Source organism: Sarcophilus harrisii, chromosome 4 (genome assembly GCF_902635505.1).
Source record: "Sarcophilus harrisii chromosome 4, mSarHar1.11, whole genome shotgun sequence".
NCBI lineage: Eukaryota > Metazoa > Chordata > Mammalia > Dasyuromorphia > Dasyuridae > Sarcophilus > Sarcophilus harrisii.
Genome location: NC_045429.1, coordinates 323,498,436 through 323,619,556, shown reverse-complemented (window position 1 = coordinate 323,619,556; position 121,121 = coordinate 323,498,436). Strand labels below are relative to the sequence as shown.

The 121,121-nt window shown below is 37.8% G+C and overlaps 3 protein-coding genes across 5 annotated transcripts; all 3 read left to right on the top strand.

The window, feature by feature from the left end:
• Positions 1–4,831: 4,831 nt before the first annotated feature.
• Positions 4,832–28,881, top strand: LOC100932800 (angiotensin-converting enzyme-like protein Ace3). The gene is made up of 12 exons (XM_031965899.1): positions 4,832–5,048; positions 5,617–5,704; positions 6,502–6,645; positions 9,863–10,054; positions 11,356–11,453; positions 11,596–11,768; positions 13,868–14,091; positions 14,660–14,804; positions 17,426–17,524; positions 18,343–18,465; positions 26,394–26,581; positions 27,727–28,881. The coding sequence occupies exons 1-12, from the start codon at positions 4,989–4,991 to the stop codon at positions 28,077–28,079; spliced, it is 1,887 nt and encodes a 628-aa protein (XP_031821759.1). The 5' UTR covers positions 4,832–4,988; the 3' UTR covers positions 28,080–28,881.
• Positions 28,882–32,610: 3,729 nt separating this feature from the next.
• KCNH6 (potassium voltage-gated channel subfamily H member 6) lies at positions 32,611–78,473 on the top strand. 3 transcript variants are annotated; one of them, XR_004233830.1, is made up of 15 exons: positions 32,611–32,985; positions 33,679–33,909; positions 42,515–42,676; positions 42,948–43,159; positions 49,169–49,594; positions 54,721–55,120; positions 57,021–57,220; positions 59,993–60,245; positions 63,783–63,976; positions 64,581–64,677; positions 65,031–65,312; positions 65,478–65,649; positions 67,030–67,291; positions 70,943–71,056; positions 78,391–78,473. XR_004233830.1 is itself a non-coding variant. In XM_031965897.1 (14 exons), exons 1-14 carry the CDS (start codon positions 32,910–32,912, stop codon positions 78,415–78,417), a joined length of 2,994 nt encoding a protein of 997 aa, XP_031821757.1. In that variant the 5' UTR covers positions 32,611–32,909; the 3' UTR covers positions 78,418–78,452. The 3 variants fall into 3 exon arrangements, 2 of the variants coding, with proteins under 2 accessions (XP_031821757.1, XP_031821756.1); XM_031965897.1 differs by lacking the exon at positions 70,943–71,056 and having other exon boundaries at positions 78,391–78,452; XM_031965896.1 differs by lacking the exon at positions 78,391–78,473 and having other exon boundaries at positions 70,943–71,350.
• A 53-nt stretch (positions 78,474–78,526) lies between these two features.
• On the top strand, positions 78,527–113,263 carry DCAF7 (DDB1 and CUL4 associated factor 7). Its single transcript, XM_031965898.1, has 7 exons — positions 78,527–78,983; positions 96,836–96,994; positions 98,146–98,257; positions 99,385–99,503; positions 104,128–104,337; positions 106,005–106,122; positions 108,065–113,263. Exons 1-7 carry the CDS (start codon positions 78,846–78,848, stop codon positions 108,235–108,237), a joined length of 1,029 nt encoding a protein of 342 aa, XP_031821758.1. The 5' UTR covers positions 78,527–78,845; the 3' UTR covers positions 108,238–113,263.
• The last annotated feature ends 7,858 nt before the right edge of the window (positions 113,264–121,121 follow it).

Below are 121,121 nucleotides of genomic sequence, written 5' to 3'. Positions count from 1 at the left end.
CTGTTTAATACAATGATAAATGAGTCCAAATGAATGAAGATGAAACAAGAACACATCTCTTGACAGTGAGATGATCAGCTTAAAACTTTGGGACATATGGAAATTTGTTTTGCCAGACTATGCATCTATCTATTGAGGGATTTGTTTTTCAGAGTTAAAAAAAATTTTGTTCATTTAGTGTAAAGAGAAAATGTTAATAATGAAGATTAAATTTTAAAGTAAGTCCTTATACTTTTCCTACCAGGTCAGTTAACATTTACCAGCACATACCTGCTTGTATATTAATTGCATATGGAATGATTACAATAGAGGACGTCAATGGGATAGTTTGGAACACACACACCCCTAAATGGATAGAAGTTTGAATCTTCATCTAAAATAATAGGTTTCATATGTCTCTGGGGAGGAGATCTGAGATTGTAATTGTGAGAAAAACTTATCATTTTAATCTTTTTTTATTAATTATAAGCTCCTAATAGCAGAGGACTATCTAGTCTAAGCTTCTGGATTCTATGTAAATAGACTTGGATGATATAGCCGAATTGGCAAAAAAAAAAAGACAGTTTTGTTTTGTTTTTTTTAATTCTTGGAGTCATGGACCTGGTCACATCTATACAGAGGAGCTTAGTTTGAGCTCAGAGTGCCATCTACTGCCTCACTCAGAGTTTGCATGCTGAATAAATCGCAGAAATGTCTCCACCTGTGTTGCCAACTGAAAAGCAAATCCTTCTGTGCATAAGACCCCTTTTCCATTACCCTTATTTCATGTGGATTTCCTCATATGAATATATTTTCTATGTGAATATATGCTACTCAACTCCTTCCCATTCAGAGGCAGCGAGCTAGTACAACATATAGATCACTGACCTAGGAACACGTTCAAATAGGTATCAGACAAGTTACTACTTGTGTGACTGAGTAATTTCGGCCTCAGTTTTCTTAAATGTAAAATGGAAATAGTAGCAGCACCTACTTCCCAGGGTTATTGTGAGGATCATGAGATAATATTTGCTCATATCACTGAGCATGATGCAATAAATAAATGCTTATTCCCTTGCATTTCTATTGCTATTCTTCCTGTGCTGTAGTTGGCATTCTTCATGGTGCAGTGAGTACAGGATTTGTAGATTTAGAGAAGTGGCATTTTCCTTCTATTTCCCTTTTCAGCATAAAATCATCTAGATTTATAAAATTCCTGTAATTGTTTATTTTTAACCAACCATCATTAGATGTACTATATCCCTAGCCAAGAGCCCATCATCCTTTTATGTTAATGGTCTAGAAGTCCGAATTCCCTTCTCAGCTACCAAGTTTTTTTAATTAATATGTTCCTCTAGTTTTTAATGTTTATTTTTAAATTGTCTTGAGTTCCAAATTTTGACTCTCTCACCTTCCCTCTCCCTGAGATAGTAAATCATTTGATATAGGTTATACATGTTGAATAATACAAAAATTTTACCATATTAATCATGCTCTAAAAGAAAAAACAGATCCAAAGAGAACAGTCATGAAAAAAAATTACAGGAAGTGAAAAATGGTATATTTCTATCTGCATTGAGACTATATCAGTTCTTCCTCTGAAAGTGGATAGCATTTTTTGTCTTGAGTCCTTAGAATTCATCTCGGAGCATTGTATTGCTGACAATAGCTAAGTTATTCAGTTAATCTTGGTATAGGATTGCTGTTTTACACCAATGTTTTACAGCGTTTTCCTGTCAGATACCATCTTCTTAACCATCTTTTCACTTTACAGATCTTGTTTTCTCCCTCAAAGTGCCTTCTTTCAATGAGCAGCAGTGACAAAAACACTTCCCTATTAAAGAGATTGACTCATCCTCATAGACGATAGCTAAATGCAGCCTGGTGAAACACACACACAAGCAAGTGACTTCTTGATCATTCCACTGAATGATAAGGATTTTCTTGTTATACCTTCCTACATGTACCAGATGAAGCTATGTTCAGACTGAGATGTTTACAACATGCTCCATCTCATCACAACTCTCTGTTCTCCTCTGATGGGCAATAAAGCTAGGGACAAATCTGATGACAGAGCATAGGAATTCTTCTGTTGAATCCCATAGTATATTGTCCTATCCTACATGAGATCAATATCACTTCCATTTCCCTTTCTCTCCCATATTTATTATTTCCTACATCTACATAGGGCTCAATACCTAGTAGATGCCTAATAATGTTTGCTGAATTGAATTGTTGTAATCATTGTTATTAGACCACAGTCCTCTAAAATCTCAGGAGAGATTTCTGATGTCAATGAATCCAAACTTCAATTGAGCAAAAATCCCCCTCAGTCTCCCTGCCAATTAGAAATATTCTGAGGCAACACATTCCATTTTAGGAAGCACTACTTGGCAGAAAATTTTCCCCTTTTTAAGGTCAAATCTGACTTTCCACAGAATCTATCTATAGCTCTCTGAGGTCAATTAAGTTCAAATCTTCTTCCAATATGACAACTTTTCAAATACTTAAATAATACTAAGTGCTAGTATTTACATAGCCTATTAAGGTTTGCAAAGTGCTTTATAAATATTATCTTGCAAAATCCTCACAAAAAATTCTGTGGTAGATGCTATTATTCCCATTTCACACATGAAGATGCTAAGGCTAAGAGAAAGTAATTTGGTTTTGTTGTTGTTGTTTTTGGTTTTTGAGAGAGTAATTTGTTCAAGCTCACATAAGCTAATATCTGAAGCAATATTTGAACTCAGGTCATCTTAATGCCAAGTCCAACACTCTGAAGACAGATTTCATATCCATTCTTCACCCTTAGCTTTCTATCTCCCAAGTTATTTGAACACCTCCAGTTCTTTGAAACTTCTCATGAAACCAAGATAGATGAAAAGAAAAATCCAAAAGGTAATGGGACACAGATGTAGGGCTCAATATCTCCCAAATTTCTGGTACAGTTCTGACTCCAGGATCTCTCTTATTCCCTGGGAATCTGAGCAGGGATCAGACATATGGCTCACTCTGGTCATCCTTAGGCCTTAAATGAAAGACTTCCCTTTCCTGCATTGATCCCAGTATGGGCAAGGAGGTATTTCAGAAATTCCTTCCCTGTGAGTTCCAGGTTCTTTACCGACTTATACCTGTGAGGTCACACAGATGGGTGTGTTCTGATTGGTGAGGAGGCATGCAGCCTCCCAGTGTGAAAGTCCCATGACTATGGGCAGACACTGGATTATACCCCTTGGGTCTTCCATACTTCTATTTTACTGTTGTGGGCAGTTCCTCTCACTGCTCAGGATGGGGAGAACTGAGAATTCAAGTAGGACTAAGGACCAGGAGGGCTGGATAGGGGGTAGAAGGAAAGGCCAGAGAAGGACTTTTCCTAGAGGCATAATGGAAAGAGCACTAGTCTGACTGGTTCTAATCTTGACACTGTCACTAATTTGGTGAATAACTTTAGGCATTTTCTGGGCCTTGATTTCTGTCTCTGTAGAATGATCAGTTAAGGTGGCATAGTGTATAGAATGTCAGACCTGAAATCAAGAAGACTCATTTTCCTAAATTTAAATCTGATTTTAATGGCTGTGTGACCCCAGGCAACTCTTAATCCTGTTTGCCTTGGTTTTCTCACCTGTAAAATGATCTAAAGAAGGAAATGGCAAACCAGTCCAGGATCCTTGCCAAGAAAACCCTAAATGGGGTCACAGAGAGTCAGACATAATTGAACAACAAATTAAGGAGATTGAACTAGATGATTTCAAAGTACCCTTTCTGTTCTGATTTATAATCCTATCATTTTTCCCTAGGAAATTATACCCAAAGTCACCGCACCTTCCTCAAAAAGGAATCAGAAAATGAGTCAGAAGCAAATAAATTCCTGGATGAGTATAATAACACAACTCAATCTGTGTGGAATGCATACACAGAGGCTGTTTGGAATTATACCACCAACATCACCGAGTATAACCGCCAGCAGATGGTGGGCCCCTTTAACCCCCCCTCCCCTCACCCCAGGCTCTTCCCTTCTCTCCTCCTTGTGACATCCACTCCCAGGGTCTGTCTTATATTTTTATTCTTAATACCAACGTCCTAATAAGACACCATTTGTCCCAGGGTGTGAGGGAAATCCCTAGCCCCAAATCTCCTAGGATTATTCCTCACTAAGCTTTCTCTGATCCAAGTTGAAATGTCTCCATTTAGGAGACTTTTCCTGGGGAGCTGGGATGGATGAAAAGAGAAATCTAAAGGCAAGGGGGACACAGATGCAGGATTCACTACCTCCTAAGTGCCCAGATTTACTGCTTAGTGTAGTAGAGTAGACTGCACCTGGAGTCAAGAAAATGTGAGTTCCAATCTGATCACTCTTAGATACTTAATGGCTACATGACTCTAACTACTTAATATCCATTGGTTTTAATCAGTTTCCTTATCTGTAAACTGATGGGGTTGGACTCACACAACCTCTAAAGTTCCTTCCAACTCTAAATCTATGTTCCAAGTATCCTTTCATTGTCTTCTCTGGCTTTCTAGGAAGGATATAGCCTCTTACACCAGGATTAAGTACAAGCTCCTCAGCTTTTTCCCACCTGCCTATGCATCCTGCTTCTGAGTTCCCAGATCCCCCTTTTTGTCTATAATATTCCTAAACTGGTGTCCTCCCAAAGCTAATAATCTAGGCACTGGAAGGGCAGAAACAGAGAGAATAGGAATATGAGAGAAGTCATAGAAATAAGGAAAAAACTAGTAAAAGCATGGGTAGGGGCAGAAAGGAGGAGAAAGGATGAAGTATTTCTACAGCTAAAGATGGGCACTGTGCTTCTTTCTCCAAGACCCCTTCCTCCCTTCAAAGCTCCCAGGAAACTCCCCTTTCTTCTCTCCCATGAGACACCCTATGACCTCCTCCTTCCTGGACTCCCCAGTTGAAAAAGAGCTTCCTGACAGCTCAGCATACATTGTATTATGGCACAAAGGCTCGTCACTTCAACACCACCAACTTTACAAGCCCACTACTGAAGCGCATGCTGTGGAAGCTGAAGGAAATGGAGAGGGCTAGTCTACCAGAGAATGACCTTAAGGAGGTGATGGACCATGGGCAAGGGCCACTATGACTAAATTCTTTCTGTGCCTTTCCCCTCAATGGCAGGCTACGGTGGGGCTCAGAGTCTGATATGGTCCCTCCTTGTCCAATAAAAGAAAGAACAGTAATCTTTGGAAACAGGTTGAGAGAGCCATAGTAAAAGGTTTAAGAAATGGGACAGGAGATTGGAAACTCAAAGAAAGTTGAGAAAGTTATCACAGACCTATGAAGAGTGATTTCATTTCTGATATTATTCACACTGGTTCAATGGATGTGGAATAAGGAGAAGGAATAGATTTGCAAGTGACATCTGTGATGAGTACCCTCCTTCACTACATTCAGTTGTCCCTGGGGGTAAAAGCAACAAAAATTTGGCCTATGTAGGAAACTGCACTCTCCCTCTGAACCTTGGGACTAGGGGGAAATAAGGAGGAAAATGGTATAGGGGGTTCAAGTGATCATGAGTGCATTCTTCTTGATGGAAAGTGGGAGAAGATTGGAATTTGGAGGAGGAGATAGTATGAGATGGGGATGAAGTGTATAACCTGTCCTATTTCTTTTACCTCCAGTACAATGAACTTTTAACAAATATGGAAACCATCTACAATGCGGCTGATGTGTGCTTAGAAAAGGGACCTTGCATTCCCCTAGAACCTGGTGAGCCTAGAAACAAAGACAAAAAAGGTGCAACTCTCCTGAACCCCAAAGGGTCCTTGTACAACCTTTGCTCTTTATCAACATACATTCTTACATTTTCCTATTCTTCTGCTTCTTAATGGGGTGGATGGAGAAGGTCTAGGAACTGCCTAAAAGATATCCTTGGTCCTATCTTCAAAACCCAGGGTCTAGAATAAGGAAAGGAAGCGGTAGGAAGAGAGCACTATTGATAAAGAGTCCAAGGTGTTAAACAGGAAAAATTTCTCTAGGTCTTCATCCTTGCCCTCTAATTCTTGTATCATAGAGCCCTTTGGCAGACTAGTGAAACATATGGACCCCTCAAAATAATGTTTATAAATGCAAAAAATGAAACTTATAGGATTACAAAGGTTAGTAAAAATATTTTTTCCTATCCAAGTTCATAGACCCTCTGAAATAGATTGACAAGATCCTTGGATCTTTTTCATAAGTTTTATTAAAGTTCAAAAACTCCAGGTTAAGACCTCTTGCTCTAGTGAGCATTTGCTTGGTACTACTCCCTGCATTGGGCTTCTAGTCTTTGCCCTCATCTTATATGAGTCTAGAAAGAAACTATTAAAAACTATAGAGATTTTATGAAGACTAAAGGACAAGGCAAGAAATGGGGTTGAGGAATAAGAGGCTACTTCTTCCTAGAAGACTTTGCCAGAGAAGATTAGTGAGGATGGGGTGGGAAGAGGGCCTGGGAAATAATAGCCAATGGTTCTAGGGCTGTAGAACCTAAATCCCTTTCATAATCTCTTCCTCCTTGGGATCAGACCTTTCAGAGGTAATGGCTTCCTCCCGAGACTATGATGAACTGCTTTGGGCATGGCAAGGTTGGCGGGATACTGTGGGCCAGCAGCTCCGTCCCATCTACAGTCGGTATGTGGAACTCAGCAACAAGGCTGCCAAGCTCAATGGTAAGGCAAAGCGGACCCTGAATCTCTTAGAGTTCTTCAGTGGCCCATTAGATTTTATACTCCTTTGTGTCTCCTCAGAAATTCCTGGCTCACTGAGGATTCAAGTCCTCAATGGTTCCCTGTTCACTGATGACAGTATCTATAAAAGGAGGGAAAAACTTAGAGATATGTCCTAGATTATAAGAAAAAAGAACCCTAGAGAGAGAATTACAAGTTTTCCCAAGTAATAGATGTTCAGATCTTTAGTCAGATCCAATTCACCATGATCCCATGAACTATAGCATACCAAGCCCTTCTATCCTCCATTATCTCAAAATATGTCCAAGTTTATGTCTATTTTTTTCCATGACATTATCCATCCCTCTCATCTTCTGCCATCCCCTTTTCCTTTTGTCTTCACTCTTTCCTAACATTAGGGTCTTTTCCATTGAGTCCTTTCTGTTCATTATGTGGCCAAAGTACTCACACTTCAGCTTCAGTAGACCTTCCAGTGAATAGTCTGAATTGGTTTCTTTAAGTACTGAGTGATTTGATCTCCTTGACTTCCAAGGGACTCTCAAGTCTTTTCCAGCACCAAAATTCAAAAGTTTCAATTCTGCAATTTTCCTAATGTCCAAGTCGCACAGTCATATATTGTTACTGGAAAAACCATAGCTTTGAGTAATATACTCCTTTGCTGGCAAGATGATGTCTCTGCTTTTTGGTATGCTGTCCAGATTTGCCATAGTTTGCCTTCCAAGGAACAAGCATCTTTTAATTTCATGATTGTAGTCACCATATGCAATAATCTTGGAGTCCAAGAATTATAAAATCTGATACTATTTCCATTTCTTCTTCCTTCATTTGCCAGGAAGTTATGGGACCAGTTACCAAGATCTTAGGTGGTTTTTTGGAAGGGTAGGGGTAATGTTAAGCTTCAAGACAACTTTTACACTCTTCTCTTTCACTTTCATCAAGAAGATTCATAATTTCTCTTTACTTTCTGCCATGAGAGTGATAAAGTCCACGTGTCTGAGATTGATGATAATTCTCCTGGTAACCTTAATTCCAGCTTTTGATTCATCCAGTCTGGCATTTTGCATGATATATACTCTGAATATAAGATAAATAAAAATGGTGACATATACAACATTGATGTACTCTTTTTCCACACTTAAACCATTCAATTATTCCATGTTTGGTTCTATTGTTTCTTGGCCTGCATGCAGGTTCCTCACAAGACAAGTAAAATGATCTGTTACTCTCATCTCTTTGAGGATTTATCACATTTTGTTATGATCCACACAGGCAGTGGATTTAATGTGGTCAATGAAGCAGGTGTTTTTCTGAAACTTCCTTGCTTTTTCCTTAATCCAGAAAATGTTGGCATTTCAGTGTCTATGTCCTTGAAAACTAGCATGCTCTCATGGTAATTCTCAGTTCACATTGCATAATCTTGCTTCTGGGTGAAATAAGTACAACTGTTGGGTAATTTGAATATTTCTTTTAAGATTGGAACATAAATTGGTCTTTTTCAAAATAGAAGCCACTATTATGTTTTCTAAATTTGTTGGCATATTGAGTGCAACACTTTAACAGCAGCATCTTTTAGGGTTTTAAATAACTCAGCTGGAATTTTGTCACCTCTACTAGCTTTATTGTTAGCAATGCATCTCTAAGATGTATGGCTCTAGATCAGTAACCATATCATTGTGATTATTGGTTATCAGTGATCTTGTTTTACATATAGTAATAATTTATTCTAAATTGTTCATTTAGTTAATTTTCAGACATAACCCATGTCTCATTAATAAAAGAGTAGTCATCTCATCTCAAATACCAGAATATACAAGTTACAAGCATAGCAAAAATTAATTCTATCTACTTTGAGATTAAATCCATTTTAGGTAAAATAATTTCATTCAAGGTTTTATTGTTACACAGATTTCCTTTTTTAAGAGCATAAACTAGTGTAAATTTCTACACCATACCTATCTATGGACATTATATGAGCACAAAACTGTTAATCATTACTTCAGAAACTGAACCATCAGTTTCATTCATACAAAAGAGCAAGGTGAGAAAATTTGTTTATTCAGAACCATATTACTGTGAATTTCATAGCCATATGATTAATTTTTGGATTAGATAGACTCTTGAATATACTAAATTGAATTTTTTTGCATAAATAATACCAATTTCTCCCTGATGTCAGTTTAGTCACCTAAAATCTAGAAATGATTGATAACTAGCAATTATATCATACCCCCTATCTGTAGTGTTCATTATTTTAAGACAAACAATAATTAAAGGGTTATGGTGTAGGGTGCTATTTAAATACATGTAAAACATACTATACAAATTTACTTGATTTACCAGTCTTCCTCTAAACTATGAAGTGTCCCTCCAAAATATGACCAGTGAAGACAAAGTATACTATTAAATATGTTAACCTTTTTTATATAATTCTTCTGTGTATTCTTATTCTCTTCTGTTTCTGTTAAGTCCCTACCATTTTTGTTTTTTATCACATCCATTTTTCGAACTTTCCTTTAATATCTCTTAATTTTCTTGAAGACATCTATTGTCTTTTCCATTCTATAGTTTCCTTTTATTTTTTGCATTGTTCATTTAAGAAAGTTTTTATTTTTCCTTAATTTCTCCTTAATTTCCGTAATTTCCGTAATTTCTGTATACAATTGAGTATAGCTTTCCTATTCTCCTTTCCTTTTCCCTTTCCTTCTTTCCTCAGCTATTTTGTAAAGCCACATTGGACAGTCATTTTGCGTTTTTTTTCCCTTGGGAATGTTTTTTGTTGCTGCCTCCTAAACAATATTGTGAACGTCTGTCCATGGTTCTTCAGACGCTCCATCTACCAGATCTATTCCTTAAATCTATTTTTCACCGCCACTTCATATTCATAAGATATCATTTAGGTCATACCTAAGTTCTTTCCCACCCATTACCTAATTTGATCCTCACAACAATACTATGAGGTTATCCGAGCAATTGTCCCTACTTTACAAATAAGTAAATTAGCCTTTAAATGATTAAATAACTTGACCAAGTTACCTAATTAGTTAACAATAGAATTGTAATCTAACTACTGACTCCCAACACTGTGTTCTTTCCACTGGAAGATGCTAGAGATAGAGCCATGGATGATAGGGGTCTAAAGGAAATATCAGCAAACTTTGACCTGAGTTTTCTTTTTCTCTTCCTATCTTTTCCATTCCAGGTCACACGGACACAGGGGATTCATGGAGAGTAGTATATGAGTCACCAACCTTGGAGAAAGACCTTGAGCAGCTCTACCATGAAATGAAGCCACTCTACCTAAATCTACATGCTTATGTGCGCCGAGCTCTTTACCACTACTATGGATCTCAGCATATTAGCCTAAGGGGGCCTATTCCTGCCCATTTATTGGGTAAGTTGAGGATAAGAGCAAGAGCAAAGGAACCTGAAGGACCAGCCAGAGGTATATGGAAAGAGAGATAGTATTGCCAGGACACAGGGATGGAGAATCATGGGAGCAAATCTGGTAAATAAATGGGGGTTATTAGAGAGAAGATAGACAGTGCGGTATAGTAGAAAGGATAGTAGATTTGACGTTAGTGATTCTGAACTGGTGATTTCTAAAGAGAGATTCTCTTTTTTTCTCTCTTTCTCCTTCTCTGTCTCTGTCTCACTATCTTTCTCTGTCTCTCTGTCTGTCTCTGTCTCTTTTTCAAAATGAGGGAGTTGGACTACATGAGAAGTTCTGATATAAACCTTTTTTTTTTTTGGTCTCATGGATCCCTCTAGAAGTCTGGAGAAGCTTATGGGCCCCTTTTCAGAATGATGTTTTTAAACACATAAAATAAAATACAAATGAAAAAAATAGTTATAAAACTATTTTTAAAACAAATTTATAGACTCTATGGTTCCTTCCAGCTCTGATATTCTTTGATCCTTCATTAGCTATTGTAAATCAGAACTGGTGGTGAGGAAAGTCAGAAAGATCAAGGGGGATTTGTCTTAAATTGAGGGGATGCCCAAAAATTGGAGAATGAGTAAACAAGTTGTGCTATATGATTGTGATAGAATGGTATTGTACTATAAGAAATGATGAACAGAATGCTTTCAGAAAAAATCTAGAAAAACATACATGAACTGATGCAAAGTGAAGTGAACAGAATTAGGAGAACATAAAACACATTTACAACAATATAATATGATGATCAACTGTGAATGACTTAGCTATTCTCAACAATACAATGATTTAAATCAGTTCCAAAGGATTTAATGACGAAAAATGTTATCCACCTCCAGAGAAAGAATTGATGCAGTCAGATATAGCTCAAAGTATACTTTTTAAAAATTTTATTTTTCTTGGATGAGTTTTTGGTTGTTTTCTTTCCCAACATGACTAAAATGGAAATATGCTTCATTTGACTGTACACATGTAACCTATATTAAGTTGTTTGCCTTCTCGATGAGAGAAGAGGCAAGGACAGACAATATAGAACTCAAAATTTTAAAAAAAATCTGAAAAAAAATTATATATAATTGGGAAAAACAAAATATTTAAAAGAAAAAGAAAGACAGAGCAGATAAGAGTGACCAGAAGAATGAAGCCATAAAGAGTTGAGGGGGGAAAGATCTTGTTCACATTTCTCTCCCCATACCTTTTTATTTCCTTCCTTTCTCCTTCTCTGTTATCTTTGGTCCTGCTGTGGCTACTCCTAGGGAACATGTGGGCTCAGTCCTGGACCAACATCATTGATCTAGTCATACCCTTTCCGTCATCCACACAAATGGATGCCACCATGGCCATGAAGAGTCAGGTCAGTACCTAATTTGATCCTCTTCTCCCTCTCAGATTCCTTCTTTTCCAACCTGCCCCAGTGAATGAAGAAGGGATGAATCCCTTATTGTCCTGACAAGCTGGAGAGGGTAATAACCCATATTTCCTTCTTAATATTGTAGCGTTGGACACCCATTAAGATGTTTGAGGAGGCTGACAAATTCTTCCAGTCTCTGGGATTGCTCCCTGTTCTCCCAGAATTCTGGGTCAAATCGATGCTGGAGAAACCATTGGATGGAAGAGAAGTATCATGTCAAACCTCTTCCTGGGACTTCTACAATGGCAAGGACTTCAGGTGCACTTGAAAGAGAGTGACACTTGGGACACAAAGAATAGCAACATGTGTGCCATCTTGGTTCTGGTGTTTTCTTTTTCTCTCTCTCTTTTTTACCTCTTTCTCTTTTCTGTGTCTCTTTTTCTTTTTCTTTTTCTATCTCTGTCTCCTTCTTTCTCTCTGTGTGTGAGCCTATCTCTCTGTTTCTCCTTGCCTATCTGTCTCTATATAAATCTCTGTCTCTTTGACTGTTTCTATCTTTGTCTTTTTCTCCTTTTTCCTTGTGTGTCTCTGTCTCTCTATCTCTGTCTTTGTCTGTCTATCTTTCTGTTTCCTTCTTTTCCTCTGTGTGTCTCTGTCTCTCTATCTCTCTGACTCTGGCTCTCTCTGTGTGTCTCTCTCCCTTTCTGTCTCTCTATCCTTTTCTCTCTGTCTTTCTGTCCTTCTCTCTGTCTCTGTCAATCTCTTTCTTTGTGTGTGTCTCTCTGTCTCTCTTTATCTCTGTCTTTGATCTTCTTGATAATTGAATTCAATGATCTAAGTAATGAAAGATAGCTCAGTGTGGTGGCAAAAACACTAGATTTTGAGTTCTAGTTCATTCTGTGACCTTAAGGAAGCCACTTCCCCTTTGGAAACCTGTTTCCAGTCTAAAACATAAAAAACAAATCATGTGATATACATCTGTGTGATGTATATATGTGATGTGTGATGTACATCTCGGGTACAGAAATTCCATGTTCTTATTTAGTCACCCAAACTAACATTTTAGTATTTTAATAGTTGACCTTTTCTCTCTGGAGAATGGAAATCTTTCCCACTTTAATAAAATATCATTTACTTTCATTGAGGCATTGTGATTCCAGATGGAACTAATTGACATTTCCTTTATAAAACCTCTCCATAGATTAAATACATCAAAAAATACTTTTTGAAAAACATTAATTATATGCAGAACACAGTGGAGAATATATAGAAATGTAAGATAATGATAATTGAATTTACCGACAATTTGAGGAAATGAGACAAGAGGATATTAAAGTCTATACCACCAGTTACTGTCAGATAACATTCATATAAGAGGTATTACAAGACAGTATATGGTGAATTGATAAGTGAGTTATATAAACAATAAGTGATTATTAAAGAAGATTAGATTAGATTAGTGGAGAGAGAAATCCGTGGGTTGGAGTATTCATGGGAGGCTTCATGGAGGAGGAGGGACTTGAGTTGAATCTTAAAGGATGTGTAATGCTCAAGTCTCTAGATGGTTCGATGGATTCTGGTATCAGGAAAACTCATCTTTGTGAGTTCAAATCTGGCCTGTGTGACTTTGGACAAGTTACTTAACTGTTTGCCTCAGTCTCCTCAGTTATAAAATGATCTGGAGCAGGAAATGTCAAACTACTTGAAAACCCCAAGTGAGGTCACAAAGTATCAAAAATAAATGAGCAACCAAAAAATGCTTTGTGGGGCAGCTAAGTGGTATAGTGGTTAGGACACTAAGCTTGGAAATAGAAGGATCTCAATTCAAATCCAGCCTCAAACACTTACTACCTGTGTAATGCTGGGGAAATCACTTAATCCCATTTACCTCAGTTTCCTCATCAGTAAAATGATCTGAAAAGGGAAGTGGCAAATCACTCCAGCATCTTTGGCAAGAAAATCCCAAATTAGGGGGGAAGGAGTGGTCAGTTAGAGGATGGATAGAGCACCAGCCCTAGAGTCAGAAGGACCTGAGTTCAAATCCTATCTCAGATATTTTACATTAGCTGTGTGACCTGGGCAAATCATTTAATCCCAATTGCCCTACCAAAAAAAAAACCCTCCAAAAGGGGACACAGGGAGTTGGGCATGATGAAAACTAATCAACAACAAAGTCTTAAAGGAAACAATGAAGTTACTTACATTTAGGACACATTGCTAGAAGAGATTTTAAAAGCTATTTATTTCAGTTCCCTCATTAGGAAGCAATTCACTGAAGTCACCCAGGTGGCAAAAGTCAAAATTAGGATTTAACCTAGGTATTCTGATTACAAATCCAGTGTTCTATAGATTTCATTGGCTTCCCTCATCTGCAGATTAACTCTCATTTTCATGTCTCCCTTTCCCTTTTGCCTCAGGGTAAAGCAATGCACCGAGGTGAACATGGAAGATCTCTTGTCCGTCTTCCATGAGATGGGCCATATCCAATATTTCATGCAATACAAGGATCTGCCCGTGGTACTCCGAGAGGGTGCCAACCCAGGCTTCCATGAGGCCATGGGGGATGTGGTGGCCCTCTCTGTTTCCACTCCCAGCTACCTTCACAACTCAGAGCTGCTGATCACTCAAATAGAGGACTATGGTGATTGGAGCTTGTGGGGAGATGGCTTCTCAGGAGAAGGTCTGGGAAAGAATTGTAGAGAATGGAGGCTGTAAGTTTTGGGTTGGAAGGCAAGATGGACTCAAAGGTTTATTAGAGGAAACTAGGTGGGGAAAGGGAGATCAATAAGTCAGTCAATCAAGTTCAATTATTCAATCAAGTTCCTACTATACATTCACTATCCTAACCACAAGGTACAGAAAAGGAGATAAAAGATAGTCCCTACCCTCAAAGAGTTTACAATGGAGGGGGACAAAAAACAGATAAGATACATACATATAGACATACACACACACACACACACACATATATATGTGTGTGTGTGTGTGTGTGTGTATGTCTATATGTAAGCAAGTTATATACCAGATAAATAGGAAATAATTAAAAGAGAGAAAGCACTGGAAGGGTTAGAGAAGGAAAAGCTAGAAGACAGAGACAACCTCTGGTTATCTCTTTTTGACCCTAATGGTTTATGGTCCTATGACTGAGGGAAGAAGATTCTAAAGTTTATAAAGCTGGTAAACTAATTGAGCTCTGCTCTTATCTACAGAAAGTGAGATCAACTTCCTTATGAGCATAGCATTGGAAAAGGTTGCCTTTATCCCCTTCAGCTACTTGATGGACCAGTTTCGATGGAAGATCTTTGATGGCCGAATCAGCAAAGAAGATTACAATCAGGAATGGTGGAACTTGAGGTCTGGGTCTATTCTGACTTTTCGTACCTCAGAGCTTTCTCTCATGGGGATAATAATAGAGAAGCTTCTCAAGGTTTCTTCAGGGATATGGTCAGTTTCTCTAATATTACTGACTGGTATGCCCCCACTGAATCTCAGTCCAGAGCAGTCCTAATATGTATATGTGAAGATAGGAGCTATTATGATCTTCTTTTTCTATTTACTTATTTTTACTATTAAAGAAACTGAAATAGAGAAAGGTTAAGTGATTTGTTCAGGGTCAGCTGGTAAGTATTTAAGGGAGAATTTGAACATTTCCTACTATTCCTCTCTATTTGCTGTTCACTCTTGCTTTAAGTCTCTTTCTAAAAAAAGTCTGCCCTGGGATCGTTCTACGTGGGCAGGCCCCATTTTCCAATTTATGCTATCACTTAAGACTGCGCAGAAATATAAGGAAGAGGAGGCTTGTGGCAACAGAAAACTCATGGCCCATTAAATCTGTTGTGTAACTTATTAGCCATCAGCTCTCATCTTAAAGGTATCTAAAATTTCTTCCCAAGTGATACTGCCAGCAAGACCTGACAAAAATAGCAGGCTGTAGTGCCATGTTCCCAATCATGGACAAATAGTAAGCCAAAGGAACTATGTCTCTTCCTTCCTTAAGTCTTCAAACCATAATATTAATGCAATTAACATGAGTGGAATAGGAAAAACACTGCATTTGGTGGGAATCGAGAACTGACTCTGATACTAGCTTCATTGAGGGTGTTACAAATGGAAAATGATCTAACCAAGAGATAGAGGTAGGAAAGTTGAAAGTGCATATTAAAAGAAACCCTTTGGCCAAAGCAGAAGGTTTAGTAGGAAAAGGGTAGTTAATATCAGTTAAGGTTAGAGAGATATACTTAAACATGTCTGAACTTCAGTTCCCTCATCTATAAAATTAAGCTAATACTTGTGCTACCAACCACATAGGTTTGTTACATGAGATATATATATATATATATATTTTTAAAAAACCACTATGATTTCTTCAGTTCAGGAAACTTCCAGTATGGAAGATCCATCCACAGACTGTAACTTTTCTATGATCTAATGGCTAAGTCTTAGAAAGTTTCCTGAGGAACAGAAATTAAATGACTTCTCACCAAACTAGTGTCAGAGGTGAGTTTTAGATGTCTTTCTGATTCCAAATCCAGCTTTCTATCTACTAAGTAGACCTGAAATTCTTTTGTCTCGGAACCCTTTTATACTTTAAAAAATTATTGAGGGTCCCCTCACAAGAATTTGTCTTTATGCGAGTTATATCTATTAATGTTTACCATATTAGAAATTGGTATTGTTATAAAAATAATTTTGAACTCACAAGCTCCCTCAAAGGGTCCTGGGAATCTCATGGAGTTCTTGGACCACATTTTGAGAATTGCTGTACTAAGCCATAAAGCTTCTACTTGGAAACCTTCAAGTTTTATGTAATTATGAGTTTTTACATAAATATGAATTATTATCATAAGCTTGCATTTTATAATTGAGTATAAAACATTAACATCAGCAATAAGGCAGCAAATATTATTCATTCATTTCAGAACTTGGCCTCCTCTGTCACTTCTTTCTCCACCTACCACACACTTTCCCCTATATTCAATCTATTGGAAAGAATATTAAATTTGGAAACAAAAGAACTGGTTCAAATTCTAATTCTGCCACTGTATGATTTACCTATGTGGGTGGTTTTATTTTGTTTTGTTTTTAAGCAATTGAGATTAAATGACTTGCCCAGAGTCATACATCTAGTAAGTATCTGAAGTAAAATTTGAACTCAAGTCCTCCTAGCTTCAAGGCCAGTGTGCTATCCATTGGGCCACCTAGCTGTTCCTCACCTATGTGATTTTAAATGAATTATGTCCCATCCCTAGGACTTGAATTCCTCAGCTATAACAGAAGGGGATTAGCGTTCATGGACCAAAAGATCCTTTTCCATTCTAAATATATGATCTTATGAACCTAACGGTAGGCTATTCCAACTGAAAGATTTTTAATTAGGAAACTGGGATAATCAGGATTCTTACTCTGGTTCTTTTACCAGATGGGCAAGTCCATCACATCTCATTATTCCCTTTTGTTAGGTGGGGGAGAATACTTACTGTTTGGGAATCGAATGAAATAATAAAACAGACAGGGAAGCATAGTGAATAGATTTACAGTAGGCTCACAATCAGAAAAAAGGTGACATTTCACTTCTGACACACACTGGTTAAGTGGTCTCGAGTGAGCCACTTAACTTCTTAGTCCCAGTTTTCCTTATCTAAAAAATGATGACAATAGCACTTACTTCGGGGGGCTGTTGTTGTGATGACCAAAAGAGAGAAAGGATGTAAACATTTGTAAAGTATTTTATAAGTGTTAGCTCTCTTGATTATTAACTTTTCAGTGTCCCAAGAGACCCTCTAATTCTCTAATTTTATAAATTGAAGAGCTATGGTTGATTTTCATTATTTTACCAATTAGGAATTCCCTATACTGACAGCAGCACAGTACTAAACAAACAAGGGGAAAAAGTGAGACAATAGATATGAAATTACTTTGCAAAATCACAAGATGCTACTGCCAACATGCTCATATATCATATTGTCCTTTGTCAGGTTAAAATATCAGGGAATATGCCCACCACTGCCAAGATCAGAGGAAGACTTTGATGCAGGTTCTAAGTTCCACATTCCTGGCAATGTGCCTTATATCAGGTAAAGTTTTGGGCACTGCACACAGAGCCCATACGTCAAAACTTTTGATTAGGCAAACTCTCATAGGGTTCAAGGATATCAGGATTGCCATTTACTCCTTCTACTAGATGTGAATGTCATCTAGTAGGAAAGGTCCACCATGTAATCTCAACTATCCCCTTGAAAATAAATCCTGCCCTGGGATCCAATTTTCCTTCAGCTGGGCAGAGAGTTCAGAATATCAGATGGACCTTAGAAGGGGAAAGGAACTCAGGAAAGAAATCCTGAAGTAAACTAAAAATGGCTTTTCCTGCTTCTAAATTTTGCCAAGCCTCTTGCTGCTGGGAAGAGGTCAGGGAAGAGGGGAAATATGAGACTAGGAATCAGAAGGAAAGAACAATGTCTACATCAAGAAAGGACATTTTATTAAGCAACCAGAATCACACAAGAATATCACATTCAAAACTAGCTATCAGACTTCAGGAAGGTGGTTGCTCATCTTAAGATCAATATTCTCTCCCTTTGGGCAAAGAGGAGCTAACTTCTTGATTTTACCAACTGGGGAAAATCCTCACACTTTCCCACTATTTTTCAGGCCAGATTGTACCTGGAATCAAAAGGTCCCATAGAAATCCAGCCCAATTTAGGAGCAGCAGGCCTAGGAAACTTACCCAGACACTTCTGATGGAACCTATGTTAAATGGAGGTCACATTGGAATCTCCAGATCTACTCAATCCTCCAAAAGTTTTCAGAGGCAGCGGACTAGGCTTCAGGATGGTCCCAGCCTCCAAGACTGCTCCTTACCTTTCCCCCATTCCCTTCTGTCTCTTCTGTTTAGGTACTTTATCAGCTCTGTGATCCAGTTCCAATTTCATGAAGCCGTGTGCAAAGCCTCAGGTTTCACAGGACCCCTGCACAAATGTAACATCTACAACTCTCAAGAGGCAGGAAAACTCCTAGGGTGAGTGTGCCCACCTGCATATTTTGATCTTCAATTTTCCAAAAGTCATATGACTTCAGAACCATAGAATGTGAATTAAAAGGATCCTTGAGAGTATCTAGTCCAACTTTTCACCAGAAGCCCAAGAAACTGAGTCAACAGGGAGGAGGAAATCATGTTATCTAGGAGTCATCAGCTGTAGACCCAAGATCATTTGGACAGCTAGTTCTTATAGTATGGACATGAAACCAGGTCTATTGGATCCCATAGCAGGCTCTTTTCTTATCTTCCTAACTGGTATTTCTATGTTAAAATATATTTTAAATAGAAATCATATCCTAAGATCATGTTGCCTTCTTTTCTTCACAAGGAAATTGCCATAGTGAGAAAAAAAAAAAGTAAGTATAGACAATTCCAGATCAACGACAATTTTCAGATTCTCTTCTGCTTTTTTTTGCACCTAACCCAAGCTCTCCCATTCTGTTACTTCAGAGTTGAATTTTTTTGTTATTCTTAAATGGACCTGGCCTTGTTACCATAGAATTTTCTTTTGCTTTGGATAAAAAAAAAAAACTTCCAATTTATCAAGGTGACTTTGAATTTCAGTCTTATCATGTATTCATAATAATGGTAGTAACCATGCCTAATTATGTCATCTACAAATTTGATAGCAAAATCTAATTTGTTTCCCATGAGTTATCAAGAATGAATGAAAAAGTTCTGTGCTTCGAATTCCTGACTAACTGCATGACCTTGGTATTTGATTGTAAACATTTAAATTAAAATTCCTCTTCCTTATTGCAGAGAGGAAGGAAGGCTAGTATTTACAAGTCCATTCTGCTCAAATCCATGCCTCTGATCTTCCCTTTTACTGGTTTGGAGGTCTGCTTTATCATTACAAAGTCTCCTTTATCCTAGATCTTTTTTTTTACACTCTTTCTTTTTTATTATTTTTTAAATTTTGTTTTTATTTTTTCTCAATTACATGTAAACAAAAAGTTTTAACATCATTTAAAAAATGCTTCCCTCCTCAAGAAGACAAGTAATTTGATAAAGATTATACATGTTGCAAAAAAACAAACAAAAAAATAAAGTTTTTTTAAAGTATATATCAATCAATGCATTTATACACCATCAGTTCTTTCTCTGTATGTAGATAGCATTTTTTTTCATAGTCTTTCTGTCTAAATTCAAACATAGCCTTAGACAATTATCAGCTGTGTGACCCTGGTCAACAATCTCCATTTCTCTCAGTTTCTTCACTCGTCAAATGAGAATCATAATAGTACCTATGTCATAGAACTGTTGTGAAGATCAAATGAGACAATATTTGCAGAGTGCCTGGCACATAATAGGTGCTTTATAAATGTTTATTCCCTTTTTCCTTGTGTTTAAAATTTGTACTCTCTCTGTAAGACCCTGAATCACTCCAATGTTGTTTCTATTTCCCTTTTCAAATTCTTTGTCCAAGAAGCTTCCAAAACAATTTTGCTAAAGCATAAGTCTGATGGTGTCATTCAAAAACCTTCAAAGACTCCCCAGTACCTCAAGGATAGAATAGAAACTTCTTAAGCCCCTTTATAATCTGGTCCCATCATGATACATACTATTCTCCTTCATGAACTTCATGTTTCAGCTAAACTAGGCTATTCCCTAAATGCAACATTCCATCTCCTGTCTCTGTGCACTCACATAGACCATCCCCTTGTCTAAAATGTATTCCCTGCTTAACTCTGACTCTTCATGACCCCATTTGTGGTTTTCTTGGAAAAGATGTTAGAGTAACTTGCCATATCCTTCACTAGTTTATTTTATAGCTGAGGAAAATGAGGCAAATGAGGTTAAGTGACATACCCCGGGTCTAATTCATGTCTGAGGCCCTAGGCTGTGTAGTCGATAGAATACCTAGCCTGGAATCAGAGAAATCTATGTTCAAATTTAGCCTTAGATTCATCTGATCACTATTCCAGGAGCTCTGCCAAGAAAGCCCCAAATGAAGTTAAGACGAGACCAATATGACAAAAATGACTGAACAACAACATTGTAACTCCACCTATCAAAATACTTATCCTTTTTCCTTTTTTAATAATAGCTTTTTATCTTCAAAATATATGCAAAGATAGTTCAACATTCACCCTTGCAAAACCTTGTGTTCCAAATTCCCCCCTTCCTCCCCGTTCCTCCCCTAGACAGCAAGTAATCCAATATATATTAAACATGTATAATTCTTCTACATATATTTCCACATTTACCATGCTGCACAAGAAAAATCATATCAAAAAGGAAAAAAAGGAGAAAGGAAACAAAAAACAAACATTGAAAAGATGAACATACTATATTGTGATCCATACTCAGTTTCCAGTCTTCTCTCTGGGTGCAAATAGCTCTCTCCATCACAAGTCTTTTGGAATTGGCCTGAATCACTTCATTGCTGAAAAAAACCAACTCCATCAGAGTTAATCGTCGCATAATCTTCTTATTATTGTGTATAATGTTTTCTTGATTCTACTCAGTTCACAAACCATTTGTTCATGTCTGTCTCTCCAGGCCTTTCTGAAATCATCTTACTGATTGTTTCTTATAGAACAATAATGTTCTATAACATTCATACACCATAACTTATTCAGGCATTCCCCAACTGATGGGCATCCACTCAGTTTCCAGTTCCTTGCCACAAGAAAAAGGGCTGCTACAAACATTTTTGCACATGTGGGTCCTTTTTCCTTTTTTATGATTTCTTTATGATACAGACCTAGTAGAGACACTACTGGATCAAAGGGTATGCACAGTTTGATAACTTTTTGGGGCATAGTTCCAGATTGCTCTCCAGACTTACATGAACTGATGCTAAGTGAAGTGAAATGAGCAAAACCAGGAGATCATTGTGCATGGGAACAGGAAGATTACATGATGATCAATTCTGATGGATGTGGCTCTTTTCAACAATGAGATAATTGAAGTCAGTTCCAATGAGCTTGTGATGAAGAGACTCATCTACCTCTAGAGAGAGGACTGTGGGAACTGAGAGTGGATCACTAACATAGCATTTTCACTCCTTTTGTTGTTGTTTGCTCACATTTTATTTTCTTTCTCATCTTTTTTCCTTTTTCATCTGATTTTTCTTGTGCAGCATGATAATTGCATACATATGTATACATATATTAGATTTAACATATATTTTAATATGTTTAACATATATTGGATTGCTTGCCATCTAGGGGAGGGAGTGGGGGAAAGGGGTGGAAAATTTGGGACACAAGGTTTTGCAAGGGTCAATGTTGAAAAATTATCCATGCATATGTTTTTTAAAATAAAAAGCTTTAATAAAAAATTAAAATTAAATTAAATCAATTTTTTTTAAATCTTGCTGAAAAGAAAAGAAAAAGTTGTATAAATTCTTTTTAAATTGCTCTCCAGAATGGTTAATTCAACAACTTCACCAACAACCTATTAATGTTCCAGTTTTCCCACATGCCCTCCAACATTTATCATTATCTTTTCCTGTTATCTTAGTCAATGTGAGACGTGTGTAATACTTTATCCTTTTCCAAAGCTTAACTCACATCACCTCCTCTGTAAAGCTTTTCCTAGTCCCCCCAGTTGTTAGTATTCTCAGTTCTGCCTACTATCTGTTTGTTTTTCACAATTTATTGTGTATTATACTTATTTGTGTACATGTTGTATACTACTTCCCCAGAAGAAGGCAAAACCTTTGAAGGCAGAGACCATTTAGCTTATTAGAAGCAGCTTGGTGACACAGTGACTAGGGTGCTGGACCTAGAGTCAGGAAGTCTTGCCTTAAAAACTTACTAACTAGGTGATCCTGAGTGAGTCTCCTACCCTTAATTTCTTATCCACAAAAAGAAGATAACGATAACATATATCTCTTGAGGTTATTTTAATGAGCAAATGATATAATATTTGCAAAGTGCTATATAATAAGTGGTAATTATTTCTTTTTTTGTGTATTTGTATCTCCAGAGGCAACACAGAGTCTTAAAAGTAGCAGGTGTTTAATACATGTTTATTAGATTTAATTGAATTCAATTTCTTTCTCTGTACTTCAGTTTCCTTGTCTCTAAAATGAACCAGTTATACCAGATTGTATCAAAGACTTCTTCCAACTCCTACAATCTATAGTTATTTCAATGCTCAACACAATTGAATCCTAGAACTGATGCCTATATTCATTATTTCATTATCTTCTACTCTTTTTCTATTATTATCACCCTATTATTGCATGTTCTAACCAACAGTTCCTATCTGAGCTTTCCTGAGATTACAGAAATAAATAAAACAGTATTTGCTCTCCCTTTTTACTGTTACCAAGTATGTTTCTCTTAACTGATAAAATAGCTGCTGGTGTGGTGTAAAATGGTGATAATTCTAGCACTACATCACACGTTGGTTGTGAGGAACAAATGAGATAATGTCTATGAGGGATCTGATAAACTTTAAAGTACTTATAGAAAACACGAACTATTCCTGCCCATTGGAAGGTTGAAGTTCATGGCTTCTCTTCTTTTATTAAATATATTTAAATAATTATAAATTATCTTGAAATAGTTTCTATGTTTTATGTCCCAAAGTGTCCTATGTGGGGCAGCTAGATGGCCTAGTAGATAGAGTACCAGCTCTGGAGACAGGAGGACTCAAATTCAAATTTGGCCCCAGACACTTAACACTTCCTAGCTGTGTGACTTTGGGCAAGTCAAAACAATAGCAACAAAGTGTCCTATATATCTTCTTTCTAAAGTTGGTAGGCATCTCTAATCTTGTCCCTAGACAACCAAGTTATTCTTTTGAATATCGAGCCTCATTTTTGAACTCTTTGTCTTCCCCATTTATCCTTAACTCACTGTTGAGTTCTGGGCTTAGTTAGGTTGGTTTGTAGAGACCCTCTGGTCCTTCTTGTTTGTTATTTGTGGTCCCACAGGATTCTGTCTTTGAACAGCTCATTTTCTTAGGCCCCTGAACTTTTTGAGGCACATTAGAAAGATCACTGAGAGCAGAACCAGGAGAATATTGTGGATAGTAAAAGCAAGATTATGTGATGATTAACTATAATCAACTTGGCTCTTCTCAGCAATGTAGTGATCCAAGACAATTCCAATAGAGTTGGAATGGAAAGTGCCATCTGCAATCTAGAGAGAGAACTATGAAGACGGAATGTGGATTGAAACACCTTTTTGTTTGCTTTTTCTTTTTCATGATTTCCCCGCTTTTGGTCTGATTTTTCTTGCACAGCATGACAAATATGAAAATATGTTTAAAGGTACTGTACATGTAAAATTTATATTGGGGGAGGGAGGGTAAGCTAGGTGGCTCAGTGGAGAGAGCACCAGCCCTGAAGTCAGGAGGACCTGAGTTCAAATTTGGCCTCAGACATTTAACACTTCCTAGCTCTGTGACCCTGGGCAAGTCACTTAACCCCAATTGCCTCAACAACAACAACAACAACAACCTTATATCAGAGTTCTTGCTTGGGAGAGAGAAGGTGAGGGACAGAGGGAGAAAAAAATTGGGATTCAAAATCTTACAAAAATGAATGTTGAAAACTATATTTACATGTATTTGGAAAATACTATTGAGAAACAAAAATATTGCTGACACTGAAAATGGAGAGGATGGCCATCAATTGGGGAATGATTGAATAAGTTATATATAATTATGACCAAATACCACTATGCTGTAGGAAATGATGAGCAAGCTGATTTTTTAAAAACATAGAAAGACTTGAATGAAATAATGAAGAGTGAAAACAAACAGAAGCAAGAGAACACTGTATACATGAACAGCATTATTGTTTGACGAGCAGATGTGAAGGACTAAGCTATTCTGAGTTACATAAATATTTAAATCAATTACATAGGATCTATAAAGGAAGCTGCTTGTCACTTCCAGAGAAAGAATGATGTTTGGAATTATGTATTATATAGTTTAACATATATATCTGTTAAAAATGTTGGCCTTCTCTAGTGGGAGGTGGGGGTGGGAAAATAGCTTAGAACTCATATGTAACGAATAACAATAATAATTTTCAAAAAGAAAAAAGAATCACTAGAGTTGGAGCCAAAAGATCTCATTTCAAGTTTTAACTTTAATACTTAGAAGGCAGGTGACATGAGTCTTTATCTACAAAATAAGACTTATACTTGGACTACCTAACTTTTTATTCCCACCAATTCCTCCCTACCTTAAATATCTAAAATTCAGGAAGGGATACATAACTCTATTGACCTGGAAACTCCCATCTACCTCTCCATATCTTCTCATCATCTTCTTCTATAAATCTTCCAAAATCAATAAATTCTTCTTATATGTTCTTTCATAAATTTGTCACAGTAAATCCATCCTATAACCTGGGGATCTTAATCACTTTCTCTTGACATCTGTAAGATACCAAGAAATTATTCAAGCTGCTCCCCTGTTAGACCTCATTCTTTTTTTTTTTTTAATAGCTTTTTATTTACAAGATATATGCATGGGTAATTTTACAGCATTGACAACTGCCAAACCTTTTGTTCTAATTTTTCCCCTCTTGCCCCCCATCCCCTCCCCTAGATGGCAGGATGACCAATACATGTTAAATATGTTAAAGTATAAATTAAATACAAAATAAGTGTACATATCCAAACCGTTAAACTGCTGTACAAAAAGAATCAGACTCTGAAATATTGTACAAGTGGCCTGTGAAGGAAATAAAAAATGCAGGCAGGTAAAAATATAGGGATTGGGAATTCTATGTAATGGTTCTTAGTCATCTCCCAGAGTTCTTTCGCTGGGTGTAGCTGGTTCAGTTCATTACTGCTCCTTGGAACTGATTTGGTTCATCTCATTGCAGAAGATGGCCAGGTCCATCAGAATTGATCATCATATAGTATTGTTGTTGAAGTATATAATGATCTCCTGGTCCTGCTCATTTCACTCAGCATCAGTTCATGTAAATCTCTCCAGGCCTTTCTGAAATCATCCTGTTGTAGACCTCATTCTTACCATATGACTATCCCATCTTTTTGGATCATCTTGTTTCTCTCATGATCCCCTTAACTCTAGGTCTTCAGAGTTCCTTATTTGTTACATATTGTAGCTTGCTCTATGTTAAGTATCTCTTTTTACTCTGTGTGATACCCATTTTTAATACTTCAGAAATTCCAATATAAGATTATAGATCTAAATCTGAAAGAGGCCTCAAAGATCAACAAGTCCAACTTCCTCATCTTATAGATGAAGAAGCTAGGACCTAGAGAATCTATGTGACTTAGCTTAAGTCACATAGTAGTAATCATCAGAGGAAGACTTGAATTCAAGTCCTCTGATTCCAAAAACTTACATTCCATTGTCTGGCAGACATATAATAGCAATAGCAGAGAATTATTATTAAATATTTAAAGGACTTAAATAGTATTAAATATCAGTATTAAACATATTTCTGGGAAAAGTGATTAAAGGAATTTTGCAATTTTATGATAATCACCATAATCATTGAAGGCATCATCAGTAATGGTAGTAAGAAGCGAAAAAATTTTCACAAATTATATCTTGTAGGAGAGCACACTTTTACCATGAGACAATTGACTGAAAGATAGCAACAATACAAGACAGTGCTGCACTTAAATTATTCGATTCAGTATTCCAAAATGCCTCCTTTAAATTATCCCCCATGTTACCTAATTCAGGCAAATTTTCTTCACTTAAAGTTACTAATATTTCTTCCATTACTGATTTGTCAGTAATCGATCCTAGAATTTTGAGGGTGGCATAGAATTATAAAATTTTTTATGGATGGAAAATCCTGGAATTCAACTTTCTAACTCTGGTCAGGGAGCTGGGGGAAAAGGATATATTGGCAAACTAGGGGCCAGGCCCATCCAAGCCAGAACATGAAGTGGAATAGAAGGCATGCTGCTTACCCTAGCATCACTGATGACAAAGCTATTCCACCTCAGGGATGTCATGAAACTTGGATTCAGCAAGCCATGGCCAGAAGCAATGAAGATGATCACTGGGCAGTATAATATGTCAGCAAAATCTCTCATGAAGTACTTTAAGCCCCTCCTGGACTGGCTTGTTGCTGAGAATATACGTCAGGAAGAGATCCTGGGCTGGCCCGAGTTTGGCTGCCTCATCTCAGATGGTACTATTGCTACTGTTGTTGCTACTGTTACTAATTATTGCTACTACTAACTACTGCTGCTGCTACTACCTATTGCTGTTACTGCTGCTGCTGCTACTACTGCTGCTGATGTTGCTACTGCTACTACTCCTACTAATTATTACTACTACCACTACTAATCATTACTGCTATGACTACTGCTACTTCTACAGCTATTATATTTACACATATATCAAGGGCAGCTAGGTAATGCAATTGATAGAGTGCCTTGTCTGGAATGAGGAAGGCTTATCTTCCTTAGTTCAAATATAGCCTCAGACACTTATTATCTGTGTGACTCTGAGCAAGTCATTTAGCCCAGTTTAATTTAGTTTCCACATCTGTAAAATGAGAAGGAAAGGGCAAGCCATTGCAACATCTTTGCCAACAAATGGGTTCACAAACAATTGGATATGAATAAAAAGCTTATTATATGTTGCAACTTGCTGAACAATAACATACAATGTTATTGTATGTTACATACATATGACAAATATATTATGCATAAATACACATGCATACACATGTGATACATATAAATATTTTATCTACTAAATATTTCTATAGTTAGTGTATGTTTTGTACTAAATATACTTAAATATGCTTTGCATATTAAAATATTCTTATTTTATATATTTATATATGAATATATATGCACATGTATGCACAAGTGGTACCCATGTGAAACAAGAATAGATATTTATATACATATATGTATATGTACATATATGCATATGTGATACAGAGTATTTTATCTAGAGATATACTTCTATATTTAGTATGTTTATATATTAAATACAATTTTATCTTGTATATTTAAATTTTACATATACACACATATAGTAGGTTGGTACTATTCTGAAATCAGAATAAATATTACATATATATATATATATATATATACAGACATACAAATACATAACATACATGTGTATATGTATGAAGTGGGTGCTGAATAACTATAAGTCCAATGAAAGTAGCAAGGAGTTCTTACTCAAGAACTTCATATTCTACAATCAAATCAAGTCCTATAGAAATTATTTTGAGGAGGATGGAGAATAGAAGAGGGAGAGAAGGGGTTTAGTTTTCCCATAGTACTTAATCTGACTTTGCTGTGTTTTCCCTAGGGAAAAGAAAAGTGAGCTTCCTGGCCCTGAATCTGGACAATGTTAATGCCACTGCTGGGCAGTGGGTGCTGCTGACTCTATGCCTATTCCTAGTCCTGATTATAGCAGTTCTACTTTATAAGGTTCTATTCAAGGGCAAGATGTCTTCTCCAAACAAGGAAGGCATGTTTCTGTGGATTCCCATGAAGATCCAGAATGTTATCAGGAGTCAGTACCTGCTCTTCAGCCTAAGTCTATTTCTGCTACTGTTTGTGGTGATACTATTTGTCCATATCTTCACCATCAGTTCCAGGAAACCCTGGAAAATTATTCAGCATAGAGTACAAAGCAAAATGTTGGAGTCTTCAGATTAGACACCAGGATCAAAGGGCTATCCCAGTAATGCAGACTATATTTGTATTTGGGTGGGAGAAGGTTGATGGTAAAAGAGTAAACTGGGGTGGATGGAGGTTGATTTTAAATTGTAGAGCTGTATCTATACTTGTGATTGCATAGCTCTGAGTATGGTGGTGACTGTGGATAGTTATGATGTATTCATGTATTATTTTGGGTCCATGACACTGTGTGCCATTTTATATGTGTCTGATAGGAATGACTGGGTGTGTATGAGACTCTATGTAGCTGTATGCATGTATATGACAGCAATACTCTGTGTGTGCAAATGTATCAAGGCCCCAAACTTTATCTCCCAGCCTCCTTCAGGAGCTCAGGAACCTCTGCTATAGTTGCCCGATTGCTCTGTCCACTTCCCAACCCCAAATTCCTAGGGCTTGGGTCTTCAAGTCAGTTATGCTTTATATTTTCTTGAACTCCAGACTGGAGGGGAGAAGAGTTATTCTTCTAGGTCAGGAAGGGCATTGCTGATGCCCCTTTATTTTTTTAAAAAAGCAAATATTTTATTTACTTTATTGGTATAATATTTGTGTGCATTATAAATGCCACAATATACTGACCAAAGATGTACTTCCTTTTTCCTAGTCTAGAAGCCCCTGCCATATAGAAGAATTCCATGTTAGATATCACCTTAATATATAAGGTTCCAGAAGTAGGGCTCATAGCACCTTCAACTTCCAAACCTCCCAGACCTTGAATACCAAAAAGCCAAGTCAATTTAGGGGGAGCCTAAGAAAGAGAGCCCAGGGCCCAAATAATAAATGATTTACTTAGCATTTAGAATTCATTTGTGGCTGTTTTTTTCAAGAGATGGTCCTGATCAACACATCTTCCCCTTTCTACCTTCCCATACTTTAGCCCCCATGAACATTCCCTGTTGTCCTGGGAAGTGAGACATAAGCAAATATCTTTCCTGACTTCTTATAAAAATTCCCTGGGGTGAGGGATATCAGAGATGCTCTTCTCTAACAGAGATTAAGAAAGATAAGCAACAGCATCTCTTCACCTTTGGCTCTATACTCTCCTCTCCCCCAGCTTCTTCCCCCAGCCCCACAATGCCTTCTCTTAGGAACCAGAGAGGCTGGATTATCAGTCACCTGGTCATAACAGTCACCCAAAGGATTGAATGCCTCCACAAAAGAGGCAGAGGTCCCATCAAACTCTCAGAATTCATTTGTTATTTTAAAAAAAATCCTTGAGGAGCCCACAAGAGTTATTGCTCATTTGGGTAATATCAATATGTCTTAGTATCATTATAAAAATAGTTTTGACCTTGTAGAACCCTTGGAAAGATCTCAGGAGCCCCACTCTACTGCTAGAACAGAAGATATTAGAGTGATAACCATCAGCAGACATTTTTTTCTATAATCTTATTATTAATATAGTGGGAAAAACATTGAATTCATAGAGGACATGAGTTTGAGTTTTGGTTCTGTTTTTACCTCTTTACCGTTAGCAAGTCATTTTACCTTTCAAGTCTTCAGTTTCCTCATCTACAAAATGAGGTGGGTTAGACCATATGACATCTAAGGTCCTTTCCAGGTCTAAATCTTATGCTGCTATAATTTGTCCTATCAAAACAAATATGGGGCAGCAAAAGAAAAGAAATGCACTGCTACTACCCAGAGATTAAATCAGAGTGAAGTAGCCCTCTGTATTAAAGGTGACAAACACATGATCAACAAATTACATGATGCCCAAAACATTCCTAAGCATGGACTGAACAAGATTAAAATGTAATTGAAAAATATTTTTTAAAAAGTATAATAAAACATAAACAATATTACATTTTACATTTTAAAAGTCAACCTGCATCCCACAGGGATCTTTATGTATGGATTAACTATTCTTATGAGGTGGACACCACTGCTTTGCATTTGTCTATAGTCTCCCAAAAACTCTTTATTCTCCTTCCCCTAATTATTCCTAATTACCTTCCCTTAATGTAGAGCTCCATTCCTTCAAACCTCATATTGTACTGCCAAAAGTCTTCTATCTGCACTTACAGAGAAGACTGTTAGAGTTGGGATCTTAGAAATAATTTAGCCCATTCTCTCCTCCCTCCATTTTACATATGAAGATCCTTGTCTCCTTTTCCTCTCATCATAGTTTCTGTAATATTTCCCCAAGTACCATCTTCATTACTTTACCTCCTATTATAAGAATCAATACTTTCCTATTAATATCAATTCTAAATGCAATATGATGTAGCGGGCATTTCTAGAGTACAATTTTATCCCTGTGGTGAGCTGAGATATTGCTATGAAGGGAAGCAGAATCCTGAAACAAAAGTGAATAAAATTGCCTTGATCTTCTCTAAGATAGAGAAGGAACAGGAGAATGTAGAGATCTATTCAAAAGTATATAAGTCTGGACGAATCTTAGCACTTAGCATAGTGCCAGGTACATAGTAGATGCTTAATCTTTGAATTTGAGAGGGAAAAACTGACAGCTATTTAAAAAAAAAAAAAACAACCACTGTTGAGATGGGGGGTGGGGGGGGGGGGAGGAACAACTCTTTCCCACAGTGCTTCTTTTGCTTCCTCTTGGAATAGTGCCTAATTCCAAAAAGGGTCCCAGACATACAACCTCTTCCTCAGTCCTTTCCATGACCTGCAGGTTTTGGTCTGTTTCCCTAGAATCCCCAAAAAATTATATGGGAATTTCAAGAAATGGTTGTAGGGCTTCATGTAGGAGCCCTTTTGTGTTATGTTCAATAAATCATGTTACCACAATATATATAAATGTAGGGAGTAATTTGACAAAAGATTCCAAGTGTAAAATGCAGCTACAACCATTAATTTCCTATTATATGAAAACAATGTTTCATATAATCCCCTAGTTTACATGTCATAGTTGACTAAACATTTAATGCTATGAAAATGATGGTGTGAGGGAAGAGTAAGAGGGAACAAGGTGAATATAAGTGGTTACAGGTGCTCTCTAGTGGCCAAATGGATATGCCTCTTGGGAGATTGCCATGCATTCATCAAAAAAAAAAAAAAAAAAAAAAAAATGAATTGAAGGAACTTACTGGGCTGGTATCTCAAGTTCAGCACTACCTGGTAAACAATTTGAATACTACATTCCATGACTAATTACTAGAATATATAGGATTAAGGAAGGTAGCACACCAGCTAATATGGATCGAATATACCGCAGCACTCCTACCACAATGCCCTAAATGTTTCATGGTGTGGCATATATATTACACAGCTGTCACACTGACATTCTGGATCCTCCACTGAGTGGCCCTTTATATCTCCATTATTACTTCCAAATCTCCAGACCAGCACCATCTTCTTTTTTAAAACTTCTTGCCGTTACCTTCACACAACTTCATTACTCATATCTATGCATTTGCTTAGGGCATTTCCCATCACAAGAAATTTCCCTTTTGCCTGTCCACCCCAAACTATATATCTCTCAAGACCCTGATCAAAATTGGCTGCTTTTAAAAATATTTTTCAGTTTAACCTTACTCTTTCTCAGCTCCTTTTTTATACTTTTTAACACATTTTCAGTCTGTTTAATTTTTTAAAATTATTTTGTCTTTTTGTTAGGCTGGTTTGTTATTCTTCTTCTTTTGACATAATAAGAATTCAAGCTCTCAAATGAGTGCTGAACTTGGAGTCAGTGAACTTGGACTTAACTAATGGATAAATTAATTAATTTTTTGATCTGCCACTTACTACCTGTTTGACCTTAGGTAAGTCACTCAATCTCTCTGAGAGTTTTAATTTCCATGTCTGTAAAATGAGGGGGTTGGATAAAACAAACAATCCATTCAAACAATTCCAAAACAATTTATAATTTGAATCTTTTGTCTCTTTCTTTACCCACAAAGAATCCAGGACAGTGCCCTCTTTGCTTGTTAAGTAACTCCATCATATTTTTTCACCCAAATAACCTCAAATATTCAACAAAGGATAAGTGTGAGAAAGAGAAACATAGCTTAGACATTGAACTGTTGCTGGGCCAAAAAGGGATTGACTGGTGACTCACTTCCTTCCTTTAGAATTTTAAGTTATTAGAAACTTTAGAGGCCATACAACAACATCATTTTGCAGGTATAGAAACCAACTTTAAAAATACAGATTTGCTGTGAAGTAAAGCCCTAGATGAACAATTATTATAGTTTCATCTTTACTATTGATTGCTGTTTAGGCAAATCTTTTTCTAGGTCTATTTCCTCTCTTTTGAAATGAAGGGAGAAGACTAGATTACCTCTAAGGTTCCTTTCAATTCTGACATTCAAAGGTTCTGTGAATCCGTGGGTCCTTCCCCAAACTATCTTTCTACTTTCTGTTCAAAAGTCTGATCTGAGAGGTGAAGTATCAGACTGGTCAAGGCAAATCCAAAAGGTCCATAAGCATCATGCTTTATGAAGTGGGCCTGGGAAGGAAATACAAAAATATCCTGAGCTCGTTCCTGATCTCCTACCAAAAAAGCCCCCTAATTTTTTCAGGCCCCGCCCACGATCCTGCCTCTTCTCCCGCCCAAGCTCCTCCTTTCAGCACCGTGATAGGGACAGCTCCCGGAGTCTTGGCATCCTATCTTCAGCCTCCGAAGGGAGTAGCAAAGTGGGGCTACCCCAGCAGGACTTCAGGGGAGCTGCGGGTGGAGGTTAAAGCCCGCAGCTCCCCTGCACCTTGACGGGGATAGGGAAAGCCCTCCCTTTAGAGGTGGTATCTACCAAAGTCCGGGAACCTGCAGCCTCTGGCTGTTCGACTGACAGGCAGAAGTCAGAGGATCGGGATTCCGGGCTCCTGGGCCCATGCAGTCAAAGGATGCCGATTCGCAGGGGGCATGTGGCGCCCCAGAACACTTACCTGGACACAATCATTCGAAAATTCGAGGGTCAGAGTGAGTGTGCGAGAGCTTATAAACCTCTGAGGGTAGAAGTGTTTTCTGGGAGGGTTAATGGTTGGGAGTCGGGAAGAATCAAGAAGGTTGAGAGGAATGGGAAAGTTCCAAAATGCAAGGAACAGAGAAAGGGGAAAAAAAACAGTTCTGTGTCCTGGGGTGCTCTCTACAACTCTCCCAAGTGAGTGGAAGTGGGGGTAAGTAGGATGCTGCCTGTTTCAAGCTCCTGAAACCCCATCAACCTACCAGCAATCTATCCTGTTTCCCTATCACTATCATCCCTAAATTTTTCCCCAGTGAACAGCACAGAAAGGAGACTCACCTCTCTGTGCTCAATCATTTTTTTAATAATTAAATAAAATTCAATGTTTCGATTAAATTCAACAAATATTTATTATTCAGCTAACATCATGCACAAGAACAATGTCTTTGCTTCTCTGTTCATTTCCTTCTTTTTCCAGGCACCAGCCCCTCTGAGGGAGCCTATAGGTCCCACGTTCTTCTCCCCTAACAAACTCTTCACTTCTGTTACCCATGCTTCTCCCTGACAGATTTTTAGTGCACAACCTGGCTGATACCCACAATCTTTCTCCATTTTTGATCCTCCATTCCTTTGCCCCTTTTCCTGTCCTATTTATTAACCTTAATTCATCTCCCAACCTCAGTCCCAAGCATTGATCTCCTATTTCTTAGGCCGAAAGTTCCTGATAGCCAACGCTCAGATTGAGAACTGCGCAATCATTTATTGCAATGATGGGTTTTGCCAGCTCTTCGGCTACTCCCGAGTGGAGGTGATGCAGCGACCCTGTACCTGTGACTTCCTCACTGGCCCTGATACTCCACCAAGTGCTGTGTCCCAGTTGGCCCAGGCTCTACTGGGTGCTGAGGAAAGAAAACTGGAGATCCTCTATTACAGAAAGGATGGTAAGGTCGGGGCTCCTGTTGGAGTGTAGGGGAAAAGATAGGGTCATGCTGAGCCTCAATTCCTCCTCTGTAGAAATTAGAACATTGCACTAAATAATTCCTAAACCTTTTTCCGGTTCTAGATTTCTCTGAGCTTTAAGGAAATGTGTTTAATTAGTCAAAGACTGAGTTAGGGAATTGGAGAAGGGATCTAGAGTCAGCAAGATGAGGAATTCTGACATTACTCCTTGATCTGAAATATAGAGGTATAATACGTGAAAAGAACTCTGAATGTAGAATTTGAAAACCTGGGTTCTAATTCCAGCTGTGTTCCTTTTAGTCAATTAGCAGTGGGCAAATTACTTTCCTTCTATGGACCTCAGTTTCTTACCCTTAAATCACAGGATTGAGCTAGATGATCTCTAAGGTCCTTTCTAGCTGTTTTTTTAAAAACCCAACAAGCCATCTTTGGTTATATTTCTTATCCCTATAGAAATAAAAGATGTCATGGTCAGAAATGGGGCCAGACCTTGCTCAAACTTCTGGTCTGGTCAGAGATTGACTGCCAAGCAGTCATAATCTGTGTCCTGGGGACTTTTCTGGTACTATCCTTTCCTTCCTATCCCTTTTACCCTTAACCTCCTGGCTGACAAGCCCAGGAAGTGCCTGCAGTCCTCATTCATTATAGCCCCAGCTGTCAGACAGCTGGGATAGAAATAAACTTTGGCTGATCTCCCTCTGTGTGGGCAGGGATTAAAGAACTCAGGTCATTCATCTTTTCCTTCAGGGTCTCCACCAGTCCTAGAGCTTCAGGAAATGCAGACAGACAAAAGAAAAGAGGAGTTGGGCTTGATACAATGAAGAGTATGCTGGATTTAGTGAGAGGGCCTGGATTCAAATTGCACCACTATTTACCTTAGGCAAATTAAAATCTCAGTTTCAGTTCTTCTTTCTGTAACACAGGGGAATTGGACTAGGTGGTCTGTAAAGTCCATTCCAGGTCTAAATCTAAGATTCTGGCCTGGAAATTCCATCATATTCCCTGCATATACTAGGATTACCAGAAAAGTGGTATATAAAATAAGGATGGATGTCAGCTCTTAAATCTGGGGCTCCTCACATTGGACCCCTCCTCTTCCACAACAGAGTTATAGAAATTAGTTTTTGTTTACCCCAAACTTAGATCATTCCCTGAAAAGGGCTACTGTAAAAGCACCAGAACTTCAAGAAGGGACAAAAGAAGCTTGGGCAGAAGGACAGAATAGGAGATGGAAATTAGACTCTTCATGGCACACCCACTGGTCACTTACCTGGATCGAGTTGAGAGTGCGTCAAAGCTTAGAATAACAAACTATCAGAACTTGAAGGAACCTTAAAGATCATATAATCTCAGCCTATGTCCCCCAATTTTAAAGTGGAGGAAAATTATTCAAGAAAACAGTGAATCAGCACTAGAACTGAGGGGTTCTTGATTCCTAATCTTGTATTCTCTCTATTATACTACAATCTCTCTTCTGTAGAGCATATAGGAGAATTATCTTGGAGGTGAGGAGCAAATTACTACAAGGAACTCCAAACTTCCTATTTGAAGTTTCAAGCTTTTTTGGACTGATTAGTGTAAAATTAGTGTAGCCTCTGGTTCATATATGCAATATAAATTATGGATATGGTATAAGCTTAAGCCTTTTTTCAAATATAGGATCAGACTGAATTGCTGATTTTGCTCCCTTAATGAACAGCTGAAGTGCTTTGAAAGGGGGCAGAAAAAAGTGTTGTCTTGAATGACCAAGGAGAGGATGATCAAGAAAAAGGGAATGAAAGGAGTTTCAGAGAAATGTAAAAGATCACATGGCAATGAGAAACAAATGTTTCCACATATATTCCCACATGATATTCCCACAGATTATGCTGGCTTTCACCTAAAACTACTCCCCCTGAACTAGAATAAATTGAGGAAATATTGGATTAGGGAGAGAGAGACTTTCAATATCATCTTAATCATTCTTCCTCAAGGCAGATGTGTACCAAATTCATCTCAGGTATTTTGAGGACTTTCCAGGGGTGGGAAGAGGCAGCTACTCATAAAACTGAGTACCTACAAAACCTCTTTCTGCCTTCCAATTCTCAGGACAATCTGTTCTATTTTTTAATCCATGAAGCATTTTGATGTCTAGTTCTGAGTTAAGTGTTTATGATGTGGAGCCTAGAGCATTATCCAGGGAAAAGTTTTGAGTCTCTGATAGCTAATATTCACTTTATGGTCTACTCTGATCACATAGTCCTTTTTCACCAATGTTCATACACAGCCCATCTTTTTTTATCTTTTATTTATTGCTCTTGTCAGTACTCTGTCTCCACAAATCTCCATATTGTTTGACCCTAAAAGTCCTAGGTATGGGAAAAAGTGATGCAAGGTAAAACACTAATTGACCATTGACAAACCTTTTTGTGCCCCATCTCTCTAGGCAAATAAATGAATGTTGCCTTAATAATTCCCAAAGAACCTTTTTTCTTTCCCATTGTTTATCGGCTGGGGGAGGGGGGAGAAGACCCAGAAGAGGATAGGTAAATGAAAGGTCACATAGCCAAAAAGTGGACACTGGAACTCTAAACTCTAGCCCTTTCCTTTTAAACCTATGCTTCCCATCTCATTTGCACTCAGCCCTCTTTTTGTGATTTATAGGATTAGTGAGGAACCTGATGGAAGTTGGGAGACATGGGGAGGTAAGGAGATGAAAGAAGGAATAGATGCAAAGAGGATCTATTGGAAAGGGATGGGCTCAGCCAAGCTTTTCTCCCAAGAGCCTAACACTCCTTCCCCCACCAATGTTTAAGTAAGGTCATAGCATTCCATCCTTACCTTCCTCACCCTCACTCCATTTTGGGGACTCAAACCAAAGATTTATCCATGGAACATAGAAAAGCAGTTTGAGATGCCAGTTTGAAAAAGCTTAATGTGAGGATAAGGTTCAAAGACTCCTCCATGATCATATCTGTCTCCAATCTCAGGAAAACAAAAAAGGAAAATTTCAAAGGGTAAATGAAAGGCTAGTGAAGTAACAAAGAGAGAGAAAGCCAGGAGGACAAGAGGTATCAGGGTGAGAATGGGAGGAAAGAGGAGGAAGCTGAGAGAAATCCGACTTTTCCACCAAAGACAATAAGCTCTCTTATCTGAGAGATGCCTAGCTATAGGGAAGTTTGTGACTTCAGAAGCCTCCTCCTTTGCCAGAACACTTATTGCACCACAGGATACAAGTCCAGATTTGGGGCTGCATAAGGGATAATGTCATAGTGAAGATGGCCAGTATGACCACTGCCATAGACAAAATAAGAAAAATTGAAGTGGAGAGAGGAGGTTTGCTTTTTGGCTAGGGGATCTTAAAAACATTCTTAAAAATTTAGTCCATGAATTCCAACAAGAAGAGCATCAAACTTGGCATCAGAGTTCTAATCTTCAATCTTCACAACTTCCTATAGAATCTTGAAGAATTCGTTTCCTTCTGGTTCTCAGAGTCCTTATCTGTCAAGTGAATGAGAAGATCAGACAGGATGACTTCTATGGTCTATGGTTCTATGAGTAAATTATTAACTTAAATGCATTTGGGGTACTGTCAATCTCTAGAGCAGGACTTCACTGCTGAAGATAGTTCTTTGTTTTGGCATAAGGAGGGAAAAGAAGAACTCAGATATCAGTAAGATTTCAAGCTTATTAGTCATGGCTCCATTTGGATGATCTAGGTGTTTTTAAGAGGAATGACCTAGACTTATGATCCCAGAACAACCCTGAAGGAAGATTCCTCCATGATCAGGCAGCCTGGCTTGGACTAGCTTGACAGAGGTTATCTGAAAGAAAAGACATAAGGGTCTTTTTCTGGGAGTGTCAGTTTCCTCTCAATGTTAGCGGTTCCTCCCTTATTTTAGAGGACATTTTGTTTAACCCATACCCTCAATATTATGACAGAGAAGGTCAGAAAGGGGAGGAGGATGAGAAGAATCTGTCTTCTAGGTAGGGATCTTTCTGTTTTTCTATTACCTCTCCACCCCTGAGCATTTCGCACAGAGTTGGGAAGGGGTGAGAGACAGAGTGAGGTGAGTGGGGGAAAAACAGAGCAAGGAAGGAGAGAAGGTGTGAGCAACGGGAGGGGGAGAGAGGAAAAGAAAAAAAGGAACCGAGACAAGAGAAAACAGAAAATGGGCAGGCATAGGGGAAAGTGCCCACCTGAACAAATGAGTTTGAGATAGCCATCTTTTGGATTCTAGATTAAAGAGGAAAGATGAGAAAGGAATTCTTACGTATCAGAAGGATGGAAAAGGCCGGGGCTAGAAAGCTAGTCCTATCTCCCCTAGAAAGTTGTTCCAAAAGTGGGGAAAGAAATAGGCAGAGACAGAAAAACAGGAATGGAGCTAAGGCTAAGGCCAATTAAATTGACTGGTAAAAGAGGAATGAGGAGTCTCCAAGGCCCCTCTTTGGGGCTACCAAGACTTGAAGCTAAAGTAGATGGTTACTTAGCTTCATAGTTGGGAAAACTGGCAAAGATCAGCCCAATATGGCAATGATGGGCTTTGAGCCAAATGGAGATGTGTGGTGGGATAGGAAAAATACTGGAGATAATTGAATTTGAATCCTGATTGCTACTCATAGACCATGTGATCTCAGAGGGGTTATCTCTTTTCTCTGGATTTTAGAGAGTCTTTTCTCTGGGTCTCTTATATAAAAATGAAAGGGACATAATCAATTATTTATAACTCAGGTATATTATGATCTTATGCTGCTTGGCATTCTGGGGAGTACAATATGCATACAGCAGCATTATAGGAGTTTGAAAGAAAGTTCTCTCTCTCTCTCTCACACACACACACACACACACACACACACACATCTGTATTTCCTCTTAGGACATGGATTCATACAATTGGGGGTTATGTCTATCTGTACAACTCTGTTTTTATGAGAGTGAATCTGTATGACTGGGTACCTATCTAATTAACATTAGTGTCCTTCTGTTTATCCTGGGTGTGAACATTTCTCGGGAACTACTTTGCTGTCAGGGAATAGGAAAGTGTTGAATACTGTGGGATTTATAAACTCCTTGGACTTGCTTATAATGCTATCTGCTCCAGATGAGTGAATATTAGGGAAACAATACAAAGAAAAATGCATTGGTCTGGGAGTCAGAAGGCTCAAATTTTAATTCACTCACTAACTCCTTTATCTAATCATCTGTCAAACTCTCATTTGAGTAAATTAGATGAGTAAACTAAAATTTAGAAAAGTGCCAAGATATGTTCAAGGTCACCCAGCTTATTAGGAAAACTTGAACCAGACCATTATTCTTTTCCCCAGTGCAGGCTGTCTTCCCTAGGTGAGAGTTAATTTTACCTCTCTAGCCTTAGTTTCTTCATATATAAAATAGATAATGGAAAGGAGTATGACAATGGTCCCATATCTCTTTCTATAACTTACAACAAAGACATAGCAGGCTCACACCAGGAAAGAGCAACTTCCATAGAGACAACGTGCTAACCACCTTCTTCCTACCAATCATCTCCCTTCTAGAGTAGGGTCCCCTATCTGTTTCTCTGAACACTAAGTTTAAGAAACAGTTCCAACTAATATTGTTTTAACTAGAAATGGACAGAACCACAGGTCAGGGGAAGGGGAAAATTCTAACTCTGGCTACAGAAAGTTGTTCAGTGTCTGAAGAAATGGGGTGTTACAGAACTATAGATTGTAAAAAGAGAAAGAAACCTTAGAAATTTTCTCATCACAGAATTTTCAGGTAGAAGAAACCTCAGAAGCTATCTAGTCCAATCTCTTTATAAAAGGAAACTATAATACAGAAGTGGAGTATAACTTTCTTAAAGGTTTTGACTGCTCCATAGAATTACTGCAACTGAGCACGGAAAGCTAATCCTAAGGCCAGTTGTGGGGCAGAGTAAGATAGGGCAGGTCCAAAAATCTGGGCTATCAAGGGAGCTAGCAGCAAGTGGCCCCTTTTGACTTATTCCTGAAAATTCTGCTTCTGAGCTCCTTTGTGTGAATGTCTCCCTATGGAGCCAAGCCCAACAGCTGGTGAATGAGAACATGGGGCTTTGAAGACTGGAATCTGACTAGAGATTCTTGCTCACAGGGGAGGATGAAGGACATTTGTTTTGTTGGATTTGCTTAGCTGCACTGTGTAGATACATTTGGTCTCTACCAATTCTGCCCTCTAACTCTGAGTCTCTATTGCTATTGTCTCTGAGATGCTGAGGTCGGGGACCCACCTCCTCCTTTGGTCAAATGCCCATGAACTGAGACTAAGAAAAGAATGCAGGTCTCAGAAGAATAGCTCAAATCCATGCAGCGTGGCCATTCCTGCTAGACCTTAGATCTTCTTCCACTAAGCTATGCCATAGCTGATTTTATTAGCCAAATATGGAGGAAGATTTCCATATTCAAATGAGTGCCCATTCCATCTTCATATCTTGGAGCCATATATCTCAGGCAGAAAGGGTAGAGGAGTACAGGAAGCAGATGGGGTGAGCTATGAGAACGGCTTGCCCTCATTGAAGACCTACAATCATGCCCTGGGCTATGTGTAGAAGTTATACTGGCAAGTACTAGGGATGGAAAGAGGAAACTGGCACAATGGATAGAACATTAGACCTGAAGTCAGGAAAACCTGAGTTCAAATCCTCCTCAGACATTACCTGTATGTAAACAAATGACCTAATGTATCTGGAGGTCATGGGGAAACAAATCGCACTGGAGAGATGCCAAATCTTATAAAGATACTATGGATCCTGTAAACACAAAAAAGAAAGAAGCATTTATTAAATACCAACTATGTTCTAGGCACTGTGCTAAGTACTTTATAAATATTGGGTCTTTTAATCCTGTGAGATAGGATTAAGTGACTTGTCCAGGGTCACACAGCCAATAAATATTTAACACCAGCTGGGAACTCAGGTCTTCTGACTCCAGAGCCAGATCTCTAGGTGCCATCTAACTGCCCCCAAGTTTAAGAAACAATGACCATGTGCCAGATACTATGCATATAGAAAGGGAAGTTAGGGGGAAATACAGACAAAAATTCCCTCAAGGAGCTTACATTCCATCAAAGAGGATTGTGTTCTATCATTCCACTGTATATCATAAGCATACATAAATATGCATACATGTGTTTGCTTATATTTCTATCCTCCAAACTCAGCACAGCGCCAGGCACTTAGTATGCACAAAAGGTAGGAAAATGAATGAGAACAATGGAAGTAGAAGAATGTGTGGAGGTAGTTTTTTCTGGGAGTTAAGCTATAAATGAGGGGAGAAATATAAAATAAGTTGAGAAAGTAGGGTTTAGAGGCTTCCAATATTTTGGGTGGACCATGGTATAGATTTTACAGGATAACATAGTTGCACAGAAGGGGTTGCAATCTACATGGCTAAAGAGAGTAATTATGAAGTTGGGAGAGCTGATCCATTGAAATATTAAGATGTAGAGCCCTGGGTTGGGCATGAGTAACAGTTAGAGTTCCAGCTTTGCTATTTATAACCTATGTGATCTCCGGCTTTAACTGTACCTCTCTGGGCCTGTTTTCTAAAAATGAAAAATGGGACTAGATGATTTCTAAGGTATTTTTTCATTCTATGTAAAGCTATGTGTAGATCCATGAGGATATGAATTCTTTAGAGCTATGAAATGAATTGTTGCGTATGTGAGAGGGAATGGTACAGACGCAGTTGGAAAAATAGGCCAGAGCCAGATTGTACAGGGGCTTGAATGCCAAAATAAGAGATCTGTACACTTGTGGGTAAAGAAGAGAGTCTTTAAAAAATTTTTGAACAGGAATGTGACATGATATATCTCCAGAACATACTACCCAAAATAAAAGGTAGAGTTGCTTGGGTGGAAAATAAAGGAAAGGAGGGAGACAAAGAAGAGTAAAGGACAGCCAGTGGTTCCAAGAAGGCTCTAAATCTCCTCCCCCAACTGCCCAACTGCATTAATCTAATCCCCATCTGTTCAATTTTAATTAAAACAGAACAAACCTCGAAGATTAAGCTCTGAGCCATTGAAGCTGAGCACAGTCCTCCCAAGCCCTGATGCCACTTCAGCCCTCTAATGACCAGCTTAGCTGCTCTCTCTGCCACTATCCTGGGAAGTGGGGCCCAGTCCCACCCCCAAAACACAACTTTCATCTGCCAGGCCTTGGATTCTACCCAGGATTGCACAATCCTTGGCAGATTCCATACTCTATAATGTATGTTATACATGATAGCCTGGGTTCTCTGCTCCACTTACTCTTGAAATTGTCTCAGGCATAGGAACCTCCCAAGTCCTCTAGTCAGCTTCTTTGTAAATGGGTGAATGGAGGAAGAAAGTTCCCCTGTTTTTCTCCAGTATCCATCCTTAGGACCTCATTAGGATCAAACTCTTAAAGAGATCAGAGTTCCTTGCTCAATCACCTTAGGGAGCTCCCACCATCGGCCGTGTCATCTCTGAAGCTGAAATGGCTTTCTATCACACTGCAGGAAAGAGGCCAGCATTAGCTCCCTATTGGGGTCTCTATCCTGGCTCTTAGGGTTAGGATACCTAGCTGGACTGGCATCCCCAGCTTCTTTGTGCTCCTTGATTGTCCACAGCTTCATGCTTTCGTTGCCTGGTGGATGTGGTTCCCATAAAGAATGAAGAAGGAAACGTCATCATGTACATTCTCAACTTTGAGGACCTGGCGCAGCTGCTGGCCAAGCGCAGTAGCCGAAGTCTGACCCAGCATCTATTGTCCCAGGGCTTCCTAAACTCTGGTGAGATAACCAAAGGGAGGAGGTAAGGGGAAAGATGAATGTCCAAGACAGGGGTACCACTGCCCAGTAGGGAAGGGGGGGAATCTTGTTCTGTCCATATTGCCCGTGATATCCCCACTCACCTATTCTGCCCATGCCCTTGAACTCAGAGAGCCCCCTAGCAAACTTCCCAGGGGTGTAAGGGTGATGGGGAGAAGCAGAGAATCTCAGCCTCCTTGACCTGCCCTTTAGGCCCTGAAATTGCCTGCTCTAACGGAGATAATGCTTTCAGAATGCTCCAGGGGCAAGCTAGGTGAGCAAAGTTCTGCATCTGATGCGGACCAAGTCAAATATCGCACCATCAGCCAGATTCCCCAGTTCACACTCAACTTTGTGGAGTTCAACCTGGAAAAGCATCCATCTAGTTCTACCACTGAGATTGAGATCATCGCCCCACACAAAGTAGTGGAACGCACCCAGAATGTCACAGAGAAAGTCACTCAGGTAATGGAGCCAGCCTGGGCAGGTATTATCTAAGTTTGGTCAGAGAGGAGGATGGGGGGAGGATCAGAGATGGAAGGACTCACCCTGGATTGCAGGTAAAGCATTTGGTCTGCATAGTGACTCAGGCTCTGGCCAAGGGGAGGGGAGAAAGGGCTGGTAAGCTGGGAGCTATGTCTTCCTTTATTCACTCTTTTTCTTCTTTTTTTTTTAATTAATGCTTTTGTCATTTCCAAATGCCATACATCCCTGACCTACACACTAATAGAATCTTCCACAAATCAACACTGACAATTTCTAGTCCACTACATCCTATGGTCTATATAAAGAATAACCCGGGAGCCATGATCCTGCAAGTTGTTCAGTAATTCTATGAGACAGTCACAAGTATCTCAAAGGCTATTGTACCTTGCTAGTAATCCCAGAAGGGCCTGATCTTGACAGATGAGTCAATATATCTTTGCCAGTTCTGAAGTCTATGGTACAACTCTGGCCTCAAGGGAACAGCATTGTCTCATGTAGGACAAGTATGGTATATATGAATGAAGGCAGAGAGGATTAAGAGAAAAGCCTTATTTCAGATAAAAAAAATTTCCTTATCGGCCCTGAAAATCATTTTGGGTTTCTGTTCCTGAGAACATTCTGCTGGACAAACTGAGCTTGAAAAAGACACAACTTCAGCTAGACCCTCCAGGTTTTAGTTTTTACCCCTCTTCCAATATATAGCTACCACCAATGCCCAGCTATCTGAGTTCTGGAGATAGTGGGAAGAACATTGGGAATGCAAGGATAGTACCAAATAGGCTGTCAAATGGAAGAGAACTTTTGGCTGTTATAAGGTGGTAGAAGGGAGGGATTGCCAGCCATTGCCACTACCAAGAAGGAACTATTCTCGGGAATAGAATAAAAGATGAATCACATAGGGGACCAGCAGACACTGTCCTATCACCTCCCCTGGAAATGAATGAGAATGAAGTGAGGATATAGAACAGTGAAAGTGAGAAGGGAAGAGAAAGGGGGGATTGGGTTACTAAAGAATGGAAAGGTTCTTTCCTTAATTGCCTCCTCTTTTCCCCAGTTTTAAACTTGGATCTATCCTCCTTGTCTTTGGGAAATAACAGAATCATAGATTTAAAGATAGAAGAAACCTTATAAGCTGCTAAATCTGATTCCAAATGAAAGTTGAGAAGATTGTTAATTATTAATAACAGTAATAAATCATAATAATATCTATATAGTATGACATGGTAGTAAACATTTTACAATTATTATCTCATTGGATTCTCACAACAATCCTAGGAGGTAGATGCTATTGTTGTTTCCATTTTACAGATGAGGAAATTGAAGCAAATAGTGGTTAAGTGACTTGCTCAGTTAGGGTCACACAACTAGTAAGTATGTGAGGCTAGATTTGGACTCAGATTTTCCGGACACCAGGCCCTGCATGCTATCTACTTCTAATAATTCAATATTTCATTTACATAGCCCTTTAAGATAATGAGATCAGAGATTTGGAATTGGCGAGTAGTTAAATCCAACCTTCCCATTTTGTAAATGAGGAAGCTGGAGTTTAGCAATGAGAATTTGACTTGCCCAGATTTACAAAGGCAATAAGAGGCAAAACTGGATGTGAACATAGGTTCTCCAGCTCCAATTCCCATATACACTGCTCTACAATTTCCCCACAATACTATTGTGGGTTAGGTCAAGCAAGTGTGATTATCCAAATTTTACAGATAAATCAACTAACAAGCATTTATTGTATACCAGCCACTGTCCTAAGTGAAATGAAATCATCCTTTTCCTCAAAAAATTTAGGTGAGGAAACAGGCTCAGGGATATTTCATAGTTAAGGAGTTCAATCCTGGAATGAGGATCTGAAGTCAAATTTCTTACCTGCCAGTCTTACACTTTTTCCCCAACATCATGGTGCTTTTGGAAAGGAAATGTCTGATTTCAGAGTTGGAAGCCAGCTAAGGCAGAAAGATAATAAGATGAAGTGTGTACCATCCAGATACTTTTCAGGAGAGCTTGAAATTTTCTACTCTGCTGAATCTATGGAGGAATGACTTCTTGCCTTGGAAATTGCCCTAATCCTTCCCCTTGGCTATTTGATTAAGTTAGATGGACTTGTTTTCTAATATTGCATAACCCAAGTAAGTAATTTCCCCTCTCTAAACTTCAAGTCTCCCTGTGACCAAATAGCATTGGAGCTGTATGACAACAATCAGCAGATAGAACTCCGCACTTCTTTCTCACCTCCCAGAGAGAAGGAACCAGGACAGGAAAGTGAGGCAGAGGACTTTGCACAGCACTGTCTTACTCAAATCTTATTCATTTGAATCAAGACATCATCTTCCTGACATCATTGGTTCTCTAAGAATGAAGGACTAACAACAAACCCTCCAAACCAGGGTGAATACCCCAAATCAGCCAGCTGCCTTTTCCATATCCCAGACTGACCACCTCCAACGCCTAAACAACAGGGCATCTTCACACATTGGTGCTGTTGGCAGTTACCGTCTCTCTGTGAATGGTCATTGGTGGAGAGATGACAAGGATGATTAGATAAATATTGACAAGCTTTTGCTCTAGGCATGAGGACTTTCCTGTTCCTTCCCTTCCTGAAACTCCTCCCATCTAGCTCTGGAGGTCACCACATCAGGCAGGGGGAAAATCAATTCCTTCCCTGTATCTGCATACATCATGATGCTCCCATCTAGATCCACAGCTCTTCAGCCCTACTCTCCTTATCCTACCAAATCCTTCTCTTTCTTTCACCCTCCACTACCCCATCCCTCGATGAGATGGAGCAGGGGGAGGAGCACTCTGGGGTGATGCTTAAAGAACAAGTGCTAGAAGGAAATCCAGATAGGGTGAGTGGAGCACATGCCTACCCCAGCGGGTTGGGGAGAAAATAGGGGTGGGAAATTGGGAGAGGGAAATATTTCCCATTCGAGCAAAATTCCAGGTTGTTAGTTCTACAAACAATCTGGAAAGAGCTGAGCACAAGGTAGACATGAGCATGCTAATGGCGTCAGGAAAAAGGGTGCAAATCAAGGCAAGTCGACAACCTTTTATTAGATGTGCCAGATACTGTGATAAATGCTAGAGGTATAAGAATGATGCACAACAAGAGAGTTTCTGCTCTAAAAGAACCTACAATGTCAAGGGGAAGGCAACATTCAAACTATGGATAAACAAGACATGTATGGGAGAAACTGGAGATAAGCAAAAGAGGTAAGGTATTAGCATTAAATGGGATAGGGAATGGGAAGAACACTTCTTGCAAAAGGTAAGATTTTAACTGAGAACTGAAAGTAGCCAGGGTAGACAGAGACAAAGACAGAGACAGAGAAGGGAGGGCATTCCAAACATGGAGTACAGCCCGAGAAAATACATGGAGATGCAGGATATCTTACATAAGGAACAGCAAAGAAGCTAGGTTCCCTGGACCCATGGAGGAGAGGAAAGTGTAAAACTCTAAAAAGGTAAGAAAGGGCCGGGTTATAAAGGGCTTTAAAAGCCAAATAGAGGATTTATATTTAACCTGACAATAACAGAAAGCCATCAACAGAGGAGAGAGGGGAGACCTGAAGGGTGTGTGATATAATTAGCTCTATGCTTTAGAGGCAGTACCTGAATGATCAAGGGAAACTTTGGGAGATAAAGGGCAATTTTCCAGCAATTTTCATGATAGAGTTGCCCATGCCTGTTTTCCCTTACTAGACCCCAATATGTTAGTGCCATTACTGACTCCTGTCAAGTAATCCTCTCAGGGCATTTTGACTTTGAATATACCTCTTTAGTTTATATGATTCTCTGAGGATGTGGAAATCATTTCCCTTCAGTTTTCTTTTCTGTAAAAGGAGAGAATTGGACCCAGGTCTTGTCTCAGTGTCTTCTTCTGTAAAATGAAAGAGTAGGACTAGATGAGTTCTATGGTTCCTTCCAGGTCTGACATACTATAATTCTTTGAAATACCAAGCTTACTGTTATCAGTGTTCTTATTACACTGGCATCTCATGGTACAGAACACAAAGAAGGTGCCATTTTCTATAAAGCAGGAAGTGTGTCTATCTTGGACCCCCATCCAACAGGGTTTAGTTACTAAAGTTACAAAAGGACCTATGAGTCTAGACTTCAAGGACAGTTCTACATGCAATGCCCTAGTAGTTGCTTGTTCTATTGTTCTTCCCTGGCATTTCTTTTGGTTGGCACACACTATTTTCTTTCCCTCTTTAGGGATGCAACTTCTTTGTTTATTCATTTACACATTCATTTATCATCTATTTTTTGAGTGTGCCTACTCTGTTCAAAATTCTGGATAAAATTCAGGGGGAAATACAAAAAATAAATAATAGGTCTGGTTCCTTAGAGTCAAAATTACAACAGCATAAATGGGGACTTACCACATCAATATCCAAAGGGGAATTCTTCCTTTCCAGATGATGTGCTTCCTTAGTGTAGCAATTTCCATTCCTGTAAAGCTGTACCTCAGTTTTCGATCTATGCTGGCTCTCATCACCTAATCACTAGTAACCCACAAACATGGTGCCCTTCTACTGGGATCTATTTTCCTCACAACCTTATATGGAAATGAGGGTCAAACTATCTGGGGCACAGGCTGCTCCTCTCCTAGCATGACTTCATCTATAGTTGGATTATTCTATGTATCACCATCATGTCTCCAACTATTGTTTGCCCATTGTTGCTGCTTTGCTTCCTATCATATTGCTTGTTGTTTAGCTTTCTTGGCTTTGAGAGCTAGGGCAAACCCCTAGTGTTTGATTCCCTGATCCTGACTATCTATTCCACTTCTCTCCATCATATTCCTGTGGGCTGTCACAGAGGTGGAGAACAGAGAAATGAAGCTCAGATTGGATGTGTGCACACATACACTTAGGCGCATACATGTCTGCATACGTGAAATCCTGACCTTAACAAGCTAGTTTTATGGATTTAGTGACACTTCTCTCCATCATATTCCTGTGGGCTGTCACAGAGGTGGAGAACAGAGAAATGAAGCTCAGATTGGATGTGTGCACACATACACTTAGGCGCATACATGTCTGCATACGTGAAATCCTGACCTTAACAAGCTAGTTTTATGGATTTAGTGACTTGCTTTAGAGAGCAGAAGCTCTTATGAAAAGCTGGGCAAAAATTGAATTTCTATCAATCACACCTGATTTAAAATGCTCTATTTAAAAGAACCCTCTGGCAAATCCTATAAAGCAACCCATTCTTTCATAAATGTGAACATCTATGTTTATTAAAATAAGTTTGGTGTTGAAAAGGTCAGCTTTTCTTCGGGGATAGCACAATTGAATTCTGCTTCTATTCATCTGGGTAGAAGATGGCTATAGTGAAGGGTCCACCCTCACATTAAAGAGTCACTGACCCCATCCCTAACTACTTAACTCATGGATTGACTCATCCCCACACAGACCTCATCCCTCACAGACACCATCCCTTCACATTTACTCCTCATTAATATTTACTCTCTTTAATATACATCCTCTGACAGACATTCCTTCCCTCATCTTTTATAGACCCTATCTTGTAGGGCACAGGAACTGGAGTTAGGAAGACCAGAGTTCAAATCTGGACCCAGATGTTTACTATGTAATCCTGGGCCAGTCACTTCAATGCTGCCTACCTTAATTTCCCCATCTATAAAATGAGACTAATAATAGCCTCTATCTTCCAGGGTTGTTGTGAAGATAAAATAAAATAATATTTATAAAGCATTTTGCAAAATTTAAAGCACCATATAAACACTATTATTATTATTCCCTCATACTCTATTCATATTCATTCCTCACTAATATTAACTCCTTTTAGGCTGTCCTCTCACAGATTTCATCATCTCATTTACCCATCACAGATTTCTTCCTTTACATACTTTTTCTTCTTTATGCTCACCCTTCATAGACTTTCTTTCTGCCACTGAAACCATTTATTGTACTATTTCAATCCAGACTTTGTTCCTTTGTTCTTCCCCCATAGGTCTTGTCCCTGGGTGCAGACGTACTTCCTGAGTACAAGCTGCAGGCACCTCGAATTCACCGATGGACCATCCTACATTATAGTCCCTTTAAGGCTGTATGGGACTGGCTGATCCTTCTTTTGGTTATCTACACAGCCGTCTTCACCCCTTATTCAGCTGCGTTCCTACTCAATGATCAAGAAGAGACCAGATACTGGAACTGTGGCTACTCTTGTAATCCCCTCACCGTGGTAGAGCTCCTTGTGGATATTATGTTCATTGTGGACATTATCATCAACTTCCGAACCACTTACGTCAATTCCAATGATGAAGTGGTTAGCCATCCAGGCAAGATTGCTGTGCACTATTTCAAGGGCTGGTTTCTCATCGACATGGTAGCTGCAATTCCCTTTGATCTTCTCATCTTCCACACTGGTTCTGATGAGGTGAGAGATACCCTCCCCAGAAAAGATACTAGGTTACCAATATCCCTAGGCTATAATGAGACACATAAATTATATCCCTGGGTTTTCCTTCATCAACAGCTTATAATATGTTAAATTTATAAAGGATCTTAGAGATCATAAAATATTCCCATTTTAATGGCCAGAAAATGGAAATCCAGAAAAATTAATTCATAAAGCAAATAAATGGCATAATTTCTGTGCTGTTCTTCTGATTTCTTATGTAATATTCTCTCCACTTCAATATGGTGGCTTTTGGGGGGAGCTAGATGGCATCCTGGATAGAGTATCAGCCCTGAAGTCAGAAAGACCCGAGTTCAAATATGGTCTCATGCACTTAACACTTACTAGCTGTGTGACCCTGGACAAGTCACTTAATTCCAATTGATTTGCTTCCCCTAAATTATAGACATAATGCCTTCTTTCAAAAATCCTAGATATCCCTAAGGTTCTTTTTTTGGAAGGATTACCTGTATGTTTCTTAATGTTGTTAATCCATATTTGGCAAGGTTAAATACCTTTTTCCAAATCCAATTAACTATAACTTTCATACTCTAGACCACTGGGTACTAGTGGGCAAAGTACTTAGGAGTTTAGTTCAGAACTTTGCATTTATCCCCATTAAATTTCACCTTATTCATATGATCATAGATTTGATACTAGAAGAGACCTCAGAAGCTATCTAGTCCAAACTGTTAATTTCTCAGAAAAGGAAACTGAGGTCAAAGTTTATGAAACGAACTTTACACAGCCAGTAAGTAGAAAAGATGGGATCTGAACCAAGGTGTCTAGATTTCCAATCAAGTATAATTTTCATTCTACTCTGCTGCCTTCCAAATTTTATTTGACACATGATTTTTGCTTTTTAAAATCTTTTTGACCCAAAATCTGTCAAATAATCAATAAGCATTTATTAAGCACCTACTATGTACCAGGTTCTATCATCCAAATAATATGTCTACTTTCTCTATAAACTTTGTGTCATCTACAAATTTGAAAAGCATATGAATTCATCCAAGTTTTTTTTACTGGAAAACACAGGTCAAGGACAGATCCTTGACACACTCCACTAAGACCTCGCTATAAGTTTATATAAGAGTCCAGTTATTCAACCAATTTCAAAAAGAAATCATTTACCTGCTATCAAATCTTTCTATCTTATCTACAAACATGGCCTGAGAGACTTTTTCAAATACTTATTGCTGTTGTTGAGTCATTTCATTCATGTCCAACTCTTTGTGGCCCTTATTTGGTATTTTCTTGGCAGAGATATCAAAGTGATTTGCCATTTCCTTCTCCAGTGGATTGAGGCAAACAGGGTTAAGTGACATGCCCAGGGTCACACAGCTAATAAGTTTCTGAGGTCAGATTTGAATTCAGGTCCTCTTGATTCCATGCCTGGCACTCTATCCACTATACCTGAATACTCCCATACTCCCATAATAATATATTCTAGAACAGGAGTATTTAATCTTTTGTGTGTCCTATCCCCTTTGGCAGTCAATAAATCCCTTCCCAGAATGTTTTGAAATGCATAAAATAAAATACAAAGGATACCAATTATTATCAAAATATTTTAAAAACAAATTCACAGACTTGGGTTAAGAATCTTTCTAAACCCCAGCTTAAGTTTGCCAGGAGTAGAATCAACATCCATGGTCTATAATCTGCAGCACAAAACCTCTTCTTTTTTGAAAAAATTGAAAAATTTCTCTTTCTCCCATCTTGCAGCTACTCTTTCACTCCCTAAATTATTTCGAAATTCATCAGTCATATCTGAGTTATTTCAATCCTCTAAACTTTTTTTGACTGTGTGGATCTATCCACAAAATAATTTTTTTGAATCTGCATCTGAAATTTGTGCTTCCCAGTAACCTCTTCATTTTGCTTAGGCTTCCTTTTGCACTAAACATTTTTTATTCTATCCTTTCCCAGTTCTAGATGATCTAGAAAACAACACAGAAGCAAAATAGGAGCTGACTAGTCATTCTCATTGTCATTTGTTACATCATTTCAACTATAAACAATATTCTTCACTTGCCCCTAATATAGTTTTTAAATTTAATTTTTATTTTCAGTTCCAAGCTTTCTCCCTCCCATTGTTCCCCACTCTCACCTCTTGAAAAGGCAAGAAATAACATACTCATTATACATTTGAAGTCATGCAAAACCTATGCACATTAGCCATACATACATAATTTAAACAAAATCTTTTTTTGTTTTCTTTAGGAGTTATTGCAGACAGCGTCAATACACTGATAAAATTTTTATAAGATTGTGTTCCTCCTTCCAGGGGAACAGTTAACAGCAGGCTGGGGGCATTAGAATTTTATCTTGGCCATTTCTATTCCTTCTCCAAGCTTCTATTTCCAACATTCAGTGAGCTAGGTAAGAATTGAGGCAAAGAATGGCCCCTTTTAATTGTCTCAGCCAAACTGAAACCTGTTAAAAGATCTTAGCTTAAAAAGACCAAGTTTTCCCACTGCATCCAGGGCCAACTCTAGTCATCCTGATCAATATCTTGCCATGTACCCAGATGGCTCTGGAGGAGAAAGTGAGGGTGGTAACATTGCCCAGCCCTTCCTTCCTTAAATACAACTCACTTGTATATCATGGCATCACTTTCCTGATGTCATGGTCCTCTTCAAGAATGAAGGATAAACAACAATAATTTCCAGGATATAGCAGCTTCAGCCCTTAGTCTTCCACCATCCCAGCTTTCAGGCTTGTAAACCACACTCCCTTCTCTGACCTAGGAAGGAAAGCCACAAGTTTAGACCTCACCTCTGAAAAGTTTTTCCAAACTACCTCACTCTGGTTAAATTCTATGCCCCTTAGATTTTAATCTTATTGTGTATAAGCTGTTCAGAGCACAATGTTGCCATGACTTGATCAATGAGTCTTGGATGTTGACTGAGCTCCAGAAAAGTAAAGTGATTTGCTTCCGTGAGTCTCTCAGTTCTGAGAGTCCAAGGCAACATTTGAATACAGGACTTCAAGTCCACATGACTTTTATGGAAATGTTTTGCATAACTTCACATTGCCTTCTCAATGAGAGGATGGAAGGGGGAAGGGAAAGAATCTGGAACTCAAAGTTTTAAAAACAAATGTAAAAAGCAGTTTTACATATAACTAAGGAAAATAAAATATTAAAACAGGACTTTAAGTCCAGCACTCTAATTTACTATATCTTACTACATCCTAATACTAGCATAAACACTTACATCATTATCTACAGTCTCACTATTGCATTATAACTCTTCTTATAGCTTCTATCTGAAAAAGGAAATGGCAAAATCTCTCCAGTATTGTTGCCAAGAAAACACCATATGGGATCATAAAAAGTCAGTTGTGACTGAAAAGATTAGAGATAGTTGATATCATTTATGTTTCATTTCCCCCAACTAATTTATAATTTCCTCAATGGTAGATACAGCAGTTGAGGCAGTTAGATGGCTCTTAGACAGAACTTTGGGTAAGACCTGAGTTCAAAAGTAGCTTCAGATATTCACTAGTTGTGACATTGGGCAATTCATTTAATCTCTGTTTATTTTAATCCATTTGCTAAGAAAACGCCATATAGGGTAACAAAGAGACAGACATGACTGAATGACTGAACAACAATAACAAAATACACATCTGGGTGCTACACTAGGTAGAACACTAGGTCTGGATCTAGGAAAATCTTCGATCAAATCTGGCTTCAGACACTTATGAGATGTGTGGCCTCCATTTCCTTGATTATAAAATGGGAATAATAATAGCACCGATGTCCCAGGATTGCCACAAGAATCGAATGAGATATTTGTAAACCTCTTAGTTCAGTGATTGGTATATAATACATACTTAATAAATGCTTGTTCTCTTCCCCTTTCCTTTCCCTGGTCCCCAATCCCTTTCTATTGCTTTCATGTCCTTCCATGTGCTAACTACAGGATTAAGTATATAAAGTATGACACTTGAATATTTGTTTACTGAGTCAGTGAAGGGCAACTATTGAATAAGTGAATGAATGAATCAGCAAATGAATTAATAAATAAATAACTACTTATCAACTAAAGTTTAAACTCTCTAAAGAGTCACTCAGATGTTTCAGTCTGGTTCCAATCTACCAGTCCAGCCTTATTTACTTTTTTTAATTAAAGCTTTTTATTTTCAAAACATATGCATGGATAATTTTTCAACTTTAACCTTTACAAAACCTTGTGTTCCAAATTTTCCCTCCTCCCCCCTCTCCCCTAGATATCAGCCTTATTTTATATTACTCCTCTTCATATAGCCCACATTCTAGCTATACTGAAATATTCTCCATCTCTCAGTCTCAGCGTGCTCTCTTCTGTACTTGTCCTTTGTTTAAGAAGGTCCTTATGAAGAGAGGAAGAGAGGGAGGGGAAAAATTTGAAACTCAAAATCTTGTAAAAATTAATGCTATAACTTTACATGTGCTTTCATAATTGGGGGAGGGAAGATTGGGAGGAAGAAAGGGAGAAAATCTGGAATTCCAAAGTTTTATAAACAAATGTTAACAATTGTTTTACATGTAATTGGGAAAAATAAAATATTAAGTAAAAAATCAAATCTATTATATTCATACAAGAAAAATGAATATTAAAACATTTCTTGACATGTAACCTGGGAAGAAATAAAATACTATTTTTAAAAAAAGAAGGTCCCTATATTTAGACTAGACTCCTGCCCAATTCCATCTCTTGAACCACTCGTCCTTTAAGTCCTGACTTATCTTTCATCTCCTCCATCAACCCTTCTATGATCTCCTCCCCTCCCCAGGTGAAGGTAATCTCTCCCTTTGCCTCAAGTTTCTCTCTGCACTTTACTTGGCTTCCCTTGTCCCCTATCATATTCTACTTAGTATCCTATTTGTGTAGATATATTATTATCTCTAGTAGATTATAAGTCACTTGATCACAAGGACTGTGTCAGTTTTCATCTCCGCATTCCCAATGCCCTAAAGAGTGCAGGTGTTTGAACAATGTGTTGTTGAAATTAAGCAAGTGAGTCAGTGATGGAGCGAATGAGAGTCCATTGTCTTCCCATGCCCTGGGCTGCTTGCCCACCGCCTTTATCTGTCACCCTTGTCTTTATGCCAGACCACCACCTTGATCGGACTTCTAAAGACCGCCCGGCTGTTGCGATTGGTGCGAGTGGCCCGCAAGCTGGACCGCTACTCAGAGTATGGCGCAGCCGTGCTCTTCCTCCTCATGTGTACCTTCGCCCTCATTGCCCACTGGCTGGCCTGCATCTGGTACGCTATCGGCAACGTGGAGCGCCCCTACCTGGAGCATAAGATCGGATGGCTAGACAACCTGGGCGACCAGATCGGCAAGCGCTACAATGACAGTGACCTCGGTTCAGGCCCCTCCATCAAAGACAAGTATGTCACTGCCCTCTACTTCACCTTCAGCAGTCTCACCAGCGTGGGTTTCGGCAACGTGTCCCCCAATACCAACCCCGAGAAGATCTTCTCCATCTGCGTGATGCTCATTGGCTGTGAGTGAAGGCTCCCCGTGGGGCAAAAACTTCCCTCCTGTTCCACTCTGTCCTCTGCTCATCCTCCTCCCACTTAATTCCTTGGGGATGGTTCTCACAATGCAGTTCGGAAGTTTTGAAATTGGCTCCTAGTAGTGACTATGTATCTATGGAGCGTCTTTATTTCTTGTCTAGTTTGTCTGTTTCTGAGATGGAGCTCTTCCTGGGATCTCATTTCTCCCCCCTCCCCCCAAAAAAGTCCCATTCTTCCCACTGATTTAGGCAAGTTCTACTTTTGTGGTTATTTGTATTTGAAATGACTATCCTGGATATTCTGTGGGATTTTTTTTTTCTGGCCAAGGTGACCTGAGAATAGAAAAAACTTCTTTGGTAGTGGTATGATGGGGGTTAAGGAGGGATAAGAAGCCTCCAAGTCCTCTGTGAAATATTTCCAAATATAATGAAAGGTGTGCTGTTGTCTGGGAAAGATATAAGCCTTTCCCAAAAATTTAAGATAATAAATGTGGGGAAATAACAAATATGGAAGGGAAATTGGAAGATTTTCAGGGGGGATTAAAGTTAAGATTTTTTTTTTTGGTTTGAAACTAATATGATCCACATGAATTCCACTAATAAAGATCAGCAATTATTTTTAACTTAAAATTATCTTTAATTTAAAATTTTTATTTTTAATTTAAAAGTATCTTTAAAGTCTTAGAGAACTGGCACTCCAAGAAGTTAAGGGACTTATCCATAATCAAAGATATAATAGATATCTGTCATAGGACTTCCTAACTCAAAGACTCTGTCCACTATATCATGTTATCTCTCAGTATTTTTTTGTGTCCTTTAAATATCTAAAAATCATTTTATTGTTAGTTCCTTCACCACCACCATCCCTAATCCTGGATTATAAATGAGCACCTATAATGTAATTATGTATAATTTGATTTATTTACAATATCATATTTGGCAGAATTGAAGATAATTTCAGGAAAAGAGATTTTGAATAGGGTAAGAACAAAATGTACACAATTGAAAGAAAATATTTTCCCTCTTTAGTTTCCTTTTTCTTTGAAACAAAGTATGTCTGGGCCAGAAGATCCCAGGAGAGAGAAAAGGAGAGGGAAGAGGAAATACTGATTACTCATAGTGATTTTCTGCCAAAAACTTCTCAAGTGAATTTGAAAATTACTGTGCTTTGGAGGAGTTTTTTGTTTTGTTTTGTTGAGGACTGGCAAGTGAAAGTGGGTAGATTAGAAAATCTATAGGGTTTTGTATTTCACCAAAGTGGTTGATGGTTCCTGACTTTTTATTCCTCCATCTTTGTGGAAACCTGGGGAGAATAAAGTCCTAAGGATACCTGGCTCCAAGAAAACTCCTTGGGAACCTAAACAAATTGTCTCAGAAAACCTGGGCCCCAAAATTATTACAAGAATTTTAGACATTTTTCTCAGATACTCAAAGATGAAGGGCATAGAAGAAAAAAACCAATTAATCAAATAACATTTATTAAGTGCCTACTATGTTCCAGGTACTATGCTAAGTGCTAGGGATGCAAAAAGAGACAAAAGAAAATTCCTATCCTTAAGGAGCTTATGATCTAATGGGGAGGGAGAAATAAAGCAAGTTGTCTATAGGATAAATGGGAAATAACTAACAGAAGGCACTAAAATAAAGAAGCATTGGGAAAGGCTTCCCAATATAAAAGATACAGTTGCTTATGGAGGCAAAAGGTAGGCAAAATTATATTCTTTGCCTTGGATACAAAACTAACTAGTGGTGGCGCTACTATGAAGTTGTTTGAAGTTGCAGAGGGTTTAAAGGAAGAGTGCTTCAGTGGATCTAGAAGCTCACTCTCGATCCCCAGTTTATTGAGGCTGCTGAGTTTTGGGGACTCACCCTCTGCTTCTTCCCTCAGCCCTCATGTATGCCAGTATCTTTGGCAACGTGTCTGCCATCATCCAGAGGCTCTACTCAGGAACTGCTCGTTATCACACCCAGATGCTTCGGGTCAAGGAGTTCATCCGATTCCATCAGATTCCCAACCCACTACGGCAGCGCCTTGAGGAATATTTTCAGCATGCTTGGTCCTACACAAATGGTATCGATATGAATGCGGTAAGTTGGAAGCTAGACATGGTGAGGTACAATAAGGAGGTAGGAAAGTGAAATATTCAGGTGGGTATGTGGGGTCATATATACCAACTGTATATAACATGATAGCTATAGCTAACAAAAACAAGCTTCAGATAATGTCTAAACTAAATGAGGAAAGAACAATTAGTGAGCACATAACAAGCATTTTTTCTTGAGCCATCTGTTCAAATGTTTTTTTGTTTCTTTCAATAAGTTCTCTTTGACTGTTCTACTACTAAAACATGATGGTTCATTTGCTGAACCAGGATCTTTGATGTGGAAATACCCATACAGAAAAAAATTATCCTCAAGGCAAAACACAAGTACAACACATAGGTTTGCTTATTGTTTTTCTTCATCTTAAATATTATCTGAAAGTTGAATTTTAGTTGGGATATGGATACAGTGAGAGATATATAATAGAGAACTAGGAAAACCTGGATTCTAGTAACTGCTTCTGATGTCATTGGCTATGTGACCCTGGGCAAGTAACCTCTCAGTACCACTCTCTGAGACTGAGTTCTTATCAACATTGGTAGAAGGGAGTTTCTCTATCAGGTGCCTCTCTATAACCAGTGAAATTACAGATCCAGACAAATCCATATATTGATCCTGTTTAGTACCATGCTTCTGGCCCAGAATCTTCAGCCCAGCCATAACTTTGACCAAAGGAAATTAAGAAAGCATCAACTTGAGCTTGCTTGAAGACCTTAGTGGAAGCAAAAATAACAGTACTATGGCAGAAGCCACAACCCAGGAGCCAGGACTCTATATGTTGCTTGTAGCATATCATGATAGTATGGTAACCAGAGCTATATCCCATAGTTCTGAGAGCTTCTTTTCTCCTTTTTGGAGAATGGAATCTTTAGACTCTCTAAGTAGTTTGAAAATGTAGTCTCTGCTTCCCAAACCCAGGCAGGTACCCCACAAGAAAGGGAAGATCTATCAGCAATACATCACCTATGTCTTAGATACCTGTCTATGACTATAAAGGAGGTCAGGCAATAAATGAGGGACTGTGGTATAGAAGAATGAGTGATGGATTTGAAATCAAAGGATCTGAGTGCTATTATCTCTTTGACCTCAAGCTAATTGGACTTATCTATACTTTTGTCTTTAAATTAAGGTTGAACTAGATGTCCTCTCAGAACCCTTACAAGCTCTTAAATTATCATTCTATGGTCCTGAGTGGACATTGTTATGGAAACATAATGCAAACTATAGAAAGTAGAGGGAAAAGGTGGGAGCTCTGGATTGGTTGTTAATGATTTTTCATACTGGTACTGGAGCCCCATCTGCCCAGATGTCTTGATAAATTGTATTTTTACTTTATACTCGTGAATAAATTCAAGTGTTAAAGGAAGCCGCCACCACATACTTCCAGCCCAAAAAGAGGAACCTAAATGAAACAGTTTGATAGCAGATTATAAAGGCGTTTATTGTCTAAGCAAAAGAACTCTCAAGAGAGAGCTTGTAAGAGAAGAGAGAGGGAGAGAATTCTCAAAGAGAGGCTGGGAAAAGGGTGAGATAATATAATTTCTAGAGCCTTTCCAGTGGGGAATGGAGTTTAAGAGACGACATCCAAAAATACAATAAGCCAGGGAGCAGGATATTTAGAAAGTCCTGAGCAAGGTCTTGAGTCTACAGCTGTAGGTCTGTTCAAGGCTGGTCCTGTGACAATTACAAGCATCTCCAAATTCATCTACAATTCACTCGCAAAGGATCACTGCTTTGTCAAACAGTTTGGGACTTCAGAAGTTTTTCTGACTAGTTGATTGTGTAACTCTGACAGGCTAGCAAAGTCATTACAGAGCCCATTACACTATGCCTAAGAACCGGGATGGTACCATTACTGGAAGACAGTGAAGGTATTTTTGTTGCTATTCAGTCATTTCAATCATATCCAACTCTCCATGACCCCACTTTGGAGGTTGGGTTGTTTTTTTTTCTACAAGCTCAGCACTTGGGTTTTTCTTGACAAAGATCCTAAAGTAGTTTGCCATTTTCTTCCCCAGCTCAATTTTACAAATAAGGAAACTGAGGCAAATGGGGTTAGGTTGTTGCCTAGGGTCACACAGCTGATCAGATTTGAATTCAGGAAGATGAGTCTTCTTGACTTCAAGCCAAGATTCTAATCATTGTACAACCTGGCTATCCTTATAAAAGTACTACTACTCTCCAATCCCACGAACAACCATTTTCTTTACTCCCCAGATTTTCAGATTAGAAATTGAAAGAAGGTGCAGGGACTTGCTATCAGGGCTGAAATGTTTTGATTAATTAATTAATTGCCAGAAAGGCAACCCTTAGCTCTTTAAGTGCTTTCTTCCCTTGAATGAGTAAATGAATAACAGTGAAGAGAAAGTAGCTGACTAGTGTTGTTAAGATCTTAAGTCTATATATAGGTTTCTAATATCCTTCCCTTCCCTATTTTTTCCCTAAGTCCTTTGCCTCTCCTCCTTTTCTGGATGGGTCTGATTTAGTCCCTTCCCCAAACCATTCCAAACTCCAGTACTGAGCTATTGAAGCCTTTATGTTAGGAACTTTTTCTGGTACCTGATATAGTGTTCCTTAAGATCCCCTCAGGATTGATGGCTTCCTCTGAGTGGCAGTGTCCCCAAAACATTATAAGTTGTTAAATTCCATCCCTGGGAGCCTTTCCCTAAAGGCTAGACCCTTTCTTTCTAACTCCACTTTTCTTGTCACTCTTGATCCTGTTTTCCCTACCTCTTTACATCCCACACTATTCCACAGGTGCTGAAGGGCTTTCCTGAGTGTTTGCAGGCTGACATCTGCTTGCATCTGAACCGCACTCTGCTGCAACACTGCCAGGCTTTCCAGGGTGCCAGCAAAGGCTGCCTTCGTGCCTTGGCCATGAGATTCAAGACCACACATGCACCTCCAGGGGATACGTTGGTGCATTATGGGGACGTGCTGACCACACTCTACTTCATTTCCAGAGGCTCCATTGAGATTCTGCGTGAGGACATTGTTGTGGCCATTCTAGGTGGGATAGGCTAAGCAATCTCAGATGGGAAACTTAGTGGGCCAAGAGAAAGAGGGCCCCTAACTAGTCCCCAGAGTACTCATGTATTCCTAGAGAATATGTTCTGGCATCTGCCCCATACCTGTGTCTGGCCATATCTTTCTATCATTTGGGGTAGCATCCTATATGTCAAAGATGTTGGGAACTTCCTCTGGGAAGAGACAAGTCACTTTGGGTGGTTTCTCACATCATGATTGAAATTCCTCTTGAAATCATATCACCTAAGGATCAGCAAAAGGAACTGAGAGCTGTTAGCCTGAAGAAAAAGGGAGTTGGGAGAGGAGAGAAGTATGATTATGATAATTATCTTCAATTACTTGAAAATCTTTTACATGCAGAGAAGTTACATTTGTTTAATTGACTTGAGAGACCAGAACTAGAAACAATGGGTGGGAATTGAGGATTTGATGTATGGGGAAAATTCCCCCAAATCAGAGACAGTCTTAAAATGGAATGAAAGTTAAAAGGGTCCTCCCTCTTCACAAAAAGGATAGAGATATTGCAGAAGGGGGTCTTATACAAAGCTAGCTCAAGCTTGTTGGCTTCTCTATCCATTACATCATTCTGCCTCTCTATATATCAAAAGTGCATAAAAACAACATACAAATAACCTATGACTTTATCAATATTGGGAACTCCCCTAAGAGTTACCCATTAAGTTATAAACACTGCCATTTTAGTACTCTCCCAACTGTTAGCATTTATGACTTAACAGGTAAGTCCTATAGCAGCTATCTCAGACACATTTGACCTAGGTCACATAAGAAGTTTGACTCCAAGGTAAGTATATGTCAGAGATAGGATTTGAACCAAGTATATAATAAATATCCAAGATGGGATTTGAATACAGGTCTTCCTTACCTCAAATGGAATACTGGATCATTCTGCTAGGCTGTCCATATAATCACAAGTCCTGTTTATATAATGCTTTAAGGTATTATATTATCATTTTCCCCCAGTGGGGAAAAAAGATCATCCCCAGAAGCTTAGTTGCCCAGGGATGAGGGGTTTTTTTTATCACAGCCACTTACAAAGACCATCTGCTCATGTATAGAAGGATTGGGATCTCTAGTGGTGGAGGAAGGAATCAAAATGATATAATCACAGATCCCTAAAGGTTTCAAAGTTTTTAGTTTTTTAACAGTTGAGGAAGCTGAGTCTTAAGAGGTGAAAGTGCCTTAAGCAGTCACACAATTTCTTGTCTGAAAGCCAAGAGTGGAAATAAGAATGTCTGTCCAAAGTTCCTTTCACTAGGCTGGAGATGGGGGGGGGGGGCGGGGGAGAAGGAAAGCAGGGAAATAAAGAAAATCTAAGATTGTAAAATCACTGATATAGAGCAGGAAGAGTCTTTGAAGGCCATATAATCCCAACACCCTCATTTTACAAAGAGGAATATAAGACTTAGGGAAATATAATGCCTTTCCTAAGGTCACACAGGTAAGCAACAGAGGATTTTAACCCAATTGCTGCTTTTTCCCCCTGTTACTACATTGTCATGTTATGTATATATGTATGACTGAATCCATGGGTGTACGCCAGAATGTATTATCTATACATGACTGTGTGTATTTATGCATAACTGTGTGCATATTATATGTTCATAACTACATGTGGGTGTACATGTGTGGCTATATGAATGCCTGTATTATGTACACATGACTATAGGTATGTCTGCCTGACTATATGTGTATGTGTTTTATATATACATGTTTGTATTTTGTATGCATGATTGTATTATGCATTCACGTCTATATTGTGTTGCCTGACTATATTTATGTGTTGCCCCTCTGTATGTATGCATGAATACACATATATTTGACCTATTATGTTTGCATGGTTGTATGTATATATTTATGGTTATATTATGTATGCATATATCTATATGTATATTTTTAACAGTATCACAGTTCTTTGCCCCAGGAAAACTTATAAACCAGGTAGACAGAAAAACTACCTACATATGTATATAAATCAGGTAGATGGCTCAGTAGATAGTACACTGGACTGGAGTCAGTAAGAAAGACCTGCGTTCAAATCCAATCTCAGATATTTATTAGCTGTGTTACCCTAAACAAGTCAATTCACACCTCTCAGCCCCAATTTTTCCATTTATAAAATAATAATAATAATATCTATATCCCAGTGTTGTGAGGATCAAATAAGATAATATTTGTAAAGTACTTTGCACAACTTAAAGTGCTATATACATGCTGGCTGTGACATGTCCAAACGTGAAATATGGAATAATTTAAAGCAAAGCCTTTATTTTAATACCTAAAATAATACCTCAAATAAATTACTTAGAATCTTCCAAATTAGAAGGGACTTTAGACAGCATCTGGCTCAATGCAGGAATCTTCTCAAAATTCCCTGTAGGTGTGGGAAAGAGGGAGCATTAAATGAAGCCAGAAGCTTTCCCCCAAGGGGTTCACCCCAAGGATGAGCCTAGAACACCTACTCTCTTTCAGGAAGGATAAACGCACACATATTTTAATTAAAGAGCAAGCCCCTTATGACCACTGCTATTTTATACTCAATACCACCAGTTTTGACCTGGAACCAATTGATTATTTCAGATATTTGAGTAGGAGAGGAGGCAAACTGGGGTTTGGGGTGGGAAAGGGGCAGAGGTTTAAGGGCTAAGGCAATGTTTGAATGTTTCCCTATTCTGGGTTGGTAAACAATAATTCATAGTGAATTTTTAACAAGTTGCCTCTCTTTTTGAGGCTTAGGTTGAACTAGATGACTTCTGACTTCCTTTAACACTAAATCTAAAATTCTATAATTCTATTTTGAAACAAAAAGCAAATTCAGTATGATATAAGGGGTATTCCTAATTACTAGAAATATGCAAGCATAGAGCAGTTGAGAGATTCCTAAGGCCTCCCTGTCCCCCCCAAGTATTTCCTCCATTGGCCTGTCCCAGGATTTGGAATTTTCACCATAAATCACCCATTTCTTAAAGGTTAAGGATCTATTACAACCCATTTTCTCAGAGAGCAGATCCCTGAGGACACAGAAGAATAGGTCTTGATATGACTGAAAGGTTAGAGTTTGAATTATTGACATTATCCAGGCAGCTACAGTGAGGGACTATGAGCAGCCAGGGGGCAACACAAGGACACTTGGCCACTGGGTAAGTAATGAATAAAAATGGATAATGTAGTGAGAAAAAAGAAGGGATCCAGGATTCTATGTGTTCAGTATTTTATGATCTTTGAGGATCGAGAGGTATCTTCCAGCTAGTTAGCCAGCTTTTTCCTTAGATTTCAGTCCAAGAGAGCAATACTAGGACTAAACCAAGTTCCCAGTCTAGGAGCAATTCTGGGAGAAGATGGATCAGAAGTTAAAGAATCTGGGAGGGAAATCCAGGAAGAAGTGCTTGTAACCTGGAGGGCCATCTATCTCTCAGCACAATAAAGAGGGTGACAACTTTGGAGTAGAAGGACCTATCCAAGTGCCTGCCCATAAGCACTTGTTTTTACCTTGGGTCAGCAGGGAAGAATGACATTTTCGGGGAGCCCATCAGCCTCAAGAGCCGGCCAGGCAAGTCCAACGCAGATGTGCGGGCACTGACCTACTGTGACTTGCACAAGATCCAACGGGAAGACTTGCTAGAGGTGCTAGAATTGTACCCTGCCTTCTCTGAGAGCTTTTGGAGCAAACTGGAGATCACCTTCAACCTTCATGATGTGAGTCAAAAAAAGGAACTCACTCAGGAGACGACCACCAGGGCAGGAGCATTAAGAGAGGGGGTCAGCATAGCAGCCCCATCTGACCAATGCCATAACAATTCAGGAACTCAGGGAAAGCATTCTTGTCCAGGGACAAGAAGCATGAAACCTGAGGAAACATGGGAAGATGAAAAAAAGACCTATCTTACCGCCCTCTAACTGGTTTACATGTGGGCTTTTGAGTTCATGTTATGATCCTCCACTTTGGAAATCATTACTCTTAGCTTCTGAACTCTTATCTCCTGCTTAGAATCAGGTTCCTAAAGGAATCATGAAAGAATCAGGAAGGGAATGAGCATGATCAAAACATTTATTGAGCACCTACTTTTTATAAGGCATTATAATAGGAGTTGGGGGTACAAAGACAAAATGTAGACAATCCCTGCCCTCTAGCTCACTGTATTGGAAAATAGGGGCAGGGGAACAAAATAATGCAAAGATAGGTAATTGCAAAGAAATTAGAATATATCAAGAGCCTACCAAGTCAATGGGGGTGATCAGGGAAGGCTCCAGTGAGGAAGTGATCTGGCTGCCTGTTACACAAAGCTCTTGTTCCCCGAAGGTAGACAGGATTCCCCCATCACCAGCCAGCCAGGACCAGGAGGTCCCCTACCACTGGGCCAGGCCTTCTCAATCTGTTGTAAAACATTACAAGCTGGGTAAGCAGAACTAGTCCCTCCCTTTTCCCCACCCCACCCCCAGCCACTGTCAATATTGTTCCCCACTCTCTTCCCCCTCCCAGGGGTTTTTCAACCTCATCCTCTCTTTTGGGGGAGGGTTACACTTATGAGGGATCAGCCAGGTAAGTGAATAAGAATCCCTTAGTTTCTGACCCTGAAGGGAAAAGCTTGATCCCTCAAACCTTGATTCTTATTTTCCATTAATAACAACTCCTGGGGTAAAGATGTGGAAACCTTTTCCTTCTAATTGGAAACTTAGTTTGGGAGTAAGTATATTCAGTTCCTCTATAAGGACCCTCCCTAGTCCTATCCCTTAATGGCTTCCTTTCTAGGTCTCTCTCCAGGGCTGGATGGTATAAAAGCATCAAGGAAGTCACCACTGACCCACCTGCAGGGGTCCCCTGGAAAGGCCCCATGGGATGAGTTCTGTAGCAACTCCTTGACCAGTTCACTAAGTGGTGAGCCTGAGACCAGACCTCCAAGCCCCTCCAACTCCTCGGGACCCAGAGCCCATCCTCATTCTCAGGAAGAGTTCTCCTCTGCCAGCCTTAACCTCATCAGTCCCAAAGCCGATTCCCTAGCTCAGGCAGGCAGTAGTACTCAGAAGTACTCGGGTAAGTATCTCTTTCTCTCTCCCAGACTGGCTCTATCATGGCAGGGAAGGGAGGAAAGTGGAGAGAATGGGAAGGTGGTTAGCTAAGCAGAAACTGGCCTTGATGGATCAGATCAAGCCAGAGCCTGCCTCCTACCCTCCCCTGGTTTTCTCTTCTCATTTGCAGCCAGACATAGGTTCCCAGGCACCCAAGATGTGCTTGAATTCTGGGCTGACAATCCTGCAGTTCCTCCTCGGATGCCTCCCCAACACTTATCTCTGGCACAGGATGGAGGTCAGGATAGCTGGCCAAGAGATCTGGGCTCCAGGTTGGAGTGTCTCAGGATTCAGCTAAACAGGTGAGATGCGGGCTCCAGAACATGTTGAGTAGGCAGCAAAGAGGGAACACGTTAACAAGGCAGGCCTTGAAATTTGTGCTGTAAGAGCTCCTCCTATTGATCAACAAGAGACATAATGAATGTCATGTAGATTAATGACCACTTTTTATTGATAGACCACAGACTCTTAAATTTGAAAATAGAATTTTAAAAGGCATCTCTCCCAGTGCAGAAATCTTTTATATGATATTTATATAATATTCCTATTATATTTTCTAAATGTTAGAACTATACAACTGTGTAGATAGATTAAATAATAGATTTTAACCTTTTGGGAAATTCCTTTGTCAATCTGGTGAAGCCTAGAGATATCATCCCAGAATGCTTTTAAACACATAGATTAAATCAATATTTTAAAAAATAATATATAGATACAAAGAAAACTAAATATTAGTAAAAAAATACATAGCTTTTCCCCCATTCAAATTCCCTGATTCCCTGAAATATAAGGGTGCTGTGAATATTGAGTTAAGAACCTTTGAATTAGAAATGCTTTTAAATTCATAAATTAAATTAATATTTAAAAATAAAATATAAAGACTTACAAAGAAAACCAATGGTTAGTTAAAAAAAAAATAAAGAAGTAATTTTTCCTCCATTCAAGTTCCCTGATTCCCTGAAATCTAAGGATTGTGTGGAATCTAGGTTAAGAACTGTTGTATTAGAAATAGAATAATAGTTACATATGTGCATATATACATAATATATATGTGTGTATACATACATACATGATAAATGTATGTATATATATATACACATCAATATATATAGGGAGGGAGGCAGTAGAAAAATTTATTAAGTGTTACTACATGCCACTCACTGTGCCAAGTGCTAAGGATAAGAAAACCAGCAAGATAGCACTGCCTGTAGCCCTCAAGTAACAGGGAGGTAGAGAACAGATGTGGGTTAAATGTCATGGTTTGGCTAAAGTATCTTCTTGGCCCATCGTGCCTCTGAGAGCACAGTACTATTCTTGGGTAGAGAAGGAGTAGAGATAATGGTCTGAAAATACATATATTCCTATTGCCTATAAATTTCCCAACCTAAATACCATCAAACATAATTAGCTAAATGATCTCACTCAGGAGAACCCCAAAGAGAGCCAGGGGAATGGTCAGTCTCACCATGCTTATTGGGGTAAAAGCAGGTCCAGCCAGGTTCTACTGGGTGCCAGGGTTCTGCTGGAGGCATAGGAGAGTAGTGAGAATTATAGGCCAACAGTGGTAGAGGGATAAAGGCAAAACTGTCACTTCAGAGCCTTCAAGGCTGAGAAGAGAAAGCTATCCTTCCCAATCTGCTTTGGCCCCTGGTCTCTCCATTCAACCCTGATCTATCTGGCAGGTTGGAATGTCAGATGTCTTCAGACCTCAACATCATTCTGAAGCTCCTCCACCGCCATTTGTCCCAAGGGTCTCCTGCCTACAACCCTGTCTCTCCAGCCTCAGAATCTGTAGATTTGTTTCTTCCTCCACCTCCTTCTCCTCTTGCTGCTGCTGCTACTGCTGCTGCTGCTGCTGCTGGTGGTGGTGGTGGTCCTCAGAGCCCTGGGTCCATGAAGCTGCAGAGTTCTTTGTCTAGAGAAGACCCCATGTCCCCTGGAGAGGTGAGCAGAGCACAGCTTTTCCCCTCCTTGGTGGCCTTGGCAGGATGCCCCTCTGGTAATGAGGATCCATTTACAATGACACTAATACATATGCAGCCCAGGGTAACTAGGGCCCCTTGACATGGATTCTTGCTTTACTCTCTGTCCTAGATTCTACTAATATCATAAGTAGGGCAAGAGCCAGAGAGCTCAAGTATCACTCAGAGGTTGCAAAGAACATCTCTTAACTAGTTCAGGGTCCCAGAACTTGTATGCTGATTACTGTAGCCAGAGAGCCTGAGAACTTCTTATTCTTTTCATTTGAGGAATATGGGAACCCATCTGGAGCCAGGGGTGGGACTTAACAGTGAGAAAACAGTTGCATTCCATGGTAGGAAATGGAGAAAGGAGTAAATCTCAGGGGCAGCTAGGTGGTGCAGTGGATAGAGCACCAGCCCTGAAGTCAGAAGGATCTGAGTTCAAATCTGGTCTCAGACATATAATGCTTCTTAGCTGTGTGACCCTGGGCAAGTCACTTAACCCCCACTGTCTCAGCAAAATAAATATTTAGTTTTAAAAATAAAGAAATCTCAGACCATCAAGGAGCAAAAAGCTGTAGGCTAAAGAGCCAGAGGGCAAGGTAAAATACCCTTGGGATCATGAGTGAAGAAATACTCCCACAATGCCTTTAGGAGAGCTGGACAAGTGAGACCCTTTTCACTAAGTAACAAAGGAAGTTGCAGACAGCTTAAATCCTAGTCCAGGTGGGTAGTTACAGGTTATTAATAGAAATATCTATTAGTGCAGCATCGAATTGTAGGAATTATTAAATTCAGCAGTCTCTTGGCACTTTGCTTGCCTCCAAGCTCAGGAATCAGATTGTTAGGGAACCCTGTTAGATATGTCTGATAAGCATTATTGAAGCAGAGTTGATTGGGCTCTTACCCTGCCTATAAAATGAACTTCCCCTTTGCTTTCTTCTTTGCTCCAATCCCTATGGAATCAGCAAACTGATTAGAATAGAGATAACATCTTTTAGATGGTGAAATGAATTGAGTGCTGGGCCTTGAGTCAGGAAGACTCAAATTCAAATCCCATCTTTTGATACTAAACTAGCTGTGTGACCCTGAGCAAGTCCTTTAACTCAGTTTGCCTCAGTTACCTCTTTTGCAAAAGGAGCTAGAGAAGGTAATGGCAACATGTATTTTAACAAATATAACATATATTGGATTGCTTGCCATCTGGAGGGAGAGGGGGGAGAAGAATGGGAAAATCTGAAACACAAGGCTATGCAAGAGTCAATGTTGAAAAATATCTGTGCAATTATTTTGAAAATAAAGCTTTTTTAAAAAAAAGGTAATGACAAACCACTCTAGTATCTTTGCCAAATGATAGCATGAAGAGTCAAAAATGACTGAACAGAACTCTTCAAGGCAGAAAGTGTTTAAAAAAAAAAAAAAGAGGTCATGAGGAAGTTGATAAGGGATAAGGGTACCGAAGAAGAGGTTAGGCAAGAATAAGTGGGGTTCCCTGTTCTCCAAGGCGTTGGTTCCAGCGAAGGAATTCGCTAAACCCAAAGGCTATGGTAAAAAAGCTTTATGGTTAAAAACACACCAAGAGGGATTTTCTTGGTGGGCATATCATTCTCAAGAGAGAAGTGATCTGCAGAGTCATTTTCTGAAGACCCATTTTATGCATGAGTCTAAGGGAAGTCTCTAGTGGATATGAAATGTTGCTGGGGGTCATGACTTCCTCCAAGAAAGCTTTATCTTGCTCTGAGAGGATGCAAGACCATTTGGGTTTGTAGATCAAAGGAGACTTTTTTTGGTGATTTTACATAATTTTACAGGGCTCACTCAGGACATAGAGTTTTATTCTCATCAGAGTGGTTTGGGGTGTTAGCAAAACCCATAGAAGGAGGCTGAAAATTCTATAAATCAAATACTTCTAGGCTGTGCTTTAGCAAAAAAGCTTCAAATCTGAATTATCTTCAAGAAGTAAATCAGTTTCTTTTTATACAGCAAAATAATGTTTTGGTCATGTATACTTATTGTGTATCTAATTTATATTTTAATGTATTTAACATCTACTGGTCATCCTGCCATCTAGGGGAGGGGGTGGGGGGTAAGAGGTGAAAAATTGGAACAAGAGGTTTGGCAATTGTTAACGCTGTAAAGTTATCCATGCATATAACCTGTAAATAAAAGGCTATTAAATAAATTTTTAAAAAAAGAAGTAAATCAGTAATTTACTGATTTTTCTTTTTTATTATGAAACTAAAAATCAACAATATTTCAATAGTCAACTACTACTTAGTAAATTGCCTGTCCCATGCCCTGACACTGTGCTAAATGCTGAGATTACAAAGAAAAGCAAAAGATCCTGTTCTGAAAGAGCTCACAAAATTATATATGAAATCATTAACTTGTTCTGATTGTTACAGGTCGGTTTTTTGTTTTTGTTTTTAAAAACAAGGTAGGAACAAAACTGCCCCAATTGTTCCTTCATCTGCTTTTGTTTTCTTGTGTATTTTAAATATTTTATTGATGTTCTTTTATTTCATTTTTCACTACCCACTAATTCATGAACACACACACACCCCTATATAAGCCCTTCCCTAAGAATAAATATAGTTAGGCAAAACATCAACACATTGACCATGTCTAAAAATATTGATCTCATTTGGCACATCTCAGTTCCATCTTGTAGATCTGCTTCTGTAACATATTCTCCTCCACGTAAATGTCCTATAGTTAGAATGGCAAGGACAGAGCAGCTGCAGGGTGGGCGAAAGGAAGCTGATGAGGAATACCCATCCTCCCACTCATGCAGAAGCTTCCTTGAGTCTCTCTATATATTAATCAGAAAGAGGCAGGACCTCCCAGTCTGGTATTTAGAAATTATCCTGACACTTCATTAATGGAGCCATTTAATTCTGGGAGACAGAAAGAAAAAGACCTCATAAGAAAAGGTCCTGGCTCATCTTCCATTTTATATCTATTAATATATTTTTCTTCTTTGAAAATAGGGTTGAGGAGGGGAGAGGGCATCTCAGGTATCTTGTGTTGTACTCAGTGACTAGATAAACATTGCATTTAAAAGGAAATATTTTTAGGATAATTTGGGATTTTGATGTCAACAAATATTGAATCTTTGATTTATCTATTTGTATATTCCTTCCTACTTCCTAGGGCAGGAAAAGATTTAGAGGTCTGATAAGGTAATCAGGGTATTATAGTTTTAAATGAAAGTCCAACATAGATCATGGGAGAAGAGGGAATTTTATAACACTTTTTGAGATTAGAGAAATAAAATGTTACTAAATTGAGGTTAGGGATTCTTAGTTTAACATTCTCAAGTCTAAAGATGAAGGACTTCACCAATGATGAAACATCTTTTATTTTTTTAATCGATAGAGGGGAATGGGGAAAGCTATTTTTGTTTATTAGGAAAAAATTTAATTTTAAAAATATAAAGGGTTCTACCAGAGGATCTCTTGACATGTCAGCTCTTGGAATCTGTGATCTTAGAACCATGGAGAGGTAGATCTCTAAAAGACATATTTAAGTAGGAGCAGAAGATCCTTCAAAAGTGCAGAAACTCAGTCCTATTGTTCCTTAAAAGGGTCTGAAGTCTACCAAAAATTCACACTTTCTTTCTCCCCTTTTCCAGATTCCAAGTTACAGTAACCTGGAACAATATATTCAGAACTGAAGAGATTCTTCATCCAATGACATTTATGTTATAGTAGCATCAAATGATACCTTGATCCTCTCTTATGAGCAGGTACATCCTGACCAACTTTTGTCCCTTCCCTACCTTCTCTAAGATTGTTTTGCGATTCAGATATTGTTTCTATTTCTCATTTCTTGAATATCTTTGACCGTCCCCCAAACAACCGAACTTCTAGAAACAACCCTTATATTTGGCTCAGCAGCATGATTGGTCTATTGAAGAATTTGAGTCACTGATTTCCCTAACAACCAAAACCTTGATGATAGAACTGAGTGTCCTATATATGTATATATGTGCACATAAGATAAGGGTTTGAAAAGTAGGAGAGCATCCCTCAGGCTTGGGAGGAAGGCTCCTCCCATCCCCTCCAGAACATGGTCTGGAGACATTTTCCTCTAGAACAAAAACTTCTAAGAACCCTCTAATATATCCCCAAAGCAACTTTGTCTCAAGACTGGAGGGCAAGCACCTTTCCCAGATTCCCTGTGGCCATTTTCATAAATCATGCTATCACAGAAGAGGAATATTCCTGCAATGGGAGGGAAGAACGAACTTTTCCATGTGTTCTTCAGGCCAGTCTTTTGAGGATCCGTGGGATGAAGAGAAATGACCTCTAGTCCTCACTGACAGAAATACTAAATCCAGAAAGAGGGACAAGGTCACCATCCCTCCTCCACAAGCAGAACTAATTGTATATGTTCTGAGTGACTTCTACTATAAAAAATATTGTCTCTGGCTAGAAAACTAAGGCTACTTTCTATGGTTAACACTTCCATGGAAAGACATAGTTTCCAAGCCATTCACAAAGGCTTTGCCTCAGCTTCTGTTCCTCTGGTATTTGTCTCAAAGCGACTCTTCTAATAGATCTGCAATGTCACTCGGGCACCCTTTGGGAAAGTTGTAGCATTCATACAGCTAATAAATCTATCAAAACTCATACTAGGTTATATGCATGATATAGCAGTGGCTTGTCCAGCCCCACAATCATATCAGTTGTGATTACCTTAAAAACAATAATTTTTAAAAACCCCTAAGAGTATGGGGGGAAGGACAGGTTTAGATAAGTAGGAATAGATTCATATTTTGAGTAGTCACATCACAGAGTTCTGGGAATGGAAGCATGCAAATGGCAGAACTGTAACTAGGTTAGGAATATCCGGAGTTTATCTCTAGGATACTAAAATTAAGATGATATAAAATAATTTAATTCATATACTCCTTCCAGATGCTAAGAGATTAGGGAAATGTGAATTTTGTATAGGAAAGAGGATCTTGCAGGATTTTTTCCTTTTGGGACCTCTCCCACCCCAATTTTTTTATCTATCCTCCCCACACCCACACACATATCAGGTATCTTTCAATACTGGCAGAGGAACAGGAAATCAATCAATTAATATACAATTGTTAAGTGCCTACAATGTGCCAGACATTGTGCTAGATCCTGGAGATACCAAAAAAAAAAAAAAAAAAAGTGGAATAATCCCTTTAATTAAAGCAGCTTACATTCTAATGGTGTGGATAGGGGAACAACATGAAAATTTATGGGTCTATTCAAACCTGATTAAAGGTAGCTTCATGAGAAGTAAGGCTTAAGATGACCAGGAACAATTTCATGCAGAAATTCTATGAGATGAGTCATAGAAAGAAACCAGGAATTTCAACAGACTAAGATGAGAAGTGCATTCTAGATAAAGGCATGGAGAAGGGAGGTGTTCATATCCATAAGAAGGACAATTTAGCTAAATTGTACTGTGTAGAAAGAAATGACGTTTGGTAGCTCACTAGATAAAAGGGGATGAGAGCAGTCAACAATGGCATTAAGATTAATAAATTGACATGTTATAAGAATGGTGATGCCCTTGACAGAATAGGGAAATGCCAGAAGACATAAGGATTTAAAGAGAAAACAAAATTTCTTCAGTTATAGACATATTGAGGACATCCATTTTGAAATGGCCAAAAAGTAGTGATGCAAGACTCTAATGCAGGAGAGACTAGAATAAAGATAACAATTAAACCTTCTACAGAACGTGTAATATTTTATGTCAAATTTTTCTTGAAATAGTTTTGTTGAATTTCTTCTATTTTTGTTTTTTTTATTATAGGGAATAGTTCTTACCAGCCAGGTGTTGAGGGTATGCAAAGTAGAGGGATACAGTGGGAAATGTAGATAATGTAAAAACAAAAGATAATAAACTTTTATCTAAATCCACGAGAGTAGATGAGATCACCAAGTGAAAAATTATATAAAAAATTTATGATAAGATTTATATTTAAGAAATAACAAGTATACATAATCAATTTGCAGTTTCATGTACAATCTTTTGTTATACTGTTATAGAAATGCTTGTCTTATTCCATAAATTTTTTTTTGAGAGAATATAAGGGAAAAAGAAAAGGGGCACAGGACAATTATATGGGTTATCTCCACAATTAGGGAGCATGACGTGAATCATGTTCTAAAAGAAGCTGTTGAAAAGGACCCTTTCAAGTCAGGAAGATAAGAGAAGAACAAAAAGACAAATAGAAATGCATAGAATAGAGAATGTCCACTAGGAAAGCATGGTTCAATAGAGTCAAATGCTGCAGGAAGGACCATTGGATTTGTCAATTTAGATCATTGTTTACTTTGGAATGAACAATTTCAGTTGAATGATTAAGTAGGAAACTAATCTGCAAAGGGTTGACCAGTTTGTGGGAGAAGAGGAAATGGAGACAAAATATGTAAACAACTTTTTCAAAGAATTTTGGCTGTGAAAGAAAGAAAAGATGGTTTTTCAAGAATGAGAAGCAGTGGAGCAGCTACTTGATGTAGAGGATAGAGCTGGACCAGTCCTGAAGTCAAGATGAGCTGAGTTCAAATGTGGTCTCAGATACTTAACACTTCCTAGCTATGTGACCCTCGGCAAGTCACTTAACCCCAATTGCCTCAGCAAAAAACAAAACAAAAAAAAAGAGAGAAGCTGCAGGGAAGTAACCAATTGTTATTGAAAGAAATGAAAAATTAGAAGAAGAGGATGGGGCAATTTGCTGGGAGAAGACAGGAAGGAATAGGGTCAAGATTGGCATTGGTGAAGAAAAGAACTGCCTTATTATTAGAGATTGGAATAAAGAAGGGTTAGATTTCAAGTGGCAATGCAGAGAAGTAGAAGGAATGGCCCTAAGTTCATAAGGTATGAAGCAAGAACTTCTGCTGAAAGCTTTTGTTTAGAGGTTATCTTTCTTTTATTTAAAGGCTATCTTTCTAAAAGCTAAAATATTGTAAATAATAATTTATATCAATGTCATAATTTATCATCCTGTTAATAAACTGTGTACCTAGTAACTTTGATGCAAACCTAAAGAGACCAAGACTTTTGATATATGAAGAGATGAGTTTCTTCTTACGGGAAAAGATATATAGGTAGAACAGAAAAGGTCACACTTTAGATATTTTCCTATTGTCTTGTGCTTTTGCTGAGATTTAGTGAAGAAATAAATTCGTTTTAAAGTAAAATCCTAGTTTGACTATTATGCTCTTATAGTTCTAATAACTGAAAATAATTTTAACAGTGTAAAGGACAGCAATTTTAAGACTTAAGAATTCTGAAAATGTAGGGTCAATTGTGGCTGCAGAAAAATTCATGATACATGTTCTACTTTCTGGTAGACCGAAGACTATAATGAGATTTTTTATATAGGACTAATATCATTCATTTATTTTGACTGGCTATATGTGAAGGAGTGTGAAATTGTGTTCCCTGTAAGCTGTAAAATTAACACTCTAAAATTGTGTATCCTTTGATCTGTAAAGAAGGGAGATTTGAGTCTTAGACTCTCCTGGGATACATACCTCCCCAGACTCCACAGAGAGTCCAGGAGAGAGAGCGTATCCCCCTAGCTGGCCTTTTTTTTTTTTTTTTTTTTTTTTTTTTTTTTTTTTTTTTTTTTAAGGCAAATCACCCCATTGATACCCTTTTCAGGAAATTCCAAATTCCAGAAGCCTTTAAAAGTGATTTCCCATTCAATTGGATATCTAGGCCTGGAGACTTTGGCTTTCTTTTTAACCTGAAACCAGAGCCTCAAGATTCCCTATTAAAGGGCAATTTTAAACTCACTTCTTTGCAGAATGTCTAAAACAGGACTATGCCTTGTCCCTTGGTATAATTGCCTTTCAGGACCCTGCCCTCTGAAGAGACATTCTCTTCTCAATGCCATCCATTTACTTAATAGGATTTTGCTACTATGAAGTCAGTCTCTTAGCAAAGCTGACTTCTCATCCAATAATAAACTTCCATTTTTGCTACTTAAAACTTTTTGGGTTTGTTAATTCTTTCACGTTGGGCCTGCTCTGACCAAAGAGGAATTCCCACACTCTTTGCACTGCCACTAAACTCATCATATGTACATATTACTCTCAAAATATTTTGGAGATACCCTATTTCCCAACATTAAGGCTCAGTAAGCAGGCTGTGCCCTGAGTTTGGCATAAACACAATCCTTTGCTCTCAGGATTATCACCCTCTGGCAAAGTGTATTGCTTGGACCAGTACCAGGTATCCACTGAAGGATTTAGCTCCCCTGATTTTCCAGGGCTGTCCATCATATGTTCACAATCCCTGTTCCTTGCCACTAACAGGTATTGTACTCCTCTTCCTGTCACAGAACTCTGGTTCTATGCCCTGCAGGATGGCCAGAACTTCAAAAAACTTGATCCAATGACTTTTCTCAAAGAACATTTATATTGTTCCAAAAAAAATGCTAACCATGAAAACTCTCTAATTATGTTATGGCCAACCTCTTTCATAAATAAAACTAGCCTCAGATTTAGCAGCTAAGCTCTCCTGGGGATGGAGAGTAGAGGGGAGTGGGAATGGAGAAACTTCCATTATCAAACACCCTTTCCCTCACTCGGAAATTAAACTTCTGTTTGTGTTGAGTCTCCTGCTTTTGTGCAGCTCTGGCCTCCCACAGGTTAGAGGTCATTACTATGCAATTGATACTAAAGAGGATAGCTTTGTGATGAGTGGGTAGAGGGATGTTGGGAGATGTTGAGGCACAAAGGAAGGAAAAAAGAACGAGAAGAAAAATTCAATGAAATTATGTAAAAAGTTCACAAATGGAAATTCAAAAGAGCACCCAAACAATAGGGGCAGTTTTGATAAAACCATGTTGAAACTGTTGTATACTTTTAAAATGACTAACAGGTAGATTGTAAACCATTTTTGTCATTTGTAAATGGAAATGTTCATGTTTGATGGCGATCAAGTTCCTAATGACATTTTTATTTTAAAATAAAGGTCAGATATTTGTTTCATTGTGCTTCAAATAAAATTAAGTACACACAATTCCAATCTGTCTCATCTTTATATAAAAAGGGTCAATAGATTGAAAGTCCAGTGAATTCATTGGTAGGGGGAACATCTCCCATCAATGGCAATTACAAGCTCTAAAATTTGCCCATTATCTCACTGTTAATACATGCTATTAAGCACCCTTCTCAGAGGTACCCAGTCTTTTTTCAAAAAAACTGGTCTTCTATTAGTAGTGGCTTCTAATACTTTGGTCAATTCCCACCTTAACCTACCCAGAGTTTCTTAGTCAAATTGATGAGTTAGTGAAGAGGTGAGAGAATTGGGGTAGGGAGAATTGGGGTAGGAAATCCCCCTCTGGTCGGTGCAGGTCCAATTGGAGAGAATTCAAAAACCCAAAATCTGAGTGGCAGAAAAAGGAAGTTTATTGTTCACTAAGAAGAGCTCTCTTAGTGGGCAAAACTCCTCATTAGGAATTTGGCAAAGGTGTGTTAACAGACCCCTGGTTATATGGTTAAATGTTGACTTGAGGCTGGGAGCTGTCTGGGCCATCAGACAAAGATCTCCAATTGAATAAAATTGCTTAACTGGTAGTTTGAAGGCTTTTTCCCAGAGTTTGGAAAATCCCTGAAAGGGAGCTGTGGGCCATCCCCAAAAGATCTCAGTTCTCCAATTGAAATGAAGCCACTTAACTTGGGAAGGGCTTGTCTGGGAAAAATAAGCTTTTCCCAGGGTTGGGAGTATGGGGGGCCTCTTCAAAGGTTACATCATTTTCCCCCAAAAGATCTGTTTACATCAAAATAGATTCAAGACAAAGAGTGTTTTCATTTTCTAGGGAAACCAACTATAAATCATTTGGTAAAGTCAAAAGTCAAAGGCCTATGGAAACAATCTAGCCCATGAGTTTCTTAACTTTTTTTTTTTTATGCACAGACACTTTTGGTAACTTGGTGAAGATTATGGATTGTCTCAGAAAAGATGCTTTTAAATGCACAAAAGAAGCTTACAAAGTAAACCAATTACACTGAAATACTTCCATCAAAATCTTGAAATAATAAGTTCCTGGACTCCAGGTTAAGAAACCTTGCCCAACCCCTCCCCTTTCTCTACCTGCTCCTCCTAGCCCCCTCCTTCCCAGCTCCCCAAACGGGAGCCAGAAAGGCCTAAGTTGGAACAGGGCCTCAAACACTAACTGTGTGATCCTGGGCAAGTCATCTACTTCTGAGTTTCTTCAATTATAAAATGGGAATAACACATCTTGCAGGGTTATTGTGCAGATCAAATGACCTAATATTTGTAAATCGCGAAACACAGCGCCAGCAATACTAGGTGCCATACACCCCCGTCACCCCCCAGCCCATTTTGCAGATGGAGAAACTGAAACCTAGCCTCTGATACTTGTTAGCTGTGTAATCAGATAAGCAAGTTAAAGTTACCCTCCCCGAGCCTAAATAATCTGAAACTAAGTTACTGACTGCTTGTAATCACCTTGTGACTGGCCGAGTTCCTATTCCAATTATTTGAACTATCCCTTATTTTTCAGATGATGGATGTGGTCTAACAAAGTTTCTCCAACCATTTCTAGATCAGACAAGGCTAGCCGGTCATGCTCACAGAAAAGAGTATGTCTTTGAGGGCTCGGAAATGCTCGGCCAAAAAAAAAAAAAAAAAAAAAAAAAAAAAAAAAAAAAGAACAGATATGCAACGGGGGCGGGGAAAGGGGATGGAGAGAACGTGCGCCTTAGATGGAGGCAAGGGTGAGCGAGACAAAAGTAGTGGAGGGACAGGCTCCACGTGGTATACTGTAGATAACTCTACACCAGGACCTGCAATATCCCGGCAGAGAGAGACAGGAGAGGTCAGTGTAAGTCACTTAAGAGCCCTGTCTCCCGGGAATAGGTCCTCGAGAACACAAGAGCCTCGAGATCCAAACGGTGTTAGTACACACGTCTCGAGACACTAATCCTTCAACCTCCAACAAGCCCCTCTCCCACCCCAATTTAGCCCGCAAGGCTCGAGGATCTCTTTGATTGACATCCCAACTAGCCAACGGATTTTCAGGGTTATAAAGATTCTGTTTTCCCCTCCTCCAAGGAGGCGAAGAGAAACTCGGTGGAATGACAAAGAGCATAGCCAATGGGAAGAAGGATCTCGGAAACGATGGGAGCAACAGCCAATGGAAGGAAAGGGCCGTTCTAAACGACGTGTGAGACCGCCAACGGCTGCTGCTGTTATAGGGTCGCGTGGTTTCCGCTCCTTGAGGGCGGGGGAGCGTCCCAAACGGAAGGTGGTTGTTGTCAGTGCCTCAGGTTTGAAACTGGGGGTCGGGCACCAGAGCCGTTGTCTGTCGCTGCAGGGCTCTCCCCCTCCCCCCTGCCACCGGTCCCTGCTGACCCCACCCTCCTCCCTCCCGTCCCACCTCCCGACCCCCATCCCTACCCCGCCCCCCACCCCAGACCTCCCCCTCGGGTTCCTCGGCTGGGTCCGGCCCGGCCTCTGTCCTCCGCTCCGGCTTTTCGGGCCCGGAGGGCGGCCCTGCTGCCGCCGCCATGTCCCTGCACGGAAAGCGGAAGGAGATCTACAAGTATGAGGCACCGTGGACGGTCTATGCCATGAACTGGAGCGTGCGGCCCGACAAGCGCTTCCGTCTGGCGCTGGGCAGTTTTGTGGAGGAGTACAACAACAAGGTGGGGGCGGGGCCCGGCGGCGCGAGACCCGGGGGTTGGGGGAGGGGAGGGAAGGGAACTGACCGATGCTGGCCCCTCCCCTCGAGCCTTGCCCTGCGGCGCTGCCTCTGTCTCCCCCATCCCCTTAGGTCCCGGGGTCCCTTGGGATGGGTGGTTGAGAAGTAGGCGAGGGAGCGTTCGAGATTTACAAACGAACTGACTTCGGTTGTCTTCGAGACCCCCTTCTCTCTGAGATTTCTTCTTTTTCAGTTTCCCTCTCCTTCCCCAGTTTCCCTAATTTGTCTCCCTCAGTTTTCATCTTCTTCCTCAGTTTCCCTCTTCTTTACTGAGTTCCCCATCTTCTCCGTAAAATGGGACGGTGTCGGTGGAACCCGCTTCTCAGTGTTAATTTGTGGTTCCAACAAGACTATGGAAAATGACTTGCTTTGTGTAAAGGCCAAATAAATATTCCCCCTTTGGCTTCCTCCAGTTTTGAGGTCACTAGGGGGGCTCCCTCCTCTTCATCTAGAAGAGCAGCTCCCGGGAGGTGAACTGCAGCAAACTCCTAATAATGATCGGCGAAGGGGAAGAGGCAGCTTGGCATAGTAGATGGAGAGGCACTGGAAACCGGTGTCCCTTCCCTGGCATGCTGCCTTCTGGTCAAGGGCAAGTCAGTTAATTTTTCAGTGCTCCATGTGGCTCTAAAAGGCTTTAAGTTAGAGCAGCATCTGTGGAGGGAGTTTCGTGAGCTCGTGGAGAAAGCTCTTAAGCTATACAGTGCCCCGGCAGCTCTACGACTTTGTACCAGAGTAACATCAGTGGAGGGAGTTTCTTTCTGCATCAGAGTTCTCTGCACCAATGGAATCACAGGTCAAAGAAAAATGCTGCTATACAGTGATTGTTTCAGGGCAAGAGATAAATATTAGTTATATACACATGTACACGCTTAAAACTGCACCAAAACTTTTGGAGCACACTGTATATACACACAGACACAACACAAATATTTTCCTTTCATTGTGGAAGGGGTAGGAAGGATCCTCAGTTTCTTGAAATTGCTATTTTTAATGTTCACATTCTCATAGTGTGATTTCTTAGTGTCCCCATGCTCTCCCCAGCGTTACTTTTGATTTAACTTTTCTTAGTCCTTGTCATATCTATAGCTCTTAACTCTTGACCCTTCCCCCTTGTCCTGAGTACATTGCCCTTTTACTGTGTACCTGTTTTTTTTCAGTTGTCTTTGCTGGGTCATGCAGCTCTGCTCTTCTTGGTTTAGGTATCCCCTAAGGCTCTGTCCTGTAGCATTTTCTCCAATCTTTCTATACTTTCTTCTTGATGGCCATGCTTTAGCTGCAAGTATCTTCTCAACTCAGAAGATTCCCAGAACTATTCAGACCTAACTTTTCTTCTGAATTCTACCCCGCTTTCATTGTCAGCAACGTACTGGGGAAGTATTTCTTATGTATCCTGTGGGCATATCAAACTCCAAACTCTGTCTCAAATAGAAGATGCCCTTCTCAGCCTGGTATTTGAGATTCTTCACAGTGTAGCTCTTAGTAGAAGTTGTTTTCAGCCTTATTTCAGACTCCTTCCCTTCATGAATGTTGGCCAATGTACATGTTGAATTCTCACCATAGAAGGTAAGCCTCATGAGAGCAGGGATTGTTTTATCTCAGACTCCAAAGTCCAAAATCTTTTATCCCTGTCTGACTCTTGGTGTTTGTGTAATGCAAATGTGATTTTAGCTTCAGTTTATAGATTTTCATCTCTTAGTCCTGTTGATCCATTGGTTCCTATTTTAAGGCTGTTGCATTTGGCTTTTTCACTTTAATGCTCCTTGAATAATTTCCCTTCCAGTTCAGATTATTTGTATTCTATAAAGAACTGAAGTCATTGCACTTGTGAAAACTTTCTAGCTCACTATCTACACCCCTTGGAGTGTATTGCAATGAGTGTAATCCTTGGAGGGATTTAAGATTATTGAATATTAACCTAGGAAGGGACTTAAGATACTATAATCCTGTATTTTATAGATGAAGAAACCAAGGCCATGTAGCAGAGCCAGGATCTTCTGCCACAAAATAGCTGTTGTTTTCTGATTAAAGTTACTCATTTCCTTTGGTCTTAGCCTTTATACAATAGTCTGTAGTTCTTTTTGAAAAAAATAGTTCACTGCAGGTGGAATCCATATTTATGTGAAAAGATTTTAATTTGCAGTTGTAGTGTGAGGCTCTCTTTATGGGAAAAGAAGTTTCCTATATCAGAAATATTAAGGCAATCTTCAGATCCCTTATCCCATGAAAAGTTCTGATTGTATTATCTTGTTACTGACATTATGTGTGGGAAAGAAGATATTAAAAAAAAAAGTGTTACTTAAGAATGGCTGCCTGATGTAATAGATTGTAAACCTTGTTCTGCTGCGTAGATATATTATGCAAATCACTTAGGTTTTGGGGAATCCATAAACCTTTGACTTTGCTGGGCACTGCGGTAGGCAAACTGTTCTGGGTTTCAGTTTTCTCTAAAAAAAGATTTTACAAAGTGTTTCTTTAAGAGTTGAGCTCTCACCAGTTGATATTACTTGACTTGTCAGGGGGGAAAAAAAACTCAGTTTACATACAACTTTTTAGAAACATTATTTGCATTAAAGTGAGGATTTCTCTTCTGCTTAGTGCAACTTTGTTTCTTGTGGGATCCCACTGAATCATGATGGTTGGAAAAGAAGAATTTGATAACTTCTTTATTCTTTTTTTTTTTTTTTCTGTGACAATTGGGGTTAGCTAGGAAGTATTAAAATGTCTGAGCTCAGATTTGAACTCAGGTCCTCCTGACTTCAGGGATGATGCTTTATCCACTGTACCACCTAGCTGCCTCAACTTCTTTATTATAAATTAGATCGTTCCAATAACTTTTTGTGCTAACGTGTAAAGGAATGAATATTTTTTTTAAATTAGGTTTTGAAATTTTCATATCTTTACCTTTATAAATTTTCTTAAAGGGAAGTATCTTCTTAAATAAAGAAAATGAGATCACCATAAGGTCAAACTATCAGTGATGCACTTGAATATAGGACAGATTGCTAAGTCACAAATTCATAGTTTTTTCTTTAGAAAATGTCTCTTTAGTCATGTAAAAAAATGAAGACAAAAATGAGTTTAGGAAATTACAATTTACGATGGAGATATGATAAATGAGAGGGCAAAAGTAACTTTTTAATTTAATTGATTTTTGGAGAGAGTTGTTTAGGCTGGGAAGAGTGAAATTCATTTTGTACTTGGTGTTTATTAAGTTGATATAGGATGTCCCAAAAATCTTAGTGCAATGATAAACTAATAGTTGATTAGATTAGATTATTAAGCTCTAATTAAACTATTACAGTTTACAATGGTGTTGCTGTACTAAAACTTTTGGGACACCCTATAAATATTATTTCTGTGTTTTGTGTCGGTTTAGTACAAGAACAGTAATGGAGCTCAAATTAGTCCACATATATTTATTTTTAAGTTTCAGGCAATGAGAATAGCCACTCCAAAGACACAGGAACGGCAAGTAGATTAATATGGCAGAGGGCTTTATGTTTGATCCTGGAACTAAACCATAGTGTTGGGAGGAGTGAGGGAGGATGCGAAATGGGTCCAGACCTATGTTTTAGTAAAGTGGAGAATGAGATAGGAGTAGGCAGAGATTTGTATTGCAGCTGCACAGACTAGAGCTAATGAGGATCTGAATTAAGGTGATGGCCATGTGAATAGGGAAAAGGGTGCTGAATTTTGTTTTGGACAAGTTGAATTTGAGTTGTCCCAAGAGGTAATTGGACATAAGATAGTAGCTCTGCAGAGTCAGGAATCATTTGCATAGATAATAATTGAACCCCTGGAAACTGAAGAGATCCAAGAAAGGGAATATTGAGTGAAAAGAGAAGGAAAAAAAAAAGGATCAAATACAAATCTGTGGGAGATATCTGCAGTTAGTGGGAATAACATGAAAACCCAGAAAAAGAGACCTTAAAATAACAGTCAGACAAGGAAGAGTATCCAGAAGAAAAACCATTGTCAATAATGTCAAATGCTATAAAAAGGTTAAGTTACTACTAGAACATGAAATTATATTGGTGATTTTGAAGAGGGCAGTTTTAAATAATGAGTTTGGAAAGTTGCAGAGGGTCCAGAAGTAAAAAGAGTGGACCATTATAGATGAGCTTTTTCGAGAAGTTTGGTTGAGAAGAGCAAGAGAAATAAAAGATGATAGCTGGCAAGCATGGTAGGATCTAATGGAGGGTTTTTTTTGTTTTTAAGGATGGGAGATGACTTGGGGGATATTGAAGATTAAATGGGGATAATGGAATCAAACATCCACATGTAGAGGAGTTGGCTGTGGAGAATGGTCATTTCCTCAAAGCTTAAGAATGAAGGGAAGGTGTTGGAGGGGATGTGGGAAAACTGGGACACTGATGCATTGTTGGTGGAGTTGTGAACGAATCCAATCATTCTGGAGAGCAATTTGGAATTATGCCCAAAAAGTTATCAAACTGTGCATACCCTTTGATCCAGCAGTATTACTACTGAGCTTATATCCCAAAGAGATACTTAAGAAGGGAAAGGGACCTGTATGTGCCAAAATGTTTGTGGCAGCCCTTTTTGTAGTGGCTAGAAACTGGAAAATGCATGGATGCCCATCAATTGGAGAATGGTTGGGTAAATTGTGGTATATGAATGTTATGGAATATTATTGTTCTGAAGAAATGACCAGAGTCTTGGAAAGACTTACATGAATTGATGCTGAGTGAAATGAGCAGAACCAGGAGATCATTATATATACTTCAACAACAATACTGTATGAGGATGTATTCTGATGGAAGTGGATATCTTCGACAAAGAGAAGCTCTAATTCAGTTCCAATTGATCAGTGATGGATAGAATCAGCTACACTCAGAGAAGGAACTCTGGGAAATGAGTGTAAACTGTATTTTTGTTTTTCTTCCCAGGTTATTTTTTACCTTCTGAATCCAATTCTTCCTGTGCAACAAGAGAACTATTCGGTTTTGCACACATATATATTGTATCTAGGTTATACTATAACATATTTAACATGTATAAGACTGCCTGCCATCTAGGGGAGAGGAGGGAAGGGAAAAGTCGGAACAGAAGTGTGTGCAAGGGATAATGTAAAAAAATTACCCATGCATATGTACTGTCAATAAAAAGTTATAATAAAAAATAAATAAATAAACTAAAAAAATGAAGTGGAGGAAATAATGAGTGATAATATGAGTTGGTCATTAGGAGAAAAGAGGATTTTTTTTTTGGTTTTATTTTTTTATTTTCAGTGATTTATGAGGTGAGAGCCTCAGCGAGTGGGTGGGGGGAGGAGAGTGGCTTGTAGAGAGGAGAAAAGTTTTAGAACAGTTGCTTTGGTGAAATGTGATTGGGAAATCAGGGACGAATAGTAGTTTTGCTTTGCTGTAGTAAGGGTCTAGCTGAAAATAAGGAGAAATGAGAAGATAAAATATTATGATCAACAAAGAAAGGTCCCAGGAATTCTGGGACCTTCCCTAGTGTATTTGCAGATAATAGTAAGATCAAGGACATATATGATTATCCCTATGTATGGCTGAGATGGTGTAGAACAGTAAATGGAAATTGAGAGGATTGAGGAATTAGAAGTTAAAGTAGGGAACATCAACATAGGTTGAAGTCCCCTAGAATAGAGGGAAATTATTTAGGGTTGAGAGGAATATTAAGAGTGAGGCACTGAACTCATTGAAAAAGTAGGGAAAATATGTGGCTGTGAGTTTATGGATAATAAGCACCAGAATTTATGAGATAAATTTGGATTGAATGACCTTCAGAAGAGAAGCTAGTAATGACAGTAAAGGAAGAGACTAGAAATGGCAATCAATAGTAAACAAATTCCTATTCCATCACCATATTAAGACTGTAAATAAGTGAGGATGAAATTTTGTTTTGACAAGTCTGATTTTCTGGTTCCTTTTTTCAGAAAAGTAACAATTTCAGGACAAGTAAAGATCTCAAGAGGTAACCAAGTCAGTTTTAGTTCTTTTGTTATTATCTTCAGTCTTTTGTTGTCATTGTGTCTGATTTTCTATAACCCCTTTTGGGGTTTTCTGGACAAAGGTATTGGAATGATTTGCCATTTCCTTCTCTAGCTCCTTTTACAGATGAGGAAACTGAAGCAAACAGGATGAAGTGACTTGCCTAGGGGTCATACAGTTAGTAGGTGTCTGAGGCCAGCTTGAACTTATTTCCCTCCTTATTCCAGGCCAGGTACTTCACTACTTAGCTGCCGTTTGTAGTTGTAGATCCTTTACACATACCTTTACCATTCCAGGCAATATGTGCTTTTAAAGACCTAGAAAAAATAAATTCCTTGGCTTCCCTTAAATCCCTTCATTCTAGCATCTCTTTTAGCTGTATCTGAATACCTTGTATTGTATTTTAAATCTATTTTCTTCTCTTTTCTCTGTCATAGATACATTAATAATATTGTTTCAGAGTGTACCAGTAGCTAGAGTGCTTAAATTTCTAGGTTAGCTTTAGTTCTACTTAGATATGGGGCAGGGGGAGGGCAACATTTGGTCTCTGATCCTTCTGTTAATATAATAAAAAACATGAGATCATGAACTACTACTATCTTGACCAAGTACAAAAGAGTAATACCTTGTTTTTGCTTTGTGAAGTTGGAAATATTCTTCTTGATCCAATTAGAGGAGTATCAGATTGCTTATCTAACCTGTCATCCTATATATGGAGTGTAATGAAGTTTTTCTTGATTGAATTGAAGAGTCCTTAGTGACCTTTAAAAGACTGAATTCTTCTGATCTGGAGTTATTACAGATAGAATCAGCAATTGAGCAAGACTAGACCTTAAAAGGAGTTGCCTGAAGGTGCAGGAGGATTGGGAAAGAAGGATTTTTTTCTCTCTTCCCATACAGTACTTTGAAACAGAAATACTCTACCTAATAGCAGACCACCAAATCCATCAGGGAAGAGAGATAAACAATCTCCAGGCAGACATAGAAAGGCAGTAAGAAAACAACTTTAAGGAGCACCTTCTGGCAACACAGAAAAGAGATTACCATGGAGAGAAAAGCTGATTCTGAGAATTCAACCATGTTAACTGTCCAGCAGAAATACTACACCCAACGCTGAAAGTATCATAAGGAGAAAAAGGACATCAAGGCTTTTCTAGTGATTTGCTTTGGCCACAAGTTTCCTACTGGGTGCTTCACCACCTGTGTACTACAAGTTTTTGCCTATTCTTCTCACAGACACTGTATTTGTGGGACAATATTTCCTAGGATTATAAAAGGCTGCTGTTCTTACTGAGCCATATTAATAAATGCCTTTAATTTGTCCTAATTATGTCTACTAGGGACTATTATGGAGAAATTCACTGGTGGGTGCTTATGACTAATAATTTTAAGAGAACTAACCCACAGGGAACTCTAGAATTTGAGAACAATCATTTCCTGGAGACCCAAACTACACATCTGTGAGTGCCAAATTGGGAAGGTAGCTTCATAGGTTGAATGTGCGGGATTTTTAAGGATTTGAATCCAGTATACATGTACAGAGATCTACTGGATAGATTTTCCACCAGGTGCTCTCCTTATTGGATATGTTAGTATTAGAAGAATTAGTTTTTGTAGTGTACTTTTTTTTTTCAACTTACACTGGTTTCTTTTAAACAACTTCTGGATAGCTGAATGTTATAATGTACTGATGATTTATTGTATTATTGTGAGCTTTGCAACTGTAAATTTGAGAATATAGCCAACCATGGAGGGCAATCACTAGTAGTAAAGGTAGGTCTCTTTCATCCTAGAAGGTTGTTAATTTCCAGATCGTTTAAGAACTATGTTATGTGGACTTTACTAAAACTTTTATGTACAAGGCACCAGGGGGAAAATTTTTCAGCCCTTTAATGATTTGAAAAAATTTTCAAATTTGGGATTTTGGGCAAATATGCCAAAAGTATCTAAGTACAAATAGAAAATAAGAGGTAAGAAATTATTAATGAAGTACAAAAACTTTTTAACATCCTCTTAAACCATTTATTTAAAAAAAAGTTTTTCTTTTGGGACTAGGGAGACATTTATACTTATGCCTACATACCTTGTTATCTCCTTACTAAATAAGGAAGAATTGTTCTTATTTGAATTGGAAAGATCATTGCCAGTGGTAGGATGAACATTGGGTGCCCTTGATGGCTTCTTAAAAAGCTGCACATGCTAGGTCTGGAAGATAGTTCAGGCAGGAAAAAGTAGTCCAGAAGAAAAAATTGGCTTTTGAGAAAGAATTGCCCTATAGTGAAGACACTGCATCTATCTAGCAGACAGAAAGTTGCACAATCTACAAATATATACAGAAAAGTAACCACTACAGATAGGGACTAGAGGTACCCACTCTGCACACAGACAGAGGCAACAAGAAACTCTCAGTCAAGAAGCAGAGAAAATAGCCAATTATGTATTTGAGGGAGAAAAATAGACCTGGCAGTTGTCAAGATGCTGAGGAAAAAGCAAATTGATGGGAAGCAGCAGCATGAAGATTCTACAAGAAGACTTGGCTTCAGGCTCTGGAGTACCTCAGAAGTCAGTCGTCTTGACCATAAGTGTTCTCTACCCTATATGCCCTAACTACTATGTATACTGAATTTGTGCCCATACTTTCTGAAAGTGCTGTATTTGTGGGGGAGTGTCTTAGGTTTAACTAGTAGTATAACTTTATTTGTAGCTACAGTGCCATCTTCGATCTTATTGTATCTACTAAAAGAAAGTTCCCGAATGGGGGGCTCATGAACTTTAGTTCTCAGGAATTTAGGATTTGCTACCATCCTCCAGATTGGTATCCCAGAAAAAATACTACATATTTATATTTCAAGGCATTTTTTAATAATTTATTTTCTTTCAGCATAGAAAAAGATCATTTTCCATGTACATCAAGGTTTAGGATTTTTAGGTTTTTGAAATGTTGAGGTGATTGGTATTTCATGATTTTATTTATTTTTTTAATACTAATTTTATAATTTAAAAATTTCAAGAAAAGTTGAGGTGAGAAGTATTGTGCATTGTGAACCAGTGCTTTTTATAACAAAAAATAAAATAGTGATACAAGACTCCACCTTGTGTTTTGTAAATAGTTACCTGTTGTTAATTCTTCTGAAGATTTATTTCACAAATGCAACACATATTTTTGTATTTTGTCTTTTACTCTGGTAACATTATATTTCAGTTTTTCACCATGATCTTTATGGTGTTTCCTACATTTAGACACTTTTTTTTTTTTTTGAGAAATTGGCAAGCAGATTCATATTATATTTAATTTTTTAAGAATTTCTCTGATAAAAGTCTTTTAATACAGTTTTGCCTTTTTCAGATATTTGGGACTTTATTATGATACTTAGAAAGATCCCCCTGGAAAATCAATGGGAAATGGAGCTAACAATTAGACCACAGACAGAATAGTTCTTATTACAGTTCCTCCTGTGGCTGACTGAGGAGAAAGGCTTTTTTTTTGCCAGTGTGGTAGTTGACACATCTCTAGATAATATGATCAATTCCACAGTAAGTCTTTGAAGCTGGTAATATATATAATCTCATAATTTTACAGTAGAGATTTTGAGTTGGAGTGATGACAATAATGAAAATTAGAGTGATGCTTTTTGTTAGAGAGAGAAAACTTTTTAAAGGCACTGTATATGATCAAATTGGAATCCAGTTGACAGGATAGATATACTTTTTTCTAATTTGCAAAAGAATATGGTTGAGATCCTTAAACATTTGACTTCACATAACATTTTGTATCTTTTTTATGTTGGAATACATGGGAGCCACCTGACAGTGGCTGCTGGAGATCCAACTCAGAATGTATCTCCTTGTGTGAGAGGATGATACAAGGAGCCTGACAGGCAGTTGCTGTTCTCTGACCTCTCAGTCAGAGAGGCCATTGCGTTGTCTGACCTCCCTCCTCTTTGCTCTGCCTCCAATTTATCTCATTCCCAGTCCACAACACCTGTGTCAGCAAAGGCTGCCTTGCAACTCCTTCAGATGCTATGATCCACAGCTGTGGAGGCTCTTGGAGAATTGACCTGTCCCTTAACATTTTTATGTCCTTATCATATGCTATTTTGATATTATGGTCATTTGTATGTATATAACTACACATTGTATCTCTCTTACACTATTTAGTATGATGCTGTGCTCACTGTAGGCTATTAAGAAATGTATATTTGTTGAATTAAACTGAATGTCTTAATTTGCAAGGTCAGTTTAGAAAAGCCATAAAAATGAAACTTTGAGAAATATACCATATCCAGATTTCACATTTTAAAGTCAACTTTTGGTCATTAGACAAAAATTAAATATTTCTCAAAATAATGTGTACTCATTTTTAAATGAATAAAATGATTTTTGATGGAAACTTTTTGTTTTGGAAGCTTTTTTCCCCTCTTCTAGAATATCAAGGAAATAATTATGGAACAGGGTTTATAAAGAAGAACATGGAACTGGAAAAGGATCAAAGTATGTATAATGTTAGACATCAGAACAAAGATCAGATTGCAGAAGGAGCAAATAGAAAAGAAAGAACAACAGCATAAAGACAGAAGCAGAGATGATAAAATTTAAAATTTTGTTGCTGTCTTTTTTATACTGCCCTATCACTGTCCTGATTTCACTTCTAGTTGGTACTTTACAGCTTTTGTTTAGAATATCTACTTTGAATCTTATGGATAAAGATGTAAATTACTTTCAAATGGATTTAATAGAGCACAGTTCTGCTGACATAAACTTGGCCTTAAGATCCCATGAATAAAAAACATGTCTGGGTGGTCCCAAGATGCCTCAGATTTCTTGTGCATATGAAAATGAAATTTTTCTTTCAAGAATGTTTTCATGGTTTAATAATTGAGAAGTAGGGAAAGCTAAGTGGAACACTTCAATATCCTCATTTCAATATTTAAACTTACTACAAACCATTTGGCTAAGAATGAAATATGTCTGTGTAGATGTGAAATATTTGAAAAGTGATATTACATTGCAAAATTGAGAGCTTTGGAGATTAGTTGAGACAAGAATACTAAAATAGTTAATTTTTGGAGAAGGTAGATATTATTTAGTAAAAAATATATAAATAAATAAATTAGGTATTTCCAAGGGCCTTCTTTGATAACACAGAAGTAGATTGTTAAATTAATGTGAGCCTTCAGATGGACTACATATTTTGCTTAACTAACTAGAAATAAAAGGAACAAAAAGAAAATGGGACATTTGGGGCTAGAGATGGAGGAAAAGAAAAGTCACATGTCTATGGAACTACTATGGATTTCCTTTCTTCATCATTTGCAAATGTGAAGCTTTAAAATGTTGAAGGCATCCATTTTATAGTGAAATTTGAGTCAGATGTAAGAGTCCTTGCATTCATCAGACTAGTCATTCTGTAGACATTTCAAATTTAACATGTAGAAAACAGGATTCTTTACCTTTTAAACTTAGATAACAAGTACAGAATAACTCACTTCAGAAAGACCTTCTCCAGAAAGTAACTAAACTCTTAGCTTGGCACTTTGTAGGTACTTAATATTTTGGTGAATTGAACTGAACCTACATCCTCTTTAGGCATAGGCATCTCTAATTGTTTGGTATGAAAGTTTGTCCTGACATCAAGCCAAAGTCTGCCTTTTTTGCAGCTTCCTCCCATTGGTCTTCAGTCTGCTCCCCCCCACCCCCACCCCCAAGTATCTCAAGTGTAATTCTTCATGTCATGACTCAGATATTTATAAAGATCTGTGATAAATTGCAATCAATTCATACCTGATAATCCTATGTAACTCTAGTTCACACCCACCCAATATCCCAGTATGCTCTGGCTAAATCTTTAAGGGCTGTGATCATTTCAATTTTGGCTTAGTCCTCAGGACCTAGCACAAAATAGATGCTATTAAATACTGATTGATCATTTTCAGGCAAGCAAAAGCAAAGTTTAAAGAGTATTGATTTGCCAAAAGAATACAGAATTTATAGTATATATCTTGTGAGGCAAAATGTATAATATATGTCAGTACTTAATTTCTAATACCTGTCTTAAGAAGTTTGCAAGGATTCTAATTAAACAAATTTCACTTACTCTAATGGATTTATGTATTTTTTTGTGTGCTGCTTTATTCTGTTGTACATGAAAAATATGAGATTTCTGACAATCTTCTATCCTTAGACTATAAAATAATTTGAAACTTCAGGGGGAGAGAGGGAACAGAGGGAACAGAACATGTCCAAAGACCAGACCTTGTAAGGGTAGGCCTCTGTTTATCATCAGATCTTCCATATTGTTTTCTTATTCTAACTTCAGAGTATATGAAGACTTAATAAATTTTTAAGAAGCATCCAAAATCCTGGCAGTACCTACAGAACTAGAATTCTCAGGAAACTGGTACAATGAGTAGAGGGCTGAAGTTGCAATCAATAAGACTAGAATTCAAATGCTGATTTAGATACCCTAGCTGAATGGGTAAATCACAAGTGTGATCGGAAAAACTCTTCAGGCCTCTTATAACAAGTTACTATTATGGGGGAAAACAGAATCTGACTTGAACCTTTCAAGAAAAGACTTTAATTTTCTTTAATATCAAATCAAGTCAGCATTTTTTTAAGCATCTACTTTAAGTGCTGGGAATACAAAGAAAAGCAAAAACCAGTCCCTGCACTCAAGGAGTTCACAGTCTTGTGAAGAGACAACATATAATGATGTACAAAAAACAGCATTTGCAAAATAAATTGGAAATAATCATGAAAGGAAGGCACTAACATTAAGGAGAACTGGGAAAGACTTCTTGCAGAAGGTGAGACTTCAGCTGAGTTTTGCAATAAGACAGAGATGAGGATGGAGAGAATTCCAGATATGGGGGACAGTCCACGTTGGAAAATGGATTGATACATACTAGTATCACTGGTCATAGAGTAAATGTTAAGAAATAGTATTAAGATGGGAAAGTTTAAAAAGGGATCAGATAATGAAGGACTTTAAAAACCAAACATATAATTTTTATATTTGATCCAAGAGGAAATGAGTTCCTGGAGTTTATTGAAGGAGAACATGACATTGTCAGACCTGGACTTTTTAGGAAAATCATTCTGACAATTGAACAGAGACTGGAAGGAAAAGACAATTGATGGGGGGTTGGGGAGGAGGATCTGGATAACAACCGGAAGCCTATTACAATAATCACAATAATCCAGGTATGAGATGATGAAGGTTTCATCTAGGGATGGCATTGTCAGAGCTGAGAAGAAAACATATAAAAGAATGTTAAAATAGTAAAAATCAACAGAACTTGGCAACAAATTAGATATGGGAAGTGAGAGAGTGAGGTATAGAGGTCGATGACACCCAGGTACTAGCCTGGGGAAACTTGGTGGTACTCCCCACAGTAATAAGCAAATTAGAAAAAGAGGATTGTTTGAGGGGAAGGTGAATTAAGTTTTGGTTGTATTGAGTTTAAGACATTCCTGAAACATCTAATGGAGATATGTCTAATAGGCAGGTAGTTGGGAAATATGAGACTTGGAAGACAAGAGGTTAAATCTGAGAATTATTTGCATAGGGGTAATAATAAAATCCCTGGAAACTGATTATTTAATAGGTTTTTAGAGGTGCAATCTTCAGTTTCCTATTGCATGTTTTAATCCTTTTTGTTTGTTTTTCATACCACGATGGTATCCTCACCTTTAGTAACTCCAGTAAACCTTGGAAGTTTACATTATTTGAATCTACTTTGTAAGGCTTTCTGTTCTGCTTTTGGATCTCCAGGATTATGTGTAAATTTTGCATGCTTCTAGAGTGTTTGGGGGGCAGAAGCATAGCTGTCTGGTACTTAAGTTGGTGAAAAAGTCCACTAGCTTGAGTTTAATTTGGATGGAGCTTTAACTAACTTTTACTAATTTATCTCAGATTCCTGCTTGTAGTTAATCTACAATTGAATTGCCAGAGTTCCAGATGTGCTCTTGCTACAAAATTCTAAGGGCCAAACCTGAGGCAAAGGTTAATATGTTTAGATTTCTTTGAGAATTTTCTTTCTTTCTTTCTTTTCTTTTTTTTTTTTTGAAGTCAAGGCTTAAAGGTCAATTTCTTGTTGGAGGTTAGCTGTTAAACTGTTCATTTTTGCAAACATTTTATTCAGTAATTATTTGTTTAAACCGAATTTGTTTTGTTGAGGACAACCTCGGCTCTATGTGCTGTGCTCTTCTGACAAAGAGGGGAAAAGTCTGTTAGATATTGGAGTCTTATCAGTCAGGATAATGATTGGGCCTGTACTAGAGATTTTATTGGTAAAGGGAACTCCCTGGTGATGAATTTCTCTCTGCCGTTGAAAATGTGAGCCTTTTCTTAGAGATCATGTGACAGAGACTGGACTTTTTTTTAACTCAGGTCTTCATGGCACTTTTGATCTACATTTATAAAACACTGTAGGATAGTATTAGTAATTATTTGCCAGTATCCAGGTATGAAATGATGGGGGATATAAAGATAAGAGCAACCAGTCCCTAAACAGCAAAGAGTTTACAATCTAATCTATATAAGGTATAAACAATTACATGTAAATCAGACATAAGGTAATCTTGGGGCAGAGAGAGCCTGACATTTGGGGTGAACAGGAAAGGCGTTAGAAGAATAGGGAACTCTTAAGAGGCAAAGGGGAAGAAAGAGTACCCAGTGCCAACAACTAGTGAAACAAAGTGTCAGGGACACAGTATAATTTCTAGAGTCATCATTTTTGACATTTCCTTGTATCTTTTCCTCCCAATTTCAGAATGTTGTAGGAATTTATCTTCCTACCAAATGGTTCTCAAATATTTTAAGAACTGCCTCATGATTCTCATTGTCTTGTATCAAAATGTCCTTTTTAAAAATTTATTCTAATGAATAGGAAGAACTAAAAGTGTAAGCTAGTCAGTCCTGGACCACTTACTTTTAAGTCAGTGTCTGTAAAAGAAATTTGGATGAAGACAGTAAATCCAGGTGGAGTATTTAAACTACTCCTATTAATCTGATCAATATTGAAACTCTTTAAATTTCTTTAATTTTTTAATTTAGTTTTTAAATTTATCTAGTATATGAAGCAATTAATTCTCTCCTGCCTAGAGACATTTCCAAGTATAAAGTAATTTACAAAGTATTTGTTAGGTGAAGTCAATAACACGAAAACAAAACCAAAAAAAAAGATGTTTTCATTCCTTTCAAGGAGCTTAATAAGGAACTTCTTATTTTATAATAGTTAAGAAGTCAGTCACAAACATGAAGAGAAAATATATATTAAAAAAACTTCAAAAAGTAGTATGTGATTATCAAACGATTTGTACATTTCAATATTATGGGTTCAAGAGAGTTACCTACTATAGTATTCTTGGGATATTTAAATAGAAAAGATTAGATTTGTGCTTCAAACCAGTTCCACTTGTGTAGTGATGAAGAGAACCATCTACATCCAGAGAAATAACTGTGGGAACATAATTCTCACTCTCTGTTTATTTGCTTGCATTTTTTCCCTCAGCTTTTCTTTTTCTTCCTTCTTGATCTGATTTTTCTTGTTCAACAAGGTAACTGAATAAATATGTATACACATATTGGATCTCACATGTATTTCAACATATTTAACATGTATTGGACTACCTGCCAGATAGGGGAGGGGATGGGAAGAAGGGGAAAATTTGCAATAGAAGGTTATGCAAGGGTCAATGCTGGAAAAATTACCCATGCATATGCTTTGTAAATAAAAAGCTTTAATTAAAAAAAAAATACAGAATTAGATTTGAGCTGAAAAATAGAGCTCGTTAGATTTAAAAGATGAATGGAATTTAGATAGTGAAAATATGGTGAGATGATAAAAGTGATAACTCTTTGGGGGCATAGTTAAGGGAACGGCTTGATTGAAGCTGGGAGGTAAGGCTGAAATTATTTGAAGAAAGCCTTGAATGCCAGACTCAGAAATTTGAAATGGGAAGTTATTGAGGTATCTCTGATGTTAGCAACAAAAAAACTTAGTCCTTGTTGAAGTTAATTTTAAAAAATATTTGCTGGAACATAGCATTTCCTTTATTAACTTTTTCCCCTGACACTATTCTCTTTTTACTGATGCCAACCTGTGAAATTGATATCATAACTTGGTGCTAGTAAAAACTTGTAAGTCCATTAAATGTGTCAGAAGACCAGCTGAGTTCTCCTGCCCTTCTTTCCACTTACCTGCTTCATCTTTACTTTTTCATATATTAGATATATGAATTTCTTTCTGTTTTACTACAAAGGATACTAGTTTGGTTCGTTACATCAAATTATAAAAAATTTTATTTTTTAGAATCTTTATAGTCTCACTACTGAGTTCTTAGTTCTTGCCTTTATTATCTTATTTCTGGACAATTAAAATAGTCTAAAAGCTCTGTCTTCCTTCAGTATCTCCCTTTCCAACCTGTTCTGCCTGCCACTGCAGAATAATATTTCAGAGACCTCTCTCTAGTCATATCACTTGAAATTAAAATAATCTTCAGTGGCTTCACAGTGTTTAGCACATAGTGCACACTTAATATAAATGCTTGTTGACTTTACTCTAGGTGAAGTCCAGAATCCCATACCTGACATTCAAGACCCTCAACAGTCAGACCTCTGCCTTGTTTATCTAGTTGTCTCTCTTCCATGAAACTTCCTCCATATAAGTTTATTCAACTTTAATACATCTTGAATTTTTTTATATCTACTTTTGTTTAAAACCTTTCTTTCAAAACTTTCATCTTTTTATGTCTCCCTTTACAAATCATAATTTCATTCAGGGCAACGTGGTCTTAGAAAGAACAGTTAATTTTTCATCAGGTCTTGGGTTTAAACCCAAACTCTGTTTTATTAGTGCCTGTTTGCTCTTGTGAAGTCACTTTCCTTCTCTCAGCCTCAGTTTCTTCATCTTTAAATGGAAGAGGAGGAGGATGAGAGGTTGAGCTAAATGACCTGTGAGGTCTTTTCTACAATTTAAAGAATTCAAGAAATAATTGCACTCTTCTTGATCATTCATTCTAAATTGACTTCTGTCTCCTTGAAAGTCAACACAGTAGCATTTATCATTTGTATAAATTTCATTTGATAGTTAAGCCCGTATCATTCCTTGTGACAACTCTTTTTTATTGAACTGTGTTCTAAATGTTTTATCATTATTTAGCTTCACTGTGATAGCTTTTCAGTTGTCTTTTATCTTAGATATCTTTATTCCTATTCACATCCCTCTCAATGTAGAAACTCAGTAAATATTTTTTGTTTTAATTGTATTTAGCCCTACTTAAGTTTACCAATGAATACATAGTTGGAAATGGGAAGAAAAAAATAGTTCAAAAAATAACTTAGATGTTTGCAGACTAAGGATTTATAGTCTCTATTTCCTAAAAATTACCATTATTCCATCTGACAGTAAAAGACCAGTTTCTTGGCAGTTCAAGGTGGCAGAATCCTCTGAGCCAATTAAATGATTGATAGCAAAACATGTAAATTAATAACCAAAATACAAGGAAAAGTAAGGAACCAAAATCAGAGGGAAATTTGTCATTTATCTTCATTGTCCATTTTCAATTTGAAATGGAATGAGTGTTTGCTTTTGCACCAAATATTGTGTAAAAAGCTTCATTTAAAGAAAAATCTCTATAAAACCATATAGATAGCTATATAACGAACATAACTTTACACGTCTCAATTAATAGTAAGGTTGTCAGAACCTCTGTAGATGACCATGGTTTGTATTATCAGTACTCTGCCATTATGTGGCTAATTTATTTCATGGGGGAAAGATAATATTATTATATTACTTGATTTTGTGTATTCCAGGTCCAGCTTGTAGGTTTAGATGAGGAGAGTTCCGAATTTATTTGCAGAAACACTTTTGACCATCCATACCCCACCACAAAGCTGATGTGGATCCCTGACACGAAGGGAGTCTACCCAGATTTGTTGGCAACCAGTGGTGACTATCTCCGTGTGTGGAGGGTAAGTATGGTAATGATTAACAGCTAGCATGTTTCCCAAAGACATGAGACTGGCAGTTTTCTTTGTTAGTATAACTTGGAATAAATGGATAACTTAATTTCTCTAGCCCAGCAAGTTTCAAAATTTAAAGGTTTGTTTTAAGTTTATTTTACTCATGTATTTTTAGTACTATTTAAGTCTTTATATAGCTTTCCTAGTGTTCATGTGAACAGAGATAAAGACTCTTTGTTCACATAATATCACTTAAGGTAAAAATAATTAAGGCAAAGAGATTCTAAGCAATCCAGACTCCATTCACTGAAATGTTGGTTTAGACAGCTGTAAAAATTATAAGTTTAGATAATATTATATAAAAAATGACAGTCACTGAGTTAAAATCTTCAACAAACAATATATATGTCTTGAGCCTTCTATTCTCTTTCTAACCAGAGTTTTTTAGTAAGTTGAACAAGATACTATATTTGTTTTAGTATATATACACAACAGAGAAGTGTAACTACCTGGCTTTACTGGAGTTTGTGCCATCAGAACAGCAGAAAGTAGTATGTTCTCAAGAGGCAGGCAAGATTTTTTTGGCTTTGAGGTAATGGGAAGATCTTTTCACCTCTTACTGCTCTAGAGGAAATTGGGTACAGCATTTTAAAAGATTAATTAGTCATTAAGTAAATTGAGAAAGAGGAACAATTTTGGAAAGAGATTTGGGGGCATTGGGTTTTATTACCACCTTCTTTGACATAATTATGTTTCCATGTTATTAATAAAATATATGACTTATAGAACTTTGTGAATTAAAAAATATTATAAAGACAGATAGCCTTAACCAACTTTGCAACTCTAACATTGTGACTCACCATGATTCCAAAGGACTTGGGGGAAAAAAGGTGCCACTTTTTCATGATACAGAGGTGGTAGGACTCTCAGTATAGATTGGGACATTTTTCTTTTTTCTTCCCTTTTTTTTTTTTTTTTTTAAACATGACCAATGTAGGAAAGTATTTTGCTTGACTATGAATGACTTGTAACAGGGTTTTGTTTTTCTTGCTTTGTCAGTGGGGGTAGAGAAATGAAAGTGGGATGGAGAAAAAGTTTGAATTAAAAGTTAAATTTCACTGTGAATGAATGTTAATAGCAATTTTTGTTGTTGCCTGCAGGTTGGTGAAACAGAGACCAGACTAGAATGTTTGCTGAACAATAACAAGAACTCTGATTTCTGTGCTCCCTTGACCTCCTTTGACTGGAATGAGGTAGATCCTTATCTCTTAGGTAAGAAAAAGATGATGCTATAGCACTTTTGATAAGAGTGCTGTGAATTGTGTTGTGAATTGTAAAAACCAAGCCTTAGAAACAGGGAGGGAAAGCACTATAACTGTGTATTGAATGCTGTACAATATAACAATGTGAGGATGAACAGCTACAATTCAGTATTGATTGTTTAAGGCAGGGGTCCTCAAACTTTTTAAATAGGGGGCCTCACTGTCCCTCAGACTGTTGGAGGGCCGGACTATAGTAAAAACAAAAAGTTTGTTTTGTGGACCTTTAAATAAAGAAACTTCATAGTCCTGGGTGAGGGGGACAAATGTCCTCAGCTGCTGCATCTGGCCCGCAGGCCTGTAGTTTGACGACCCCAGTTTAAGGTCTCACTGTTTTTTAGGTGTTTACATTTTGTCTTTTTGACTAGGTTCTAAGTGTAATTGAATACAGGTTCTATGTACTAATCATCTAACTTTATTAATTTAGTTAAACATTCCGCTTCATTTTCCTTCTCTATAAAATTAGTTGGGGTAGGGAAGGAGAGAACAACTATTTATTAAATATCTCCTGTGTGCCAGACACTGTGCTATATTTTCTCATTTGATTGTTGCAACAGGTTATCAAGTAGGTGACATTAATAACTGTATTTTAGAGTTGAAGACATTGAGGTGGGTAGAAGTTAAATGACTTACTTAGGGTCACATAGCAAGTAACTTTTTGAGGTGAGATTTAAACTCAAGTCTTCTTGACTCCTGACCCAGTAGTCTATTCACTATACTATCTACTTAGCTGCAAGACATAACATACCAGTTTTATCTGTATTGATAGAAAGTTCCTTTCACTAGAAGTTCCTTATGCCAATGAATTCACAGATCTAATAGAGAAATACTTGCAATAGCTTACATGGCGGTTGTGAGGAAATGTTTTGCAAACTTTAAAATGATGTAATGTGAGTTAGTATTTTTATCATATGCTGTATTATACTTTATCCCTTTCAGTGTCTAGCACAGTAATTTGCACTGAGGGGTTCAAGAAATATTTGGGTGAATGTTGTTACAAGGCTAATCATTAGGTAAAGGAAAGAAAACAGAATGAAATAGTCTCACTTCACATAGCTTTATTTATATTGGTTGTTTCAGGTACCTCAAGCATTGATACAACCTGCACTATCTGGGGTCTGGAGACTGGTCAGGTTCTAGGGAGAGTGAATCTAGTATCTGGCCATGTGAAGACTCAGCTGATAGCACATGACAAAGAGGTGACATTTTCTTTTTCCTTTATAGCTTTGTATTTGCTTTGTCTTACAGCTTGTGGGAATTAAATAAATTAAAATAAGTTGACCCATTTAAAAAAAAAGATTCAGTGTTTTATTGCTCTTGATCAGGGCCCTCCCTTTTTTGTATAAGTTGAGAGCCAAGGATAGTTTTTACACTTTAAAATTAATAAAATTTGATTTAAAAACGTAAAAACTATTCTTAGCTCATAAGCTGTAGGGAAGCAGATCCAGGGATGGGACTGGGCATGGTTTTATCAACCTTTGCTCTTGATGGGGAATCAAAATGTACTTTGAAAAAAGTATAATAAAAATAAAAATATATCCATCAACCAAAGAACATGTTTAATTTAAGCAAGAGAAATACTTTATTGAATATAATGAGCATATCCTTTTCCTCTTTCTTCTCCCCCTCATTCCTTATATAGAGCAAAATCTTATCCCTAGCATTGTTCCTCCACTTTGATCCCCTTTGTAGTAAATTAGAAGAAAATGCTGTAGTTCTAGATTGAGGGGCATTGGTACTGTATCCCACAGATGTAGTTTTCTTGATTAATGTAACTTTTGAAGCAGCTACTTTAAGAACTTGTAGCTTCCTTGATCAGGCTTTATTTATTTATTTATTTTTGCTGTGTTAAAAGTCAGATTTGGACTTTTTGTGACTAAAACATTATTATGAGCAACATTCTTCAATAACTGGTATAGAAATAATCAGCTTAATGAAACCTGGTGTTTGGGCAAAAAATATTTTTTTGGCACATCAGCCTTTAATCATTAATTTTTTTTCTCAGTAGATAAGTTTTGATAGATCTTTTGTTTACTTAATAGCTATTATTCCTATTAAGATTTAAATCCATTTTGACATTTTTGTATCACTATGAGTAAAGATAGAGATAGCTCTTTTTGACAAATGTTTGTTGAAATTCAAGCATTTTTCTGGGCTAGTTTGGAGGCTTTCTTAAAATGTTTACTCTTGTGACCACTCCTTTCCCTATTCTAATTTCCTCATATAGCATTTGCTCTTCTTTCTCACTTTATCTTAACTGCCCCAAAAATGGTATTAAATGTTTCTTCTGAAGATCTGTGCTTTATAAATCTCTTGAGCAGAGACTTTAGGTTGTCAGTTATTGTGGAGAGTTGGTAACTAGGCTACTAATAAAAGGCTAGCCTTTCATTTTTCTCCAGATGAAAGAGTTAGATGGGACATTAGAGATATCCAGCCTGTCCCCCTCATTTTACAGGAAATGAGAGGCTTACAAGTTAATATGAGTTACCTGAGGTCCTATAAGTGGTGGAACTGGAAGTTTTTTTTATTTCAAGTTCATTGGTCTTTTCCCTGGTCCACATCTCTCTCTGACTTCTAATAGTAAGATGACTCAACTTTTTATCAGGTTACCCAGGGGTTAAATGAAAGAGGTCTGCCCAGCTGAGAAGACTGAGGAGAAGCTTCTGGCCCTCATGGCAAAGATTTCTGTATCTGGATCATGTGTCAATAGCCTGCAGTAATGTCTTTGGACTGCTGGCCTAGAAGAAGCTAAACTAGAAAATGGCTGCTATGAAGAAATTGATCTGAGCCTCCCGGTTGTAACTTTTCTCCCCATGTTAAAATCAGGGAATCTTGGGTCTCTTCCTATCTTGGTTTAGGGTGCTTTCTTACCAGTTGGATTGGCATGAAAGTGCTGTCCAAAAAATCATTGGACTGATGGAGATACTGTATAGAAGATCTTTCATAACTGTGGTGAAAGTGTTGAAGTAACTTAACCAAGCTTCTCTTGACATTGGTTTTAGCCTGTCACTTGAGATGACATCACAGTCATGTGTCATGATCTAGAGGTTCTAAATTGAATTCTCCTTGTAATTAGTATATTTTAGTATTACCATTCACTTCAATAATTGTGTGCAGTTCTCAAAATAGATGTCTAATTTTATTGTTTCCTTAACTATTCCTCTTTCCCTAACATTATAGAATGTGGCTGGCTATTTCTTTCTCTATTGTAAGACAGTTGTACTCAGCGCTTCATTTCTGGTCTTCTCCCTTCGCTGCTTTTTGTTGCATGTTCTTGCATTGTTATTACTTAGATCTGTCTTCTAGTTCTTTTCTCTGTTAACATCTCAGCTACTTTAAGACAGACTCTTGAAACTACTACTTTTGCTGCCATCACATCTACTCCAAACTTTTAGTAGTGCACTGAATGCTCAATCTTACTACATTGTTGTAAAATGTGTATTCCTTTTTGTGGAACTGAGACAAAGTTTTTCAGAAATATTTTACTAGAAAGTGAAGGCAAGGCAAACAAAAAAACCACATATACAACAACATACATGACCTAGTTTATAGAATACACATTTATGATCCCTAACTTTTAACATCTTAACAGGAATATAGCAAAGTGAATAGTGGGCTCCTAAGAGCTCAGGAGGCCCAGGTTCAAGTCACTTATTATTGACTTTGTGATTTTGGACAAGTCACTTAACTTTTTTAGTATTCTTGGCAATTTTCTAAGACTTAGAAGCTTTAGAGAACTTGTGAGCCTGCATTAATCAAGGGAATTTTCTCACCTAGCATTTCTCCATACCAGTGAATTACAGATCCTCTCTTTAACATCTAGCCTAGGAGTTCTTAATCTGGAGTCCATAAGCTGACATTTTGAAAAATATTTTGATAATTGTATTTCCATAAAATTGATTTCCACTGTACTGTATATTTACTTTAGGCTTGTAAAAACATTGAAGAGTCCATAGGTTCACTAGACTACCAAAATAATCCATGGCAACTAGGTAATGCAATGAATTGAGCATAGGACTTGGGAGTCAGGAAGATCCAAGTTCAAATCCAGCCTTAGACACTTACTAGTTGTGTGACCTTGGGCAAATCACCTAACCTCTTGTCCACCCCAGTTTTCTCATCTTTACAATGGGGATAATAATAGCACCTACTTCATTTCTACTCAGAATACCCAGGGTAGTTAAAATGGGACAATATTGGTAAAACACTTGAAATTCTTAAAGCATTATTTAAAGTCTAGCTGTTGTGGACACAAAAGAACATTAAGAACATGTAATCTAACTAAAGATCTGTGATTAATGCAGTGTCAAAGATCTGATTTCTTATTTCTGTCTGGTTGAATGGAAAGGATTTGAAAACTTTTAGTCCAAGATAATTTAGGTTATCACCAATAAATGAAATGAATGAAATTTCTAGGTATGTACCTAGAAGAACTGTTTCCTAATTTTAACTTAAAATACATGAGCTCCACCTTGACTTCAGGCTGTACTTTTATTCTTCATCTTTGTTGTTTTTTACTCATTCTTCTATTGGCTTCCTTAATCATGACATTACCTGACATGTTTCCAGAGATATTTGCCCTGGATGTTAGGCCATCCTTTACTGACTTTGGAGTCAGTACCACTTTCTTGGAGTTATCTATGGCTTAGGACTCCTGAAATTTTTAACCCTTGCTTTCTTTTTTGTTTTGTCTGGAACTCATTATCTGCGTATTCAGGCTAGTTTTACCCTTTGACTATTCAAAGTTAGCATCTTGGCTTTTTTCTGTCAAGTGGCCATATGATCTCCATGGAATGTTATAGTCTTTTACCCTTGGCCTATATGCATTTCATCAGCTCTGCTAGATAGTCATAAGACCACCTTTTGTTTCTTCTTTTTTCAAAGTCCATATGCACTCTGTTTTGGGCCACTCACTAACTTCCTATTTCAATCTTAGCGACAATTCCCACTCTTAGCTCATGTATATAGCAAAAGTAACTATTAAGTGTTGAGCCAATGACTGAGGAAGCTTTTCCTGACTTGGGTTACCAATGCTTCTGACTTCTCATGTTTTCTAAAGAAGTAGAATAAACATACAATAGGAATAATGAACATAATTTAAAATAAAGAAGTCTATGACAGGAAAAGATGAAATGCTTAAATACATTTGTGAGTATAGAAACACCCAAAAAATAAAATGATGATGATTTGAATCTGCTTCTTTCTCCTCCATTTTAATGATTCTTTGTTAGAGATTTCACAACAGAATTAAAATGATTAAGGCTTTGTTACTCTGATTTTTCAATTTTTGTCTGTTAAGCTGATGGGACTGCTACATCTGAATCTCATTCTGTCCTTGTTATTTAATAGTTATTGATATTTTAGCCATGGACTCTTTGGGACTATTTTTCATAGTCCACACTTAGGAAACCTATTAAGAGATTATAGTCCTCAGAAAGCATATGCTTGTTAATCTGACAGCAAGGGAAAGGCTGGTTACATGGCTGGTTTCTCTGTGCCCCTAAATATGAAGAATAATGATTAAAGTATTTTATACAGCAGGCTACCTGCCCTTGGTTGAGGGGGTAAGGTAGGGAGAAAAGTGCTAGTGGAGTGGCCTGTAGCTTGTAGACTGTCATTAGTCTTAGGCTCTGTCTCTCATAGCAGGAGAGTTTATTTCACACTCTCCATTTGCATAATGTTTACTTACTTCGGTTGTGTCAAAAGCCTAGCAGAGTTGGTCCACTAGTACTTGGATGACCGACCTGGAGATTGCAAATTTCTATGCTGGAAGAAAAAAAGAGCTAGTCTTGATTCTGACCGTTTTTTCTTATCTCTGAGCAGGTCTATGACATTGCATTTAGTCGGGCCGGGGGCGGCAGGGACATGTTTGCTTCAGTGGGTGCAGATGGTTCTGTGCGGATGTTTGATCTCCGCCACCTAGAACACAGTACCATCATTTATGAAGACCCACAGCATCACCCCCTGCTACGTCTCTGCTGGAACAAGCAGGACCCTAATTATCTAGCCACAATGGCCATGGATGGAATGGAGGTGAGTTCTTCCACAATTTTTAAAGTCTATTAGGTTAACAGAGGTCTGACCCCACTAACTCAAACTACATTCTACTCAGAATACCCACTTGCGCCTTTTCGTGGACTGGAAATTATAGCCAAAAAATCCCTTTGTTCTAACCCTTTGAAATATGTTTGTGGTCATTTAGGAAAGATTTTTCTTTCTTCCTTTCTTTCTTTTTTTTTTTTTAAATCCAGGCACCACTTTCTTTGTTCACCCATCTGAAACAGACATGATCCTTAAAAAATGAGTACAAGTAGAGCTGGGGTAAAGCAGTAATATCTGGGCATAGCACAATGTTGCTGTCACCACAAAGAGGATTTCCATTTTCTTCCATATTGTCTAATTGCAAATGAAAATTTTGGCTTTTTTTCATGACTCCTTTGTCAAAAACTGGCACTTTGATATCTTAAACTCTTAAGTATACACACAATTCCTATAACAGGCAGCTAAATGGGGTATGCCACAGCAAATTCCCTATACTTGTGACTCATTCCTGCTCTGCTCTTACCTTTTAACATAAACTGCTTTATGTAAGTGGATCATTCTGCAAACCTTTATACATAAAGTGATTTTTATGTAAGCCGAATTTGTCCATATATGTAGAGGGGGAAGGGAAGGAAACAAGGAAGTCTCATGCCTATGGAAAAAGGCTGTGATGAGACTACTAGATCTGCATCTCATTCTGTGGTCCTTACTAATGTTGTTATTGGTATTTAAGCCATGGACTCTTTGGGACTATTTTTCATAGTCCAAACATAGGAAACCTATTAAGAGATTATAGTCCTTAAATAGTATATGCTTGTTAATCTAACAGCAAGGCAGAGGCTGGTTGCATAGTTTCCTATTATAGGCAACTAAATGGGGTTTGCCACTGCAAATTCCTTATTCCTACTTCAGAGATGTGTGAGGGACCAGGAACAGAGAAGTGAGACCAGGAGGAGACAATGCATGGAAGCAGCCACGTGGGAACCTGTCTGGAACTGAAAGGAAAAATTCCCAGAGGGCAGTCACGGGGAATCAGAAAAAGGCCCCAGGAAATGGGCAACATTCAGAGCCCTGGGATAGATGTGGTACCAGGGACAAAAGGTAGACACACGGTGGGGTAGACATTCTGGCTGGTGGTGGAATAAATCAAAAGTGTCTCTGCACTGGAGGTCTCAAGCCAAGATCCCAATCCAGTGGTGGTCTTTTCATGTATCTGTTCTGCTTTCACTTCAAAGTTTTTTTGTATTTGAAGAATTTTTTGTTTTTTATTTTGATGGGGTGGTGGGATTCCAGAGACTCAGCAAGGAGCAGGAACAGAGAGATAGCACAATGCTGTATGGTAAAGTTTAACATAGCTGGGTTTTTTTCTGAATGCAAGTTTCTTTCTGAATTTTTTACATAAAGTTGAATTTGCATAGTATGAGTTTATATAAAGATGTGAACTGTCTAAGATTCTTTCCCAGCTCAGTGCTTCTTCCCATGTTATTCTAGCTCCTTCTGGAAGCCTTTTTAAATGATTACAAACCCTTAAACACCCAGTGTCTTTTAAATATGTGGAAAAAAAGTATGTTTTAAAAAGAAATATTTCCTCTTATATTCTGTGTTATTTCTTCCTCACACTGAAGTTAATAGTATCATTTATTTACTCTTTTCTATAGGTGGTAATTTTGGATGTACGAGTTCCCTGTACTCCGGTTGCCAGGTTAAACAACCACCGAGCATGTGTAAATGGTATTGCCTGGGCCCCACATTCATCTTGCCACATCTGCACTGCAGGTGAGGATTGGGGAAAGGAAAGTTTCTGTCTGTCTTTCTCTTGGAACTATAATTTATCTGAATAAAATAATGGATTTCAGGACTTTTCATAAAATAACTTAATCCCACTTATAAAATGGAGCTAAGCATTCTTTTCAGAATCTTAAACTCGTAGAGGGGATCATTTCAGTGTATAATATAAAAACATAGATTTAGAATTGGAAGAGACTTCAGGGATATCTAGTCTAGCACTCTCATTTTATAGTTTAGGAAACTAAGGCTCAAAAAGGTTTAGTCACATGCCCAAGTTCACACAGTTCGAGTGGTTTGTCTTGAGCATTCATATCTGCCAGGGTAGGAAAAGGGGTTCCTTTGGGGCTGAGTAAGAACTGACTTTGGATTCTACCAAATTAACTATCTCTCTTAAGTTTGACCCTCTGTGGAGCTCTGAATGTTGACCTCAGAATACACTTAGATGGATAGTACAATATGCTTTCTAATTCTCATTTCTAATTCTTTGATATTTTCCAAGCCAGAAGCATTATCCCTTTAAAAATGCTAACTTGTTATCTTTGTCATTTATTGGAGGACTAAGAAGTTGGAGGGGAAATAATTAACTACAGAATTTAGGGAGTTTTAACTGGATTTTTTTTTTTTTTTTTTTTTTTTTGGTCCGTCAGTTTCCTTTCTGGTATATTTCTCCTCATCAGTAGTAGAGAGATTGTGACTCTAATTACAATATAAAAGATGTCAATTGTAAAAGATGTCAATGTAATGTTTTACAAGGAATTTTCAGTAATGTTAAAGTCCATTAAACTTAATCTCCCTCTGTAATAAGAGAATAATAATTTATGTGAACCATATAGGACATAGGAACAATAGAAATGTATTGTTGCTATTTGTTTATTCCATTCATTTCCAGAAATACTCCCTCTGCTAAAGTAAACCCAAAGAAAAACAATTAAGCAAAAATACCCAATAACAGTGACCTTATCTGATAATGCAGAAAACACACTACACTAGAGGGGCTCTTGTCTTTCTGTTGAGAGAAGAGAAAAGTATTTTTATCTGTTCTCCAGCACTGTTACTCTTGCAACTAGATTTTTCAGTTTCTTAGAGTTTGACTACCTTTCAGTAATCTTTTAATTTATATCTTAGGAGCAATTTATTGCTGCTTCTCTGGGAGTTGTGTTTTAACTTTTATTTTCATAGTTAGGTCGCAAATGTTTTGGGTTGCCATTGGTAGCTTGTTCCCTTTTTCAGAAATTGGAATTAGATAGGGGGGTAGAGAATAAATAATCTTGGAGAATGGAAGATTCAAAGGAATGTCTCTTCTCTTTTGCAAGTCTATAGGCTTTTGCCCCATTGAGAAACTTCAGTTTGTTCCTTGGGTAAAATGAAAATATTAGACAATTTGCTTGACTTAAGGAACTATTTAGTGTTCTGTTCTAATAGTCTGTCTTACTACAAGTTGCAAAAAATCCTACTTTATTATTTGTTAAAGCTGTTAGTTTTGTTTTGTTTTGTTTTGTTTTGTTTTTGTTACACTTCAAATCAAGAAGTAGATATATATATCACTCACTGCCTTGGTTAAAAAAAAAAAAATTCAGTATTGCTCACAGCACTTCATTTAAAATACCTTTAGTTAAAAGTTTAGTTTTGCAAGGTTAATGATGAAAACTATCTTTGCGTGTATTTGGAAAAATAAAAGTTACAATTTTTGTTTTTAAAGTTTTAGTTTTCTTAGGTCCCCCTGGATTAAAAAGAGTTTCCTAATCTGGTATTCTCTGGTGAATTTAGGAAGCCAGTACCTCTGAAGTCCACAGATCTTTTCTGAGAAGGAGCTTGAGTTCCTGAAATTGGTCAGGGAGGAAACTATTCTAATTCCTTAGGAAATGATGGCTGTAATGTCTTTGTGTCTTGCCTAAGTTTTGACCCAATTTATTGTTTTAATTTATCTTAGCGGATGACCATCAGGCTCTCATCTGGGATATCCAGCAAATGCCCCGAGCCATTGAGGACCCTATCTTAGCCTACACGGCAGAAGGTGAAATCAACAATGTACAGTGGGCATCAACTCAGCCTGACTGGATAGCCATCTGCTACAACAACTGTCTGGAGATACTGAGAGTTTAATGCTGTCGGGAGTCCATGCCGAAGAGGCAGGGGCTATGTTTTCTGCCCCATCCCTTTCCCCAAAGTAAGAACAAGTTTCCAGTGGCCAGTATGTCTTTTGTTGCTTTGCATCCACTGTTCCCAGAAGCTGCTCTAGGAATTTCTTGCCAGTCTCCCCGTTGCCTGTGCTGGACTCAGAACACAGTGATGTGTGGAGCCTCCTTGGCCTCTGAGGTTGGGTTTCTTCTCCCCTATTCTCCCTTGTTTTCTCAATTAAAAATTTCTGTATATTTGTTTGTCAGCTGTTGTGTTAATGAGCATTATAAGCACTAGCTGTGTTTGTGTTAATCTACTGCATATATCTGTATCTGTCAGCTGCCTAAGGCAGCAAATCCAGTTCACTTGTTAGCTCTTAAATGGAAAGAAAATAACAATTTTGAAGGAGTCTCTCCTTTTGTCATTTGCTGTCTTTAATACATTTCAAGTTTGTATTTTTTTTAATCTGTTGAATGAGTTTTTATGAAATGAATTTTCTCTTCCTAATTCTTTCTTTGTTATTGAGTCCTTTCTGTTTCTCCCCTGTGCCTTGCAGGGTCCACAACTGGGTCTGGGCTGCTTTGAACTCATGGGCAGATTCCATGCTTTGTTGGGTCATTTTGCCTGAATTATTTGAATCTATCCTGAACACATTTGTTGATCTGTAGTGTGTTCGTCACACCTTTGTCTTAACTTGGTTCTGCCCAAGCAAGGTATATTTGACTCTAAAAAGGTTTCAAATTGCAAATTAAAGTACTACCTTCATGCTCTCACCTGGTACCTAAGGAATGAGTAGGGCAGATCGGCTGTCTGTCAGGAGCCCATTCTCTAAGGCAATGGTGTCAAACTTAAATAGAAATGGGGACCACTAATGCATGTATAAGGATTCCTGCAGACTGCATATGGAGTTAGTTTTAAAATGTAATGTTATTAGTTTTTTATTTATTGTATTTTTATTTATTTTGTTAAATATTTCTCAGTTACATTTTAATCTAGTTGGGCCATGTGTTTGGCACCTGTTCTCTCAGGGGAATTTTGTCAGTAAAACAACCACAAAAAACAAAAGTTAAATTTGGGGTAGATTTCCAGTTTGGAAATTTCACTGAATTCCAATAATGTCATAATGTTTCCTGCCAGGACACATCCCAAAGCTTTCCATTTTCTATCTTGTTTGATTGGCAAAAATAATCTTTTAAGTTAAACTGAATTGTTTCTTTTTGTTTGATTTAATGTGGTCTGGCAGCTTTGGAGACAGAATGAATTCTACAGGAGATGAAGTTCCTTTTTGAAAATAACATGATTCTGTTCTTTAATCCATGATTAAGCTCTCTTAGAAGAGACACACATCAGTCCACTCTGAAGTCTCAAGCCACTAAGAAAGTGACTATTTAAAAGAATCTTAGACATTAATGTCCTCCCTGAATCTGCTGAACACCTGGGAAGTATTATGGCTTGTAAAGGGCAAGTATTGGTTTCTGGTCATTGAGTTTGTACTATAGAATGAGGATTATGTGAGACTATCCTGTTGAATGATTCCTGGAAATGGATTTTTTACAGTTTTTTGGAGAACTTCAAAGAAGAGTTTGAGGAGTTGCCCACTGACTGCTATCTGGAAATAGCAGTCAATATTTAAACTCTGAGGTTCTTGTCCACTCCTATTATTTTGTCACCAATTGCTACTGAGAAATAAAACAGCTTACTTTGCTCTATAAGACACTTAAGAGACTCCTAATAGAACCTTCTTATTCAGAGAGAGCTATTATATATATATATATATATGATATGAAGGGCATATCTTTATTATATAGCATTACTCACCCTAAAGTCATATTTAGTTCCTGACTTTATGACTCCTTATATTTAAAGTTTTTTTCCCTATTTATTCCTAGGTTTGCATTTTGATGATGATGATGATGAAGTTAGGTCTTACTTAAGACTTTGAATCCTGACTGATCTTGGTTGCTTGTATTGACCAATCTTGGTAGTAGTCAGTACCTTCCAAAGGAAATGTGAATAAAATTGAGCCCATTATTGTAGGTGTCTGCCTCATGATTGTGCTAACACAAGGAAAGGAGGAGCCCCATTTAGCAGAGCTCTGTATTAAAATTCTTTGTTCTACTTCATTTTAAACCTAGGGTTGTTAAAGAGAAAATTGGTGCCAACTAGATGTTAAAAACAACGCAGGTTTAAAATTATTAACAAGGAATATATTTGAACAAAGATGATTAAACTTTTTAAAGCCAACAAGAATTTTTTATCTACATTTTGCCCTCCAGACCCATTATTCTTGATGTAATTCAGATCATTTAATTTTAGGTGTTCTTCCAGTCTTCCCTACCATTGTGGCACAAGCTCTATATACCTCCTCAAGTTTCTTGCTCCAGCGTACCACCATTTATTTGGCTAGTATTTGGCAGTCTCTCTTGGCCTTATAAAAAGACCTCTCTCAGGTCTGGTCTCATTCCCTTCCGTTTGAAAGAATACTTTTCTTCTTTCTCTTTTTCTAGTCATTCTCTCTTATTCCCTAAAATACAATGTCCCAAAAGACTTATTAGCTATTTTAATAGCTTAAAAATATACAAAGACTTTTAGGATATCCTGTATAATAGTGACTACATATATTGAAGTTTTCCCAAATAAGCAAAATCTAAATGTTTAGATTTCTTGTTTAGACTTCTTTCCAGGGAGGATGTCTTATTTTATTTTATGTTACTTATTTTGGGCAGTATGGAAAGCCAGTGTTCACCTAGAAACTGTATATCCCTAGTGTGGATTAATTTCAGTCAAAGCCTGGTGCAGACTAAAAAGTTTCATCACCCTACAAGGGCCTCATCTTAATTTCTTTCTTAGGTTCTATGAAGCAATTATCAGCCAGCAAGTAAACTAAGCCTTTTTCTAACAGTGGTGCTGTTTTTGCTGATGTGCAAGCAAAGAAAACTTTTCCATATAGCCTGTTAATTGTGTTTTCAAAACATCTATCAGATTTCCCAAAGAGATACTGACAGTAGCCAACATTAAACCTGGGAAAGAGACACGTCACAGATAATATAACTAGGCAGATGGGTTTGTTCTTTCTGGCCTCAAGAAACTACTTTGACTTTGCAATTAGAATTTAAATGTTTTCATCTGAAGTCATACCACTTCCCACCTCCCAAAATCAGTAGCTCTTAGATAGTACTCTTCCATCTAGTTGTGTTCAGTGACACCCTCTATTATATCTTAAGCTCCTATTTCACTTCTAACTAAAAAATTTGGACTTTCAATAGCTGATTCAAGCTCTTCCTCACTTTCTCCCTCTTCCTCCTCACTCCTTTGAGTATCTGTATAATACAAATTGCAGAATTTATTTTATGGAACTCCAGGCTGTCTAAAACTAGTTCAGCTCCGTAGGTTTGTTACATTTTCAATTTTTAACTGTTGTTCTTCCTCAATTTTACAGTCCCCTGTTTCAGTTAATTCATCATAGTTTCAACTGATACATATGTATATACACTCAGGTTCTAACTTTTACTAGATCTAAAGCTATTGATTAAAAAACCAACAACAACCTAGGACTTTTTATAATCTCTAACCTTGGTAGTAGAAGTTATAATTTTTAATTTTTAGTTAACATGCTTTACGAATAGGATTAGGCCAATATTTTGTTCTTAGAAAGAACAGTGAAATAGATTGGTCTTGTACAGTATCAGAATGATCACATTTATTATTTCTTTGACTTCATTTGTCAAATTGATAATTGTCAAGTAGGAATGTTCCATGCTCCAGTTCACCTGTTAGCTTCTCCCATAAATAGTTCTTGTCTGAAATCCATTTCTTCTGGATTATTATGCTGAGGAATGAAATCAACTATGGACTGAAGTTTTATGTTATTCTTGATCCAAAGCAAAGTTAAGCAAAGTTCTCAAGTCTGGCCAGAGAAGCAGGTAGTGAATAGGAAAAGAAAAACCCACAAATTCAAGACTTTTGAGTGCTTCTACTAGTTTAGAAATTATGTTAGAGAATCTGATTACTTTTACTCAGTAACTTCAAGTATAAGGCTAAAAGTGATTTATTTGCTATCTTGGCCATTTTTTTCTGTTAAATTCTTAACTTTCAGAGGGTTTGTGAACAAAACTTGGAAAGGAGGATTGTCCCAGAAATTGTGGTAGTTTTAATTATTGTAAAAGTTTTTCAGAGCATTAGAGACTACTAGAGTACATATGTGTATATTTTTTAATATGAGAGGAATTTAAAGAAAAAAATGGCTAGAATGGACAAGTTTTTAATGTTTTTTTTTTTTGTTTTTTGTTTTTTGTTTTTTCCCTGTTAGCATCTATGAAGGTGATGTTGTTCTAGTAAGTTTTAATTGACCTTTAGCTCTTAGGAACTTTACCTTTGGATAGAATATACTAATTTAATAGGTAAGCTTCTGTTTACCTTTCCCCAAATCATAGCTCCCCTCAATCATGGAAAGAATAAATTGCATTGTTGCATGATTTATCTCATTTCTTTCTTTCTACCTCGTCCCCTATCATCTCATTCCTGTACACATATACATTTTCCTTCTCTTAGATTTTTTTTTATTTTAACTTAAACTTTGAGTTTTTGTGTTCACTTAGTAACTTCTTCCTTGTTTGTCTGAGAAGAGAAGAATTGTGGTATTAATCACACACTGGCAGGACTGGTCTAATACCACTGCCTCTTTAGTTATCTGCCCTGTTATTTTGAAAGTATAGCACATGGCACCTTTTACTAGGGATGTTTGGCCTGAAGGACCTTTGAAAAAAGTTCTCAAAAACAGAGCTGATTTTCTTTGTGTTGATTGTTCGTTATGGGGGTAGGGGAGAGATTGAGGAGATAGGTAAAGTGGATTTTCCTTGGGAGAAAGCCTGTTTAGAGTGATAGTTGATAAAACACAAGAGGGTGTTTGCCTTCTCTTGTTGGCTCGCTCATTGACTGACTGTTACCTGTCCAAATTGTTGTTTTTCTTAAGTGATTTCCTATGTTTTCTTTTTCCCTTAGCTACTATAAAGTTTGATGCTGGCTTCAGTCAACATTTTAGCCATGAGAGATGGGATTTTGGGCCTTTAGGTTGCTTCTTGTATGTGATCATTAAATAAGGAAACATGCAAATGAAGTTAAAAGCTGTTTCAATGGGAAGTACAGGAGTGGTCAAATAGAAAGTGATGAATAGAACAGTCTATGGGAAAACCTGGTGAATGTGAACTCATGATACATTATTTAAAAGGAACTTTTCTCCTTGAGTTGCTAACATATTGTGTGTGTGTGTGTGTGTGTGTGTGTGTGTGTGTGTGTGTGTGTGTGTGTGTTAAATTAACTGAGTTGAAGCTCTGAATTATTTTAGTCAAGGAGACCTTTATTTTGGTATTCTTTTCTGTCATATGACTCTCTTGTAAGATGATCCTTTCCATTTTCCCAGAGTGAATTTGTAGCATGACTATACAAACTCTACACAAAAATATCCAGATTTCTTGTTCTCTGAAGTAGGTTAAGCAATAGCGACTGGGCTGCTTTCCTTTTTAGTCTATTGTGTGTGCATACTTTTTTTTTAATGTGCTTATATTTTACAGCTTAAACTATAGTTTAATCTTTTAGTACCCCATGGTCAAGTAGAAAGGAAACTTGCTCTGTCTTCCCCTATAATGTTCATTTTTTCAATACATTATTTTTTTACAGGAATTGATCACATACAGGACTTTGTGATAACCAGTTATAACATTCTACAGTGGACCACATTACTGAAATTCCATACATTTTAGGCAGTTTTGAAGGTATCTTACAGTGCAAGTGTTATACCTCTAACTTTATAATTTTCTGTATCTTCAGTAGGTTATTCATATTTCTAACCTTTCTATTCTAAGTTTCAACCACCTCTGTAAGAAGTACAGTATTATCTGCCTTTCATACTTTGTAATAAAACTTGAACATTTGTAGATTAATTGCATTTCTTCTTGTGATCACTTCACACCTGCATTCAAGCTCTCTTTCTCTGACACAAATGCCATTTTTTAGGAGATTACTAACTCAGCCTTAGACTGAGGGGCTAAATTGAGATTAGGTCTCAGTCTTCCAGACCTGGTAATGATGTACTCTAATAGATTGAATACAATGATTTAATTATGAGTGATAAGTCCAGAAGAGGAACTCCCCTTGCAAAACAATGCTATTGAGTGTTATAGGGGAACTATTAATTCCTTATTTCTAGAAACTCTGCCTCTTAATGCAGCTCAAGATTATATTACTTTTTTAGTTACCACATCACACTTTAATACATAGCGAGCTTGTAGTCCACTAAAACCACATATCTTTTTCATATATACTTATACTTATTTATGCCTTCCCTATTTTGTACTTGATATAAACTTTATGGAAGAGGTGGGGGGAAGCAGGTTGGTGGAAACTAAGTTTTCTTGCCTTGCCTCAGCTCACAATGAAGTAGGCTACTCACAACTGATTGGTGTGAGAGTTTTGACCTGCTGTTTTTGACCCAAGTCCTTGCTTAAACTCCCCAGTCCTTCAGGCTCATTATATAGTTCAGATACTCAGTTTTTGTTCCACTCCCCCTTAGAACACTAGAGCTCAAGTGATCCACCATCTTTTGCCTCCTCGGAGCGAATCCTCCTCAGATTTAAAGATGAGGGCCAACAGCCTGGGAAATGGAAAAATGTACGATTGAACGTGTTTTGTGCTATTAGATTTGACCCAACATTCTTGTTTGTCAAGGACTTTTTGAATCATGACCCTTGGCATCCAGGTTATTAATTGTATTTATCAGCCTTATTTCTGTAAATCTGATAAGCTATGCCTTTATTCTATTCTTTGAGATAAAATTAAAAAAAAAAAAAAGATAGTGCCAAATCTAGGTAGTATGTCTTTTTATCCTTGTGATAAATGGTGTCCCTTGATGGGTCTTCTCTGATGGGCATAATTGGGAAGCAACTCCTGAGTAATGGGCTCTTTGTAGCAGGCCTTGTTGGGAATAAGGCTGTGTAAAGCATTTATGAGTAAGGATTAAATAGAGGGAACACATTAGTAGCAGACTGTAACTAAGTTGTTAGAATGGCTAAAGTGAGTAAGGTGAGTTTCCCTAACAACTTTGTTGTGGAACTCTCCTTAAGTGGAGGTCTCTTGGTTCCCCATGGCCTGCCTTGACTGACTTTTCAGTGCTGGTGGGGGTTTAGCCATTGTAATAATAATCTGTATTTATGTGTGCTCGTTATTTTTTCACAGACAAATGCAAAAAAAGAGACTGTTAGTAAAAAAAAGGATCAAATGCCTATGCTGTACAGAGATGCCCCAAGTTTAGGCAACAAACAAGATGACTAGAGGTCCTAAAACATAGAGGCAGACTTGACCTCTGCGTTCTTACTCCATGATTTTTTTTGTGTGAGGGGCTGTAATGAGGGCCACTCACATCTCCAATCCTGAAAAGCTGCTCCTGCTGATGCTTTTTTTCTGCCAGGTGTGACTCTCGGTTGTTCCACACTAGGTGTTGCTTTCTTTTTTTTTCTTTTTCTTTTTTTTTAAAGGAATTAAAAATTGTTCATTTATTTATGTGGCAGTATTTTTAAAAATAATTCAGGATTAAAATAGATTTGTAAAGGTCTGGTCAATTCCAATTGTTCAGGTGGTCAAGAATTAGGTGTTGCTTTCTATTTAAGCCGGTCATTAACTGTGCCTATTTTCTAGGTTCCCTAGTACCCTTAAACAATTTCCATTAAGGATTCTGCTCTTGTAGCTTTTTAACATACCTTTATCATCCCCAGGCCTTGGAATTGGGAGTACTATAGTTAATAAGCCTTTCCTCTGCCAAGAAAAGGCTATAGCTCTTTCAGTCTGTTCTGACTGCTGGCTTTTTCAATTTTCTCTTGCCCCTCATCTATAGTCCTTTGTTGAGGTCTCAAAAACCACCTGCAACTCTGATGTGGATTTTCTGGACGTACTGTGATTAGCCAGCAGGAAAGTTCCCCTTTTCAATTAGCATTCTCAGCCAAAATATAAGGATTCTAGAGTCTTCTGATCATACCAATGACTGAGATCAGGCTTGTCCTGAGAACTTTTTAATTGCTTCTCTTCTCAATTACTTTAACTGCGGAATGCTTCTCTCTCAACCTAACTGCTTTGCCTAGAATTCTCAATTCAGTTGGATTTAACTTTGAGTTAAAAACTCATTTTAGTTTTTGTAACCCCAAAGCTCTCTTTCCTTAAATGAAAAAGGGTTTGAGAGAGACTGTGGAAAAGAAACTGTTTCAACTATTCTCTAGGTTTTTTTGTAAAATATCATTGATTATGCTGCCTCTCTTATTTCCTTGTTAGTATTAAGGTATGCTTATGTGCAAATATATAGGAATCAGAGAAAGCATGATGAAGAGGAAATAGTGTAACTTCTGGACTTGCCTTAATAATTTTATTCTTCATGAGGTGGAGGAAATACTAGGTATGGTAGTGCTTGTAATTCCTACTACCAGGGAGACCGAGGCTGGTGGATCACTTGAGCTTGAGAGTTCTCAACTCTCAAGTCCACACTAGGGAATGTCTACACTATATCCAGTATCAGTATGATCAGACTGTTTAAATTAGGAGTTACTAAATTTCTTCCACTTGTGATCAAAAATTTTTTTTTTGCCTTTTTGCCTGAGAAATTTTTACATGGCCCTGAGTATATAGATATATAAATAGGTATACAATTCAAATAATTACTGATAGTAAATCATAATTTCATGACCTCCATAATTTCATGACCTCCACATTCAGTTATAACTCTCCCCTCCTCCCCCTCATATGGGTAGCAAATCACTTTTAAGAAGCTGGGGTCTTAGGAGGGATGAAACAGCCATGGTCAGAAATCCAGTGCTGATCAGGAATAGGATTAGATCCTTGTAAGAGGAGAGTAACCCTTCCATCTGCAGCCTGGATAGAAAATATGGAAGAATAAATCTAGGAAATTCTGTTCTGAATGTGATTCTTATTAGTAAGGAAAAACTGATTGCCAGGAAATAATGAAAGTCATCATTAAGGAAAGTGAAGTCTGAAATGTGTCCTAGATTCTGGGAGAACTGATTTCAAAGGGTTCTAAAAAAATTAGATAGGATCCCATAATTCAAATGCTTATTGATTAATTGTAGGTGAAGTCAATCCAGGAGGGATAGAATATTCTCAATAAAGAAATTTTGAAGAGACAAAGAAAGCAATTCTAATGAAGTAAAAATGGACCTAGTTTAAAGAGACTGAGGTGGGAACACTGAGAACTTACCAACATAGACTTGAAAGAAATTATGTACAGAAGATGAAGATAAGAATAAGTTGCAGAGGATGAATATAACAATGTAACATAGCACTATGGCAGTAGTGGCAGGGGAGTGAAAGCAACATTGTGGAAAGCAGATAAGGTAATTGATAACATGGAAACTGAGCTGCTCAATTTTTATTTTGCTTTTGTTTTCTCTGGCAAGGACAATGATTTTTGGACTGGAAAATTGGTTAATGAGGGCTTGATACCTAGCCTAAGTAAAGATATAGTTAGAGAGTTCTTATTCAGAATGTGGTGAATTCAAATTACCTGACCTAGCTGAACTACATCCTTAGAATACTTGTAAAGGACTTGTAGATGTGATTTCTAAGCCATTTGTTTGTGATATTCAAAACACACGAAACATGATGCAAGAATAGAGATGGCTTAAATCTCCTAATTTTCAAAAGGAAGAGAAGAGTTTTTAACTGTGGGTCAGTGAGCTTGACTTTGATTTCTAGCACAATTTTAAGCACATTACTAGCGATAATCATTACTATCATGAACCTTTGGAAAAGGAAGTGGTGATCACAAGTAGACTTAAAGAGCAAGTCATGCCAAACTAAACATTTCTTTTTTTATTTGAAAGGGTTGTGTTGGTAGATCAAGGAAATAGTGTAAATATTGTTTGTCTAGAATTTAGACAAGCATTTGATAAAGTCATGTTATTTTAATGGAAAAGATGGAGAAGTGTGAACTAAGGATGTCAGAAGAATAATAGTGCCTCCTCTTAGCAGAGAAATAGTTGACTAGAATTGCGAAATGAAACATACATTTTCATACATGAGTAATTTATTGATATGTTTTATTTGACTATTACATGTTAAAAGGAAGTTCCTTTTGGAGTCAGTGGGAAGTGATAGTGATATTAAGAAAAGAACAGTGAAATTAAAAAAGAGACTAGGTGATAGTAAATTTATGTGGATTTAGAATTAATTGAATGGTGGGATTTAGAGTAGTCTATTAATGATTCAAAGTTAGATCTTTAATAAAGTCTCAGGGATCTGTGATTGCTTGGGTAAATTAATATAGAAGATTATTTTTTATCAAATTTGTACCTGACACATAGCTGGAAAGGATACTAATAAAGAGATAAAAGATAAAAATCACATATAAGTAATGACAATGTAGCGTTCTTGAGTAAAGGAAGGATTTTATAATTAAAGGTAGATAAAGAAAGTAGATAATTTGGCCCATCTATGTAATAAAAATTAGTATGTCCAAATTGTAGCCAATATCATCTTCCCTTCTCTTGATCAAGTCAAAAAGTATTTATGTACCTACTTCATGCCAGTCACTATGCCCCTACAGTAGGATATGGGGCTTTTATACAATATTTCATAAATATAACACAACTTCATCTTGTAAGATCACACTTGAAATTTTATTACAAATTTCCAAAATGTCCCTTAGATAACAGCTTGTCTCATTACCCCTTAACATGCTTCTCCTCTTCCCCATTGTGCTGCATGACTCAAAAAGAAAGTGTTATTTTAGTTTAGATAGCTTTACTTAATGAAATTGAGATGTTAAACATATTTTTAAACTTCTTCCTGAGCAGATGTCTACAACTTGGGTAAAAGAACCGTGGGCTACCAACAGCCATGGTATTAACATTTGAATTTATCCATTTACATTTCCCAAGGACACCAGTGGGATAAATCAATATGAACTCCTTTCCAAGGAACTAAAGAACCTTTGCCGAAAAACTTGTTTCTTCAAATGAACACTGAAAGTTGAAGAGTACCTTAGATCTTTGAACTCAGGTGCCTATGTTGTGCATCTCTAGGTCCTGCACACCGGGGATATTGTAGTAAATGTAGTAAAAAGTTTTTAATAACTGATTTCAGAAAATGTAACCTTTTTTTTTTTTCCTGAGGCAATTGGGGTTAAGTGACTTGCCCAGGGTCACACAGCTAGGAAATGGTTAAGTGTTTGAGGCTAGATTTGAACTCTGGTCCTCCTGACTTCAAGACTGGTGCTCTATCCACTGTGCCATCTAGCTGCCCAAATGTAACACTTTTAAGATTAATTTTAATTATTATTTTTTTCAATCACTTTATTAAGTCTAAATGAATTAGTGTCAACAAGAAAAATCAAGCCCTAATTTGTTATTTCCTGATTTCTGAAATGTAAATGCTGAAAATTTTAACAATTGGCTCTTCTGAATCTTTTCAAGCTGGTTCAGTACATCCCTCTGTAGATATCTCTTTTAGGCATGCTGGCCAAAATGTTGCTACCTAGGGTGTCATCATCTGTCCTTAGCAAGCAGTTCTATGTGTTTTATTGAGGGCCCAGGAAATATAAATAACCTATGAAATTTTATGCATTTGTGGTCTGTAAGCCACCTTATACAGTGTGACTATTAAACTTGACAGTGGCTACATGGTATATTGGGGGGGGGGGGGTTTGGGTTTTTTCCCCTCCATTTACTTACTCTCTCCCTTTCTCCTCATTTCTGAATATGTCTTCCAGTTTTCTTTTAAAAATTAAAAAGCAGCACATTTTAAAACATTTTTGATCAATACACTTCCTCTGCCTGCCCTGATTCATTTGTGGAATAAATAGTTCTCAACAGAAATCAGGGAAATATGAAATAGGAAGAAAGATTCTGACTATCTACACCAGAATTATATCAGTACATGACTAATTTGAGATCTAGCAAGATCACATAACTAGAACTAAATGGAATCTTAGAGATTTTAAAGCTCAGAGAAGCTAGGCACTTAACCAGTCAATAGGCTTAGCTCCAAATAAGTCATATAATAGCATAAAAAACTAAGTGGAAAGAGTTCTTCAAACTCAGTTTTTGTGGATGCAACCAAATCATTCATTCCATGATAACACACTTTGGGATAAAATTCAGCCCAATCTAGTAAATTAAAGTCTTATATTTGGCACAAATATGATGGGAGAGGTATAGTTAGGCAGCAGTAGCAAAAAGATTTGGCTATTTTATTGAACTGTAACTTTAGAATGAGTTAGTAATCTGATATAGCATCCAAAAAAGTTAAATGTTCTCTTGGACTGCATTGAGAGGCATAACTTAGTTCTTCTGTGCTCTGTCTTAGGCCACATTTGGAGTTTCAGTTTTAGATAGCAAAATTTGAGAAAGAACTGTGCCAAAACGGTAAAGGCCTTAAATTCATCATAGGAGGATGAAGAGTTGAGGGAATTACAGATTGATAGTCCAGAGAAGAAAAGACTCAAGGAGGATGTGGTAAGAGTCTTAAAATAGTATAATATAGAAGTGCTCTCAAGTGATATGACCAAGAGGAATTAGTGAAAGTTGCAAAGAAACAAATTAAGCCTGGATAAAGGGAAATTTTTCCTAACAATTGGAGGCATCTATAAGTTGGACAGGTATTTTCAGGACCTATTGGGTTCCCCATTGGAAGTCTTAACGAAAGCCTGCGTGACCATTTGTTGAATGCATTGTGGTGGAGCTTTTTTTGGGATGGGTTGGACTACTACATGGCTGCTGAAGTCCCAACTGTGATTAATTCTTTTGGGCATATTGTGTTTACACATTGACTACGGGATAAAGAAGACAAATTTTAATATCTACTTTTATTGGGAA

Excerpts from the sequence above, each read along its gene's own strand:
- LOC100932800 (XM_031965899.1), top strand. The coding sequence starts at position 4,989 with ATGCTGTGGAAGCTGAAGGAAATGGAGAGGGCTAGTCTACCAGAGAAT. Across the intron at positions 6,646-9,862 it reads CAAGGCTGCCAAGCTCAATG|GTCACACGGACACAGGGGAT; the intron begins GTAAGGCAAAGC and ends TTTCCATTCCAG. Across the intron at positions 11,769-13,867 it reads TACAATGGCAAGGACTTCAG|GGTAAAGCAATGCACCGAGG; the intron begins GTGCACTTGAAA and ends CTTTTGCCTCAG.
- KCNH6 (XM_031965896.1), top strand. The coding sequence starts at position 32,910 with ATGCCGATTCGCAGGGGGCATGTGGCGCCCCAGAACACTTACCTGGAC. Across the intron at positions 60,246-63,782 it reads CATTGTTGTGGCCATTCTAG|GGAAGAATGACATTTTCGGG; the intron begins GTGGGATAGGCT and ends TTGGGTCAGCAG. Across the intron at positions 64,678-65,030 it reads TGTAAAACATTACAAGCTGG|GTCTCTCTCCAGGGCTGGAT; the intron begins GTAAGCAGAACT and ends CTTCCTTTCTAG.
- DCAF7 (XM_031965898.1), top strand. The coding sequence starts at position 78,846 with ATGTCCCTGCACGGAAAGCGGAAGGAGATCTACAAGTATGAGGCACCG. Across the intron at positions 78,984-96,835 it reads TGGAGGAGTACAACAACAAG|GTCCAGCTTGTAGGTTTAGA; the intron begins GTGGGGGCGGGG and ends TGTGTATTCCAG. Across the intron at positions 104,338-106,004 it reads TGGCCATGGATGGAATGGAG|GTGGTAATTTTGGATGTACG; the intron begins GTGAGTTCTTCC and ends TCTTTTCTATAG.